General features: G+C 37.5%; 3 protein-coding genes across 5 annotated transcripts; all 3 read right to left on the bottom strand.

Moving 5' to 3' along the window:
* Positions 1 to 80,742: 80,742 nt before the first annotated feature.
* Positions 80,743 to 85,121, bottom strand: FBXO5 (F-box protein 5). Its single transcript, XM_053973253.1, has 4 exons — positions 84,386 to 85,121; positions 83,985 to 84,075; positions 82,662 to 82,823; positions 80,743 to 81,416 (listed from the first exon to the last, which is right to left on the bottom strand). Exons 1-4 carry the CDS (start codon positions 85,105 to 85,107, stop codon positions 81,165 to 81,167), a joined length of 1,227 nt encoding a protein of 408 aa, XP_053829228.1. The 5' UTR covers positions 85,108 to 85,121; the 3' UTR covers positions 80,743 to 81,164.
* A 3,609-nt stretch (positions 85,122 to 88,730) lies between these two features.
* Positions 88,731 to 100,227, bottom strand: MTRF1L (mitochondrial translation release factor 1 like). Of its 2 annotated transcripts, none has more exons than XM_053973254.1 (7): positions 99,775 to 100,227; positions 98,276 to 98,355; positions 96,889 to 97,072; positions 93,186 to 93,349; positions 92,168 to 92,285; positions 90,230 to 90,366; positions 88,731 to 89,636 (listed from the first exon to the last, which is right to left on the bottom strand). In XM_053973254.1, the coding sequence occupies exons 1-7, from the start codon at positions 100,055 to 100,057 to the stop codon at positions 89,421 to 89,423; spliced, it is 1,182 nt and encodes a 393-aa protein (XP_053829229.1). In that variant the 5' UTR covers positions 100,058 to 100,227; the 3' UTR covers positions 88,731 to 89,420. The 2 variants fall into 2 exon arrangements, with proteins under 2 accessions (XP_053829229.1, XP_053829230.1); XM_053973255.1 differs by lacking the exon at positions 99,775 to 100,227 and adding an exon at positions 99,415 to 99,586.
* Positions 100,228 to 103,247: 3,020 nt separating this feature from the next.
* On the bottom strand, positions 103,248 to 133,787 carry RGS17 (regulator of G protein signaling 17). 2 transcript variants are annotated; one of them, XM_053974478.1, is made up of 4 exons: positions 133,648 to 133,787; positions 111,945 to 112,034; positions 109,848 to 110,082; positions 103,248 to 106,746 (listed from the first exon to the last, which is right to left on the bottom strand). In XM_053974478.1, exons 1-4 carry the CDS (start codon positions 133,764 to 133,766, stop codon positions 106,558 to 106,560), a joined length of 633 nt encoding a protein of 210 aa, XP_053830453.1. In that variant the 5' UTR covers positions 133,767 to 133,787; the 3' UTR covers positions 103,248 to 106,557. The 2 variants fall into 2 exon arrangements, with proteins under 2 accessions (XP_053830453.1, XP_053830452.1); XM_053974477.1 differs by having other exon boundaries at positions 111,945 to 112,022; positions 133,648 to 133,774.
* Positions 133,788 to 144,179: the final 10,392 nt, after the last annotated feature.

Genomic DNA, 144,179 nt, shown 5'->3' with positions numbered 1-144,179 from the left:
TAAAGACCATCCAAAGGAGGCTACAAGGATAGCGAAGGTTCTGGAGGTGAAGCCTCATGAAGAGTGGCTGAGGTCACTTGGTCTGTTCAGCCTGGAGAAGAGGAGACCTCACTGCAGGTACAACTTCCTCATGAGGGGAAGAGAAGAAGCAGGCACTGATCTCTTCACTCTTGTGACCAGTGACAGGACCTGAGGGAATGTCCTGAAACTGAGTCAGGACAGGTTTAAGTTGGATGTCAGGAGAAGGTTTTTCATCCAAATAATGGTAGAGCACTGGAACAGGCTCCCCAGGGAAGTAGTAACAGCACCAAGCCTGTCTGAGTTCAAGAAGCATTTGGACACCACTTTTAGGCATATGACTCTTGGGATGTCCTGCACAGGGCCAGGAGTTGGACTCGATGGTCCCCTTCCAACTCACCATAGTCTATGATTCTATGATCCTATGAATGATGCACAGAACCTCTGAGCCAGTCTCCATAGGGTTTTTTTGCTACTCATTCCTGGTCAGGCTGACTTCAGCCTCCAAACCAGTCAGCTGTTGGGATCCCCTTGCCATACCAGAATTACGATGGCATTGTATTGACTTAATGGCATTAGGGTACACTGTGCACCTCCATGTCCTAGATACTTATACTCATGTGGGCCCAATGTGCCAATGTGCTGTCTGCTCCACACAGGACAGCAAAACTGGTTTTCCCTTCCCTCTCTTTCACCTGGCTGGAAGCAGGCCCACCCCCCCCACCCCTCCACCCCCCTCCCTGATCCTTCTCATAGGATTCCTCACTTATTGCAAAAATGAGTTAAAACTAAAATCACTCTCTACAAAATATTTCTGCTAGAAATCCAAAACAGATAATTATCTTCCACATTTTGTCATAAATAATTTGATAAATTTATCATGGAATCTAATGTGAGAACTCCACAAGGTTGACTGGGACTAAAATCACAATTTTGTATGGCTATATGGTAAAGGATAGAGAGTAAAACTGGAAGAATCACAAATATTCCATAGGGTCATAAATAGAACATATTTTCTTTGTTAATAGCTGCCTGTAAAAGCTGCTTACTTAGGAATTCTATCTAAGTGTAGTTATTGAAGGGAAAGCACTAGATTAGTCCATTCAACCCTTTTAACACATATACTTCCCTCTGCCATTTCAATATTATTGCATACTAAAAGATAACATGGATGTAAAATTAAAGCAATAGTGTAAGAATGCTACATTTTAAAACAAGTACATAAATTCAAGGTCAGTCCAGTTAGGGAAAAGAATGTTTTCTAGAAGAAATTGCATGTTCTATCTCACCAAACCCCATACAAATCTATTCCAGACTCTAATTTTCTTCTTGGTCACAGCTGTGTGTCATGAATTAGGCCAATTGGGCTACATAGAAAGGATCTACCCACACAGATCTAATTGTGGGATCAGGCCTTGTAACAGAGATCATAAACAGACACAGCTCATAGCACTTGTGTTAGTTGTCTGCTCAACCAAAATATCTGGATACAGGCACTGTATCTCAAGGGAGAAGATAATAAATCTGGGGCCAAAATATTTATTTATGAGGAATTACTGAGTACATTAGATGGCATATTAGAGATGAAGGGCCACTCTGCTTGCCTTCAGATGTCTTCCCACTAAATTTTCAGGCAGAGGTATTAATTTCTTCCTACTCCACTATGGGTAAAATCAATTTAATTTTGCTTTTGTAGAAATCCATACAATTCTGTTACATCATGCTGTCATGATTACATCATATCACATCTTCTCACAGTCATAGCTTAGTTATAGGCCATTCAGGTAAGAGCTGGAATCAATGATCCTTGTGTGTCCCTTTTAACTCAGAATATTCAGTGAATTACTCTCCACTGCTTTTTTACAAATCTATCCTGGGGTCTTTCATTTGCAAACTGTATAAAGACATCAAAAGTCTGCAGATAGAGAGTGAAAACAGTAGGAAATCAGACAATATAAATGACAAGTAAATTCTTTATAAATTTCTTATAAATGGCAAGTAAATTCATTTTTTTAAGGCTCAAATTAAATAAAAGAATCAGTATAAGTGTTCTTTATATTTGAGAAAAGAGTATGAGAAGTAAGAGTTAATGAAAAAGAGCAAACACAAGTGATGAGATTTTCCCTTCCACCCTTTCAACATCAATGAATATTTTATTGAATTCTGGAAGGCATAAGGGAACATTTTTTTTTATTCTAAGGAAGGGAATTTTCAATGGGATTTTATATATTTATTCTAGGAGTAGCATTTATTACAACTGCTTTATTTTCTAGTAAAATTTGTTAAAGGATGTAAAACCAGGTCCTTTTTACATTATAAAATGAAGGTGACTAATCGGTGACTATTCTGTTCAGTGTCTCGCTGTTGAGGTACTTGGTCTTTGCCAGTGTAATCATCTTCTGCTAGTATCAGTTCCAGTGGAATCAAAAGAAGGCACTGGGTAACTCTAGCTGGTGATTAGATTAAGAGTTGTGCAGATTCTTCAAAACTGCACAGCTCATGGAGGAACAGCAGAGTCCAGGCCCTCACATTATCATCTTCTAAACTCTTATGCTATGATTTTAATGGATCAAAAAAAAAATCATGCTGAAAGTTTTTTTATTTTTATTTTTAATGATTTAAAGCTTGTACCTTCAATTGTGCTGTTTATTTCCTTGAAACAACTGTTTGTTCTTGCACTAAATTCAACATGGCTCATGAGCCGCTAAGTTTGAAATTGATTTGGCTTTCTGGAGCAAGCCCCCTATGTATTTCTTCATTTGCTGAAAGGACACAAGCTCATAAGATTTTCAGTGCTTCTGGTAGCCCAGGGAAGAGCTTTTTAATTGGTGAGTGTACAAAAAAAAATAGTAATTCCCTTGTAAGAAACTTCTCCCATACAGATGCTGTGCTTTATTCTTTTATCTGTGTTGAGCCAGTAAGCAGCTGAGTACCTTTAATTCCCTATTGAAATCTGAGGGGGCTGGTAGAAATTCTTTACCACCAGCTCATTTCAAAAGGAATTTGTGTAGCTTGGATCTTCAGAAGGCTGACCCCTTCTTGAACCAGTCAGCTATGATCTGGAACAGAAAGTCCTCACCAGGGGAAAAATGTCACAGCTGACCCTACTCTGAGAATATTGAACTGTAAGGTCTCCTGAGATCCCTTCCATATCGAATTTTCCTGTGGTCCTAAAACTCCTCTTGGTTTTAGACAGTGACATCAGAGTTCACCAGCTGCTGGATAGAATTCACTCTATATCTAAAATACTGGGATGGGTGGAACAAAAATTGTTTAATAGCCTTAGCTAAATATTAGAACCCTAAGTCATATTATTCGTTTGGTTTAAATTTGTCCTCAGAATAATTTTTCTCTCAGGAGGGAAAAGAAAAAAGAGCACACTAATGACCTTTATGTTTTGAAAGAGGTGAGTAAAAATTTATTAAACTGCAGTCAGGTAAAGCTCTTTGCACAGCCAGACAGGGAAATATTTGCAGAGACTTCAAGGTGGGCTTTGGGCAGGAAATGGTTTGGATTCATAAAAGTGGAAAAGTCTAGTTAAATGTTTACCTTGTATGTAGCTTGAAATGGTCAAGTAAAAACAGAAGGTCATATATGACATTTGCAGATATCTCCAGATAATACTAAATATAGGCTGGTGTTTGTCTTTGGGGAAAGGGGCCTTTACACTGACATAATGTTAATTTTAGAATTTGCTTCAGTCTCCCACAATATACCTAATACAAGTGCTTTACATTAAGAGAATATAATTATGAGGTTCAGGTATGCAAACATTGTAATCTACATTTTGAAATAGCACCATGACAGTTAATGAGAATTTCTGAAATTACCAGGAAATATATTAACTCTTGAACTGGTGGATGACACTAAAAGGAGCAAGAAACAGTTTTGCTGCAGTAATAATATTAGACTAATGGAATACTAGGGTTCCTTTCTTGTCTTTTTTTTTTCCCATTTGAGCACTATGAAGATTGAAAGTGTACTCTGGTAATATGAGTTTCTCAAGGAAATGCATATGCATTCAATCAACAACTATGATAATTGTAAAATATACAATATGGCTAATTTCACAATCTTTAATGTATTTGTCCACAAAGAACATCCTGTGAAGGCAAAAGGTATGGTTATGTCCTATCACATAAATCGAAAACTTCATTTTGAATGGTATATGGTAAAATTTTCAACGGCTTTGTGGGATTAAAATTAAACAAAATCCACTAAAATATTTTAGGATGTGGCATTCACATTAGGCCACTAAGTACCTTTATAAAATTTGCCAAACACTGAATACCTATGGCAATGCATAGGTAATGTTGACCTGTTGAAGTCAAGCTTTTGACTTAGTATTACAACCTGAGCTTCTAATTCCTACTGGAATTACATTCCAGCACAGGAGCTGCTCTGACTGCTCAAAATTTAGAATTAATTAAATGTCCTCTCCAAATCCCAGACAGGCTGAGTAGGCAAGAGCTGCCCATTGCTGACTGGACAATGGCTCAGGGCAGCCTCACAGAGGAGGGTACAAAATATCAAAAGATTTTATGTCATCACATCCTTTCTACTATTCATGGCTGAGATCACTGCTCAGCTGGTGAAGCACCTTGTCTGTGGGGCCCCAACCTATGGATTCCCATGGACCTTCCCCAGTCTCAACCACTCTTTACATGTGTGTCTCCTGCTGCCTGGCCATCATTAGGTTGGGGCACTCCATGACTCAGCTGATCATGCAGGTGTGTCTAGACCCATGTGCCACCTGAGACACCCACCTGGGCTGTCAGCTTCAGTGCAGGAGCTGCAGGCTTCTTCAGAACTGGGTCCTTCTCAAAGTGAGAAGTAATGCTTATGCTCTGAAGTTAAATTTTCATGAACCATTTTCTGGAAGGGCCTCATTTTCTTGCTGACTTTAGGAGGAACAGGGTTATTTCATACAGGTTCTAATGGTGGGATTCAGTTCAAAGCAGCTGATATGACTACACCTGTATGTGAAAAGGCCAGCTAATGTCCAGTTCAGCTGTCTATGTACATACCTGCTTTCTATCATTTGAAATGTCTATGGCATTCTATACAGCTTTATACAACTGCACAGCACTGACAAATAATTGCAGCAGGACCTAGGTGAGATACACACCTTTTGGAGCAGCAGATGGAGGCCAGGACTTACACCTCAGAGTACCTGTCATGGCACAAAGAGCTGGCATATTCACAGCTAAGCCAAGCCCAGTGACTGGAAAGAGAGCAAGAGCATCTGACACTCAGAATTCTGACTCTAGCCACAAAATGTTAATCCCACCTTAACTTCAAACTGTATTCCAGCTCATATTCTTAGATGCATGAAGTGATATGGGGTTGGATTCAGTTGCCTAAAAAAAGGATTTGATGCCATTTTAGGCACCATGAGTTTTCTTATATAGCTTCTACATCCACTGATGATCCAATTCAAATGGCACCTGGCCATCTAAAATGGCAACAAGACCCCTATGTTTATTGAATTCCATCTGTCATCCACATTCTATAGCTAGTAAGCATTCAATGTTTCAAAAGCAGTAGGGTTAGTTCCAGGATGTTTGATGGCTTTGTTGCTAAAAGCTGACAGGAATGAGGGTGGAGAAGGGAAAGGGATGAAAGGAAGGAATTTAAATTTTCCACTTTGACCTTCACAATGACAGTTAACTACTGGATAGATCTAATGGTGTCAACAGAGTACAATACTGAAGTTATCAGTGGTAAAGGTCTGCTGCTCAGCAAGATTGTCTATCCTCCATGTTTCAGAAAATATAATAATTTTTTACTTATATACTGATTATTATTGATGATAATAAAGCAATGATGTTAGCAATCAAAAGAGAGAGGAATAAAATAAATCTTTTCTAGCATAAAAATTTTTAACAAATTATACTTTCAGATCAGTCCTTTTTGCTACTCTTCCTGATATTCCTTTGTGGATGTACTGTATCTGCAGCAGTTCATTAATTGTCAGTAAATCTAATTATGCAATATTTACAATGTATAATTTACCTTTACTTTCAGCTAATTGGCCTATTAGCTTGATTTGGGGAATAATGGAATGGAAGGACAAAAAACTGAGTAAATCATATCATACAGATTTATTCCTCACCATTTTTTTTAATAAGTGTGATGGCATCCTCTCCCCACTTCCCCTCTCCTTTCAGTACCTACATGATGAAAAAGTGCTATAGATCAAGTTAAATCTGGAAAGTATGGCAAGCTTATGCCATGTTTTCATCCTTGGGACAGTCTGAAGAAACGCAGAGTTTGCCTGCTATTTTTATACCACAAACCAAACACGTAGAATATCTGAAAGCGTCTGAATCTTCAGTCACTACAATCACTACAAGACCATTAAGAGAAAGTGATTCTCCAATTAATTTGATTGCATGCTACACCTACTCAGAGTTCTTACAAAGGGAAGGATATTGGTGCTATTAGGCAAGTTCTTATTAAGATCATCAGCAAGAACTCAATATTCTGCCTTTTGAAAAATTTTAGCCAGGTATAAATCCAGAACAAGTGAATATTTTCCCTCTCTCTGAGATGCAGTTTTGTTCTCCCGCACTTCTTGCAGAATGAGGGACTGTTATTGGTTCAGGAAAATACTATTGCACTTTGCTGAAAACTTCCCTCACTCTGAAAAAAGTTTAATCAATGAATAGTTTTATAATTTGTTATACCGGCTATTTATTGTATAGATCATTATTATAATTAAGAATTTATTAAATAAGTAGTTTCACCACTGACTTTTCAGTTTTTGCACAAACAGGTGTTTTTCATGACCTAGCTGCTAGGTAATAACCTCATAGAACTGAAATTCTGTGTTAAAGAGAAATATTTGAAGAGATCCTGACATTAATGCTCTGGACACTTCAAGCAAGTTTCTGGTGCTATTTTAAGACGATGACTGTTTTCAGGAAATAGATCAAATAATTCCCTTTTCCTCTCTGAAAAGGAATTCATGCCGTCCAACTATCTGTGTAATTTGGACCAGAAGCACCACCAAGCAGTGGAAGCAGCCTGTCTTCCCCTAATCATATATATGTCATCATTAGTGGCTGCATAGATAAACTGCTCTGTTTGGGCAGCTCCAGAGTTCTAACAACCTGCCTGCCTAAAGGTAAGTAGTCTGTGTTATGTTAGAAGTCCATAGTATTTTAGAGACAGTGTTTGGACAGAGAAGTGGCAGAAGGATATAGTTACTGTCCTGTTTCAACCATATTAATAATATGAGATAATTATATGATGAGCTGTGTTTCATCAATTGTGTTATCTGCTACATTAAAATGTGATTTTAAAAATTGCCCTCAGATTACCACTTTGCTGTGGGTTTTCTGCTGTTCACTTAACTGCTGGAATTTTTTGGGTTTTTTTTGTTTGTTTGTTTGTTTGTTTGTTTGTTTTTGTGTGTTTTGTTGTTGTTGTTGTTGTGGTTGGGTTGGTTTTCTTTTTTATTAAGGAATGGTTTGAAAAGTTCCTTCTAATAACAAAAACTTGAACTTCAAAAGCCTGCCTCCCTAATGACTTGAGTGAATGTTTCCTAAGGGGTAGTCTTTCTAATCCTTTCAGTTGGAATTGGATTGAATCATATGTTAGGGTATATGTTTTATTGCCTTCATGTTAACATGTTAATATTCTTTTAAGAATTGTATATGTTTAGTATTAACTTGTCTGAATTCATCAGTAAAAAGTAATTTTTGTACAAGTCATTCCATGCAGAATAAAGGGCAATGTTCTCCTTAACTTCTTCTTGAAGAGCAACTACTGTTCTCCTGTGAAGGACCTTTTCACTTGCTAGAAGTAATGGCATGTTTTTCATTCCATAAAAGATGAAAAAGAACACTTTTTCCTTTATCAGCCTTTTCATACCAAATGTGATTAATATCACCTTCTTTATTTGTACAGATAATCAAGACATAATTGTAAGTATTCTTTGTGTCTAATAAAAATTCCTATATTTTTGTTGCAGATTATCATAATATTGCTATTCTCTAGATGTATAGATATTATATACTTATTATTTATATATATATATATATTATTAGTCTTCATATTTTATAGGACTTTTCTGCTAGGTACTGAACATTGATGTCCTAAATATTGTTCAGAATTATGTAAAATAAAAAGGCACTTCTCATCCCAGATGACACAGAGAATTTGAAAAGCTGCTCTGCAAGACTGCTAGTGACCTTAGTGCACCTAATTCTTGCCTGCTGAGGATTTTGGGTACTTTAGGATAGATTATCAAACAAATTATATTTTTTTAATGTTTTCTAAAAAAATTAACTGAAGTAGTAACAAAAAAAAGTGAAATAAGAGGTCAGAAAAGTGCTAACAAAAAGTCAATGAGAACCAGAATAGTCAAAAATAGGTTGAGAATTTACAGATGAAATGGGTTTATATTCCAAACAAACTCTTCTGCTTCTCTACCTCAGTATTAAGTAAAATATCAATAATGCATTTTTAAAGAATAAGTGGAATCCTCAGAAATGAGATAAATTAAATGAAAACTCTTTATCACCTAACTGAATTAGTCTCGTGCAAGATATAGGAAAGCATTTCAGGTTTCCTGTCTCCAGCATGGCTGCACATTCATGCATAGTTTTTTGTTTGTTTGTTTGTTTTAATCTACAGAAAGAACTAGACAATCCTGCTGCAAAGCTCCTGACAGAAAAGGCATTCTGCATTCTTCACTCATTTGTCAGCAGTGCACTGCATCCGAAGTATGGCCAGCATCCAAAGAGACAAGAAAAATGGATTAAAGAGTCTGGGTTTTATGAAACCATACTGTGTCATCAGTATATCATCACTGTAATAAATACTGGACAGAACTATCTTGCAATTATTAGAGCCATATTTTTAGTGAACATATACCGATGTTGCAGTTTGAAACCTGCTACCACAGCTTTGACTCATGGCTATTATTACTGCTTTCCTTTCCTACTCTGTGTGAGACAAACACAGAGAAATTCAGCCATTCAATGCCTCAAACTGCAAAGTAAGGTTTTCTTGTATTAAAAGATGTGTCAATTTAACTTATATTACTTGAAAAATAGTTTTGGTGTGCATATGAAGAGCCTGTATGGATACATGTGTTTAAATTTCAGACCTTGTTTACATCAATTAACTCTAAAGAATGGAGCTAATAGACCTTCATATCTGTCATGTTGTGACTAGATTAAGAATATACCCAAGAGCACTATCTTTTTTGAAGTCATGGCATAAATTTTGTGTAGATTGTCTCAATTCTGACTAGAGATGAGGAATTAAGTTATACTTTAACATTTAACATTTTAGCATTAGCTTTTCTATATCTTTGGCACATTTCCCCACTTTTTGAATACCTAACATTAACTACCTATACTGATGAACTACCATATTTTGTTTAGCAGTATTAAATGGAAATTATCTTTTTTTTATCACTAGATTAAAAATAAAGGATCAGGCTGTTAAGACAGAATGGAAACACAATGTCTAGCTCCTTCCAGAAACCAAACTCCACCCAGCATGTACAGAGAATAAAGAAGAGATGGGCCATGCTTTGAAGGCCACAAAGAAAATTTGTCATTTCCTTGCACATGGTCATATTCTTTTTATGTGGTTCCAGGCTTGTGTTCATTGAGCTGGGTACTCAGACCAGAGTATCTTTGCCCTGAAGTCCTGTTCTACAGTTGCTCTTTTCACTACATCAAATGCTAAAGCTGGTCTCCTGTCCAGAGAGGCCTGTTGCCTTTCTATGAGTTCCTCTATGAAGGCTGGATTGACAGAAAGGAGTATTCAGAGTCTGCCTATTTCAAAGAAGGAGAGATATGCATATTTTCCATTTCTTCAGAAGTATTTGGGGAAAATTCAATGAGAGTTGTTTGTTTTCTGTATTACAGAGATATTGCTTGTAAGAAGATAATGATCTGATTTATTTTAGGTATTTATCCAGAAGACTGAGTTTGAGAAATCCACCTTTGAGTTGAAACCTCAAGTCACTCATTAGCTAATTTGCTGTAAGCCAATTGGTTGCAGTCAAAATAAGTTTTCCATTATTTTGTCATCCAATAACATTTCCAGAGCTACTTGCTAATCTAATTGACAGTAATATAATGACTACAATAATCACCACATTTCAACAGTTCAATTTTTAGCTTGTGGTTCCCTTTCCTTTTTCCCCTTGGGCTTATCTGTTTTTTTGACATGTGAAGATCTGTAGTCTTCAATTTTTCTTTAAGAGACAATCTTCAATATTCATCAAAGTAAAACAATATGTCATATCTTTCAATCTGACAACCTCATTCCTGCTGAAAATAAACTCTTTAATGATTCAGTTCTTACTGGCTCATAATATACAGTCAGTCACTTCAGCAGAGCAATGATCTTTTCACCAAGCTTTAAGTAGCTTGGCACCAACACCCTTTAGTGCATAGGACTATGGACACCATGAAAAAAATAATCAGGTGTAAACTTCACAGCCGGAATTGTTAGCTGTCTAAACTGTAACAGATAAGTTAAAAACTTATTTTGCATAATTTTTAAGGGAGTTCAGCACCTTAAAGTGTCAGGCTATATGTTGGCTTTTTTTTGTTATTTAATATTGTCATTAGGTAAAACCATGAAAATAAAAATGGCGACAACATTGAAAGAAGCAATAAAAAGATCTAGATTGTGCCTATTACAGATCAGTTAGCTCTTTTGTTTTCATTCCAGCCAAGAAGCCTGATAAAGAAAGAAAATATTGCTGTGTTTTTTGTAACTGTAATCAACAGGCTCAGTTAATAAGCTGCAAATGTAAAGGCAAAATTCCTGTTTAAAATCAAATTTCTTCTCCTGAATTTCTGTGAGTTTTTGGAGAAAAGTCTCCTAAGCCTGGTGCAGTAGCATTATATTTTTAGATTAGCTTTCTTTTTTTCATGTAAAACATTGGACTACAAGGAAAATAAAAGATCACTGCAATTTTTCAGACAAGGATGTCAGTTGTGTCCATTGCTTCCATCTTCCTCACTATCTGCTACTGCAAATGAGTCTGTCATATCAGGTTTCATTTCAGATAATAAGGGAAGTTAAAAATTAACTGGTGCTCCTGCATTCACAGAATCCAACCTTTGTCAAGAAGCAGTTTCCTGTATATTAATAGATTTGAAATTATTCAGGAAATTGGTTGAAAATAACAGAGTCACTGAACATTATTTTAATGTCAAATGACTCGAACAGTTCTGTTGGAGTCATCCAGAACACAGAGGTCGATGCTGCACTGCAGCATGGCAGCTGGTGTGCCTCAGGAGCTGCAGACAGTCAACTCCAGTTTGAAACAACTGGCAAAGATAAAATGGACCACAGGGAGAAAATCTTCTTCAAAAAAGCTATAGTAATAGCATGCTATCATATCCTACATGGTCTTTAAAATTTGAAGTGTGGCAGGGCAGTGATCTGACTGCTGGGTTTAAGTCTATACTTAAATGTGCTAGTGAAAAGGATTCCTCTCTTTCATACACAGACAGGCTTTCTGTTTGAGTATTCAGGAGTGTTCATATCCTAAAAGAAAGAAAACAAAAAAAAGAGAAAGAGAGAGAGAAATAAAAGATAATTAGCCACCAACATAAATATTGAATGATACTAATAATATAAAAAGTTACTGGGACAAGGACAGTGCCTACTCTCACAGCTTATATTTCAAATTTACTGACAGTCGCTGAGGCACAAGTTTGTCAGCTTCATTTTTAGTTTTAATTCTGCCATATGAATTGACCAGTAATTAACTCTGAAGAAGTAGAAAATGTAACAGCCGCATTTACCAACATGTGGATTTAATCTTCTGAAAAACTTAATCCATTCTTATTGGAGACTCCAATATAGAGAACAGGATGTGCCCTGGCTTGTCTAGCCCCTGCTGCTGAACCAAATAGCGGCAACTGTGGTGTTTCACCCCAAAGACACTTTTGGCTAGCTGGATGTCGCAGCTGGGTGCATGGAGACAAGTTCAGGCAAGCCGGAGCTCAGGTGGCAGCAGGATGGAGCTTCCCTCGCAGAGGATCCACTCCTCAGGTTTCCCGCTGTTGGAGAATCCTTTAAGGTTATGGTGAAGGAAAGAAGTCGGTTCTGATGGAGGGTTTAATCCAGAGCTTTTATTCTGGCCCACAGGCCTCCAATTGTAGCAACAGCTCCAAGCAGAACTCCCTGCCGGCCTCTGAATTTGGTCACTGCTCCATCAGAATTACCTGGACCGCATGGTTCCCCTCTCTTTTATCTGGGGGAGGGATAGGGAGCCCACCAGCCAGGTACAGGAGAGGAGGTCTCAAGGGACAAAGGACACCTGGATGGCCCAATGCCCCCCCCGGGGGTGGAGGGCATCTTTTGAATCTGCCCAATCACTCAACACACTTCTGGAATGCCAGGAGTAATGGGCAGCACTCAGCAGGGGTCAGGGTGGGGAAAGGAGGAGTGATTGACACACATGGGAGGACACCTTCAGGGGAGAAACCAGGGTTCTGGGGAAACCATGAGATCATGCCGCAACACATTCTGATGGTTTTCCAATGAAAATAACATAAATAGGAACTCAAATGAATGAATTAATAGATAGACCCAAGATTGTATAAGTAGTATCACCCATATTTCAAATCACTTTTCTTAAACTAGAAGAGAACTAAGAGACATATGTGAAATAAGAACCATATGCTTGTTGAGTTATATTGCATGAGGTAAAAACTATTGTACTTTCATTCTGATACCAATATATGTGTCTTTCACATTGTTTTACTTTGCATACATGATATCAGAGTAATCTTCTGTTTATACAGATGATGTTTTCTGAGTTACCTGGCCATGTAACTTAGGATGTGTGCAAGCTCAGCCTGTATCATTTAAATGTCATGGCCAAATTGCTGACATCTTGAAATTTTTTATCACTTCAGCAGATTACTTTCAAAGTACCTTACAAAGACATTACCGTCAGACTGAAATATGAATACATATAATCCCATAGGTTTCTGAGAAAAGTAGTAATTTACTTGTGGGACTGGGCAGTCTTCCTAAAACTGAGAGACAAATCCTAAATCCTGGAAATGCAGAGAAAATGACGTGATTTTTGTCCAGACGCATTGCTTTGTTCACCAGTGGAAAATTTTTGTTACTCTAATGTAATTTTTTAGCCTTAAGTTTGCCTCCATAACAGGAAGTGAGGATGCAGTTGCCCCCTTTATGAAACATTATTTAGCTTTGTCTAAAACTCTGCCTGGTTTTGGAGACTCATTTTCCATGGTTTGTAATTAAATAAAATTTTTTTGTGGCAATGTATTCTAGCTACATCATGGTACATTTACATACCATTGTTTTATATATTATTTATAACGTACTCTGGTAATCACTTTGAATTCTTCGTTTTCCTCTGCTCTCCTCCCAGTAGTTTTGCATGTTTAAAAATAAGCAATGAGTATACATCTCAAGACAGCTGCTGGACTTAGGAACACCAGGGCTACTGCAATGGTCACATCTTTGTTATTCTAAGCAGATACTATATGCAGAGTGAAAGGAAAACAGACTAGATTACTGGAAGACATTAAAAATGCCTATTACATCCAGCACCCCTACCAATATACAAAAGAATACCTTCACTTAGATTTGCAGTTGGTAACAACTGGCAAAACTAATGAGAATTTCTCCCTCTTGAACAATTTCTTTGTAGCATGATCTTAGATATTCAAGTTGCTTGATTTTAAAGCAAGTGTTTAAAATATCACTTATGTGAGTTTTTTTAATACCACTTGCAGCCCACAGACCTGGATGATCCCAACAGTACTGAAGCAAGATTCCTAAAAGCCAAAGGGATCCTGGGCAGGGGGACCTGTACCAGTGTCTCAGCATAGGATACCTCAGTTAAGTTTCCTGTGTTCAAGTTTACCCAGGTGGAAGACTGAGCAGAACAAGAAAAAGGAAGAGGACCTCCACTAACTTTTGTGTTGGAACTGAGCAATCAGCCTGCATATTATAAATACTTGATTGGGTTTTTTAAATTTACTTTGACTCCAAGTAGAACTAAATACAATCTATTTTAGTTTTTCATTTGTGAAGGAACTTTATTTTAAATTTGCCATAACTTCTTCTTCCACTTTCCGCCATCACCGTTATTTCAGTCAGAAGAATTTGGAAGAAAACTGCCCATACATGGCAATCACAGCAAAAATACTGCTGCTTCAATGTCTTGGAAGTGGAGATGTTCCTTTAAGTCACTGAAGCATTCACAAGGCAGAATTTACATGACAAACAGGATCTGATCTTTCAAAGTCAAGATAAAAATATACATTATATAAAAACACTATCTTAAAATAGGTCTTGTATAAAAGACTGTAATTACTGGCCTAGGACAATATACTTGAAGATGCAATGTAGGCTAGGCTAAGACTCTTTTTAAAATTTGATATGGGCGATTCATGCTCAGAATTCACATGCCCTTGCCACATTTCATATATGTAAACTGTGTCCTTTATATCAATGGGAAATATCAATCAAAGCAGTAAACTATAAAACCCCCCAGAGATACGATGGTCCATCTGCACATACCATATTCTTTTATCTTAAGTAGTATTTGAGAAAGATATTATTTCTGTAAAATTTCTATTTAGCATTTATGCTCTAACATTGCCTAGAAGGTGTAACCCAGATTAGAGACTGATGTAAAACACTGATAACTGTTTAAAATTTTAGAAAAGGAGTGAAAAATCCTGAAATGAAATACTTTTTAAGGTAAATTAAATTCAAAGAAAGCCCCCAAAAGACCTACTTAAGTAAGCAATCTGCTCAAAAATGCTCAATGTTCACTACATTTTTCTGTATGAGATCAAGATTTTCCTCTGGCTATTCTCAGGAAACACACCATTCCTCCTGTTCACTGTTCTCATTCTCACAAAATTACAAGTCCCTCTCCCAGCATTGCATGTCTAGTAAAGTGCACATACATTACTTGTAAATAAACAAATCCTAGTACCATTGGTACTCCAGAAGAATTTTGAACAGAGCTCATTCACTAGGAGATTGAGGATCTGAGAGCTACTGCTTTTCCTTCCCTAGGAGAACTTCCCCTCTTTCTCAGTTATAACATTTACTCATATTTCTAGTATTTTCCCCATAACATTTAAATTTTTTTCTACTGACATCTTGCACTAACATTAAGAAGTCAAATTAAGTAGAATTAACATAGAAAAATTCTATAACAAAATTTGTCCTAGAACTTTCTTTCACTCAAGGTTTTCTTTCATTTTAAATTTCCATGACGTCTGATGGGAAACTCAAAGGGACACCCAATACTGCAGAAACAAGAATTTTACAGAAACATTAAAACTGCCACAGTTGCAGTTCACAGAGTATGTGATTTCTGCTTACTTTGTTACAGATAAAGTCAAACGTTTCACATGAAAGAAAATCTATGCTCTCAGTTTGCAGCACATCGATAACTCTGTAACCTTATACAGCTGAAGGCCATGGAGTAATGTGGCTGCGCTCAGCTTGCTGTTCAAACATTTTTTTAAACATCTGCTTCTCTGTGCAGGAGTTAAAATTATTATGAGCTTACAGCAAACAGGTATAGCATGTTAGCTATAAACAGTCAAGACACACAGCTTGAGTTCAACAGACCTTAGAGACAGCCACAAGAAAGATAAAAAACCCAACTTTGCTGTTTTGGAAGCAACTGGCTACATTATTTACATCTTCAAATGCTTACAGATATCCTTACTGAGTGGTGCCACAGATAACAGCTGATAGAGACAAAGGCCTGAATAACAAGTGACAACCTGGATTACGTAGTTTGCTCTTTTTTTTTTTTTTTTTTTTTTTCATAAAAACTTATATTTTCTACAATAAAATTTGCAACACTGGACAACCAAACTCTTACGACTGTCACTATCTCTGCAACCAAAATCTCATTTTGGTCCTTTTACATATATGAAAAATGAAAGATTATCCTTTTGAGACCAAAAAAAGGGGGAAAATCAGAATAATAAACTCTAGGGAAAACTCAGTGTCTCTTTCCACAAGTTAGTTGAAATTGTTTTCTATGCTGAAACAAAGTGACTCTTTGAAGCCACCTATCCAGTCCTCCAGGATGTACAGGTTGCGTCTGTGTGGTGCTAAATAAAATAGTCAGAGGAAGAATTTAAGCATCAGACCTCTGTTTGTCCATACATCTGGCTTCTTTATATTATTTCTGCACAGTGTTTGTCTGTGTACTTGTATGTCAAAGGATTCAAAGACTATGAATATGTATGGTAAGGAAGGGCTGAATAAACTTTAAAACCCATACCCATTGTCTGAAAATATTGTGTAAACTTTTCACAGAGCCCCAAATGCTCAACCCAGGAAAAACCACATGAGTTGAGGTTGTCCAAACGAGTGTTACAACTTTGACCTTGCAGGCCTCTATGTACATGAGACCTCACAACAATATATACACTACTGTGCTGGCAGACAAAAACAGTGGTTAACAGTTTGGGGGATTGCAAGGAACAACTGAAAAATCAAAAAAAAAAAAAAAATATAAGGAAAGATGCATTTTTGTGCACTTTTGTGTAAGGAAAGATGTATACTTGTTTACTTTAATTGTTGTATCAGATTGACATTAGTATAAGTATGAAAGGATATAATGATTCTGAATCATAATCTTAGGTACTGGTAAGAACCCTGAAATCCAAGGCATACTTTCACCAGTGATTGCATTGATATATTAACCTAAAAAAAATAATCATTGTCAACTATTTGAAGAATATTAAATATTAAAACATTTCCCATACATGAATAAATTGTAATGTCAAGCTGTGTGACAAAAAGAACACCTGGACATAAAAAAATATATTTGAAGTGCATTGTATTTTAATGTTTCAAACATTTCCTATCAGTATTGCTTTCTTGTGATGTTTGTCTGCAATGTAAATTTCCTGCATGAGAATGAGAATCAAAGAAAATTTTGTGGCTCATTTCTATTTCACTTTCTACTCCAGTCCCAAATATTGTCTGAATACTTTACAGGTTGGATAAAAAGCAGAAAACATCTCAACTTCTAGAGTTGTATCTTGTCTTTTCTCCATTGTAACAGTAAATATTTTGAGCTTTGGGTATTGGAATGAGCATCAAATTGAGATAAAATTCAGAGACAGTCTGGCAGTAGTCCTTGTGGAAGCAAATTTCATCATGGGTCATGTATCTGGCTGCTCTGGCTCCTGCAGATGTGCGTCTTGGGATATCCCCAAAGTAGGATCCAAGCTGTTGCTGGCATGTTACAGATGGGATACTCAGTGATAATGCTTCAGTTTAGGAATTCCCAAAGGGCACTCACCAGCCCCGTGTTTTGAAGTGCTTTGCTGGAGACAAGACCAAGAAATCTTTGTGAGTTAGAAGACAAAGTGATTGCCTTGACAGGTTGTAGATAACAAGAACAAAAGACTTTTCACCCCTGTTCCTCCCAGAACCTTAGAGAGCAAAATTCAAGACTTTACCTTAGATTGAAAAAGGGAAGATGCAAAGCTTTTCACATGACTGCCCAAGCTGAGATCTCTTTTCCAGTATGTGCAGTCACAGAGGGAATGTGTGGGCCCTTTATTTATTCTTTTGTACAGAGCTTTTCATGATACAACCCCATATTTGAAGAAGGTGATAAGAAAATGTACACATATAATAAAACCAATTAAAAAGAAAAATGCATATAAGGTTTTAATACATATTATTGTTCTCAACTCAGCAACTTTTCATGCAGAAAAATTTATCAGTTTTAAAGAAAAAGATTGAGTGGAGAGGATCATAAATTGATTTTAAATGGTTGCAAGAACAAAAGCTACTGGGTGGCTGTCTTTTTTATTTTTTTAAGCATACTGTGAATCAGGCAAGATCTAAAAATAAGAAAGATCTAGCTAAATGCAAAACACATACTGTGTTCATGAGACAAATCTCAAAATGAAATACAATAAAATTATCAGCCAGTAATGAAATAAAGAAAAGAAATATAGATCTGTGCCTGCTGTTCAGAATGTGAGAAATTGAATCATGACTTGGCTAAGTGAAAAAATATATCAAATTCCTCCAGAGGACATTGTGTATAAACATTTAAAGGAATGACATGTGCAGTGTTCTACTATACATTTTTCCAGATAAAAGTAGTATAGCATATATTTACTGTGATGCTGTGAGTGCAATTCGTGAACTAGCTCAGTTTTTCTGAAATTGGATATGACTAGAATACACTTTTGGCTTGCAAGTGAAAGGTTAGTACAATTAAAGGCCTTCAAGTGATTCAAAATTCACTTGAACAGTCTTATTAACACTGAGCGTTCACCTTTGATATGAAAGGACCAAGTCTAGAACATAATCATGATAATAACACGTTACTACTAACACACTAGCAAATTTTTTTTTAAAAAAAGCACCCTTTAGGTCTGTTTTTAAAAAAGGTTCACCTGGGTTTTTGCTGAACTCTGGCATTTTTTTTCATTAAAGGCCTGATGAGGTGCCAAACATCCATAACTGGGACCAAGAGAGGGCTCTACTACTGAGAAAATCTGGGACTGGAATTCTACCACTCCTTCTCTGAAGGATTATATGGAGAACAATGGCAGTTATTTGGGGGGTTTATGTCTTCTTTGGGGGCTTTATATCAAGAGCACAACCAGATAGGTGCAAATTCAGGTAACACTGCCTGATGAGAGCAGGAAAGGAATTGCATGCAGCCTGTTCTGTTTCCTGCACAATGAGAAAAGAAAAAAAAAAAAAAACACCAAAAACCTGTGTCAATGACAAATAAATTCAATAAACCAAATAAAATTTGACTTCAGAGTCTCAAAACCAGTTTCTGTAAAGTAAAAATGTTGGTTTTATGTCCCCCTCTGTCTGCAGTGCATAAAGCAAAATTATTAAAGCAGCAGTAGGTTTCATACTCAGCCTGCACCCCACTATTTCCTGGCCAGTATCTCTAAGCTTTGTCCACCCAGTTCCTTGCTTCCCTGCCCTTGTGAGCCTGGCTGCAAACTGCTACAGCCTTTCCCTTGCTCCCAGTGTCTGCCAGTGTGTTTTAAACCCACTCACTCTCACTTCTGCCAACCTCAGCATCTGTAAGATTTTAGAATTGCTTTGTTTCTAAATTCAGGGATGATGAGGCTGCAGGCCACCAGCTTGCTTGGACATAGGTTACTTTGCTTCTGTCTCCTCTATTCTCCAATGCCACTTGAGGATAAATAGCAGCTCTTCTTTGTTCTTTGAAGGAAATGATATTTGCAGTGATTTTGTTTCCTGTTGTTTTTCCCTAAGAGCTTCCTCTGATTTAGCTCCGTGCATTCAGGCTGGATAATAGCAAGGCAGTCTGAAGTCTGCATATTTATAGTAAATAAAGCAGATATCATCTTTACTCTGCATGATATATAACAAAGCAAAAACTAATAAATGCCTAATTGTATTTCCTTGTATTTCTAACCTTTGACATGGCTGACTCAGATTTTTAGCCAAACAGGAGGAAAAACAGTAAGTCGAGTGTCATTTTGAAAAAAGCCTTCATTTAGTTTGTATAGATATTTGTTTTTCTGGTGTGTTCATGTTCTTTAAAAAGTACATTTTCTATATCATTCGGTAAGCAAATAAAATAAAGACTGTTGACCCCACAATTTTCTGCAGATGGAAGAAGGAAATTAAATCACACCTCCTCAGTTTTTTGTAATTCAATTCTTCCCCTGAGAAAGGACCTAGGTACTCAGCTATTAATGCTATACATAAATGAAAGAAGGTTTTCATTACCATCCACACCAGCATCCATAGAATTGTGTGTATTGTTTTCCTTTTAGAAATTTTGTTGGTATTTTTTTTAGTGATTAAATACCACATTTTCTCAACAATCCACAGGGGGAAACTAAGGAATCTGAGGAGGAACTAGGCAATAGAAAAATAAAATAAAATAAAATAAAATAAAATAAAATAAAATAAAATAAAATAAAATAAAATAAAATAAAATAAAATAAAATAAAATAAAATAAAATAATAAAATAAAATAAAATAAAATAAAATAAAATAAAATAAAATCATTTACTACTTAGTCCTGACTAGCAAAGAGGAGATCATGGCTCTGATTACTGTAACTATTCTTCTGGGTAAGTAAACAAGAGAATATCAATAAAAAGACCAGATGAAAATGTGCTAAAAACTTAGCTGAGAAAAAGCATCCATGTCAGAAAGAGTCTTGACATTAATTGTAACAGAAACAAGTCCAAAGCTGGTAAATTCCTATTGTGTCTTTCTTACAGGCTTCATCTGCAACTACCTTCAGGACTGATCTAACACAACACAACGATGAAATGGCACGACTTTAAAGCAAAGACCAAACCTTAGAATACTGTCATAATTTTCTGTTCTAGGTGTCAAATCTTGCTGCTGAGAGACACTGTAGAAAAATTACATGTATGCATAAATATCTACATGTTACTTTTGTCTGTTAGAACATGAAACAAGGCATGAAAGGATGCGTTTTCTTGGGTTGTAGAGTTTGTAATTAGATTACATAGAAATAATGTGACAAATTATAACAGCTAAATAATCATCAAGAAGGCAGATGGACAAGGGGTGCATCCAGAGTGTGGTGAGATTATAAGGAATCAACCACAACTAAGATTTTTGAAGTTGACTGAATTGGAGTAACAAGACACCTTGTGACATCTGATCTGATGGACTGGACAGGCAACCCAGGAAAGTGCTGGTCAGGAGTTTTCCCATGTTTGTATTTCTCATCTAGGTCCCAGACCTGGTAGTTTATACTTTACTTTAAAATTTGCCTTGGCAGATGGACTCTGCCACTCTTTTTTAGGGTTTAGCAGTATTATACTGAAACTCCTAGCAGACAATGAAGATGTCAGTTGCCACAGGAACAGCAAAAAAATGCTAAAGACCAGTCTTGATACCTCTAACTATACATTGCTGCAACTTGAGAGTTTTTGGGGTGCTCCTTTTCATTTCTTTGAGACAAAATATGGATTCAAAGTCGGTGAAGGTATATGACTCTATATCAGGTTAATATCTGACTTATGTTCTTTCTATGGAAAACCATAGAGACTACTGCCCCCATATCAGATCCTCTCTTTCCCACCATGGCAAGGCCCAGCTGGTAAGATGATAAGGAAGGTAGCAAGAAAGATAAAACGTGCCATAAAAGTTTTCAGGAAGACCTTATGAAATTCAGAACTAGTTGTGAAAGGAAGTAGTAAATTTTGGGTAAATAGATTTATGCTTGGTCTTGTGATGCTTTCATGATTAAGTGGGTTGTGTCTTCTGTCCCAGAGTGGACATTTGACCTTCCGTCTTTTAGAAATAAAAAGAAACAAAACCAAAAAGCAGCTTATATTGGAAGTCCTTCTTAAAGCAAAAAAAAAAAAAAAATAGAGAAAAATAAAAAGAGGGAGAAGTAATTTTAAAGCTATTATTTATTTGGGAAAATAAAACATAAGACCCCAAAACTGACCCCTAGTTTTTGAAGGTGCTTTGTTTCTCATTACATTGATCTGTTCACTATATTAATTAATTTGTCTCTCTGATGAGCATAGAGGGCATGAACTCAGAAAAGATGCTGAAAAGTAATTGTTTGCAAATATATTGCCTGCATTGAAGAGCACAGATATAACAGCTGCCTCCCTTACTCTTGGTTTGTGCAGTCTCACAGTGAGCTGACTACAGGACACGAAGTAAATGTAGGACATAAACTGAAACTCCTTTTAGTGAAATACAGGGGACTACAATCTGGTATGAAATATCAGCTGGTAAGGTAGATCAGCTGGTGAAGAATGATCACCCAAGATCTAACTACCATTGAGCTCACTTAGTGGCTCAACATCTACAAATATTAAGTATTAGTCAACCTACTACAGTAAAGTACTTTAACAACTGTTGGATTTATATCTAAAAACAAAGCATCAGTTTCTTAGCTTTTCTGAAGTATGTTTTACTATGCATCCAATTTTACACTGGAGGAATTGAGTTTGAAAGGAGACTAGTATCTTCAAATACATATTCTGAAACTCTGTTAGGATCCATCCAGTTGATGACCAGCAGGTACTGCCTAACTCATAGGCACTGTCCCCATTTTCTACTGTCGACAGTTAGACAGAAAGGGTCTGTTTTGAGACAGAAAAGCTGGAAGACTGAGACCCAAGGTTAATAAGATCCATTGATGCATTGAACTTGCAATTTTATTTGTCAGGATACTGTAAATTGACACTTCCCAAGCACACCTTTCTCATGTGACTTAGAGAACACAGGGACAGTAGCAGCCCCTCTGAGCTATGTGAGCAGCTGCCTCCTTGGGCAGGAGGAGATGCAGCCCCTGGCTGATCTCCTCACAGGATTTATTTTAAGGAGCTCTCTAGGATTCCTCTTGAATCCTCTGGATGTGTTATTGTCTCCACTTACAAATGTTTCCAGTTTAATATATTTTAATTTCCCATGACACTTGAAAGTCAGTTTTTGCTTTCTGCAAACAATTAATGATGCTTTGTCACCAGGATAAACTGATATATTATAAGTGACTAAACTGGATTTCCAGGTAAAGATGGATGTAACTTGATTTTAAACCTTTTAGGGACTCCATGGTATCATGAATGATTATTTTAAAAATTAAATAAATATATATATAGATAATTGAATGTCTGGGAACTGTGACTACAACAGTGGTTATTTTATTGCCAGAAGTCATCTAAATAGACAATTAAAAGATTTTCTCCCAAATCTTGGTGAACTTCTCAGCATTCAGTTTTCATTTCTTAAATATATATGGATTTTGAGGAAGACTTTTTCCTGAAAGATATAAAAATATATTTCCACACTAAAAGCATGTTTGCCAGTTCAGCTTATCTCTAGAGAAATTTTAAGATCTTCATGGTGCATTCTTCATGAATACAACAGAGCATGTTTGCATCAATTTACCCTTACCCATTTTCCCTGCTCTCTTACTGGCTTAACACTATCAAGCCTTAACAAAAAAATTAGTTTAAGCTTCCAAAGCTAAAAGTGATAAAGGTATCAAACTCAATCATACAGATTTAATTTATTTAATTACTTTTAACCTTACATTAAAATTTGTTGCATGCAGTAACTATACAGTATTGTTACTTCAGTAGTTTTCAAATTAATTCTCTAATAGAGGATGCCAGGAAAGAGAGTAACACCAGTTTGATACATGGGGATAATTATGAGAACCGTTTGGATTAAGACCAAGTTTGAAAAGGGATGATCTTTTCAAGGGTTTATTTTCATTTTCTTTGGATGCTGGTAGGTTGAAATTGACAAGTTGAGCACATATCGGTCAGAAAATCTTTGCCAACCAATCTTTCTGCTGATCTTAAAATGTACACATAACCTTTCTGCCATGTGTCAGCAGCAACAAAGGCCACAGTTAATTAGTGAGAGTTCACTCCTAAAGACTGAGGAAAGCTGTCAGCTTTCTTGCATGATTCAATAAAAACATCTTCTCACCAGCCAATATGGAGATACTGTACTACAATATTGTAGTGGTCAGATTAAAAAAAACTGTACAGACACACACAGTATATTTGATAAGAAAAATTTAAACCTCATGAGAACATCTACTCCAGACCTTTGTACTGAAACAGCATCATATCTCCTCAGAGATTGTAACTAACACTTCTTTGGGGGAACTTTCTCTGTCAGAAGGCACTAATTCAGACTGTATGGCCAGTAAGTGGCCACACATGTCTTGCTGTCCACAGCAGAACTTCTGTTAAATCCTTAGAAGAGATGAGCTGGAAAGATCTTTTGTGTCTTGCAAGACACTTTCGCCTTTTAGCCCACAGGGGTTTTAGGTTTCCAGTTAAATTTTTTCAGCTTTGCCACCATGCAGTAAGTGGCTGTTTGAGGAACTGCCTGACAGGCCAGAGTACTGCAGGAATGGGATCAGCCATCAGCAAGGCCCTTGGGAAGAAACTCAGAGTTGTAAAAATTTCAAAAAAGTTTATTTTTTGCATGCACAATAAAAAATTATTTTATCTACTTTCTTCTTCTGTCATAATCCCTCTGTATTCCAATGCAGTCCTCAAGTTTCACTTGATCAATCACTTCTTTGCAGCCAGTTTCCAAGAATGTAGTAATTATTTTGCACGACGAATGTAATGGTAGAATATTGAACTGTGTGAAGTGGGCTGTCAATAAGGTACTGCTCTGAAACACTAGAGACAAAAATGCCAAGGAAAGGTACGTACTCAGTAGATATATTTAGAAATTAAATTAATATTATTACCAATGAAAGAAATAATCAAAATAATATTACAGCATTTTTTTCCTCAAAGGTTTAAGCTTTCCTTATCAAATTGAAAAATTGTAACATAAAAAAGTCACAGATTTCTAACTTCAAATATTTGTAGGCTTTAAATTAGCAGTGTTTCAGCAGGCATGCCTCCCCAAATATTTCAGGAAACAACAGTAATGAAGAAAAAAGAAAAAATGAAATAATTTTAATTTTTGTACATTAAAAAAAATTTCTGTGATTCCAGTAAGTTCAAGAATGTGTTGTAAGGAAAAAGGATAGAGTATACACAAGTGTTCTTGTGCAGCACATGTGCTCCATGACTCCCCATGGAGCACAGAGAATTTGTAGACATTGATGTTATTAGGGAGGGAGCCTATATCTGCACGAGGCTGCACTTGATCCAGCTGTAGTACAAGCTCTGCAACTGCCCACCTCCTCCTACTGTGACCTGCACACTGCATCTAGGAACCAGCTTGCTTTTCTCTGTGCAGCTCTGCCATATCAGGTCCAGTACCCTACTGGGGAATTAAAGTATATGATTTGATGTGTCTGACAGTTCAGATTAGGGCGGATATGTAACCCTGACTGAAAAGCACATACTGCAATGAAGGCAAAAGAAGAGATAAAGCAGAATAGCTTCTTATTTTCAATGAAAAAATCCAACTCTGCCCAGCTTTGGCAAGCATCCAGTTATGTTTGCAGTACCTATTTTAACTTCCTTCCCCAAATAAAAAACCACTATATATTGAAAATTGTCATACACCCAATCCACAAAAAGTTCTCTTTTCCAACTTCATTGCAGTATTTTTCCTCACACATCTCTTTCACCAGAGATACTCCCTTTTCTAAATATCTGAGTTCACTGACTGTAATTTAAATATCTCCAGTCCTCATTAATTTGCAGATAGGAAATTAGGCCAGATCTGTATTCCTACTAATGTAAAAAATTGCCTTCAGGAAAATCAAAAGAATTTTAATGACATGTCTTTACGTAAATAAAACAGTCATACAGTTCTTTTTTCCTGTTCTATTTTCATTGTGCTGGTGAAGGAGTGGGAATATACCCTTATAATCAAGCATGATTTATATAATATGCTAATTCATAAGTGGTGGCTCATCATCCGCAATGTGAACTTTGAGAACTCTGCAAAGAGTGCAATGAGGACAGATTTTTCTCGTGGGTTTCCAGTACACTCCACAAAGAAGAGGGTTTCACAAGTGCTGCTTCAGACACACTGGGCTGGCTTTCTTGCAGACAGGAATAGGTCTAATAATCTCATGAAACTCTTTTTAAAGTTCACAGTTACATTTCCAAGACGTATGGATATTTGGTCATAATGTTTTCATAATACCTCTTTTTCTGGTACATATGGAGAAGAAAAAAACAGATTTTAATTTTTTGTGGAAAAAGAATTCTCTAAACCCAAACTGAATACAGCAGTTAAGGATAGTTTTGTGTTGAGGACTCAACAATTCAAAACTCAAAAGTTCAGTACTCAGCAGGCCACAGAATTACTGAGTAGCCTGATGCTACAGCCCATCATTTGTTAAAAGTGCAGAGGTGTCATTATGAGAGAGTATAAAATGGCAAACAACATTTAGGCAAATGCATTCTGCCCCTGGTCACACAACATAAAGGAACATGTGGAGCGATGCATCCTGCACTAAGCTGTACACTTGGGGGCCAGCTGAATGGCTTTCCATGCTCCAGCAGTCATAGACTGGTTATGCAATGACTGTGGTGGGACATTGGGCACACACAGAAACTTGGACTGATGTGACATAATTCTGAGATTTTGCAAGTCTTGCTCAAGTGAGGCAGCCTGGCTCCCTCTGCTTCATTTTCCTTATCTTTGAATGAAGACATGGGCTATGGTAAAGCGGTGTTGTAGTCTAGCTCAATTAATATTTGAACGTGTCTCCACAGTAAATAATAAAACTCATGTTCTCCTCTGCAAAGCTATTCTTCATTGGAGAAATTCCCTCAGTCTCCTGCCCTGTAATTCAGTGTATCAGTTGATGTGGCAAAGATGAGTTTCTGAGGATTAGGCGTACTGCCTTCCCAATGCTGTACACAGCTTTTTACATAAAGATTTTAAACTTAAACAATGTTTTTTCTAACCAGATTTTGAATACCTTTACTACTGTAATAAGAATTATTGTTTCTGTGATGAAATACAGTAATTTCCCAGTTCAATTTCCATTCTTATTTTGTTTAAAAGAATTTTGAATTCTTTCCTGTTTAACTGCAGCTATAATAATGAGAACATTTTCGTCTTCACACTAGCCTTCATCTTCACATTATCAGTATAGAGAAAAGTTTATGGTTGTATGCAATATTCGGGAAAGAAATTTGACCGAGGAGTTATGATTGAGACAGAAAAACATCATAATAGTATGCTGCCTGTGTCAGTATCTTGCTAGAAAATTAATATACCACAGTTAAGTTCTTACAGAATCTATGTGTGACCTATCAAGACATAGTGATTATAAAGAGCTGCTGACTGGAAAAATTCCATCTTCTTATTGCTCCTTCAATTTAATTCCTAGTAGAAAGTTAAATAATTTACACAGCTCAAAATTACAGGGTTTTTTAGCTTTCTTTTCAATAAGTACCATGTCAAGCAAGTTGATTGCTTCTCATCCTTCCATATTAATCAAATTTCAGTGATTTTCAGGATGCTAAGATTTCATTTTCTTTGACTGGTGGATTCCAACTATCAAGAAATTCATCACTCCAAATTATGCACATGCAAGCAAAACAAAACTGGATGAAAACTTTTAATGATTGAAGATATCTGTTCCAAAACAGATGTTTGAAAAACCATCAGCTTCATTCCCTGCCCCTTGTAATGCTGTGCACAGCTTTTATAGCCAGTGTCTGACATGACGACTTCCTGTATCATGCTTGTCTAGCATATACTTATTCTGGACAAAGCACAGGAGTTTGGCTTTGCTGGGACAAAATAAATAGGTAACCAAACAAAATGCTTCACCAGACTCTAAAAATTTTTGCTGTCCACACAAATCTGTCTTGTTTTGCTAAAAACAGGCCATTGTGTCAGACAAAGTTCAGTATCACAGTATTAAAATGATGGGATAATCTTTTCATTTTACAAGTATTACTAAGTGTGTCTAAATGTTATTGGAAGCCTACAATTCAAATTTTGGGAGCATGTTTTTTCCCTTTTCTTGCTTCTGTTTACTCTCTGTTCCGAAGCTAAGATCTTAGAAGCTAAAATGTTTCCCAAAGCAGCCAATACTTGCAGTCACTTAAAAATGAGCAGAAAAAACCCTAAAATTCTCCTGTGTCAGGGAGTGTTATGCTCTTGTTCCCAAGTGTGATGAGAAAAATCCTGCTATATATGCATATAATTTTAATATTCTGTCAGCTTTTTTCCTTCATGCTCAACATTAGATTCTAAGCTGATACTACAAAGATGCTAGTTTGTCAAAATTTAGTTCAGATGTTGCCTTGCAGTTTCTGACTGATGATAAATGGACAAATTCTCTTCCTTCATGTGGTTCATGCACATAGATATAGATAGACAAGTGAGTGAGATTAAACTTTTAAAACCATTTCCCACCTAAACTAACATAAAATGTGGAAAATTTATGCTCCTAAGGAATGTGGCACAGTTATAAGCAAATGGGAGGAAAACAGTTGCTTTGCAACAGCAGAAATAGGCATCTCAGCTTTAACCGGCAACACTCCATTTGCTTGCCACTTCAGAGATGTCAGATGGAGTAAAGCAACAGGCAATTATATCTTAATTTAGGACTTGCAAACGTATAAGGATTATAAAGTTCTGCTTACCATATTATGAAAAGCATCCTTTCCCCTCTAGATCTGTACTGCATTCAATGCTCTTGGGGAGTGTCAGGCAATTTGTAATTCCCAAATGTGTTACACATGAAGTAGGTGCTGCAGTGCTCAACTTCGGCAAGATGGCAACGTTTCTAGGCAGAAAGAACAGCAGAATTTTTAGCATTTATGCATATTGATAAATTAAATCTTAGGCACTACAGCATACCCAAATGTGTTAAGCAGAAGATGGAATTCCTATTAGTTCTGTTAGCATGGAGTATTGTTCTTAACAGCCCTATGTATCTTAATATTTGCTTAAACCACTATCATTTATCTATTTAAAACTGATATGTTACATAATATGTTCATGTTTCAGGAAGAGTTTGGTAAGACAAAGTTGCATTTGGTGCTTTAGGCAAAAATCTGACACCTACAGAACGGTAGAAAATTCCCCCTATACCCTCCATACTTAATATATTAATATTACATACATAATTCCTCCTATACCCTTTAAACAGAACTAAGACATGGAAGTCCATTATCCACAAAGAAGCCACATACTGATCCTCCATACAGATTTTCAGAGTATGTGTCTGACCTCATGAGGGGGCAGTGGTCAGACACCATCAAAGAGACACAAAGCAGTGTGTGTAAAATGCATCATAGACAAAGCAGACTTGATGGGATGGTGTCTGCACATTCTAAATAATACAAAGCTGCCTGTGCTTCACATACATATGTGTATGTTGAGAAGCATTATCAGGCAGACTTTGTCAATAGCTAGAGAACTTATCCACTGCAATTCATTATGTTCTTTTATTTCCATTTTAGACAGGTCAGATTAGAAGCCTATTCTTTCACCAGAAAGGGGATTCCAAATAAAACCAAAACCCATTAGGCTACTAAAGTAATTTTTTGAAATGCAGGAAGACTGATGATGCTACATGCTACGTGATTTATCTTAGAGGCCAGGAAGAGTTTTCTACCCTGATTACACCCTACAATCATAGAATCAAATAGTTTGGAAAATACATTTAAGATTATCAAGTCCAATTTTCAGCCTAGAACCACACCATGTCCACCATCAAACAATCTTCACAAGACCTTCAAGACTAAAACCAGAAGAAAAAGGCTTAGAGAAAAAGAAATTATTTCCTAAATGCATAATTTATTATTTCCTAAATGCATATTTCCATATGTCTCTAAATGCATAATTCAAGAAAAAAAAAATCAAAACCAGAAGCCTTCTTCAATGATTCAATGATTGCCCGTCAAAGTCAAACCCAGTATATGGAAAAAATTAGAATTTGTCTGAGACAACTTAAGATGCCATTATGAACAATTCACTTTATGTCATCTCACTGGAAAGTATCATGTGAGAAAAGTTTTTTTTTTTTTTTCACTGAACTGTAAAATTATATGTACACTCACTGTTACTCTTCATCGTGGAAAATTATGTGTATTTTCACCTAACTACTTTCACAATCCAGCTGCAAACCTCTGAAATGCTCATTCTGCAAGTGTCAGCCAGATGCCTCCTGTATCAATAAATATGAAATTTAGGAGTGTATTTCTTAGAGACAAGTTTTGTAGAAATTTCAGGACAGAGTGTGGAACCTACAATTTGCATGAGGTGCAAATCCAAGTATTTTGTTAAATCTTGATGTGAATGAAAAGAAATAGCCACAGGATGGCAGCAGAATACACAACAAAAGGAAGAGACTGGGGCCCCTTTTCATGACCAAATACGAGAATTTGAGGGAGAGGCAAGGTGTCACCTTCAAATGGTTCATAAAGAGAGTTCTTTGGTTTCCTAGTTTGAAACAGGAGCTGCACTAAGAGGAAAGCTGTAGCTGTGAAGTTAAGAAAACACATTATTTGAGGTAGTAGTACACCAAAGATGCGGTTGTAGTTCATCAAGGACTGATAGATATGAAAACCAGAGTGTTTGCAAGCAAGGAGTAGCATCTCCTGAACACTTTGTTATACATTGGATTGTAAAGGAGTACTCTAATTAACCAAATGTTGTGAAATGTTGTGTAGTCCAGTTGTGAAAAACATCAAGAACTTCACCTCAATGTTCCCAAATCGTTATTGGCATATCAAACAACAAATTCACATTATCTGCTTTTGCATAAATAAGGTTACATGCGTTGCATACACAGACTGCTAAAAAAAAAGACACTGAAAAAGATGGATTTATCAATTAAGGGACAAGAGACCCTCAGATTAGTGATCCCTTCTGGATGGATGTGTGGGAGGAAATAGTTGAAATTCTATCATAAATGGATACACTGATTCCATCTTTATTGTATCTTTTCTTTTTTCTTCTTTTATCTTTCTATATTCAGCCTATGCTCCCTTTATGCTTTAGCTTTATTCCATGTCCAGCCCCTAGTTTCCTCTAGACACTTAGTCAATATTTAATTGCTTCGGTCTTTCATTTCTGCAGGCCTGCCCTCCTAAGCTAAAAGGAACTTCAATTGCATCATTCATATATTTTGTCTTCATAAGAAGAAGTATTAATTTATCAACAGACCTTTGTGCATTACTGCTGGTTTGTGATAGCTTCAGTGACATGTGAGGTATCTGAAGTGTCTGTGCTCTCTCTCCTTGTCAGTCTTCTCACCTTGTGCCCTCTGCAACCCCCTCACCACAAGCTCATCTGATCTTTCTGGTGAGCCAGAAGATTTTCCCCAGTAACTTCAGCCACACAAAGTGGCAGAGGGGCTCTTTTCCTCCCTCTTCAAATTGCCAAGATCTGAGCAATTATGCCATTTAATAATCTTATCTGGTATCACCTGCCACAGGGGCAGCACCACTTCATGTTATTCACCAGTCTTGTTTGCACAAGTGTTACATTTCCAATTATTGTGAATTTGCCAGACAACCTTGGGAATGACAGCTCCAAACAGTCAGAAAGAGAGAACTTCTTATTCACTGTGCAAGCAAGGTGTCCAAGTCTTTCCCGTGGGATGCTTTGAGGCTAAAATCTTACATGGGTTAAATATGCAACTGTCCAAATTCATGGAATAAATCTATCAAGACTATGAAATGCAAAAGCATCACCTGAAATGCAAGTCTTTAGAGAAAAGGAAACAGTTTGGGGAATGATCACTGCAGGTGACCCTGGTCTTAAAATTTACAAAGTTCTTAAATCTGGTGTCAGAGAAAGATGGACCTTTGATCTAATTCTGTATGGGCATACTTCTATATTTTCTTACAGTGATATGAAATATTCCGTTTTTTTGTCCTTAGAAACTCAGCTTTTGAAAGTTCTGTATTTGGTTGGTTGGGTTTTCTTTATTGCAAGTAGTGGTGATTGAAAAATAAACCAATTATAAAAGTACTCTGAGATCTAGAAGCCACAAAACTGTGAATTTAGTGGGTTTTGTGTGCCAGTTTTTTTTTAAGGCTCATAATTGACTCTGACATTTGGTTATGATGATCAGTAGTGTTGGACAATGGCTTAGTGAGCAAGCAGGAAGAATTAAAAGGGGTGTCTTTAACAAAAAATCATTTTCTATGTTTAAAAAGATATGCATCAACCCACCAACTTAAATCTCTCTTATTTGCAAAAATAATATGCACCCCCAATTTTCTCTCATACACATTTTGCTTAATTGTGCAGGCCTACATGATCTAAAGGTATTACCTATTTCACCAGCTTTACACCTCTTCTTCCAAATCAAAATATATTTTAAGGATTATCTCTGAAGAAGGGATTTCAAAGAAAGAAAGTTGTTTGTTTTTAAGGAGCAGGGACCTACAGTTAAAGAATCAGAAATGACAATCTAAAAAGCAATTACTGACAGAATACTTTTTGTACTGAATGCATATTACAGCATGTCTAAGGTGCTGTTCCCAAGAGTGCTGTGTTGAGACCATTCAGTCCCACCCAGCTTCACAGTGGGACCTGGGAGAGAACTGGAAGGAGGAAAAAGCGAGGAAACTCTTGAGTTGAGATAAAGTAGGTAAAGCAAAAACCCCACACAGAAGCAAAGCAAAACATGGAGTTTATTCCCTTTTTCCCATTGGCAGGCTACTGTTCAGCCACATCCAGGAAAGCAGGGCCTGATAGGTAATGGGAAGACAAGTGGCATAACTTCAAAATTCCACCTTCCCTTCCGCCTCCCTCCCTCAGCTTCTTTCCTGAGACAGTGTCATGTAATATGGGATATTCCTTGGGTCAGCTGGGGTCAGCTCTCCCAACTGTGTTGCCTTCCAAATCTTGTACACTGCAGCCTGCTCACTGATGGAACAGAGTGAGAAATAGAAAAGACCTTGGCACTGTGCAAGCACTGCTCAGCAAGAGCTAAAACAGCCCTATGTTATCAACACAGGTTTGGTCACAAATCCAAAACATAGCATCTCATGAGTTACTATGAAGAAATTTAACCCCAATTTAACAGTCAAACCCAGTATAGAGGGACACTACTCCTCTTCTGAAGAGTGGTGGGGTTTTTTCTAATTTTTGTTCTTTGGAGAAAATTTTCAGCAGTATGATTTTCTTTTCCTGGGCTGGAGCCAGAGTAGAGATGGTTTTCTCTCTTTCTATCCCTCCTTTCCCCTCAGAAAGTACATGAGCATTTCAGAAGTTTTATTGATGATCTTCAGCAATTTCAAAGAAGTGAAAGCACCATGAATTCAAATGCTTACTGGGCCTGTTAAATTGCACGGCAAGGCACCCAAAATATTTTACAAATTTACTCTGCATGTTGTAGAGATGATTTATTGACGTAGCATATCGTAGCATATCTAATCCAATGTCTATGAACCCACCTGAGGTAAAAAAAAACCCAGGTTGAGGTCTGTCTTGCTATATATATATATATAATATTATATATATGATTTTCCTGCTTGTTAGAGCAGACAATTAATTTCTCCATGAAAGACAAGTTAGCAACATCAATATATGCAAGCAACACGCACATAGATTTCCATTAGAAAATAAGTTAGTTATTAAGTTCAACTATAGGCTTATGAATACAGCGGATATTGTCTCAATACCTAAATATTTTCCTTTAATGAGGGACATCTTAGTTAAGAGGAAAATTTTGAGTGTATCCAATGCAGAAGAGTTCAGCTTGCTAATGCTTGTAGTTTTCAAATGGTCTGTTCATATGTCTAAGTAGATAATTAATAAAAGATGAATAGCACAATATCAAAAGACATCTGTTTTAGCTGCAGAAATATAATGAAAGCAATTTAGTAAGTTTCAGAACAAACCCCACCAATATTTTTTCAGTTCAAAAGACCCAACTGAATCTTCAATAAGAATCTTCTTAACTCACTGCAGTGGTTTGCACATATGGTACTACCTATCCACAAACTTCTTAAAATGCTCCTTAGGGACATGGATTGTACTACAGGTGTACTTTTAAATGTCGTCATAAAAAATAGGACAAACAACCCATCAGTCAGCCAGAATGGTGAACAAAAGAGTCTTTAGTTCATAAAATTATCTAATCTCTAAGTGCTCTATTTGGCAAGGGCATGTAGGACTCTATCTTTGGTTGCGAAAACAAAGTCAAGAAAAAGTGAATAGTAACAGGGGGTGCCTACGATCATGCTGCTGCAAATTAGTAACAGGCAACTTTCATAAGGGGGCCAATCTAGTTTCTTTGAAACTTAGTGAAATAAAAATACTTTGTTTACTCTTACAATGGTCTGGATCAAGCCTAGTGTTTAACCAGAGATCCATTGATTTGGGATTTTTTATTAAGAATCTCTGATTTTTATCTTTCCAGCGCTAGAAAACCTTGCAGCAACATCTCTGTACAAAATAACCTACCACTTATTTTGCAACTTTTGTCTGACTTTTGTCTCCAAGTCAGTTCAGCAAACTGAAAATGAGAGGGAAAGGTTCAAACAAATTTAATTTAAGTAGTATTTGAGGACTATATTAATTAGCTTAAATTATTTGTGTAAAACTATAAGATACAGCATGCTATAAAGAGTTTCTCTTGGGAATTACTGTTCATCCTGAGCTGTAACAAAAAACACCCCCATAGAATTGCACCATGAAATTAGCAGGTAACATATTCGAAACCAATAAATGTGAATACATTCTCAAGATACCAGTAATTGGTCTGCATGACTTATTGCCCAAGGAAGCACTGAAGGAAAAAAAATAATAGTGAGAGGTAAAAAGAAATTGCACATTTACACAGACAGCAAAAATTCCAGAATTACTAATGTTATTGCTAAAAATATATTCTGGAAGAAATATTAAAACATGCTTTGGGGCTCAAACCAATATCTCACTAATAATAAATAACATGATGAAACTAATATATGGGGGTTGATTATTCTTCTGAAATACTTAGAATATCCCTCTGCTGAAAAAACGTTGCTTAAAAGAGCTCTAAGTTTTACTTAGCATGACAGTTGTCAAATAACCAAATGTAGGAAATATTTGGAAAACCGGTTTGTGGTTTTGTAGTGACAGTTTTCCATAGGTGACATTTTGATACAGATTTCTCCTAGCTGCAAAGAAAGGAAAGATGAGGGGAAAATAACAATCTGTGGGAAATAGTCCAAGGTTAATCCAACTCTAGTTTTACTTATCTGTACAACCAGGGGTGTAGGTCCTAGGCCTGGCTGGATGCCCTTTCGAGAAACAGTCAGAGCTGCTGATTCACATTGTTGTTATGAGTCACAATAACACAGGCAAGGATTACTAATTAGTTAACTATATGATTTTATATAAAAGCAATAAAAACGTGATAAAATACATAGATGAATATAGCATAACCATGCAAATAGCACTTTAATGCAAATATATTACCCTATACAATCAAATAGCATAAGCTGATTTTAAAAAATTGGGCACAGGCTATTAGTAGTGAATGCAAACTGCTTGTTGAATCCTGATTTGGAGCAATTTCAGTTGGCAAATTTTCTTTCTGGATGTAAGATATCACTTTGTGAAAATGCTTTTTGAATAAAAATGGCTTATTTTGGATGTTTTGGATATTCTAAAGTACCTTTTTTGTTTTTTTTTTTCATTTAAAATTTAACCCTAAAATGTCACGATTTTCCCTTTTTTTTTTTAAATTAACTCATAGAACTAGATACAGCAGGGAGTCTAGTGTAAGTTTTAGTAAGACGTAGCACAGTGAATGTATTTTCGTTAGCTGAAGGTGAATTTAGAAACACCTTAAAGAAAATTAGGTTACTAAAGAGGAAGAAAAAGTATCTGCAGTACCAGCAAATCATTCCTGCATAATCAGAGAAAACTGAAATCATACTCAATCCACCTACTCTCAGCCTCTGGGACTGCTAAAATGGCACCAAAATCCCCAGCTCCCTAAGCTTATAATTTACTTTCTTGTAAGTTTTTAGCTCAGTAGTCTTTAAAACTGTGGCTAGAACCTGATATTTAAACAAGGTTTATTATATTAATGCAAATATATATTATGGAAAGAAAGCTGGAACAATCTTAGATTCAGATTTACATTTGACTGACTATTAAAGAGCAAATAATATTAATTTAATCTTATTTCATGTTAACTCTTTGTCAACTTCATGGAAGTACTATTAAAATTAAATTTGGATTTTAGTGGTATGTATAATATCTAAATGATCACCAAAAAGATCAATATTAATTATTCAGATAGTGCTTGGAAAGTGATTGGACATAAGCTTAGAAGAGTGATTGAGGCACTCCTGAAGTAAATGAGAAAATAGCAAAGGTAATAAATTTAATTTATTTTCCAGTCTAACTATAAAAGAAACAATTACCAAACAGAATTTCTTAATTGACTCATATTTTGGCCTCCAGACCAAAACACTTGAAACTGAAGGTATACTGAAAAGACATCTGAGTAGATGGCCTTTGTGACCTTGGGTCAAAATGTTTGGCTTTAATTCAGGTAAGAATTAAAGAAAAAGTTAACCTTTACCCACATAAAAGAAGATTCAGAAGAATCAGGAAAAAAAGAGTAATATAATAAAAATATTTAAAGCATTTCTTCTTTCAAAATGCAAAGTCCTCTATCATCATCTAGGCAATTAAATTCTCAAAATTGCTTTCTTCACTCCATTTCTGCAGTTTTGAGTCTTTTGAGATTCCCTTTTGATATGGCTACTGGAACATCAAAATACAATTGACAAAAGAGGTCTTTTCTGTTTCAAAGCTTCATGTTAGTTCTTTGGGTGATCCCAGGAGGTAGCTCTCATGGCTGTTCCACCCTTTAGACTTCATTAGAACATGTCACAAGACTGCATGTTATGCGCACATCACAAGGATCCAGTTGCAGATAGACAGAATCACCAATCTGGAGAAAGGAAGGAATGGGAAGGCAAGGGAAGGCAAAGGAAATCAACTGAAACTGGTCCATTTGAGACACAAGCATAACAATTTTTAAATGGTTGCAAAATATGGGTAGTACATCAGCTTGTTTGAACCACTTAATAAGCTTGCAGTATTATACTGTGGTTATTTGAATTAGAAATGTGCAAACCTGGAACTCTGTCACAAGTACATCATTTGTAGCATGACTGTTTTATGAATATTAGTGTTATCACTTGATTTGCAGAAGCTCAGACAGAAGGTTTCCTGCACAAAACTGTGCTCTGACATTTTCATACGAGAGCTCATGCAAGTAAAGTGCTCCTTCTTCAGCTTTTTTTTCCTTGATATTCTTTAGAGTCATGAAAAGAAGAAGTTGAAATAATATCATATCCTGAGGGTAATCAACCAGGGAAGAAGAAACTATAAATAAAATAAAATTAATATTTTTAGAAGTAGTGAACTATGTATGAAAATACAGTCATTACATTGTTTTTCTGTTTAGACAGCAAAGAGAAGCCAGTGAATGTTATAACTGATTCTTGGAGAGAATTTTCAAGACAATAACCTCAGCAAATTACTGACAATAACTGAAAGCTGATGACCTGAAAAACCTGGAGAAGACAAGCTTGATATTATATATGCAGCATATTAAGTGTATAATACAATCATTTTCTGTAAGGCAGGTGATTGGTATGAAGGAAAAACACCACTATGTTACAAGAAAAAGAAGTTTACAGTAGATGTAACACAAGACAAGTGTTTGCTTAGCCAAAGCCCTGATCCAGCTCCTAGTGAAAGGATGGTCAGACCAAATAAATAATTAAGCTGTTTTGCAATCTTGCGGCAGTTTTTGTCATAAAGAGTTTGCCCTCTGTACTGACAGGGCTGCGTCGGTGGAGGTGGCATGGAAAGCTGTTCTCTGTGACTTTATCCAGGCCTCGCCCACTGTGCTCCTATATCCAGATTGGTGATATATGGGCTGAAACCCAGACTATGAAGTGGGTGGAAAGTTAGCTGGAGTTAACTGGTCTCCAGGGTAGTGATCAGCAGCACAAAGCCAGCTGGCAGCTGGTTACTGAGAGTATCCCTCAGGGAATAAACACCCACCCATGTTTTTAATTAATGGCCTTGCTGATGACACAAACTCTTCAGCAAATTTCAAGATTTCAGCCCAGCTGAAAGCTGTGAGGTCTCCAACCCTGCCTCTGGCCCTGCCTGCTGGATGAGCCCTGGCCGCATACCCCAAGTGAGGGGTCTTGTGGAGGTACCCCTTGGACAAGTGTGATCTGCCCTTGTCTCTTGCCTTTTCTCTGGCATCGTTCCCAGGGCTGGAGACCCTGCCTGGAATAGACTCCATTTCATGTCCTTGCTGGTCTCCTCCTTGGGACTGTCAAAGGACCTCTTTTCCCAACTTTTTTCTTGCGTTTGCTGAAGTCTCTTGCGTTTGACTTCAGGCTAGTCCCCATGGTGAGATCACTGCTTGTCCAGCTTCTGGCTCACCTGCCCACAGAGAGCAGCTAGGCCTGAAACACTGACATGGACAAAAGGAACCACTAGAAAGCAAAGTCAAGATGGTAGCAACAACTTACACAAAGACCCTCCTTCTTTAAGAGTGAGCCTAAAGAAAAAACTATATGGGTCTTTTTAAATCTCTTTTTCCTTTTTGGACTCCAAGAATGATGGCTCCTCAATGATGAGCTGTCTCTTTGCACAGCCCTGGAAGAGGAGCAGGGTAGATTTTGGATTTCCCACTCTTCTTTCTACTGCTGGATGTGAATTGATTGCTCACAGTACAGAAAGCTTTCTTATACAGGTAACCTGAATAACACTAGGTCACAAAATTGCAGCCATTGGTAGCAAGCAGGAAAATGGGAGACAACTTAGAACAACTTGGAAATTAAGCTCGTGAAAAGTGATTGCGTTTTATCTCTCCTTACAAGTCATGAACTTTGCAGCATGTGTGACAATATCCTAAACTGATACATTTATGTTGTTCCACTTATAAGACAACAAAGGATAGACTAACATTATCTCTCCATTTAATTATGTTTGAGAGAGAAAATTGAAATAGATATTAGTTAAAAAAATTATCATAATTTTTCTTAATGTAGTCTATCAAAAGGTATACCTCTGTAAGAATAAAAATTATTTTAAAATCCTGTGTTTAGGGAGGAGTTTGAATTAAGGAAAAAAAATCATGATTTTGCATATTGATAAATACAGTAAATAAAACCACTAAATATTCATTTAGTATATTTTCTTTTTAAAGATTAACAAGTTTAATAAATTAATCAGGATCAAAAAACTCCAAATAACAGGTAATATTTAATTTTAAATAGAATAAATCTTTACTGTGTGCTGTTTGGGGAAGGAGTTACTGAAGAAACCCCAAACTAATGGATATTGTTTCAATTGTAAATCAAAAGCAAAATTTCATAGCTATACAGTTCAGAAGAGGAGTTTCAGTGACTAAATCCAGCCATCTGTAAAGGCTCTTAAGTTACCATTTTGAGTCTCTGATTAAGTCTCCAGAGTCCTCAATCAAGTTTATGACAGTAATGCAAAATTAAGAAAACCCCTCTCTCTCCTAAATAAAACTGCAGAAACTAGAGAAATTAAAAGGAGCAAGTAGTAAGAGGAAAATAATAGCTTGGCATTTTGGTTTATTATGTCACTTGTGTTTTCAAATGACCAGAGAATTTTTAAAACTGGTATATTAGAATGTTCATTTCACTGGTCAGAACTCAATGGGTGCTTTATTTTCAAACTGAAAGGTAAATATACCAACAGAAGTGAAGGAAAGCAACATGAGTGAAGATTAATTTAGCAGACATATGCTCATATAGCTCTAGGAGCTAAATTTACTATTTTTTTCTGACAAAACACAGAAAACAATCCAACCTTCACTGCAGGATTATACAAGAGCAAAAGAAAATGCATTTGATTTTTCAGCTTAGGAAACACTCTGATCTATAAAAAGTGGCACAAATTTCCATAGCTGAAGATAAAAATTACTTGTACTGAATTTTGCAAAGTACCTTCTTGGAGTTGTTTCAAATCTTTTACACTGCAGTAAACAAAATCAGGTATTTATATTTTTGTAAGCTGCAGGACCAATAATGCAATTAACCTAGGGATGTAGGTGCCTCCTCTGGTCCATGTTTTCTTCCTCCAATATACTTATGTATTGTATGTCTTCTACTGGAGTAAGTGTATTAGCCTTAAGTCTCTACAGTGTTCCTGTAATTTTTCTACCTTTTCAAGCACTAGCCTAGTTTTTTCACAAGTACATTCAAATTTCTCTGTGTTATAAAATTTTTCAGCTGCAGCCATCACTGAAACTTTTCCACTTCCAGCTCTCTCAAACCACCCACAGTCTCCTCAATTTTCTGTCCATACATGATCTGCCAGAAGGTCATCAGCAAAATTTGCTGCGGTGGAGATTGACTGGTTGTCTTATATGAGTTACTGTCTGGCTTTAGGGTCTCTCTTTTTTGCAGCTAGGAAGTCAGACTGAAGGGATAAAATTGATTTACATCCATCTACTTTCACAAAAGTCAAAGGAATTAAATAGCTTTGAGTTATCTAAGCATTGTCAAGTATAGCTGAAAATACCCCAAAATATATTTAGAAGTTACTAGGGAAAGGGCAGGGCTGAATGCCAGTGAAACAATGTTTTCACATATACCTAATTTCCTTAAGAAGGCAGGTTAAAACACTGAGGAAATGAGTATCTGGCCATCTGAAGTTAGTATGTTCAACCACTGACTGATTTCAGAGCTGTGGAAAGAGTGTTGGAGTGTTACTGCTCCCAGAGGTACAGATTTGCTGCATTTAGCAGAGCAATTAGAACTACCAGGAAGAATAAAACCTGCATGCTCAGACATGAAACAGAGATTTACTGGAAATTGATTAATGTCATATCCTTGTACTATTAAAGATAGATGACAAGCTTCTGGCTGCACTGCTTAAAATCTTTCCAAAGAAAATGCTTGCTGTCTATAGAGCCACTACACTGTGTTGCAGAATAAAACAAAGAAATAGCCACTTCACATCTGACCCACAAGCTAATAGGAGAGAGGCCTGAAAAATCATTCATATCATCTGTTCATGGCTATTAGAAAATGCTTGGGTTTTTTTTTTCTCTGTCTTGGGGTACAGCAGTGCTGTGATGCAGAGCTTCTTTTGCTCTCAGTTGGAGGCGGGAGCAGCATTCCCTCAGAGACCTCTGCCCAGCATCTCAGCGAGCACCAACGTGCTGTCTGACGTAATTCACAGCGGAAAGAGACAAGCATACAAGGGCTGCTAAGTGAATGAGGTAGGGAAAAAAATAGGACAAAGACAAAAGAGAAAATGACAAGTTGAGAGAAAACTGAATTTATTGTTTCCCGTAACAACATTTAATCCAATGCAAAATTTTGATATATCTCAGACCTCTTTGTTTCATAATCCACTGTGAGCAAAGAAAGCCTAACATGAAAATGTGGCTATTCAATGTTTCTGAGATGGACTTTTTTTCAGTGAAATAGCTAGTCAATTTCTAAATACATCTTTATATTGAAAAATGTGTCCATGTTACAACTGAACTCAGAGATATTTCTTAAAAAGTATGTCAAGAAGGAGGGAGCAGCACAGGGATGGAGGGTGGCAGCTCCTCAGTCCCAGCTCGCAAAGGTGGGCAAGTTTGTCAGTGCATACCAGAATACACCACACATTACTACATAAAATTAATGTACTGAGAAATCAGAACTACAAGTTCAAATAAGCACTTAGTATGCTGAACTATTGCTTACGATAGCAGCTGATTTTATGTAATATCAGTGTAAAATTATTGCCAGTCAGTTGCCAACAGCCACAAGTCTCAAGGAAGGGGACCCATTTTAGGAAAAAATTATAGCATGCCTTCTCTAACTAGGCTATGTTAGGACATATAAAATATATAATAAACCATTAGCTTTCATTATGTCCCTTACAAGAGATGCAAATATATGTCGATATTTGTTTTTTCCAATGTGAGTACAATATGAGTTTTCATATTAAGACTGAAAATATAAAAAATCTATCAACCATCATACTGGCAATGTGAACACTGTAAATACAGTATGGTCATGCAGTCTAGCAGTGTTATTATATATTTAGGGTCATTCTGAAAACTCTGTTGATAAAAAAAATAGGCTATTTCTTAATGTAATAGTTTAACAATTAAATTAACAAGATAAGAAGTCTGTATCTTATCCTCAGCTTTGTCATATTTTATGAAGGACTATGTCATGGAAGAACCCTTTCAGGTCTATAAGAAGCAGGGTTGTTTTACTCTATCAATTAAACACCATCCATTAAGGCTCCTAGTTTTGGAATAAATGTTTGTTCCTTTATCAATATTTAGCAATATTTTAGGACCCTTGAAAAAACATATTTTGATGTAGAGGGTGATTTTCCAAAATCTGGAGTGTGTGTTTAAGTCTTGGACACTTAAAATTTTCTCATCTTATTACTTATCCAAATTCCAACAAAAGTGAGATTCTTGTATACACTAATCAGCAAGATACTTGCTCCCACTGAGAAAAAAACCTAATTTTAGCTTAGCCTTTGGTTTGCAAGTTCATATTCTTATTTAAATAAGGTTCTTTCCACAGAAAAGCTTGCTTCATGTATATGCTTCTGTTTCATGATAGGAAATACACTGTGTATTGAGCTAACAAAATGAAGTATTATGCAAATTAAGATCAAGGAAGTCCTCAAGTGAATTAGAGGGTGGACTGCATAATGAGGATCTGAGATCAAGGGCCTGAGCTGTAATGGTTCTCTTCTGAGGGCATATTTATGCTGCATCTGTGCAAAACACTAGAGAATGTTATGCTAGCATAAATGGCTGTGATGTGGGAGAGGATCCTCACTGAGGAATCAGAGTACATTTTAATTATAATACTGATATCTAAGGTTGCATGAAATAATGTTCCACAGAGAGATGGAGGTATAAGGCTGGAGATGCATGAGTGTCCTGGTTTAAGGCAAATCTAGGAGGGACCCTTCAAATGGGGTCCCTCTAGAAAGGAAATTCAAGTGGCCCCTCCCCCCACTGGTTTGGGAGACATAAAACTCCTTTGGGAGAAGTGGAAAAAACTGTTTATTTAACAAGCAAAGTACTCACAAACATGGAAAAATGAATAATATTAAACTGTGGAACCTCTCAATTGGGGATACAAGCATCATAAAGTCACCCTAGGACAATGAGAAAATAAGGGTTGCACATAGAAACTGGGCAGTTAGGCTTCTCAGGATGGATGTCATTAGATAACAGTCAGACCCAAAGGAAGTTTTTAAATATGTTTTTCACTGCAAAGGACAGCTACAAAAGAACTCTACAGACACTGTTCTTCATACACAAATGCAAATATTCCAAAGAGGAAAGTACATAGCAAAGCAGACTATTGCTGATTTTATATCCTTTCAGCCTGTCAAGATACAACCTGGGCAGATTAAGAGATTGCTTATGTCCCATTCTGAGAATCTTCCATAAGCATAAGAATTTCCATGGCCTAGACAGCTTTCCTCAGATAGCAGTGCAGTAAATTCCCATTTTGAGGCAGTGATGGTGAAGATTTATTCACCTCTATGGGTATTTCTTATGCTCTTTGAATAGTGTTGTGTTTTCTTTGGTTTTTGTGACCTCAAATTTGATCACCAAGTTAGCTACCCAGGTGTTCATGCCAATCCACTTTTTGGCATTGAACTCCTTACATAAAATACTTTCCCTCTTCCTTCTGGAAAGCAATTCTGATTTTTATTTGGGCTTGTGGGCATAAAAAGTCAGAATAGAACAGCTTGATGTTATCAAAACAAAAAATTTTCTTTGAGTTGAAAAGACATCTGTCAAGATGTATTCCACTGGCAGTTTATATACATATTTTCAAAGGGTTTTTATCATTTACAAAGATCATTTGCCAAAACTCTCACAGCAATCCTTACTGAGGTCAGCAAAATCCATGCTTCCACAACTTTATCATGCTCTAAAGCTTTAACAAACTATTTCCAAGAAACTGTGAAAGAGTGAGAATTAGCAAGTGAAAATTCACTCTAGGGAGGAAAACAAGTCCATCAAGAAAAGTCTGAGCAAAAGGGCAATAGCAGTACTTATCCTTGGGCTGAGGGGGCACAACAGGCATGAGAACTGCAACTGGAGAGTGCAAAAAAGACATCCAAGGTGACAGGGACCAGATCCCAGGAGTTGTTAGGACATGAGGAAGAGGGAGGTCAAAAGGAAGAAACCAGTCTCCCAGTGGCAGGCTGAGACCTGCTTTGGCTGTGACAGGGCACAAGGTGCTTGCCTTTCTGCTTATTGCTGGTCACAACACATTTACCCCTCATCTATGTCTATTGATTTATGGACATCCTTGTGCTCTCTGCTTCATAACAAAAGTGTCACAGAACACTTATGAAATAGTGACTCTCATTGTTTATAGACCTTGGGCACAGAGCTCCTTGCATGCGTAAACCTATTTGTTCCTATCCCCTTCCTCAATAAAGATACAGGCACTGAATCATTCTCATCCAAATGTCACTGAACTTCTCCTGGTTTAGGCTGCTGGCTGTTCAGCTCTCAGAGCCAGTGTCCAGAGACACACAACTCTAATAAATTCAATGGGAATAACACTGTCCCTTGATTGACGCAGACAGTGACAGCAGGTATCAGACTTGACTTATATGGTCCATATGACTGCTTAGTGCAAGCTCAAATCCTCACAAGCGAAATACTAACAGATTAAAGAAAGAAATCCTGTGAGTTTTGTTGCTTTTGCTGTTCATTTTGGTTAAGTCTGCATTTTCTTTTTTAAAACAATTTATTGCTGGGACTAAATAGTATATGCAAACTCCTGCTGACAGATTCTATCTGTCTAACTCCTCTGATATTGTGGAAAGAAACATGGAAGATGTTAGAATTTCAGTTGTATCTGTAGCACATTCCCAATTTTATTCTGGATGAAAGAGTGGAGACTGAAACTTTTGTGAGAAACAAATTGTCACTGGGACTTCTGGGTACAACACAATACTGTGAGTCCTATGACTCTATATAAAGATTTCTCTAAGTTCAAAAAAAATTCCTTTGACATTGTGTTAAAAAAAAAAACCTGCCTGCTGGGAGCCAGAAGTGGCTGTCACATTCTTCCCACAAAGCTCTTCAGCAGAAAAAGAAAGGCATTTTCAGTAAACTGAAATTAGCTTGGTTGCATGTAATGGGTAGTAGAGACTCTCAGTGGTTTTTCAGCAATTCCCAGGTTTTTTAATTTTAGGTTTGTCAGTTTACAAATCCATGATCCATAAGCCAATGTGAGTGACTCCAAAATCCTAACACTAGACAGCAAGGTCATCCATATCTTTCAGCAGGTTGTTGAACACCTGGTTAGTGTTTGTGAATGGCATGCAAAAAGTCATGCATTAGCATAGAGTTATCACTAGCTCTTGTTCATTATGATAACCCATTAGATCTTGGTGGAGGGTAATTGAAATAATTCTATGGATCAGAACAAGAACTGAAACCATTTTAAATAAAATCTGGGCTGCATCTGTTCAAGCAGCTGGGCTCTTTCTGCTTATTGGCAGTATTTGGATAGGCCTTTCAAGAAATTTTGTCAAAGCCAGTAGCCAGGATGGACATTTGCATGACTCAAGGGACCTGAAAAATCACAGTGATTTCTAGCAGCCAGCCATAAGATCTAGATGGAGAAGTGTGGTAAGTACTTACCACAGAGAAGTATGAAGTGCTTTGGTGTATTGGGCCAGACTTCAGATGAGTGGCACCAACATTGCATTGTTTGACTTGTTGACTCCGTTTTTGAACATCTGATCTTCAAATACCTTTTTCTTGAATAGTGAGATTTTGGTGGTACGATTTTGGCAGGGTGTAGGTGAAGAGGAGCTGGCTAATGAATTGTAGGAACCAGCGGTGCTTCCTTACTATGTCTGGTAAACCTACATATAGGACTTCTTGTTCTTTAACTCACTTTGAATCCTTTATAATTGCTTCAAGATAAAGAGGATTTTTCTCATTTGGTTTAAGAGAAAATAATCTATCTCTAACACTTAATATGTTTTTGTCTTTCTACAGCATGGACATTATCTGAGCTTCTGTCCTGGGCATTTTTGATAATTGTTGGAGACATATATACATTTCTAAGGAATCTTAAACAGATTTTTAGAACAAGTAAGGTTCCATGAAAAGGTATTTCTTCCCAGTGTCTAAAGGAATAATAAAATAAATACATCAGACATGGATGTCTGGAACATTTTGATATCTAAGGTTGAGGAAAAAGTCAACTCAGTTTGCCTCAGATACTAATCTGCAATATTACTGTTTTATGTATTATGACTTGAAATTTTTGATCATTTAAACTTAGTGTTCTGCATTTCTTGTTACTTAATTGCATCCAATTTATTTAAATGATTTTCCTAATTTTTCAAGATCTTTTTAAGTCTGTCCTCATATATGTTTACAGACCCTCACAGCTTAATGTCATTGGAAATTTAATAAGCACACTACACTATTTAATCATTGACTACCTACTCAATGACTCAAGTCACTAATGAGAACATTGATAAGAACCGGGCACAAGACTGATCTCTGCAGAACAGTGCTCAATACGTAATGCTAGAAAACAAAGAACCATTAATAACTACTAAACATAGTTTCCTAAACATGTATCTCCCTCATACCAATTTCATGAAGATCTTCTCTGTTTTGAGAAAATGTCACACAAAGCAAAAGACAGAGGTGAGGTCAAGATATACAATATATACAATTCTGCATATTCATAAATTCCTACCAACAGAGAAGGAAATGCAGATGCTACAATATGTTCTTGTCAAATTTACATTTGTTGGTACCCATTCTCACTCTGTTTTTGGGGTGTTTACAAAAATGTATCCTTTCATATTGCTATTATTGCATAAACTGAAGTTAAAATAACTGGTCCGTAATTTCCAATCTCTCCCCTGCCTCTCAAAAAACATAAACTTCATATTTGCCTTCTTTCCCTGAGGAACTTGCAGTAGATTAAGCAGCACTGTCTGTCTGAGTAGCATTTATATGCCTTTTTTTTGTGGAAAAAGACACTGAGGAGAAAAATATAAAGGAAACTTTTTGTCTCCAGATCTTGCCTTGATTTGTAAGTATATAGCATCCCTAATGATTGGAAGATAACTTTTATATCTCCAGAAAAATTTAAAAAGTTTAATTTAATTCAGTAGTTACAAACCTGTTCTTTTCTTCAGCTTTCCAGATTTTTGACCCTTTTATGAAAGGTCTCAATTTTGCTTCACAAAACCATATATAGGTTACGCAGAGAGAGGTTTTCCACTTTATAATGCCTAATAGAGTCCTGGTCCTTGATAATTTTACAGAGATATGTTTATGTATGCAATGGAAGTGATTTTAATCAATCCTGGAAAGGTAACATAAATGCAAAATTCACACCAAAGTCATTTTATATTAAGATATATAAGGTTCATGATGACTCTCAACTAAAATATGTTTAGCTCAGTCTATTCTTTTCAAAAACAAATTTTGTCATTAGGGATTTTTATAACACAGTTATCTCTTTACTATTCATGGAATGGTGGTATCCTAAGAATTGCAATGAAAAAGATTTTTACTCTGATCTCTGAAAAATCCACTATAGCACCGAATATTGTTCACAATTATTCTGTGTGTAATAAACGCTTCTCAAGTAATCTGAAATAGCTGTTAATGGAATATTTTCAAAATGTTTTGAAGAGGCCTTAGACACCACGAGTCTTTGGGCATAATCAAGCCCTGGAACAGGTTGCCCAGTGAGGCTGTGGATTCTTTGTCCTTGGATAAGCTCAGAATTGGCTTGAAGATATTCAGACCAGACTCAGCTGAATGGAGCCCCAAGCAATTTGGTTTCACTGGACCTGTTCTGAGATTATCAAAGTCAAAGCAGAAATAAAGAACATATTTTAAACAGTGAGGTTTACTAGCCAAAATTAGATTTTTTTTTCATCTTTCAATATCTAAATACTATTTCAGAGGCATGATTTTGTAAACAAATTACTGATCTCAACAAAAAAAAAAAAGGAATAATATTCTAGGGATTGTGTTGTGCTTAACATCAATATGAGCTCTTGGTTTGTTTCACAGAAAATTATTTTTCATTATCCTCAATGTTCTGTTGAAGAAATTATAGCACTGTATTTTGAAGTACTTTTGATTTCACATTTTGTCTGATCAGCTGGAAGTATTTTCCATTTACATTTGTGTTTACTTGTCCAAGTGAAATGCTATCGACAGGGATTGATATTGAACATTATAATTTCTAGAAGTATAGTTACTTCCATTTACAAGAAACATTGCAGAAATGTTGAATCATATTTCCTGAACATAATGAAAAAACAAGCTATCATTTAACTAATATTACATATGAAGGAGAGAGGAAATAATACATGAATAACAGGAAATTCTGAACTGCCATTTTAAACTACCAAATAATTTCCTTCGCCACTTGGAATCTACCTTTTAATAAATGAAGTCACTTGTTATTGCTCATCACTAAAAATTCTAGAGGGCTATGTCTTCTGGTTTTTCTTTTCCTTTGTTATCACTGTTTATACTCATGGGAAAAATAATTTGACATTTTTTTCAAAAGCTGAATATGGAACAATTTGACAGATTTCTTTAGGAAGATCAGAGAACCTTCATTACATGAAGAAAACAGAGAAAAGACAAAAAGTGAAATTATTGAGTGAAGGGAAAGGAAATACGGGTGGTAATCACTCTGCAATTTCTTACACTATGTGTCATTTTCTTACTGAAAAGTGAAGCTATCTATTGATCTACGTAATTTGTTAAGTCAAGTGTTTTCTGAGGTCTGATTACTCTGATGAGTACATAATTTCAATTGCAGCTCCATCTACCTAAAAAGGGCAAGAGGATGATTAATTATCTCCTGTCTAGAGAAGGAATCATGGTGAGTGGCAAAATTTCAGTGATTTTTCCTTTCATGTAGGAGACACATGTGAAGGTTGATTTGCCTGTTCAGATCAGCTCATAGGATTCTCCTTGGCTAATTGCTGTTTCAATCTAATTGGCTGGCTAATTTCCACCTTTTTTATGTGCCTGTATGCATTACATTTTGAAAGCAGCTATTGCCTTACCTTGTACAAGCAGTATCTTGATCACAGAATATTGTTTCAAAAAGTTTGGGGAAATTACTTATCTCTAGTTAATCACAAAGGTGTAGAGGAAGCTGTATCAGCTGTATTACATTGTGGAGTTTATAGTGGTTTCTGACATCCCATTCAGCCTAGGGGATACAATGAAGACACCTGCCTTAAAACAGGATATCTGGAAACCATGAAAAATAAGTGGCGCCATAGGTGGTGTAAACATTCAGTAGCTGGAAAACCTGGCTGAAATGAACTGTTCAAAAAGGTCATTTTGGTTCCTGGTTTTGAGAGGCAGGCAGATCCCATACAGGACAGTTTCCAGGAGAACAGCCTAGAGGTACATGCAGAGCAGATGTGACTCAACGTGTCTGTTGCCAGGGAGGTGCCATTTAGCTCTAATTATGAAATCAATTCCTTCTGTCAGCAGCCTTACCAGAAAGCTGGCTGCCCTCTCTTGTAGACAAATGCTCTCATCAGCTCCAGCGGTCCTGGTAAGCAGCATGAACAGACCATGTACACGGGGGTTTCAGAGAAAACATGAGCAACATTGTACTGGCCAGTTTCGGTGTATGCAGTGCCAAATAAAAACAAGAAAAGAGACAGCTAGATGTAGAGTACCTGCCTGTCTTGACAGAGATGTCTCCCAAAGGCAAGAAAACATTTATGTAACTTTTACCAGCTTTGTACAAAGCACTTCTAACCAAGATGGATCTCAGTAATGGGGAAAATACGGCTTTTCACTTTCTCCTCTTTCTCCCTCTCTAAGTTTTTATAACTTATTTACCTTAATGAAAGTTAGAAAGGGAGAAGGACCTTTACCATCATTCCTCATTTTCATCAAATCTCACCCAAAAGATTCTCTGCATGTTTATGGAAGAAATTAATCAAAATATAGAGAAAAGAAGAAAAGAAAAAAAGAAAAGAAAAGAAAAGAAAAGAAAAGAAAAGAAAAGAAAAGAAAAGAAAAGAAAAGAAAAGAAAAGAAAAGAAAAGAAAAGAAAAGAAAAGAAAAGAAAAGAAAAGAAAAGAAAAGAAAAGAAAAGAAAAGATGTACAGTGAATGACTAAACTACATATAGTTAAGAGTAGAAATACGTAACTAAAATAGACCATTGTTATTCATCACAGCATAATAAAATCAGTCAATCTCAAATGAAGCATTACTCATATGATGCAGTATATGATAAATTTTAATACACATAATTCCTTTACCTAATTTTAACTAAATGTTCGCTTTTAGCAACTGAAGAAATCACCAGATAACTTATTTTTTAACTATAAATGTGAGCAAAACATACCCTCTAGAAGAGTTTATTTGAAACAGGAGACCAGATACTGAACATTTTCTGGAGAAACATTTTAGAACTTCCAATTTCAGAAATCAGATAAACTTAGATTTTGAGATCTATTATTTGAGGTATTATTGGATTTCTTTATGGCTAATAGTAAAATCTGCAGTCTTGTCCTTCAGCTGCATGAAAAATAATAGAGAGATTAAGAAGATGGAGCACTACAAAGCAGGGAAGAGGAAAAGTGCCCAGAAATGGAGAGAGGGAAGAATTTAAATTGTAAAATAGTCAGGGATATCATCCAAAATCCCAGATGATGGACAGAATCTTAGAGTGGGCTTCTTTTTCCTAATTTTAACCACATAAAAGTTAAGTACTAAGGTAAGCCAATTGACAATTGATTCTATTGTCAATGAAGAGACACATATATATTGAAAAAAAGATATATCCTACTTGAATTTCATTCCATTATTATATGAATTTGGTCTTCAAGCAATCTAACTTTCTTTTTTGTTAAAGAGGGTTGGCTAGATGTATAGCTTAAGCTTTAAATAAATGAACAGCTCAAATTAGCTCTCTAACTTTTAAATAAAGTCAATTGAAAGATGCTTTAACTACAGGTGAAATAACAGAAGAAGATAAAGTGAGATGGTTTTCCTAAACAAATAATAGAAAAATCAAAAAACAAATAATCAAAAAACCACTGTGTTGTAACCATCACTTTGCCCTGATCATTAACATCTGTGTTATGAGCAAATATTCATTTTAAGTATAAAAATAAAAAAGAAATGTGAATATTTTTGTCTGTTCTTTGTAAATGTAATACTATATTTCAAAATTGGTCATTAACAGAAGTATTAACTGACTAATCAAGCTTAATAACATGTTTAGGTTTCTTTTTCATATGCCTCCCTTTGTAGTAAAAAGATTAACAATATAATGAAATTAATACAACTAAATTAAATTTGCCCATTTTTCTCAAAGAATGAATGCTGCAAAAATAGAACTGATATTTAGTACTTAGTTACTTCAGATAGACCATGTTTATATACAGAGAGAGTATTTCTGTCATACTACAGTGGATTTCACTGCTTGCTGAATATTCAGTCTCCATTTAAGATTGACCCAGAGCAGACATTTGATACATCTGGCTGAATTCTGCAGTCAAATTAAGTGTTGCAGATTCATGACAGGGCCACTTGGGATCTGTGCATGGAAATAAAAATCAATTCAACAGATCTGCACAAGTGTACAACTCTGCTTTATTTCCTTTTGCAGTAGAAACCATTGTAGAGTCCTGTGGTGTTGTGCAATGGATATTTTATATAGATTTATAGTCTGGACTTGGAATCATATAGTCATAGGATATGCTGAGTTGGAAGGGACTCATCAGGGTCATCAAGTTCAACTCCTGGATCAGCACAGGATACCACATGAATCTCACCAAACTTCTTGGACTCTGTCAGGCTTGGTGCTGTAACCACTTTCCTGGGGAGGTTTGTAAAGACACACTAGCAGATTATTGACTATGGAAAACAGAGCAGGAATGACTGTTGAGAAGTTTCCTCCTTTATTTCCTGTTTCCTCAATTTCAGAGACTCATGCTGAACACGAATCTTAACTTCTCTCATTTTTTGTGTCTGTATTCATATTTAGTTTAACAGTGAAAAGCCTGAAAGACTTTTTAAAAATTACAGAGACAATGTTACAACATAAACCAGAAGTAGACCATGGTAACTAGGCATTACTACTAACCTTAACCAGAGAGAATTACAGTGAGCATTCAGGACATCTAAACACAAGTCCATGACAACTTCTGGGATTTGAATCTCTCTCAATGTCAATATTGAATCTGTAAAAAGAGGGAAGGTAAAAGCATCAAATCTAGTCAATTAACTTTAAAAACCTCCAACAATCCATAACAAGGCATACGGAAACATTTCTGAGAAACACCTAGCTGACAAAATAAAAATTAAGATTTAGATTTGCTCAGGAGCATGAGAAGCAGTGTGCTCATCAGTCAGCAATCAATACACAAGAGAAGAGCTCAAGAGGGATAACAGCAGGAAGGCTACACAGATCTACAAAGGTGTTCCTAATAGTGAGAAGAAATGATTTCTACATCATAGGTGTTCCATGCAGAATCGTCCTTATTTTTGTGCAAATACAACGGTTTTCAAAACAAAGTTATTTAAAAAATGTTTATATGAAATGGAAAAATTTGGTTTTTTCAGAGTTTTAAACAGTTCCATAAAGAGTATTTTGTAAGCATTTTGAGTGGGATCAGAAACTACTGTTTGTGCATTTCTTGTTTTTTCCAGATTTCAATAGAACAAAATATGAGGGATTTTTATTACTATGTGTTCACTTGCACAAAGGAATTACAATTATGCAAAGGAAAATAGCCATAAGAATTAGTCATGGCTCATTTATTATAACTATTGCCCTGATAGGAGGAAGTGTATTTGTTTTAATGGTTAGTGGAATAAGTATTCACTTGATGGAAAAATTAGAATATAGAGAAGTGACTCAAAGCATAGTAAAAATTAGAAAACAAGTAATCTTAGAGCCCAGGGCTTCTAATCTCCTAGTCTAATTCCCAGTCACTCTTCTATTGAGAGTCACTGTTCTCATTTCAGAGAGATTTAGGTAAGTGTCTCTCTGTCCCCAGAAATGGAAAAAAAAAAAAGTATGAGTTTCAAGAATCTCATAAAGACAATGGAAGTAAATTTGAAGAGGAAAAAGAAGACTGTACAGTTTTAGGGTTAAGTCAAGAACCAAAATCAAACCAAATCAAACCCAAACCATAAAGCATTAATGGTCTACTCAGAGTAACGTCTGTTGTCTTTGAAAATATTGTGCAGAGAACTTAGAGGAATTCCAAGGAAGAGATTTATTGGTCATGTGTACCTACTGAGTGAACCCAAGTGTTTTCCTTTCAAGCACAAGCCATAACTGTTGTCTACTGCAATTCCTTTTTCCTCAGGTTACTATTGGCTTATACAAAAATTTACGATATCTATGGCTATTAAAAAATGGTGTCATCATGTTTAGCTTCTAACCAACAAAGTTTTGTTACTCCAAACTACCCTTAACCCTGAAGAATGCATTCTCTGTTGTTTCAATGGACAGCTTGTGAACTGAAGCTTTCCTAGTCCCCATGACAGTCCATTGCTTTGTTACCTGCTACTCTAGCAAATTCCTTGCAAGGAATATGCAAAGCCCAGACTACAACTGAGTTTTTAACTCAGATGTTTTTAACACAGATGTGATCACAGAATTATCTTGTTATTATTTTAGGACATCATGGTACTTTGAATAGGTGTACTGGGAAAAGAGTACATGAAAATACACATATGTATCAGACTGCATAATTATTCCGAAGTAGCCAAAATTCAGTCTCTGATTTAATCCACTGTTAAATATAGTAATTATATCTTTTTTTTTACTCAGTTATTCAACTTCCCAAAAGCCTGAAAAAATAGTACTATGGAAAGAACAAAATAAATCAGAACATTTGTAGCTTCTGATTCTTTTTTCATCAGAGCACTTGCCTTTAATCTCTTTACATTGTATTTTTTCACCATTTGACCAGCTACAATAGTTGGGAAAATGTTAGTTTTTCAAGTAAATGGAAATCAAGCGTATTTTTTGTCTGTGTCTCTGATAGACTACAGGCACTCTGCCTTATTTGTTTCAACTTTTCTAAGACATCCTGTCCTTGTGCCTTTTTCACTCTTTTGTCCATGAAGGTACTAGGAGGACCTCTTAAATATTTTTGAACAAGGACTTATCAGAGGCTGCTGTTGGGATTTTCCATTTCTCTTTACAAATCTCTGCTTTTCAATGACACCAACATCACTAGAGAGATGGTGTGTGCTCCAGGAGCTTTCATCCCATGTTAGGGAAGTAAACAGAGGGATGCACTGACTACAGAGCTGCTCCTCCCTACTGAGCCACATCCCAGTACAACTACTGTTTTACTAGAATTCCCCTAATTCACACACTGCATCTCCAGTCTGTTCCAGGACTTCCCAAAGCAGAAGGGATAAATCTTACTTTTAAAAAGAGTAGAGACCAAATGAGACTACTCCCACTCTTCCATGTGATGTCCAGAGAGGTTGCGGAGACTCTGTCATTGAAGATATTTGAACCCTGGTTGTACCCAGCCCTGGGCAATCTGGTGTGGCCCCTGTTTGAGCAGGGACTTGTACTGGACAATCAACACAGATCCCTTCCCATGTCAGCCATTCAATCACTGAATTCTGTGATTCTTTGTGAAAGACATTTGATAAGCATAGCCCATTGGCCAGAAAATTGTTATGGAGGGGTTTCATTCAACTCCCGTTGCCTTTCCGGCAACTACACTGGCATCTGGCTCAGACCCAGGGGCAGCATGCTATCAATGCCAAGTTCTACAGAAACCACAAGAAGCCTGGGTTTAATGGGTTCTGGTACCATAAAGAAAAAAAATGCAGAGGATGGAAACAGGCAAAGCTGTAAGTAGAATATGCAGTGCAGTGTGGTGACAAGTATAGTTTGTGCAATAGATGTTTGCAACTTCTCAGCTCGCTGGAGCCCTAGAGCCAAGAGGAAACAGAGAGAATAGGAAAAATACTAAGTGTATTTGAATTGCTTTAACATATATGGAAGACTAAAAGAGAAGAAGAAATTTTTTTTAAATGAGAAAAGCCCCCATTATTTTAATACAATTCTTTCTATGAAACAGGAGATAAAATATCATGTATTCATAGAGAGGAATGTCCATTGCCTTATATTTTAAAAAATGCTAATGAATATGAATTTTACACATTCCAAATGTTTATTTAATGAAAATTAAGCATGTGATGCATTAAGGGATGATTATTTAAAAATAGCAGTATGTTATGATGCAGTAAAAAGGCAGAATCTTAATAGCTGCTTTCATTTATATTTTATGTACAAAAACCCAGCATAAAAACATTATAAGAATCTCACTGTAACTAAATCAAAGTTATTCAAAGTAATGATGCTTTCTCATATTTTAAAAATTTACTCCCTTATGCTAAGAAAATAGTATCTGCAGGTGAGATATTAGACTGCAGATTTAAACATGGCTGCTCTGTCACTTTATCACAGATTCACTCCTTGGCAAAGGGAGAAATTTTATGGCAACTTCACCTCAGCTTCTGTTCACTACTAGCAGAACTCTGTGAGCAGATGTCCTATGAAAACACAAACTCCTAACCTGGTATTTGTCTAAATGCAGAGCTAATGCTCCCACTATGACTCACGGACACAGTCCCAAGGTTTACAGTCCAGCCTTTCACAGTGCCTGACGGGAGCTATGCAGAGAAGTCAGGTCAGTCAAAGCATGGCCATGCCTGTGCCTTGCCTTAGCAAGAGACTTCTTTAAAAAAAAAAAAAAAAAAAGAAAGAGGCTATAAACTACCAGGTCTGGCAACATTACTGAAACTCTCTCCACTTTAAGTGCTCTATCTCAGAGAAGACTGCTCAGCCCCATGAAAAAGTTCCCAATTTGACCCCAAATTAAACAGAAATTATAACATAAGGTCAGTAAATGAGCCCTGTCCCCTAATTTTGCCCATCTTTAATGCCATTAATTCTTCTATACATATTTTTTATATAATACATATGTTGGTAATTAAGTGTCCTTGAAACAGATATACAAGGAAAGGTCACTATACTGTGCTGGCTTAATATGCCTTTAGACTGTGATGCCCTGCTGATGCAGGGATTATGTTGTTTGTATGGCATTCTAAGTTACTCTGGATGCTTACAGGGTTTAGAACAGAATAATGGACTGCATTACTTTCATTATTAGGTTATGATGTTTTTCTGAATTAAGTAATACTAACAAAAATATTTTCTCCCTGTTCTGTGTGAAGCGTGTTTAAATGAAGAGATATAGCATGCAGTCATGATCAGACACATATCCTACAAATAGAAAAGTGACAAGAGTTACTCTCCCCATACCATATGTAACACAAGAACAAACACAAGCTTTTCTATTTGTTGGTGCTTATGACAAAGAAGCAGAGATGAACCTGTCTCCTGTGTGTTCACTGGGCTACATCATCTATGTATAATAATTTTATAATGTCATAATGATGTGCGTGTCAAATTCAGTTACCTGCACCCAGGGATGTGGTTTGCAAGAAGAATCAAAACCACCACTAGTTCATTGTTCAAAAATAGGTGCTCTTGGACCTTTGATGGCTAAAAATTCTGATGTCACTGAGTGAAATAGAAACAAGGTAAGAAAGCAGCTACTTTTAGAAGTAACATTTATGCTTGACTAGAGGCGTTGGGGACATAATCTAACTGGTTATCTGATGAGAGACCCTGGAGGGGTTTTCTATGAAAGCAGGAAAACAGCATTAAACTGACATTTACTCAGCAAGCCACCAACCAGAAGTGCTTGGGGGACCCCTACACTGAAGCTAAATGCCAGAGCTGTATAATGATTAGACTTTGATGGATCCCACTGACATCCCAAAGGCTGTTCTGTTTCTATTTTTTATTTCTTTCATCTGATCTTCATCCATAATTTGACAAACTATTTTTAAATGTCTATTTTCCTTGTGATTTATATATTCCAGGCTCACCAAATTAATTCAATACTTCATCCGATCACTAACTACACTTTAGCTGTTAAAGTGATGCTGTATTCCCAAACCCATCATGTTTAGTCATGATGGAATCTGATCACTTTAAAAGCAGTGACAGACATACCCCTAAAGCCAAGATCCCCCCAGTTTGTCCTATAGTGACATTCTACTGTTCTTGTCTTCTACTCTCTACATTAAGCTCCAGAGACTGAAAAAGTAAGAAAGAACAGGGGGAAAAATAGTAACTTTGAAAAGTTTGTGTTGACTTCCTCAAAATGGTTTCCTTGGGTTTGGGCATGGAACAGCAGGCAGTTGGCTGATTTGAACAGTGTATGTCCCCTCAGCCAGGGAAGCTCATTCCATTACTAAGTGGCTGACCCAGTCTCTGTCCAGATGAAGCTGTGGTACATTACTGAGACTCACCCATGCCAATGTTCTTGTGCCTGCCACCAGGGAAGCTCAAAGAGAAGAACTTTCTGCAGCACATGACAAAATGCATTAGCATTTGATTTCAAGCTCCTCTGCTGCCATGCATTTCTGTAGGTTGTGCATCGGTAGTTCTTTATTTAATTGGAAAGGTATTTTTATTAAATTCCGAATTTATTTTTTCCCCAACAGTAGTATAGGCAAGACAACAAGAGTATAGGCAAGTTTAGTTAACTTTTATGTACACTGAAGAGAGTCAGGTTAAACCTAGTAAATTGTTGGCCACCTTCTTAGCATTTAGAGAGGTATTGTGCTTCAGTCTGCTGCTCCCTCACTGCACTACAAACTTAGAACACCTTCACAATCAACAGTTTCAAACAAAAAAATTTCTAGTCCTTGTTGAATCACAGGCAAGGCATAAACTTGAAAACACATACAGCATCATTAATACATGAAGAAAAAGATGGCCTCTCATACAAGCCTGGCCCAACTCACTACAAATTATTGCTGTGAAAAGTTTGAAGGTCTCAGAATTTAACCTCATTGAATGTTCCTCAAAAACAAAGGCAGAGAAAGCATTTTCCTCAAATGTAGATGATCTCTGATTCAATGCTCACCATCAGCATCATAAAGGGATGGGATAGGGTAGCAGGGAAGAAAAAGCTTTTGCACAGTGTATGGTTTGCTTCATTGAAAGAAGTGACCAGATGAAGAAAATAAAACATCTGGAAGATGTTTTAGTGAGAAAGATTTAGTAAGAAAGATTTTCAAATATTTAGACTGTTTTTTCAAAGAAAAAAAATGAAAAAATATTCTGTTTTTTATTTTTAATTTGCTCTGAATAATATAATAATAAGTAATGTTTTAAATTGTAGCAGGAGAAATTTATCTTTTTAATAGAATAGATATCCTATGGCATTTCTGTCATTTAAAGTTTTAGAACAAATGTCCATCAGGAGGAGTTTAGGTGCAGGTGTGTCTGCTTAGGGGACATGGAAATAAACCAGGTGATTTCTGTTGCTGTTAATTTTTAGTTCCATACTGCATAAAGTGATAGTCAAAAATCCTCTGGATTCTCAGAAACAAAATTAGTTTATGGCAATCCTAAGTTAAGGCAGAGATATAATCAATGAGAACATGTATTTTTTTTCTCCATTAAACAACAGTTTGAATTCATGAGTAGGTTTTATTTGTCTGCACATGCCATTGAGGCAGGATCCAGCTGTTAAGACTTGGTAATTTAGTGCCTTTTCAGCTATTCTACAATACTTCACTTGCTTCCTAACTGCTGCTACAGAATGACACGTATTTCCCATGGATGTGCCAGCTCCATGCACACCTGGCATATCGATGATGTCTTAGAGAGAACACCCTGCAGGGAAGAGGCTGAGAGCCAGCACAGCCACATGCAGTTGCCCCCAGAGAGGCAGGTAGTGCCATTGGGCATGGCTTTGTACATCCTCACATCCCTGCAACTGCTGCAAGAGAAGGACCTGGGTCTCCTCAAGGCCCTGGCTGAGATATCCTAGAATCTCATAAGTGGAACTAACACTTGGGTCCATGCAAATGAATTGAGGTCCTAGTGTTTAATATAAGCATGGAGCTATAAAATGCTGCCTGATTCCTCTTGCCATATGTATAACATATGTTGAAATCATGCTATTGCAACCTCCTCTGAAACCATGCAACGTGTTATACTTCAAACAGTGACCAGCTATGTTTTACAACAATTTGGATATGATTTTCCCAACTTCTATGGCACTTCCAGCATAGGTTTTAGTGCTTTTAATTCCCTTTCTGACATATTTTTGGCACAATAGACCATTAGAAAATACATGGTTGTTAAACATATTTTAAAATTATAAAATCAATGCTAAATTTTAAAGGCTTAATAGGAATATGCTAAAGAAACCATATAATAAGTGAATAAAATAAGAAAAAAAATAGTAGAAATTTTTTGTAGGAAAGCATTTACCATATGAACTGAATACCTATGAGTATTCAGAATCTTATTCTGTCTACTAGTTGGGGGAGAGATGAGGTAAGATGAAAGAGGGAAGACAAATAATGAAAAAAATTCTTTACTTTTTGTTATAATAACATTTGAACTTATAGGTCACTCCCTACTAAGGTTAGCACAGATTTAACCCACTAACATTAAATATTAAAGTTTTATCTTTCTCTTGCATTTTAAATCAAAATTTAAAAATCTGTTTTTTCCCAGAAGCTAGCCACAGAGACTAGAAACCATTTTTCTTTTCATAAAGCCATTTTTATTAACAGGAAAATCTTGATCATAATAGCTTTTGGATTTCTGTAACTTCCAGAATAAGAACAGCAGCAGTTCTCACTTAGCTCCTTAGCTTTTGGAACTGTTAATGATTATACTTCTGATTAACAACAGGATAAAAAAACTTTGTTAGAGTGTTGGGTTTTTTCCATAGTCACCTCATCCTGGGTGGAAAAAACCCCCATGAAACAGATGAAAAGTTAAATATTTCACAAACAAACAAGTCTGAAGGTTTGTATCCCTACATACTCATGGTTTTTATCAGTCAGAAGAAACAACTTCTAAATCCGAAGTTATAGTTTTGAAAACATTAAGTCAAAAAAGAAATTGCAGCTCCTGGGATTAATTTTTCGTATCTCCCCTTTCAAATGTTTTCCAATATTTTCTGGAAGTTTTGAAAGACTCTTGAAGACTTCAGGAATGTAAAATTTAACAGTGAGCTGATCTAGAGATTCCATAATAAAAATTATCCCTGTACTATAACAAAGATTTATTATATCTCTTGAAGCTGAAAATACAATGATATCTCCTGCAAGACGGATGTGCAGGCTAGTCACATAATTGTTTAGGATAAAAGGGAGCTCAAATTCTCCAGTTTCTTACTCAAAGAAGGCCAGTGAGAGCATGTTTAATCCAACATGTCTGTGTAAAAGACAGCTATTTGAAAACATTCAAGCTTTTCTCATTCTGCAAAAACATATCTCTTTAAAATAAGATGTTTATGAATAGAAAAGCAAGAACATATTTTAACTAGAAAGTAAAAAGTCATTTATCTTCTTCAAGAGATTAATTTCATACTGGAATGATCCAATGTACTCTTCAGAAGAAACATGAGGGCAACAAGCACAGGAAGTAATAACTGAAGATTAAAGCTTTTGTTGTCTTGCGCAGGTTAGAATGCATTTGTGTGGGTTCCAGTAATATAATTATAATTATAATTATACTGCACAAAGGTGTGAGAGCTGAAGTACCATTATATAGAACTCATGGCTTGAGATGATGGGCAACAGGCAGATAGCTTGTTTTAGCATCCTGTTTGAAGATTAAAGCTTGGATGATAAGAAATAACTTGTTTTCTCCCTATCATATGCTGGTGAAACACAATAAAGCTTTTGTAATCAAACACATTTCAAACTATGGTGATAAGCATGGTACAAAGAGATTTACAAACTAGACAATTCAGTAAATTTCAACTTCCAAACCTCAGCAGAACTATAGACACAAAGGGACAAAGAGGAATTTTCTGGGAGAAGTTCATGTTATGAGAACATATCCTCTAGCCTGAGAATAATTTCAAGCTGTTATTAAGTAAACCATGCATCCATCACAGAACTGAATTTACACATCAATAAAGCATTATAGGCTTACATACCAATTTGTAGTCATAGAGTAGTAGAATTATGGAATCATAGAATGGTTTGGTCTGAAGGGATCTTAAAGACCATCTAGTTCCAACAGCCCTGTCATGGACTGGAACACCTTCCACTAGACCAGGGTGCTCAAAACCCCATCCAGTCTGGCCTTGACACATCCAGCATCCAGAGTTGGGGCATCCACAACTTCTCTGAGCAACATGTTCCAGTGCCTTCCAGTGCCTTACCACCTTCACAGTAAAGAATTTCTTCCTAACATCTAATCTAAACCTACCTCTTTTCAGTTTTAAGCCATTCCCCATTGTCCTATCACTACAGTTACTGATCAAATGTCCTTCTCCAGCTTCCTTGTAGGCCCCTTTCATATATACTGGGTGGCTGCTGTGGGGTTTTCAGGCAACATTCTCTTCTAGAGAGTCAATAATGACCTCTAAAATAGAAGGAAAGATGTTAATGTGGGTTTGTCCTGGGTTTTTTTGCAAGATCTGATTTCTTGGATGCGATTGCAGACAATCCTCAGATTTGGGGTGTGCATAATCCAACGTAGTAGTCTGTTACGCAGGAAATATTAGCATAATGTTTTTAAATAAATCACAGAACAAAAAATTATCTCAATTGAGAATTGTACTAGGCAGGTCCCTTCCAACTCAGCATATTATATGATTCTATGTTTCTAAGATTATATTTTTCTCTGAATATATCAACTGGCCCATAGATTTTGTTCTGAGAAAGATAACTGAAAGAGAAAAATTTGCTCTACTAATTGAAAGATACATGCCCAGCTCACTGAAGATGTTCTTCTCTTTCTCTAAACACTGTACTAGGCTTTGTTCCTTATAGAATATTTCTACCCAGACTCTGCAGTTACAGTGAAGATTTCTTTCTGAGTCAGGCAGGTGTGTTTTATAAACACCCTTGAATTTAGCACAAACTAAAGATGGAGACAACAGGACAAGTGCAAGGATCTTTACCTGGAAAGTAAGAGCTCCTTGCAGTTATGCCAGCTGGGCTTGATTGAGGAAAGCAGCACTGCTGGCAAGATGTAAGGTGTGTTGGCAGACACAGAGTGAGCAGAAGCCAGCAGTGTGCCTTGGCAGCAAAGAGGAACAACAATATTCTCGTCTGTGTGACTAGAAGAGATGGAGCAAAGTAATAATCTCCCTTTACACAACATTCCTTGTACTGCTTCTACAGTAATACATTCCATTTTTTGCTTCCCACTACAGGAAAGACATAAATAAACTAGCATGGGTTTAGTGGAGGGCCACCAAGAAGGGACTGAAGCACTCACCCTGTGAGAACAAACTAAGAAAGAAAGGCTGGTTCAGCCTGCAGCAGAGATGGCTCCTTTCCTTTTTGGGGTTCCTTTCTGTAGCTCCCCTGCACCTCTGGGAAAATAAGTGAGAAGATGGAGTAAGGCTCTTTGCATCAGGAGGGTGAGATAGGGCAGAGGTAAGACTGAGCAACCTGGTGAGCACACAGCTGACCCTGCCATGAGCAGGAGGTTGGACTGAACACCCACATTTCAATGTCCCTTTCTGGTGAATTTATTTTGTGATTCTATACATTCTCAGAAAAGAAGCTGAAGAGTAGAAAAGATAACAGCTAACATGAGTTACCAGTGTTTTGCTGTTACCAAAGCACAACATCATCCTGGGATTGATAAAGTGGAGCAGACTTGTGAGACTCTTGCAAAAAGGTAGGAATAGTCTGCCCTTTGCTTCAATCATGAGAAGGAATAACATTAAATTGTAGCAATAGATTCCACTGCTGTGTGTTCTTCCTTTCAAATGATATTTCTTAGCCATTCACTCTTTTAAAGTATATATGAAGCGTCATTTATAGATTTCTGTCTCTATTTGTACTCTTAGTATTTTCTGTCCTGCTTGTTCCTCTGTGTACTTGAAATAAATGATAATCATAACAATCATAACAATAATAAAGTACCTGCTTTTTATTTTACTCAAAAACATTGGGGATGTGATAAAGGGTAGGTAAAGAAAAAAGGGAGTCTGAAAGACAAAATTCAAGCTTTGGTTTTAATTAGCAAGAAAAATTGTTGTGCTATTGTACCTTGCTACTGAGGGAATATGCTTTAAATAATTTCAAAATTGCCTATAAAATTAGTTACATCAAGATAGACATTTTGGTTATATTTAACATAATAACAAAAAAAATGAGGAGGAAGAAAATTAGCTGTGGATCATCAGAAGAACTGTTCTTTCTTGCAAAATCAAGCATTGCAGCTCCTAGGTTCAGATTACAGTCATTGAATAAAGTCATGCACATCAAGAAGTTTAATCTCAAAAATGTCACTTATGTGATTTTATCACAAATGTGATTTTATCACTTATGGCTGATATGAAGTCAATCTACACTGGATTCTACCAGACCAGAGATATTTAATAGGTACTATTACTATTCTAATCAACTTTTAAGATCATTCTCAGGCCATATTTGTATTTGTAGGAAACAGAAGAACTAGACATAATGCCGGTAGAGAAAAACCTACTCTTGGTAAATGAGCATTTTATGGAAATCAGGAAGATTTGTACTTATAAACTAATCTTACTTATCCTTTACTTCACATAAAACTTTGATGAAAACCACTTTTAGACATATTCCTTCTTCACAAAGTTCTTTAAGGATTTATCAACTGCTTTGCAATATTTAGTTAAAATTAGAAGATGCACAAATCTCAAAATTATAATTGGCCAATGTCTTTTTTCAGTCATCTCAAAGAAAAAAAAGTGAAGAGTTAAGAGTTCTTACAGTAAAATAATTTTCTTGAGGACATACCAGGAAGTATCTCCATGGAGATCTCTATAAACCAAGGAGCAATATTTCTTATAACCTCCCTCAACATCAGTGGGGTGCAACATAGATAATCTGAATTTATGATTTTTTTAAGGTTAGGTTCCAGAAAGGTTCAGGTCTAAATTCAGCAAAAATAGGCATAGAACCTTAGGCATCTAACACAGTGTGCAGAACTAATGCAATCTGAAGTATGTACTGCTTTGCAGAAATAAAGAAAACAAAAACCAAAACCAACCAACCAAACACCAAAAAAAACCAACCCCAACACCCCTCCCGCCCCCCAAAGAAACAAACAAACAAGAAAAACAAATCAAAACCAACAAAAAAACCCTCTGGAAATATTTATATAGTTGCATATGAAACCACTCTTTGGAGATTTTTCTTTCTCCATTCCCACCACACTGCCTGCACCAGGAAGGATACGTGGCCATTCAGGATTGAAGAAAACTGGTCCCAGTCCCTTCCTGACTCCTTCAAATTTCCTGAGATTTACTAGTCAATACCACACCCCATTACAACCACTTTCCTGAAAGCCAGACCACCTGCTCTCCTAAAGAATATCAGAAGACACATCTGATGGGCAGAAGAAAGGTGTCTCTGAGGTCCCAGGTAGGTATACTACAGGTAAGTTAGAACTAGAAAAAGAAACCTTTGTCCCACCACAGACAACCTGGAGAAAAGGAGCTTTCTCCTGCAGAGAGGCAGATGCCATGTTGAAGTGGAAGTTCTCCCTCTTCATTGTTCTTCTGTATTTTCTATTAGATACTTAAGCAACAGGCAATCATCATCTGGCAAATGCTCACACAAGCAGACTAAACAGTTAATTTCTCTGAATTTCTGACTTTTAGAACTTGCTTTGCAATCACTTCTGCATGTCAAATGTCATTGTTTATATATTTGCTGCTGGCATCATGAAGAAAGCAAGGATCATTGCCATCTTTATGCATACAGATCAGTCTGAAACTATAATAAAGGCTGTTTTTTGCTCCTTAACACTGGCCTTTTGTTGAGTTTCTGTCTAATATTCTACCAGACTAACAAAGCATGTATAATTTAAAAGTGCTAAAGAAGAATGCCACCTTATATACCACAAATTGTTATTTTAAAAATAAAAGTTATGATTAAAACAAACAAAACCCACCATGATCATGCTTTATGATACAAGTCCTCAATTCCCATTCACTTCTTCATAAGGAATGAGAGAAAAACAGGATTTCTGATTTTTTTCCTAATTGCTCTAAGTTGCAGTATATAAAAAATGCACATCTTCATCTGAATGTTTTCTTTAATTATAATTTGTAATGAAACCCTTTATACTTCCTACATTGTCCTCTGTGTCAACAACATTAAATTCCAATTTGTTGACATCTGGTCCAGTCCAAATCAAATCAAAGACATCTGACATTGCAGAGCTGTATTCAGCAAGCTTTCAGACAAACAGCAGAGGTTGCACAGAATTTGTTACACACCACAACAGATCTCCCTTCATCCTCAGTATGCACTGAAAAACAGTGTGAGAATCAAATACCAGAAAAGAAAGAATGAAGAATTAAAAAGGGATGTCTTGTTCTTTCCAATTTTAAGTAACCATAAACTAGAATAATTCCACTGAAGTCCGCAGAATACTACTGTGGGAAAAAAAAAAAATAGAGAAATGACATTTTCTCACCTTGAACAAAAGCTGTTTGATTTTAAATAATTGGATGAGTATTCTGTATTCACAAATGCAGCATTCTAGTTCCTTTGTAATAAAGATATAAACAAGCTTTCTTTAACTTTCATCTCCCTCCACAAAAACTATCTACTTGAAATTTTGGCGTATGTAATGAATAAAACTTTTCTTAGGGAAACTGAAGCAGAGGTCAGTAAAGCAGTGAAAGAAATGTAGTAAGAAAGATAATTGTACTTGCAAGGCCTAGGAAGTGAAGGATCTGGGTGGCATTCATGATTTCATTCCTTCCAGTGCAGAGCTCATCAGGCAAAATGTCTGTTGTGATTTCAGTAATGTAACTGTGTCCTCTTGACTCAACAGCCTCTTTTAGGCTATCCATGTCCACATCAACCAGAGCACCATTTGGAGCCATGCTGATCCATTCTGGTCCCTTGCTACAGCCCTTGGGTTAGGCCTTGGAAGGGAATCAAGCACCATCCGCTTTCCCAAGACAATCAGAGAAGTTTAATAAGCAGCATTCAAGGGTGGAAGTAAGAGATGGAGAGCTGTTTTCTCAGAATATCAATATACAATTCACATGTATTTTGAGTTAATTTGTCATTATACCCTAGCTAGTGACTGCAAACTTTCCTCTGAAAGATCCTTTTTGGTATAGATCCTTTTGATCCTTTGAGGTTACATTAGTCCACAATAAAAAAAAGTTTGCTTTGGGATTATTTGGGACTTTATTAATTGAAGATTTTTATGTTAAATAATTACCTTAGTAAATGTAAAGACTTCCCTGAGATGAGATGATGGTAATGAAAACTTCAGCCTATTGCTAAATACTGTCAACAGAAAAACCTGTGTCCTCCGAAAGGCCAAAAACGGCTTATCAACATATTGTAACAAAATATGAGCACAACACCCTCAATCAGATGTGGCTTGGTGATTGACAGCAGCCATCTCTCCTTTAAACAATGCATCAGTTTTACCATCAAAAACAACTCACAGGAGAGTGCTAATGTTCTCCCCCAGCTCCTGCAGCAGCAAAAGCAGCAAAGCGTGGAATCAGGTTGGAGAGGGAGGATGAAGACAGAAATGAGCTGGTAGGCACCTCCAACAGCCACTTGGAAAAGTTAGGTATAATGTTGTGTTGGTTTATAATTATTTCTACAAAAATTAAATATAAAGGATATAAAATTTCCAAATCAAATGACTAAATCAAAAGGGTTTGAGGAGAAGAGTGGGAAAAAGCACAGCTCTAGACTCTGTATGCTGAGGTGCCATGTGCCAAAGCTGTGAAACAGCCCTGTATACCCCAGGCCTATTAAAGTGCAGCTTCTCTTCACTGGCCTCAATTCCTAAACCTGAAATAAGCAAAAAAATATAACACAGACATACCTAGCAGAAGTGCTTCATGAGAGGCTCCTAATGGCAGCAAGTCATGCGAGATGGTTTCATGGGCTCTAAACATCCACAGGTATCTGCTGGCTGAAGGCCTGTGTCAGTAGCAGAGCCTCTCGTCAGTCTATTTTTCAATACAAAAAAGTGTAGATATGATTCAGCGTCATGCACCTCCCTCTCTCTTCTTGAAGAAAGAAGCTCATCTTGTCCTCCTCCACCTTCCTCTCCACCTCCAGCTGTTTTGAAAGAGCTGCCTGTCATATTTAAAGCAGACCTCACCTTACAGTGAATAACAGCATCTAATAAAATTCTGGGGCACCAAATCTTTCTACTTTCCCTGAACCCCAGAGGCTACTTAGAGCTCCTCAGCTTGCCTATGGTAGAAGGGTGAGTGATCCAGCCAAGTCACCAGCTGTTGAGTCACAAGTAAAGGAAGGGTAGCCACTTCTTGCAGGTGCTCCAGGCAAGACCCATATACCAGTGTTGATCTCCTGTAGAAATGTCTCAGTGGCCTTTGCTCCTCCAGTCACTGGAGGGAGTTACTGCCATGAGAGTAAAAGGGGAATACAAAAAAAAGGCAGTCGTGACGGTCTGCTAGCTTTTCCTCCTCAGCCTCCAGGCTTCAGTCTTGGGCAGAATGGGCAAAGCCACTGCTTCTCCACTAGCACAGCTCCCCATAGCAGTGGGGAAGAGGATGGCTGCAATCACAGCATATGCTGCAGCCTTCTGGAGTCAGTTCTGAGTCACCACACAATCACATCACATCATTATCACCACTTAGCATGCATGATGACCAACACTTTCCACAAATGGCTAATAAATGTCTACCACTTCTATTTTAGCCTTCCCCTCTTATTTTATTGAGTCTAATTTCTCATGCCAGCACTTCACAAGCATCTTGGAAAGCAGCATTCAAAATGTCTTCTTCCAGACTTTCAGTTATACATATCAGAGATAATTACATTTTAGGCAGTTGCCTGGAGTCTGTCAGCACTGGGGCTGTATTCTAGATGAGGGATGTGTCTCTGGGCTGGCTTGCTCCAGAAGCAAATCTAAATGTAGAGCACATGGAGGTGCAGGACAATACCTGCTCCCCTTTCCACCTGCTCTCCCACTGTGACAGAGACTTGCCCTCTTGCCTTGCTGTGCTGGGAGAATTTTTGAATGTATCTCTAGGACTACTTGCATTACTTGAATAACCACCCCTTTGAGGAGAGGTTGACGAGCCAAGCAGAAGTATCCTGGAGTTAGATGGATTAAGCTGTAAATATTCACCTGGACTGTGCCACTCCAGAAACCTTTTCACCTTGTACAGAGAGAAACAGTAGCTGTAAGCAGGATAATGGTTGCAAAAGATACACCACAGGGGAACACCAGTTTTTAACACTGTTATTAACGAAACATCTCATAAAAATCTTTCACAGATCTGACAACTCTTTGCTGAACTGTTCAAAACTATAACCTCTCAGCACATTTTCAAGAGTATTACATCATTTTCTTGCTTTGCTTTTCTGCTTGGAAAAAGCTTGTTTCTTTCAATATTCTTGGTATTTTAGCAGCAATTTTAATTATTTATTAATTTAAATATTTAAATTTATTTAAATTTAAATTGACTTTTTAGTATTTAATTGAATTGAATAATCAGTGATTTTTCCTCTGGAAAAGTACTAAAAAGAAAAAATTGAGTAAGTTTATTGTGATTTAGCCACAAATTTATAGTGTATTTAACATGATGATATGCTCAATTTAACACATTTATCAATGGATTTAAATATGTGCCTGCTGGGGTTTAAACTTGACAATGACAGCACAACACGATCTGTCATTTATATATTTGCAACATATATTTTGGAGCTAATTCACTTCTCATTCAATGAAGAAAAACTTTTACATTTACTGCAGTTATTCCAAAATATGCTCACAGACTTTGCAAGAAAAAAAAGACCCATAATCCTTACAGTATAACAGAAATTATCTATACACAATTTGGATTAGAGCCTCATATGCTGTGAATCATGTAGGTGTTTTGATTTAGAACAGCTGAAAGATCTGTCTCACCAAACATAAATTACAGGTTTCATCTGGGAGGTAAATCCCTGGGAATCTTTGGCTGACATGGAATCTATGCACTGTTTTCACATGCAGAGTCTGGGTATTACCAGCTAAAATCTTAACTTGCTGAATATTGCAGGTTATATTGCTCAGGCATAGCTAGTGCAAGGTCAGGAAGTTAAGCCATACTTTCAGCTCTTCACCACCTCTTCTTTGTAACTTGCAGCAGGAATTTCAGGGAAAAAAAAAAAAAAAAAAAAAAAAAAAAAAGGCTTTCTTTCCATTTCCTTGACATTGCTCAGGATTGGAAGTCTTTTTTCCCTGCCCTTCTATCATCACACACAAACCTCTTTATCTCTCTGTTTACTCCTTCCAGAACAGCACAAAATACATCCTTTCTATGTGCCCAGGGTAAAAAAGAACAGAATCCCTTCAATTCAGCTCAGTTATCTGAGGATATGTATCATTCTTGCACTTTTCTTCCATGGCACTGTTAGAGATCTACATCTTTCCTAAGAGGAGATCAGATCTATACATGCATGATAATTTATTCACTGTAATTGTTTTTTAAGTTCCTACAGTCCATCTATATCTGTTACTATTCTTTGGGAAACAACAGAAACTGCACACATTTGGTTAAAAATCTGAATGTGAACTGATTGTTACCCAACAAATTATCTCACTGCCATAAATATAATTAAGAATGTAGGGCAAATTCCAATCATTTTTAAATGACATAGTTTCAGTAAAGATCATTCTGTATTCTAAAACCTCAACTGATTATGTTACAGCAGCTTAGCTGGTCCACTATGGCTGTCTTTATGCAAGCAAATGATAAGTTACTTGAGGAGTTACCTGGACATAGGAATGCTGTCTTCTAGTGCTAGAACCGTGCTATTAGCATGTACCAAGTAACTTTTTCCCAAATAATTCCTAGGTACTGTTCATAAGTTAACACTGAATGGACAGCGCCACAAAGAGGTCACATGCACATAGTCAACCTCTTTTGGAGGCACTGGGGATTCATTAGCACAGGCACAGGCTAATCTGTACTAGTTAGCCTCAGTTACTGTAGACATTTCTGAACACTTTTATTTTGCCAGCTTGTAGCCGTGGGTATGCTCTAAACTCACTCATGTTGCAAAGCAGAAAAAATTATTCTGAACACCAATGGATAGCCTTTAAACTAAAGTGCATCTTGAAAACCAGGACTAAAACTGAGTCCCAGGACTGTTATTACACTCAGTAGTGGTTCTTAAACCTCTGTAACATACTCATAATACATTTGATGACTAAAATTCAGCTATGTTATGAATGCCTTGTAGTGTAGTATTGTTGCATCCTGGGTTTGGGTTTAGATTAGGGGTTCTTATTGATGTTAGTTAGCCGAGTCCTGTGTACCTTTTTGTTCTCCCCCCACAGTTGTTAGCTGCAGGCTGTCCGCCATTGGAGTGTTCCCCCGTCACTCCTGTGACCACTCCCCCATCCAGTCCTGAGGAGTTCGGTGTCTGTCACCCCGATCCTGCAACCCCATTCGCCTCAGGGCCCCGTGTCCACCCCTGCTGTGTTCTAATTGGTCGCTGTAGTACACGCCAGCACCACGGCGTCTGTATTCCTTGGGCGGGAGGGCGCCTGCCCTCCCTGTCACACCCCCTATATCATCCTGCTCACCCCGGTGCCGGCGCCATTTCCCCCATGTGGCGTGGGAAGCGCGGGTCGTGGCCCCCCCACCCAGCTCTCTGCAACAATAAAGCCTTCCTGCTTTCCTTTGTGGGTGATTTGGACAAATTCCTTCCCTCTTTGCCTCGGACCCTCGCACGGGTGACAGAACCCAGCAGACCCCGACCGGTGTGCCAGCTGCAGCGGCACGCAGGAGGGAAGTGGCGAGCCTGAGCTCCGGAGGGAGGAGCACCGAAAGGCGCTGGATCTGCCCAGAGCCGGTAGAAACAGCACGACTCCGCATAGTATATATTGCTTTTATGGTGACTAGCATTCCACAACAAATTAAGAACATACTCTAGTTAGAAAGTCTAAACTGGGATAATTAGATGCCGAGCATGGCTCTGTTACATAGAGATTGCAAAGTATCTCTTCTTGAAGTAAGGGATAAGTATGCACATGTAGTCTGTGTCTGCTAATAATAATATAGCAGTGCTGTCATGGACAACAGGAACAATAGATTAAACCACCCCCAACCTCATTATAATTCAACAATGTAGGAGGAGAAGGTCATGGCCATACTCAGGGGTTAAAATTAAGAGGAAAATTCATTAACTTTGAATCCAGCTCATCATGCCTAAAAGTCTGTATACAGAGAGATGGCTTTACATTCTTAATAAGTTAGGAAGCACTAGGAACTGAAAGATTAGAAGTAACTTCAGTGAAGTAGAATTTAAAACCAAACAGCATTGACTATAAAACAAGGTAGTAATCCAAGAAATATGTGTGTTCTAAACAACACTCATGAATGCATCAATAAACAGATAAATTCAATTATATTAACTTGTGTTGAACTCTGATATTTTTCTGACATTACTTTTGGAAATTAATGATAATCAACAATGTAGGAATGTTGTGCTTTAATTCATGGCAAAATAGGGCTCAAAACCATTATGTATGACAAATATCTAATGAAAGAAAAAAATCTTTTTACACACTTAATTTTTATGACCTTTTCTTTGCCTTCCTCCTCTTTTGTAGAGGACTCTTACTTTGGAGGAATGAGTGAGTACTGGCATGGTTTTTGGCATCACAGAAAGATTAACATGATAGCAAACTTGAAATTGCGGCCAAGTTTAGTACCGAGGTTGTAGGGTAGCACTGATGGCATGAGCTCCTACACTTTTTATAACCAACCTTGCAGAAGGAAAGAAAAGTATCACTGCATTAGTGTAATGATTTCTGTGAGTTTGTATCTTTGCCCCAACAAAGATCGAGAATTCTATGCGCATATGCTTTCACCTGCTTGTTTTACATCCACTCAGAAAACAGGTAAGAAGATGGTTCTGTCTTCACTGTTCTGGTGTTAAAGCACTGATTGTTTTGTTTTGTTTTGTTTTTTAAAAGATGTTATCCATACCAATTTAAAATTGGTATATATATAAAATATAACATATTTTTAAAATATGTTATCCATACCAAATTAAAAAGTGTAATCTCCAGCTGCTTCAGGAGATGGGGTGGACACCATGATTCCAATAGTGTGAAGGTGGGTGGTTGCATTTTCCATGCTGCTAGGGAGGAAGTGGCCCAAGCAGTGAAGCACTGCTGTGGAAATGTTTATACAGTGTTGGGAAACAGCACCACTCCCTGCCAGCCTGTTCCCACCTGCCTCTGACTGACCAGAAATGGGGGAGTACAAAAGTACTTAAAATTTTCTTTAAAAACTCAGCCTTTGTTTGCTCTGAATATGATTCTGTCCAAGAGAAGAACCAAGTCTTCTACAGCCCTGTCTTTGGTTAAAATAACAGTAAATGATTTTCAGTGTTCCTGCTGTGCGCTTTGCATGGTGGAGTGCTGTAAGCTGAGAGCAGGAGAGTTGTGTATGCAGTACCTGCATGTGTGAATGATGGGACACAAGAGAAATGGGGTGCACGTGGTACCCATGTCATGCCAGTGTAAAGAGAAAAGCTGAGGGGCAATCCTGGACTCCCCAGCTTGCATTCAAGATGATGCTAACTCAGTTGCATGTCTGGTTTTGGATAGAGCGTGTCTTGCTACCTGTTTGTTAAGAGCATAGACAGGGAAATCACAAGTCTGGAAAAATAGAAAGAGAAAGGCTCTACAGGCACACCCTCATTAAATACTTATACTGAAGGCAAAACAGATATCTGAGGACTAGTTTTATATGCAAAAAGAATCTCTTGGACAAGCACTCACTAATTAAGGAGAGACCCAGCTTCAACTCAGGCTTCCTTCAAGCCATACCATGTTTTATGTTCACGACATGGACATTACACTGGTGGACTCCAAGTAATAAATACCAAACTTCAAGATGGCAACTTTTGTTCCATTTCATCATTTCTGAATACTCTGGGATGCAGAAAGGTTTATTAAAACTTTTTTCTGCTGTTGGGAATAAGTGTTTTTCTTTTGGAGTTTTTCCCCAGTGGTCATTATGTAAGATGACCTTGTGAAAGTTTGAGTCTGCTGACTCAGAAAGTCTTAGCTTGAAAAATAGTAAAATATTCTGAAAAGTATTGAAATTTGTCATCAGCATTGCTAGAATAAGGTGATGAAAATCAAAGGCATATTAAGCAGACAACTATTTTAAAATTGCCCAACCTTTTAAATCAAAAAATTTGAAATTACACAGCATATATAAAGAAGATAATAAAGTCTCATTATAGACATGTCCTGTACTGTCTGGACTAAATTCTATGATCTCTCACATCTCCTAAATTATATATTCTAGGTGCTTTCCATGGTGTTTAAATTTTAGCATAAATTAAAAAACCTACATGCTACTACTACTCTGAATTTAAGTCATGCTAACTGAGGTTTAATACAAAAATTATCACGATGCCTTTTCATCCTCCTCAGAGTTAACATTTACTACCTACAAAACACATCAAGACTAGAATGACATTGAAAATACATACAGTAGGGGGTTTTGTGGCAATTTTGTAGCAGCTTCTAATATAATATAGCAGCATCTCTAAACCGAGCTCCTACAGAGGATAGAATATCGTGCCTATGAGTGTTCTGAGTTCACCGGCAGATGAAATCCATTTTTCAGTAACACAAATACTGGCTTAATTTACAAAGATTTATGGATCAATTTCTTGCCTGTAGGCTGTGTATCACAATCCTGTATTGAGCTTTCATGCCCTTAAGGGCAAGCTTATGGAGAAGCCTTTTGGATCATGTTTCCTTCCACGTTAATTTTTAAAATTATGTGCTTTCTTACTGGCTTTGAACAAGTCTTGGAGATGATAGCCAAAATATTTGCTGACTTCTTTTAATTTCTAATCCTTCAAACTTTTTCTACCAGGTGTATGGCTTACTACCAGCAAACTGTGATACTTGTGGTGGGCTGAAAGGGAACACTCTCACCTACACACCAGTTTAAAATCTGATTTTTTAAAGCAAGTACCTCTTATCATACTGGATTAAACATTTCCCACATTTCACACTTTACATCCTGAAAAGGGGTAAAAAAATATAAGCTTAAAATTCTGCAAATTACAACTAAACTCAGTACTTAAAAAAATTTATTGCATAATGTCCCTACTTGCAACTAAGTCCTAGCACAATAGTTTACAGAGACTTTCTAATTTCTATGTGTAATGTATTTTGTTTTGAAATTGAATAAATCTTCTGTGAACGGGAATTAAATATACAGATAACTCTGGAATAGGAGAACCTTATTCCCTGAATAAAAATTTAATTGGTTCATAAGAAAGAATTTCTGTTCAAATGGCAATGAAACCATTCAGATATATTTTTGAACCTTACAATTATATTTAATTATTTCTCTGAAAAAGAATCTACTAATTTAAGATCAAAGGAATAGAAATAAATAGTAATTTAGCTGATGGCTTTTCTTTTTTAGCTTACAGTCCTTGTAAGCCCATATTAAATCATATACTTAATTTATTCAGGAAAGATAGCAAAGGAAAAGCAATATTTGCCCTCTACCATCCTCTCCATAATTAATATCTGTTAAACTTTGAAAGCCTAATCCACTGGTCAAGTCACATGTGTTTTCACTTGGAATGACAACTATTTCAGCCCAGTCAGCAGTGATAAATATTTATCCTGGTTCTATAGAGGATAAGAAATTTCTGGTTTTATCATCTGCATAAGCAGTAGACTTATGTGATGTAGACTTAGAAAGGCTGTGCAAGTGTACATCACTTACCTGCGCTAAGAAATTGCTTCAAAAGGTGAATTTCATATGAGAAAGAAAAATAAAGGTATTTGTTACCTCTGACCCTCGCTTGGTCTTGAATGAGCTGAGCCTGGTTTTATCATTTCATACAATCTCTTTTGTATATCTATAGCTGTATTTATATATATATATATCAGCAATAAAGTAACCAAATTTCAAACACTAATTAATTAAACCGGTAATCTTTCTTTTTTAGACCCTTCACATTCCCAGAAGTTTCATTGCTTGTTTGAGCACCAGGTAACACAAAATACAAATCTTATTGAGACGTGCACAACCAGTACCTTTGATTTTGGTCACCAGAATTTCAGAAATTGATATGCAGTAAAGTAAGTACCAAAAAGGCATTTAATTTGCTTCAGTGTCAATGTGTATGGATAGGAAACCTGAAAGAATTTTAATCATATTTGAGACTGGCATGTAAACATAATGCAATATATTGAATTATCATCTACATGAGATACTTTGGGAAAACATTGCTATAGTGAGGATAAAGGGTTCTGTATGAACAGTGAAAGTCTTGCTCTTGATTGTTACGCCAAGGAAAGAATATGTCTTCTGTTCTGATATGTTAAGCAGTAAAAAAGTCATCTTAATCTTTTTAAGAAAGTCAGCCTTCAGGATATAAGCTATTTACAAGAGTGTTGAGAAAAGTCAAGATTATCACTACTGACAAGAGAATAAATCTATGAGTCTTAGCACGCTAAGAGGTGTACACTAAAAGGTGTACTTTTATCTACTACATGGTTAATTCATAGCAGAGTGGTGGGGCTGTGGTAGTGATGTAAGACATTGAGATGTCTTATTCTATATATTTTACATTTGTATATCAACTACAAATACTAAGAATATAACTACTATTTAACAGAGGTGAGGAGATCAGAACAAACATGAACTGCTTATTTTGCCAAAAACCATTGCTAGAGTATATACAGTGAGATTGGAAGTCCTGTGGTATTCCTACTGATTTACTTATCTTAAACATATGACAGCTTACATGTTTTCTTACCCTGCTTCAGAGGGCTCTTACTACTACAGTTTAATATCACAATTTTTTTACACAACCATGATGTGCCACAAAGGAAGAAAGGGACATGAAGCAATTCAAACTTTCTGGATTTCTTACTGGCACACAGATTTTTTTATTATTGAGTATATAAGTAAACATGTTGCAGAGAGTAAATGTTATGCTCCCTGTTGCAAGTATTTTTAAGGCAACACAAAGCTTTTTAATTTACAAACATCATATGCATTTTTACAAGCAGCTGGTGTTTAAAGTATGTTTGTAAGCAAATTGCACTTGATGTTTTCTCTGCTAATTTGGTACCAAGGGACAATCTTGAAAATTAGATCTATATATGACTAACAAAAATCTGCTGTACAATGTAATTAACTGAGCCAAGGTAGACCCTGAGAAAATGACACTAAACACAAGAGGTAAGTCTCAGAGCTCTTGTGTCATCATGTTTGCATTATGATTCATGCATCAGCCAGCTCCAGTGAAGCCTCTGGAAGCAGCCTTGATCCCTGCTGAGCAGGGGCACTGCACTCTCTGCTGGGCGCAGAGCTAGCATGGGCAGAAAGCAGAGGGGAGTTTTGGGAGGTGGTGGCCACCACATCTGTATCCATCCCCAGTCCCTCATGTGAAGGTGTAGATGCCATGCGTTAGCCCTGGAAGAGCTGTACCTCCTCCTGAAACACACGAGCGTCTCCTGAGCCCAGTCCCTCTGCACAGCAGCCAGGGGCTGCCTGACCTTTATATGCCCACAGCAAATACTTTAGGTTAGAGACACCCCTGACCCTTTCAGTGTGAGTCTGACTTGAGGGCCTAAAGAAGCCAGAGAGGCTTTTTATCTCTAAACCAGCATGAACCATTACTCCCTTGGTGTGGCTATGAGGAAATATCAAATGCCCAGAGGCCTTTGTTTTTCAGCCCTGGCCTGGCACAGTTACACTAGCCAAGGGCACATCCCAAAAGCTAGCCCAGCACTTATGAGGTGGGAAATAGGGCAGTGGAGGGGCAGGGTTCCCTCCCTCTTCCCAGACATACACTTGCATGGCCAGGTGACATCTTTGGGGCTGTTCTTCAGGCCATGGCCTGGCCCTGACGCTGCAGCTGGCTGAAGGCTGCAGATGGCTAATTTGAATGCTGGACTGAGGTACTGTGAGGGCAGCTTTGAATGCAAAAAGCAGAACAATATAAAACCTTAAAGGACAAAACCCCAGCTGCTGCTGAATGATCTCAGTGGCCACTACAATGTCTGTTCCATCATTTAAGTCCTGCAACTATTTCTGCCTGTGCTAGCAGGTTCATAGAGCCTAGCTGCTTTTATTTTGTGTTGGGAACATCAGCACTATATTTTGACCTTTTTACCCTTAAGTTCCCATGGACTACTTCAGAGGAGAAACCATTCTGACAAGGTTATACTAAAAGTGAGTGGCCCTGACAATTTGTACCTCCTTAGGTAAAGACTCACAAGGAGTCTTTCATCTCTGTAACTCCTCATCTTCATATTTCAAATATATGAGAATGGGCATCATGATGGCAAGTGTCTTCAAAAATCAAGCCTCTATTACAGTGGCCTGGTCCATCCTTGCATTCAGGTAATGGCATTTCAGCTCCAGATGCCAGCCCCTCCAGAAGCACAGTGGAGGCACTCTACAAGAAGTGATGTATGCATGCTGTGACTGTCAGATATTTTGCAAGTTGGCACCATTAGCACCTGCCAGAAGACATGTCAAGGTGGCACCACAGTAGTTGTGCTGTTGAGATGTTCACCAAACCTCCATCAGACAGGAACACTATGTCAAATCCCAGGCAAAGCTCTGTTTGCCTCTTCCTCCAGACCTGCACCAATGGCTTCATAGGATAGCTTGCACCCACTGCTTAGGAGCGGTGACTTTGTTCTCCAGTTGTCACTATGAGGGCACAAGGTGGGCAAAACAAACTTCACGTTTAGGGCAGTTAATCACTCCTTGAAGAAGGCACCTGCATTTTGCACACAACAGAGCTTTATGAAAGGCTCCTTTGTATTTTTAAGGTTAGCAAAGGTATACATATCCTACACAAATATGTTTGAAACAAATATTAGAATCAGTAATCGAATTTGTCTGGTTGCAGATTTAATCAGATTCCCCATGACTGTAGTAACTACATCTACAGCTACTGTTAATAGGGGAGAAGGGAATATACTCTCTGCGAACACAGCAAAAGGATTTCAGTGAATCCAACTTCACGCAGTGAGTGAGTCAAGAGCACCATCTCGTGGTTTTCCCTTTCCAGAACACATTTCATTTCTAAAAAATCCCTATACTACAACATAATTTCCTCAACAGGAAAGCCCTTGGCTTTGGGAGGTGGGAATAGAATTCTTATTTAGAATCTTAATCTAGATTCCATCTTTTTACAGTCTCTAAGTCAGGGCAGACTTTATATTGTAGGGCTAAATATACAGCATTTTTTGAGAGTGGTCACTGATAAAACTATGATTACACACTTAAAAAAATTCAACATGCTAAAATTTTGCTTACTTGCAGTGAAACCTTTGGCTAGGGAGAACGTATCTGGCACTTGCTGCAGTTTTGCAACATGTTAGAAATCAGGCTCCGAGGTGACCAACTGGGCTACGGTGCCAGTAGCTGCAGAGTTAAGGGTTGTTTTTTCTCGTTTTGGTTCTTACATGTCCCAGTCCTCAAAGCACAAAGGCTTCTGCTGGAGGACATATTAAACTGATAAGTGCATCCAAACTTGTCCCTGTTTATACAAGTGACTATCATCACTATCAGGCACTTCTCTTCAGCTTCTCTCCTTGTTGTGGCGAGAGCAGAAATTGCCTTTAATGACTTGCAGAAAGGTGCAAGCACCTCGAGCAGCTCTTTGGGGTTTTCAGGACACCATTGTAACTGCAAGAAAAAAGACCTGAAAAATGCAGATACTAAATATTGATTTCAGAAAGTCCTAAATGCTTACCTTTGTCTGTCTCCCAGCTAGCATTAGTATGAAGGAATAATCTGTCTTCACAGCTGTTCAGGCTGGGGGGAACAGCTGCTAGACACAGCAATTTACACAGCAGAGAAACGTCACACCCTTCTTCACCATGCAGAGCCATTGCTAGAGATAAGTAAGCAACTGGAAGAAATCTGTACTTGCACCAGGAGACTCTGGCAGCCTGCAGGCATTTATCATCACCCTGTGTAGATCTGAAAGGAGTATGCAGTGTGGGTAAGCAGCTTATCACATTCCTGCAAAGTCACTGGGGCTGCCAACTGCTGAGTTTGAAAGTGCTTTTTGACAACAGCTGCAGTACCTGAGGAGTACTGATCTCCATATGGCAATTGCCCTGCTCTTGCCCTAGGTATGACTCACAACGATTGCATATCAAAGGCAAGTCCAAGATAGCTCAGCAGAGACATTCACAACAATCTGCATCTACGACTTTCACACCTTTGGCACACAAATCACTCTCCTCAGCACTCCTTGGGGCACCTACTAGTAGTAACACCCATCATCCTGACTTTGAGGACCTGCTTTCTCCCTCAGCAGCAGAGGCTAGCAGGCCTGGGTGGGGACTGATTGTCCACCTTTTTCTGCAGCTCACCATTCACTGAAATTTATGAGGAGACCAAACATCCTGCTACTTTCAGTAAGATTCATGGTTTTATTCAGGCTCCATGCTCAGTGTTATTGAGCAAGGTTTGAAATGCTGGGCAGGATTATGATAAAGAAATAGCTGTACCACCCTAACAGATCCTATGCATAAGAAAATTGGAACTGTTGATAACAGATCAAGGTCTCTTGATCTGGATCAGGACACTCAACACTGAGATGTCACTCACTTGTTGAAGGCTGCAATCTTGAATGTCTATTCTGATTTAAACTGAAGCTGGTAGGCAAGACTCTGAGGATCATATAAATCAAAACTGGTTGGACAAGTGAAAATAGCGACAATGTTTTGCAGCAGATCCATTACAGCTTGACCAAAGTTTCATTAAGTCAAATAATTTGACCTTTCTAACAAGGTTTCAGGTAAAAGATAGTTGCTCCTTATCACTCAGAAATTAGTAAAAAATGTCGATATCTTCTCTCTTATCTGGAGGTAACAAGGAATTTTTCTCAAAATTCTTCATGAACAGATAATTTCTACAGCTAAAAATAAAAAAAAAAAAAAGGAAGAAAAAGAGCAGCTGTTCTTTACTCAGTGTACAGATTGTTAGGCCTACTAGAAAGTGCATTGTTTCTTTAGTAAGCTCCAAACTATGAAAAGGTACACTTGATTTACCACATTCAATTTAAAAACACATGATTTTAATTCAAGATGTATCCTACAGTGCAGTCTACAAGTGAATGCCTGTGCCATATTCCTTGAAATTACTATAGGAAATAGCATTTCTGTTCACATCACATTATCTGCACTCTTTAGGACACAGGAATTTCAGTAGAGATGAAAATTTTAACAAATTTTGCTTGTAAGATTTCTTATCTCTGTGTGCTCAGCCTAACACTTGCTGTGGTTTTATATATATCAATATGGTACTATCTAAATACCAAAATAAAGTATAATAGGATTACAGATTCACAGAATGGTGTGGGTTAGAACGGACCTTAAAGATCATCTAGTTCCAACTCCCCTGCTGCAGACAGGGACACCTTTCATTAGGCCAGATTGTTTAGAGCTCCATAAACACTTCCAGAGTTTCTCTAAGGAAACCCGTTTTGGTGTCTGACCACCCTCACCGTAAAGAATTTTTCCCTAATATCTAATCTAAATGTACTTTCTCCTAACTTTGAAGCCATTCCCACTTGTCCTGTTACTACACACATTATAGTTCAAGGAGCAGGACTACAGTGCAGTGCTCCCAGTCAGTTATTTACTTACCCAAGAGGGAAAAAACCACCCCAGATAATTCCACAAAAATATTAGTCTATTTCTTGAAAGCTTGCCTTTCTTTACTGTGGGATCAGGAATATTTTGCTGACAGTGAGCTAGTTTGGCAACAGCAGCATAAATCCAGCCAAAAGAAAAATTTCCATTGAAATGAAAAGGAAGTGCTGGCACTTTTGACACTATAGGCAATTACTGATAAGAGCCTTTACGTTAGATGCAGGAATACAACATGACAATGGATTCAGTACACTGTTTTATACAAACCCAGGAGGACTTGTTCTTTGTTGAACCAACAATTTAAAGAAGCACATACTAGAAAACATGCAAAAAGAGCATGAGAAGCACTTAGGACGATAAATAGGAAGGCCAGATTTGCCAACCAAGTTGTTGAGAATAATCATTTATTTTCACATTTACAAGACAAATATGAATAATATTTACAAATATATACAAATATTAAAATTAGCTTGTGATTTCAAAAAAAAGTCAAAGTATTTTTTAGCAGTATAGCCAACATACAGTACTTTTTTTTTGAACTTAGAAAAGGTTCAAGAAATGAAAGAAGACATGAAGAGCAATTTCAGATTCACATAAGAGAAGCCATCAGAGAAAGTGTTATTATGAATGTCCACATTTTAAAATCAAAGGCAAAGCTTCGAAAAACCATAAAATCTAGTCTCCCTCATATTTTCACATTAAAAGGGGCTTCACTCACCTCACTCGACAGCACTGGAAAGGTTTTTAAAACCTTTCTGAGCAGGATGATTAAATTAACAGACGAATAACATAATTAACCATTTTCATGAATATGGAATAGCAGAAAGCATTCTCTTCATGGATGACTTAAAAAAACCCCTTTTTTGGGACATTTGCCAATTTGTACTGGGGGGATGGATCACAATCTCTTTAGATTCTGTTTGCTTTTCTTAGTCCCAGGAAGCGGCCCTGGTGCAGAGTTGTGTTTCACTGGTTTGCTGCTCACACAGTCACTGGAGCTGTGGTAGCTGCACATGCATTTAGTGCAAAAGTCAAAGCCACAACTTTCACGATTGCACGTTGCTCTTTGGAGGTAGGAGTCATACTTGGCAGGTGAGCCACAGCGATGGCAGGCTTTAAGGCTTTCAGTGTTTTTGAGGTTCCTGGCAGCCTGTTGGAAAAAGCACAGAGAAAATCATGAGTAGAGGGTAAATACACTCTCCAAACATTTCCTGATACTACGTTAGTGCCACAAACATATTATAACTTCTCCTAATGTAAGGAGACAAACTAAAAACTTAGCCTAATTCTTGTTGCATCAAATTCTGATGGAGTTCAGAACAGGAATAATAGGAATATAATTACAGGTATTTTGAACTGGAATAGGGGTAGCCAATTTAAAATTCTTAAAATTTAAAAGTTAAAGGACAGGCTAAATCCAGAGCAATGAGGGTAACAGCCTTCCTGAATCTTCCAAACCTCATTCAAGGATGGTGATGTAGTTGTGTATAGATGCATATATCAGGAATTAAATTTTATTACTCCTACTGAACAGTTGTACTTCTACATTCCTGATGCTACAAAGTCCTATATAGTAGTATTACAGCATCTTGATTATACTTTCCAGTGACCTTTCATCATCTTCTCTTATTGCATCAATTTGCAGAATAAGACTTGAGCATAAAACCTTTTTCTATTAGGAAAATCTTTTGCTTATTAACAAGAAATTGCTTTCAATAAGCATTTTTAAAAGTCTTATAAGATACAGGCACAGGTCTACATTTCAAGTATGTAGGAAAAAAAAACAGCCTAAAAAAACAAGGTGAAGAGGAAACAGGCTGTTGGCAGTTACTGACAAATGTGAGACACTATAAATAAGTAGTTAAAAAGTAATTTTAATGCCAGGTTCACAAAATACCCCACAGAACGATTAAAAGAAATATGCATTGCTAATTTTTTTTTTTAATTGAAACTAAGAACTATTAAGTCTTTGATATTTTTCTTTTTTTTTTTTTCTAATTGTCCATCAGTTTTGAAGCAAAGTTGACAGTTTTTGTGATATTGCTTATCTGGAAAATATGTGATTGATTATAATAAACTCATGGAAAACAACAGGAAATTACCAATATTTTTTTAATATCTGACAAGACAAAATTTAAGCAAAAAAAATTCACTAAGTGAAATTCTTAAGAGGAAAAAAAAAAAGGATGCAAGACATCCCAGTATATCAATATTCTTTCCAGTAGCTTCTGACATGGTCTTAAAATAGGCACACTAAGCAAAATTTGGCAGCCATACTAACACGAATTACAAACACTTGAAACTGGAGATGCTACTTTCAAAAATATGCTCTACGAGGTGATTGTTTGACAGACAACATGAGAGAAATTAAAGATCAGTGGAAATCGCCACTTACCTCAGAAAACTCTGTGAGCCTGCTGTGATTCCTAGATTCTTTGGATCTGGTGCCTTTTTTGTTCAAGTATTTTGGTGGGGTTGCTTTCTGAATGGAAGCTAAGGACACTCTGTAGAGAACGTACTCTCTTGTTGCAGCATGTTCAGGTGCCTTAGTGACATTCTAATGAAAAGAAAAACAAAGACTTAAATTCGGGAAGAGAACTTACGAGAGTTTTTTGTTTAATAGAAGTCACTAAGTAATTTTAGATTCTTCCACCTGGTTTCCAATAATAAAGCATCACACCAAGGAGTGCTACTTATTTTACCATAACTTTCAGTCACTTCTGTTATAAATGCATAGAACAGCTCCCTAGTTCCTGGTCAAAAACCAACCATCTTCTAGTACATAATCCTACTTTCATATTAACACAGTTATTTAGGCAGAGCATGTAACCTATTCATTTTCGTTTTTTAAAGCAAAAATCAGTACTTCCAATTCTTTATTGTGAAGAGGAATGCTTGAAGCTTTCTTTGGGAAAAATAAACTCCACCCACCAATTTTTCAAGTTTCCAGTTAAAGTTAAAAAAAAAGCATACAATAGCACGGAAGAAATCAAACTTTATGGGATGAATATTCAGTACAAATGTTTCACCGCGACAGCACTGTAAAATACTACACAAAATTTAAACTGGTTAACAACCTTATCCTGTGGTAGATCCTAAGCCTTTGTTTGTTCTGTCTCTCCATCTCTCAAGAAGGAAAAACACTGTTAGTGTTTTAAGAATCCTGACTTGATAAAATGCTAGTCTAGTGTGGATGGATCAAGTGTTTTTATTTCATAGAACAAGGCATTAGGAATAGCTCATAGTGCAAAAAGCTTTTCAGTTTCCATAGCAGGTATGGTGGACTTCAGAGACTACTGCTATAAACGGAGACCCTGATTCACAGAGCAACTTGAGCAATTTATCTCAGTCTTCCTCCCTTCTGGGTCAGTGGGGATGCTGAAGCAAGCAAGCCCCTGCTAGGAGACTCTAGGGCTTGCCCGGTGGGCTGTGCTGGCAATGACTGTCTACTTACTGCCTTTCTCTGTAACGCAGGACTTGTGATAGTTCTTCAAAACATCTGCATCTCTCCTTGGGTCACCTTCTCAGTCAACCTTCCTTGGGGTCCCCAAAGTCCCTGATGTAACTAGCAATGCTTGAGACAAGGCATCCTAACAGGACAAACTAAGACAATTCAGTCACAGTTTTCAACCTAAGAAACTTTTTTCTGTGATCGCTTAAGCGTAGGAGGAGACTTGATATAGCAGAAAACCACTGATAGTTCAATGAAGAAACTTACAGAAAGGTTTTTCACAGCTCTGTTATACACTTGGAAAATCCATTTATCTTCTTGTAGAATCTTCTGCCATGTTGTGCTGACTTTGGCAAAACTGCAACAACAATACAAACACATCAGTTGCCTCCTAGGAAAGAGATTTATTAAATAGCAAGAATAACTGTAACCTGTTTCTTTTACATAATGATAGAAATTGTTCACTGTTGTAGTCTTTAATTTGCCTTTTAGGGAAAAGACAAATTCTCCATATGTATCATGGATTACATTGTCAGTTCATGTTTTAATATATTAACACGTAATACTAAACCTTGAGTAAATGTCACAAGCTCCATATCTAAAACATTAAAACATCTGATTATGTTTTTTCCTTTCCCAGTGAAATACAATGACATCAACATACTTACTTTACTAAATCCATCTCGCTGAGATGCCTTAAAATGTTTGATAATATATGCTTCAGATTTTTTTGGAAGAGTTCAGCAAGAATGTCTATTCTATCCAGCCCCATTTTCTTTCCAATTAAGTTACAAAGTTCAAATTTTCCCCTAGAAACAATTCTGTCTACAGCAGCCCAAGACTTGAGATTTCTTTTACCACTTTTTTTCAAAGTTGAGCAAATCACTTCTTCATAATGGATTACTGGCAACAGGGTCTTCTTTGAAAACTGTTCTTGGTTTTGGTTCTTCATGAGACAATGCTTTGGTGTACCACAGAGATTCCCAGCCAAAGGTAAACTATCCTCATGTTCTATTGCATCAGCATAGTGAGTACTTAACATAGAGGAATAACCACTGTCCTCATGAAGTTTACTGCTTTCCATTGCCTCCATTTCACAGATACCTTCATCAAGTCTCTGGATTACTTGGTTGTTTTCTTTGTTATGTATGGGTCTTTCTCCATCTTCAAGATCTAGATTTCTGGTAGCTGCATGATATGAGTCACTAAGGAGCATTTTTTGATGTTCTTCTGCAGAGCTTTTACAAAAGCATTCTTTATAATTCAAGGGGCAGGATTTTTCCAGTCTTGCTTTCTCCGCAGCACATTTCAATGGTGCAAACCCAGCACGAAGAGACGTGCAATCAAAATCACGTTTCATTTTGCAAGAGCGGTTAAGGTTCGATTTCATTTTGTTGTTTGTATTCTGCAAGAAACAAGGGCAGTATGAAAACACAGCATAAACTAGATCACAAATTCTTTTTCTTATAAAGACTCTATCATGCTTCTCTTCTGCATTATGAATTTTATGCTTGTATCTGACTCACCCTCTAGTGTCTAAAATACAACTAATGGAACTAAGGATTTGAACAGCCACTGATTAAACCTATGTAAGATCTTCCCAAAAACTAGTTTTATGCTGCATATAACTAGGGAAAGAAAACTGACTGAGCTATTTACTTGGTCACCATTTCACCAGCATAGATGAGACACAACAGTGCTTCCACTTCCTACCATAAAGGTAGCAACAGTCAAGACACTTGAGGTCCCTGCAAGGGACACCAGTGGCAGAGGGTCCATGAGTGACCGCAGGCCTGTGCAGGCCAGAGAAGCCTGAAGTTTGCATCCAAGACCAGAAGCAATGCTGCTGCTGCAGACAGATATCTGGCATTTTTGAGAAGGGAGGAGGCTGGGTGGCACAGGAAAAGCTTGAGTGCTCACATGTGTGAGTAAAATACAAAGGAAAGCAGCCATACTTAAACAATGGTCAGTGAAATAAAGGTTTAAGCATGATTTAAAGAGGGTGGGAGATCGATAGACATTATAGGGGAATTGAGCTTTTCTTGCCCCGTTCCATTCCCCTCCCCCGCGAAATGTGGTGCTAACTATATTAACAATTGCGGGGGGATGGGCGAAAGCTGAAGGGGAGAAGGAGGTCATCTCTCCCCAGTTAAATCTAAAGGGAAAATAAGTTTCAACATGCTTTGCAATCCGTAGGAAATAAAAGATCTTCGATTTGAGTAAACATTTTAAAGTATTTAAGCACTTCCAGCAGTTTTGGAAAGAACCACGAGAAAAATTTGCCCCATGAACGACTTAGAGAAAAACTTCCCTCTTTGTACCTACGTTCGGTTGGAGAAAGGAACAAATAGGCTTATGGCTTTGTATCGTGTGAGTTGGGAGAAGAGATGCAAACCCTTCCTAAGCCTTCTTGTCCCCTTCCCCCTTCCCTGCGAACGGCCAGAGAAGCTTTTGGGCTGAAATCCTGATGATTTAGAAAATGTCCCCAAATCACGGTTTGGTGCACCAGGGCCTGCCCCGACCCCCGAAGGAGCGGGCTCAGCCGCGGGGCCCCGCGGCGCTGTCAGGCTTCTCCCGCCCAACGCTCAAGATGGCCCGGGTCGGCGCAAGTAGACCGGGTCCCGGCTCCGCCGTGCCCCACGGCCCCGGGAACTTCACCCCGCGCCTTCGGGGGCCTCTCGCAATGGAGGATTTCCCCCGCAGTGGAGGATGCCCCCTAAATCGTTGGTGGCGGGGCGGGGAGGAGCGCGCCGGGGAGATGCTCTTCCGACGGCGTGGCCGGCGGGCGGGAGACAGCACGGCGCGGCGCCTCCCCGCCTGCCGCTGCCCGCCGGCGGGAGCCGGGCTGCGATCCCCATCCCGGCCGGTTTCGACCCCACCAGTGCGACGAGCAGCCGGGACCACCCCACACGCGACTCGTTGGCGGGATCGGGGCGCTCCCTGGCCGCCAATGCTCCACCGTCCCGTCCCATCCCGTCCCGCCGGCGGGATAGTTGCGGGGCTAGGCTAAGAGAGCAGTGGGACCGGGCGGCCGCCAGGAATCCCCATCCCCAGTCCATCCGGTCCCGCCGCTAGCATCCGCACGGTCCCGCCACCACGTACGCCGGCAGCTCCCGCCACCCCAGCCAAAGAGCCCTGACCGCGGAGCCCCGCTGCCCCCGAGCCGGCCCGAGAGCGGAGCCCTGGCCGTGAAGCCCTGCAGCCCCAGAGCGGCTCCCGGCGGAGCTCGCTGCCCGCCCCGCGCTCACCTGCAGGGCCGCGCCGGCGCCGCCGCAGGCAGTGAGTGCGTCCCGCTCGCGCCGGGCGCTTTTTAAAAACTTTAAATTTGGTGTCCAAAACCGCGCCAGCCAATGGCGAGGCGCCGGGGCGCCGGGCGCGGCCAATGGGCGGCGGGCAGGCGGCGGGGGCCAATCCGCGGCGCGGCGGGCGGGGCCGGGCCCGTCCCTCGCTTTCCCTCCTCGGCCGCCAGGGAGGGACGCGAGTGGCGCGGCCGCGGCTCCCGCGCGGCGGCCGCTCCCGCCCGCCCCTTCCTCCCGCCCTCCGGCCCCGCACCGCTCTCGGTCCCGAAGGAACCCGCGGCTGCCGCATCCCGGCACTGACACGCGCCTAGGCGCAGCTTGGCGCCCGGCTACATCTGTGTCTGCTTGTTTAAATGGACGCGCCTGGTATCTTCACATCACCCCGGCACGCTCCGAATGTGCAAAGCTCCTCTACCGGGAAAGGATTCTCTCTCCCGCACTGGGGATATTCAAGAACTGCCCGGATGCAATCCTGTGCCATGTGCTCTAGGATGACCAGGCTTAAGGAGGGATGTTGGACTGCATGACCCACTGTGGTTCCTTTCAACCTGACCCATTCTGCGATCCAAGTCTGGCAGTGAGTGGATCTAGGCTACTCCGCATAAAAGAATTGTACTTATTTTATATGACCAATGCTACCAGTGGTTGCAGAGTGAGCAAGAGCACTACTGGGAGCTAGGCTGACTGGACACCAGTGCAGGGATCCCCACCACTGCTGGAGAGGCAATCTGCTCACAGCTCAAGGAGGTTGCATTTGCAGAGACAACATCCCTTGAATTAAAATTAATACACAGCTAGCAGGGGACTTCAAGTCCTTCCACAGTAAAGCTTGACATGACAGGCCAAGGACAGTGAAGTCCGCCTATGTACAGCACTGTCAGACACCAGGTTTGGAATACCTCTGTCAGCCTCTTGCCAGAACTACACTATGTCTGTTTTTTTCTCACACTGATCAGAGCCTGGTCACTCACAAGGCGAAACAAGACATTTAATGTTTGTTCAAGAGCCAAATGAGAATAGGGAGGCAGGATCTGCCCAGACAGGCTACAAGCTGGAAGATCAGGGAAGGTCTAGGGTGACAAAGACCTAAACAATTCTTTAAGTTTCATGCAGAAGTCCAGTATGCAGACCTGGTCAATGGCCCTTATTTGTTTAGAAGAATATGAAGCTGAACAACAAACTCCATCTATCACTTGGCTTAAGAAGGCTGGCTTTAAGTCATGTCTGTAGGACTGTCATAAGTGCTCTTCAGTGTTCCATTTACCATAGTGATCTGGTAAGAATGAAGACTTCAGTCCTAGTTTCTGCTCCAATAGGTATCTAATTATTTCACACAAAAATTGAGTCAATGTTTCTTTTTACTTTTTTTATGTGCCAGTTTGGAGTTATAAAACTGCTAGTAAATACAGACCTAGGACTCATTCTTATCAAAAGGAAATATGTATGCCTCATCTTATGCACACAGACATTTCTTCATCTGAAGTTAATGAATGCATCTTAAATTAAAAGACTTGGAACTTAATCATAGTTACCATGCAGTGTTTACTAGAAAAAAAATGATAAAGATATCAAATGTTTTAAAGTGCTGTTAAATAAACAGACAAAACCACTAAGTGCCGGTCATAGCACATAACTTTTAGAAGATCAATAATTTGGGCATTCAATTAAAACCATAAAGGAGACACTGAAGTGAAGTCAACTGGACACTAAAATATCAGTTGAACAATATTGTAACAATTACTTTAATTTTTGACTCAAGAACAGTAACATTTATTCCAAAATCAATTCACACGATTCATCACTTGGCTTCCATGACTTCTTTTCCTCGCACTAGGGATATTCCTAAGCTTGTTTTGTATTTATAAATAAGGGCCAGAAGGCCTTGAAAACATGACAGAGATACACTTTGACTCCCTTTCCCATGACACATGTAAGTGATTAATAAGTAGAGTGATTAATAAGAGAGTGTGTAATTTATTTATCACTTTTTCCCAATCACTCAAACAAAATAGGGTATTTTTTTTTGTTCTCCCAAGTAAGCTATTTCACACTGTTGTGTGATGGTTAAGCCATAGTTTAAATGAAAACAGGAACTAGAAATACTCCTTTTTAATGCATGCATACCTTTTGAGAGTTGTGTATCATTAGAAGTTGTTTAAAATTGCTGTTACTTCTGGTGCAATCAAATAAACTTTTCAAAAGGACTACTGCAGCAAGAATGTCTTATATGAAGATGATAGTCTTTTACTCAGCAAGTAAGAAAACTGTTTAATATTCATTAGGAAACAAGTTGTGATGTTTTTCATTATCAGAAAAGAAGTTCCATTTTCTGGGTGGTGCTCTGAGAAGCTTCTTTGCAGATTAAGGTCTACATCTGTTGTAATGGCCTGAGAAAGAACAATGTTCATGAGGAATTATTTTTTTCATTTTCTGAAATAATTTCCATTAGAGATTCATAATCAGCATATTCTCTCAGAGTTTGTATCATTTCATCTAGCATTTCTTCCCCTAGCATGAAAGACTCAACATGATGCACTGATCTGCTTATTCTGTGATCTGTAATCCGGTCCTGAGGAAAGTTGTATGTTCTGATCTTCTCTGATCTTCCTTTAGTCCCAATCTATTGAACAAGAAGAATCAGTATATCATCATCATGATCTTACAAAAATGGTGAAATATTGATTAGGCATAAAAAGCAAAAAGTTTCTCTTCCTCACATGACTATACAAAATTTGTCAGAGTTATACAGCACTCAGATCACTTCTACAACTGCAGTAATTGTTCTCAAACATGTAAAAGAACAATTATACTGCATCTCTTTCTAATACTATTCTGGTTCTTCATGCTGCAATCCAGCTTGTTTCACTGGATCTCTAGGATTTAACTACAACTGAAATTTTAAGTCTGGCTTTATTGCTGCAGTAAAATGTAATGTTGTTGTTTAGAGAGCTTGGGGACTCCACAAATTTTGTTCTCCAGAGTGGCCTAGTGGAAGGCATCCCTTCCCATGGTAGGAGGGTTGGAGCTAGATTATTTTTAAGGTCCCTGCCAACCCACACTATTCTGTGATTCTATTACTTTTTTTGCCTCATTTAAGTCCCTCCTGGGCCCCTGCTGTTCTATATTTCCATTTACTACTTGCTGTTCAACAAAGCTGTTGAACATAAAGACATATGCTTGTACAGAATTATACCACAACTAAATGAAACTTACTTGAATCTTTCGAGCATAGTTTCTCTTTTTGGTTTCTTCTTCTAATTTGGCATTGTATAGTTTAGCACACAGCATTTGCATAGCCTTCTCTTTGTTTCTAATTTGGGATCTTTCTTGCTGACATTCAGACACAATCCCTGTCAAAAATATCATGACCTTTAGCATTTAAGATTAACACATACTAAAAGAGCTCTGCAATTTCTGCAAGACTTTTTATATGTTATATTAGGCTGTTACATTTGGATTGGGAATGTAGAAGTCCAGGTTTATTAATGAGTAATGATATATTTTGGGAGAGATGTGTAGGCTGAGTTGTACTGATGTTTTAAGCCTTAAGACAAGAAATTTAATTCAGTGTAAATTTATTTCACCTGGACAACAGATGGATAATGAAATAAAAGATATGTGATGTGATCTGACTTATAAAAGAAACCTTCATTAGTCATAAATTTTGGCCACAGTTCCAGAAAACATAGGATTTAAGGAACAGTAAAATACATAAGATAGTGAGTGCTTAGCATATGATCAGAATATAAAATAGTGGGCACTATTTTATTTAAGAAAATAGAACGGTGTGCTTTCTCATCCCAAAACACACAATTAAAGGTAAGAAATGAAAAGCCCAAAAAAGGAGCAGGAAGAAGAAATACAGTACGAACTAAGTTGTTATTTGGACTTATTATGTAGCTCTGGTAATATGAGAGGATGATTTTATAAGATTACATAGTATTACTTTCTGAAAGACTTATTTATAAACAACATTTTGGATCGTGGTGAAGGTTTATAAAAAGATTTAGGATGAGAGAAATAGAAGAACCAACAGGACAATTTTAAGGGAAGAGAGATCAGAGAAATAAAGAAGGGAAAGGTGGAACAGAAAAAAGTCAGGAGCTAATGTGAGCTAATGTCCCCCATTAACTGTGTAGAAGTGCAAAAAATTTGCAATACACTTTTAAGATCTTTATAAGACATCCTAATAACAGCCATCAGCAAAAACTAAGATCAATTGCTGGTTTTAGTTTGTTGTGTTTTTATCCAAACATACAGGCAATGCAAAACATTTTTAATCTGGGGTATCTTTTTGTCACCATATAGTGAATAGAATTTTAACCTCTCCACTGCTTGCCTTCTGCTTTACTAGAGAGATGCAACAAGTGCAGAATGCATTGATGTTTTAAACAGATACAAAGAAATGGGTGGCAAAAATCTGGATACATGAAGATAAAGAGGGCTTGGGATTACCCTGAAACCATGTAAAGCCTGATGAATGTTTGTGGTAGAGAAGAGGAAAAGTTAAAATGCAATGAAAGTCAGGAAGGCTGTTGTGAATTGCTCAAAGGGAAGTAAAAGGCTTAGGAATGGCAATAAAAAGCCCCCATACAACAGCTAAAATCAGGTAGTGTTTGAGGGTGTATCTTATCCCTGCTATGTTTCCTAACCTGAGCCAGAGGGATGGGCCTCTTAATTATGTGCGTCATCTATGGGAAAGGAGCCAGCAGACGAATGGGAGCTGGCATTCAGAGTAGACTCTGCAATTAAAAGTACTGTTTTAATATGAAAATAGCACAATCTCTCTTTTGGAGACTAGTCAAGAAAATTCAGAACATTAGATTTCAACCTACTCCATTTTTTCAGTATCATTTTCATTATTTGAAAGCTTAAATATAATTTTTTGCTAGAAAACAATCTGATTACTTTTAGAGTGTCATGTTTGATAGCAAAATTATAGCTTCCCTACTGAAGCCAGTAGTCTTCACTGTTAAAAACTGGAGTGGGCACAAGATGATGCATTTAGAGTAGTATGAATAGATAAGAAAATTACATTAAACCTCTGCTCTACTGTTGCCCAGGTTTGAAAATAAAACCATTGTTTCAAAAGAAATTCTGACAGCAGTTTTGGAATGTAGGTCTTGTACTAAGGAAAGAATAAAGCAGCACCTGTTGGAATGTGAACTATCCGTACAGCACTATCTGTTGTATTGACATGCTGGCCTCCAGCTCCGCTAGCTCGCTTTGTTTCTATCCGTAGATCTTTTGGACTGATTTGCAGCCTCAACTGTCATGGGAGACAGGAGAAAAAAAAGTATTTTATGTTGCTTCTTTCTAGACAGATATCAAATATGCACAATCAGTTCATTTTAGAATGCACATTCATGCAAGATCAAACTTCTGAATGCTTATTCAAATCCTCTTATAAACATATTAAGAAATCTTGGTAATCAGACTTGAATGCATCACAATGGAACTCCAAAAATCAGCCAAATAGTAATTTAATGCATAACCACAGCTTAGCACTAATTTTCCTCTCTTCTGAGAGCTTTGCATTCTCTTCCAGCAGAGTTAACCAATATTTGAGCTTGATTAGATGGTTTTTAAATGAAATGGACGACATTCCCTTTTTTGGCTTTGGAGTGGAGCAATAGTCTCTGTGAGGAAGGAGCATGACAATTTCAAGAAAGTTCAGGAAGGAGTAACATCTTTGTCAATCTGCTACGTCAACATGAACCTAAGATCAAAACAAAGCTTTCTTAGCTCATTGCTTTTAAGCAAGCAAATATAGCAAAACTGAGTTATCATACATTTTAGAACAGACAAGTAAGGACACTACAAAAGTGGGAATGAGGAAGTGCTAAAAGAAGTAATCTATGAGCTTGGTAAAATGATTCAGTCTTTTGTTACTTTGCAGAAAATGTAGTTTTCCACACAACATGCCAGTCACGGTTGATTTTCAAGTCATAGTTAAGTAAACTCTCAGAGACTTTATTGAAATTAGAATTATGAGAAAAGACAGAAATTCTTTATTTCATTCCTGTGATAAAAATAAAATAACAAATATAACCTAGTTTAAAATTAAGATTAAAAAAGTCATTATGTGAAAATATCAAGAGAGACAGAAAACACTTGGGATCAAACATTGCTCCTGGTAATGTCTGTTATACTGAAAGATAAATATTACCTCAGTGGGTTGGGGTAAGATTGCAACAGTCATTGTGCTGGTGTGAATGCGTCCTTGTTTTTCTGTCTTTGGTACCCGCTGAACACGATGCACTCCTCCTTCAAACTTCATGTATTTGTAAGCCTCAACACCTGCTATACTGGCTACTGCATGTCTTAGGCCACCTTAAATAGAGAAGAAAAACAGTTGTAAACCTTTTAGAACTGTTGGTACTATGCTGTTATACTGCCAACAGTGTATTTACACACCACTGGCATTTGTTTCTTAAAATGATGAATTCAACATTTAAACATTTGGGCAAAATTATGCTGAAAATGCAAGAACAATCTTAACACTATGAATATTTACTCACACATTAGTTCAAAAAGGAAAGGACTGTCAAATTCTGTTTTGTAGAGTTCAATTTAATTATTTTTATATACATTTTTAATACATTTTATATACACTTATATAATTTTTTTCTGGAGCAAACAGAACACAGATTCCTGCACCTCTTAGCAAAACACTTGACAGCAACATCCTACAAGCTCTGAACAGCTTGGAAGTCAAGCCCATAGCAATCATGGCTCTGGGACAAATTTTGTTGCTCTACTACTTTATGACATTCTTGATATTCCTTGTTTGCTGGTGTGCAGTATAAGTGAAGGATCAGAGAAGTGATGGCACTATAAACGAATATATCATTTATATATAAAAGAATGAATATATTTCACCCATATATAATATATTATAAATTAATATCTTTCACCCATTTTTGTTTTTAATGCATCTCAATTCCCAAATCCCACTCTCAGCACAGTGGATGGTGTGCCAAGGGAATGATTGAAGAAGACACGGGTGGCCTTGAAAGAGTATTGCTTTTCAAGCCTTGCAATATGAAACCACAGCTGAGGAAAATAAGAGGCTTCTCAGAAATACTGGTTTAAGTTGTCTCTCAGACTAAGGAACTCAACCATAGGGACAAGACAACAGCTTTTTAAAAAAAGTAAAATGAAGACAACATGGAATCTGAAAATACCCTGCACAGCAGGAAAATGTCATCCACCAAAGCACAGGCCAGATCGTTCACCTCCATGGACACGTTTGTGTTCGTTCACTCATAACTTTATTAAAATATATATTGTTTTACAACCATGTTTGTGAAATATAGGAAGAGGCAGTTTGGCTTTCTATTTCACATCATTTTTATCCTTCTGCTTTTAAAATTTGTAGTGACACATGTGCCTACAGTGCTTAGAATACGATGACAAGAAACTGGTTCACATGACAGGTATTTAGATCATACTGCTTCAAACTGACTACTACCAACACAGGTTTATTAAGAACTGCAGCCAAAGCTAATGAAATTTTGACAGACCTTTTACACTGTCAGACATACTGTAGGCCTGTTAAATATAGTTAACTCTTAATAACTATGAATTTGCTCCTTTCATATAAAATGTCCCAATCTATCCTGATATCTGATTTACTCAGAACAAGAGTATGAGTTTGCGCTCATTTTTTATGTGGCATCTTAGATCAGGGAAAAGGCCTACATCTGTATCTCTGCCTGCCTCTACAGGGTGAAAAGCAGTGGATAAATGACATGTGAGTTTGTGCTTCAACATGTGTGCTGAATCTTTAACATGCTATTTTTTCACAGTGGCATCCCATGGGGTAGGTCAGTAGTCATTTAAGAGTGGACTGTAACCTGTATTTCATTGCAGCTTTATTTAACATGCACCTTGCTCACACATGCTCACCTTCAGATTTCAAATTCAGGAATTCTCTGAAATAAGGAAGTTTGACATTTTAACATAGGATCTTGCTTTGATGTGCTCAATAAAAATGGAATGTAGGTAGGATGTAACAACCTAGTGTCGCCAGCATCCTTAGCCCCACTCTTACTCAGCACAGCACAAACACTTTGAACCTGAGGGTTCAAATATCCATTTCATTGACCGTGCCATGTATAGTGCCCCTACCTCCCAATTTATCTCCAACATCTGTTTTGATAATATGTGGTTATAGAAAAATCAAAAAATAACCTGCAAGAGGCTGACAAAAGCTAGGGCTGCCTTTATTTTTCCCAAGACTTATATCCTAAATGTTTATCAAGGTGCATAAACAAGCCCTCAGCAAAACAGACTTTAAAATAAACATATAACCATTAAAAAACCTAGCCCTTTCGAAGGGAAAACAGACAGATTTATACTAGGTTAACATATTAGTTCAATTTCTCATTGAAGGCATTAATGAGAATATCTCTGAGGGTGTGGGCTCCTTGTCCAAGGACTGAGCTTTCACCAAAAGGGTAGCCAAGCCACCAAGCCCAACTCCTTTTTTCTTCTAATCATAGGACGGTAAGCCGAGTCAGACCTGACTTAGAACTATTCCATAACAGGGCTTTTTTAGCCAAATTAGCACAGTGGCCTCAAAACTGCTAGAGCTGAGAAAGAAAACATATACAACTGGCTGGAAGATGAGACAGGCTTTGCTTAAGCTGACTGAAACTCTGCTCTGAAGGTGAGGTGTATGAGACAGCTGGGGTTTACCCAATCCAAGTCTTGCATCGATGGAAAGGCAACTCTCCTCTCCCCCTAGTATGTGAAAAAAAAAAAAGACCCAGACCCTTCGTCTTTTCTGTTTACACCCATCTACCCTGTACAATGTTTATTCCATTTACTTAAAAAAAAAAAAAAAAGAAATAAACAGATTTCTGTTGGCTTTGAAGGCTGAACTGGTTCAGCTCCAGGCAAAGTGTTTGCCTGGTCATGAGTGGGGATGAACATGACTTTGCTCTTTCAGCAACAAGATGCACTCTAATATGAAACCTCTCGTCCCTATCATCACGTAAACTGTAAAAACAGTTTACTTGGCACATGAGCTCTTAACAATACAAGAACTTTATTAATATTAAGAAATCTAGATAATAGAAAATAAGGAATTCAAGTGTCATAATTTTTTTTAAAAAGTATATTAATTGAATCATTAGCAGTTACTCTAGAGGGGAGTGAGCCACTCTAGAAGGGAGCCTGAGTTCACGTTCATGAACTTGAAATAAAATATTTGCTAGGAACTCTAAAGAAAGATATTAAAACTGCTTACAAATATAACACTTTTTAAAATCAAATTCTAATAAAGATTTCAACAGCTGTTACAGATGAGCTATATCCAAATATTCCCCTTATATTATAGAGATACTATTACAAATAAATTTAAAATGTTCTAGATTTAACTCCAATAATTTTTTAAAATAAAACTGATTCCTCTATGCCAACAGATCCATAATAAAAACCAGATTTTTCAATCTTCCACCAACCTAATCTATAAACAATAAAACATTAGATAATTAAGTAGAACACTGTAGCAAAATAAAGTTTACATAATCTTTATTTCAAAAAAAGCTAAACCAATATGTCTGTATCACTTTCTAAATTTCCTTCTGCCAAGCACTTGTCTTTCAATACTTTTAAAATGTAGAAATGAAAGTACTGAAAGACAAATTTTCTTTGTAGCACTTTAGTATTTTAATAGTTCTTCTGAAATGGAGTTTCATGCCCAAATACAGAAGCTGAAGAGAACTGTACTCAGACATTCAAACAATATTCCACTTCTAAAATTAAGATAGTGCAAATTAGTTTCCTTTACTTTGGAAATTAAAATATCATATGAATGAGTGTTTCAACTTGAATTAGGAAGTTACAGTTTTTTCATTACTGACCTAGTTCACTGGGAAAGTATTCTAATATTTCAAATTTCCACTTTTTATAAGCAGCATATCGTTGATACATATCAAATATCTCCGAGGTGAACAGCATGGCTTCCTGCCCTCCAACTCCAGCAGTTACTTCCATGACAAGATCACTCTCATCTGTTTCTTCTGAAGGAATCAAAAGCAACACTATCTGTGAATACAAAAGCACCCAGCTAAGACTCCTCTCTGACACTGCTATCCACACCTGAGTCAGTGTAAAATGCCAGACACATCTGTAACTGATCCAGGCTGTGCTCTCCTGCCGTGAGGATGGGCTTCAGCCAGGCAAAGGTGTGCAAGGGTGATGCTGCATTGCAGGAAGGCTCCCTGTGTCTGTTCACAGTCACAGGAGCTACACAGGCCTCTCTTGAGAGCCACAAAACTTCACAGAAGTTTTCAATCCATCAGGAGCACTGTGAGGATAAACCACAGGATACACTCCTGTTCTTGCAACACAGCTGAATATCTCCCTTCTAATCAGATTCCCCTTGACTTCCATCTCAACTGCAGAGCTAAGAAGGTATGGATGTTCAGGAGCACAGTCCTTCAACAACAACACAAATGTATTGTTTATTTATATATTAAAAAAAAAAAGAGCCTGATTTGCAGAAGAAAAATATACCAAAACCAAAAAATGATCAAAATTTTGAATGCTGAATCAAAATTCTGGATGATTTGCAAATGCTTTTAAATCCTCTTCCTTTACTAGCCTTAGGTGATGTTTCTTTCCACAGATGACGACTTCTTTTGGCAGAATCAGAAATATTTACAAAAAATATTTATAAAGTGACTGTTGTATTGTTGTTGAAGGAATAAAGAATGTGACCATAGCAGCTTCTACAGTAATATTAAGTTGAAAGTATGCTTAAGTAAAGATTTTTTTTTGTGTTAAATAATATAGACACTCTATAAAATTTATATAATGTGGCAGCCTAAAGTAGTTACATAGCATTACATTTTTTCAAACCCACCAGTGAGTGACACTATGTATTAATGTTTCCAAGGGCTAAAGAGTTGAACATCCATAAAGGTACACCCAGACGAGACAAACTATAGCACCTATTTAAAAAGATACTTTGATTGAAACATTTTCAGGTACAAATAGGCACTTGCTTACAGAATGTCTTTTTAGCACCTGATTTTTTTCATTTTCCTTAGCTAACAGACACTATTTGAGGATATAACTAGGGGAGGAGTAGAGGAACTTATCACATACATCTTGATGAGAATCATAGAATGGTTTGTTTTGGAAGGGGCCTTAAATATCACCTAGTTCCCACACCCACAAGAAGATAATTTGGCTTTGTTAATTTCAGAATGGGAAGGAAACAGGGGCTTTATAAGGGGATCTAACCTGTTGTTTCAGTTCAGCTATCTCTTCTTCACACGAAGCAATTTCTGTTTCTGCAAGCTTCCGGAAATCTTCATTCTCATCTGAAATATTTGAGTATGGTTAATCCTCAGACTTGTATCAGTGCCATTCTGAGAAAACCTTTTAAAAAAATAACCACACGAAGAACTTATTCTACCAAAAAAAAACCCAAAAAAAACAAAAAAAAAAAAACAAAAAACAAAAAACAAAACCCCCCAAAAAAAAAACAAAAAAAAAAACACCAAAAAAAAAAGCACCAAAACCAAATTACCACACAACCCTTCCCTCCCCCAAAACACTAAACCTGTTAGAAAATCGAATTACTAATATGGTCTGTAAAGAAGATTCTAAGTACATATGAAGTGTTTTCTAATCCTGTGCAGGTATAAGACAAGAGAAAAATCTGAAATAAAAGAATTTCCGCTAAAACATCCAAAACTAAAACCCAAGCCAACCATAAAGAACAATGATTACTGTGCTGGTGGTCAAACAATAGCCCAGGTTGCACAGATTGGTTATGAATTTCCGTCATTGGAGATACTCAAAAGCTAACTGGGCGAAACCCTGAGCAACTTGTGGGTGACCCTGCTTGAGCAGGAGGGTGGACTGGGTGATGTCCAAAGGTCCTTCCCACACCAGCCATTCTGTGGCTCTAAAAAACTATTTTCTGTATTTCAGTGTGGCAAGTACATAAAGGATTTAAAGAGCACAGTGGCTCCAAAATTGGCACTGCTTGTCAAAAGGACTAATACCCCTATCACTGTATGCAAAAATCAGAATACTACCGTTCTAGGGAATACTTAATCATCTAACGCATGTTTATTGATGCTAAAGTATTCCTTTTCTACACTGCAGTTTTCTAACTGTTATCAAAATGAAGTTTGATTCTCGGTAAAAAAAAAAAAAAGCCTATTATTTGGCAGCGCTAAAAGCGTGCAGCTACCGACACACAACAAAGTCAAATCACAGTGTGGAGACAGCAGATTTACGTGCTGACTTCTACGACTGCCAAAACGGAGACAGGCAGGTGGACTGGGCTGTCTTGGCAGCAAGGGAAGGATGGATTAAAAAAAAAACAACTCCACCAAATCTTTATAAGCTTTCTATCCCTGATTAGTTACCTTTGCTTTATATGAAATACGGTCCAGTATCAGCACTTCCCACGCCGGCGGAAGTACTTCCCCCACTCACTCGTACTCGCCACCTGTGCTCGGGCTGTTTCTTTGCCTCCGGAGGGCCCGAGGGGGCCGCCCCGGGCACCCGCGAGTGACACGTGTGTCACCATCGCGGCCCTCCCGGGGACACGCGCGCCGCTCCCGCCGCCATCCCTGCGGGAGCGCGGCACCGCGCGCTGGGCTCCGCGCTCGCCCAATCGCGTCAGCGCATGCAAATGAACCTCCGCCCTGCGCCCGTCCCCTCGGGGCCGCACCCCGGTGACGTCACGAACGTAGACCAGGCCCGCCGCGCGCCCCGTCCCGCACCTTGCGCCAGCTCCCGCGTGTCGCGCAGCTCCCGCTCCTTGTCGCGCAGCCGCCGCACGCGCGCCGCCAGCTCCGGCGCCGCCCCGCCCTCGCCCCGCGCGCGCGCCTCCAGCAGCCGGCGCAGGGAGGGCGCGGCGAACAGCTCCTCCAGGCCGGGCCGCGCGCTCAGCCCGCGCCGCGCCGGGAGCGGCCATCCCACCGGCGCTGCCCGGAAGCTCCGAGGGGGCAGCGCGGCGGCTCGGTAGCCTTGCGCCGCGCGGAGGGCCCGCGAGAGCAGCCGCATGTCTGGCTGGGGCCGGAGCGCGGCCGCTCCCCTGTCGCCCGCCAGTCACTGCCGTTCCGGAGACGCCCGATCGCTCTGGGCAGCCTCCCTTCCGGGTTTCCGGAAGTTGCCGAAGAGTCTCGGCGCTGGCTTTGGGCTCAGTCGGAAATCATCGTGTCTCCGGTGGCGGAAATGGCCGAAAGGGTTCGGCTTCCCTCGGCTCTCTCTATCCCGCGGTGTGGGGGGGGGGGGGGGCGGGCTCCGATTGGCCAGCGCTGACGGGGCGGGGCTCCGGCTCATGGCCCCTGCTGGGCGCCCCGAGCGCCCTCTGCAGGCCCCGGAGGGAGGTTTTAGTCATTCTGAACCAAAAAAAAAAAGAAAACAAAAACCAAAAAAGCTTCAAACCCCATCAAATCCTCCGTACCCCAAGCTTATAGCCGGACTTCTGAGCAAGACGGTCCGGCGTACAGGGGTTTCTACCAGGGCAGTTTAAAGTCGGCCTAGGTAAAACTGAGATTGGTGGGAAGAGTGAGCTGGGTTTTTGGATATCCGGCTTACTCTTACAGACCTTCTCCCTTCAGAAGAAATCTTCAGAATTAAAGTACGCTGGGGAGAACCGTGCAAAAATTGTGGAAGGATGTCCCTGTACTGAAAGCAGGTGCAAAATTAAGCATTTAAAGGAAAATAAATGAATTGTCGGAGGAACCAAAAAGGGCAATTCAAAGTGCCTTCACATCAGAGATTAACAGTGAAACTAAAAGACAACCCATTTACAAAATACACATCTGAGTACAGTGTTTTACATGTAAGTTTCAAGTGGGAAAGCAGCGAGGATGCAGCCATTTAGGAACTGCATGTTGTGGGATGATCTGGGCAAATCCCTCCTGCAATGCAGATCGAGTGCATATTACCTTGTTTTAGACAACATCATTAATGAGATTCTTGGCTAAACTCAAAACAGTTTCAGGAATATATTTTATTATAAAAATATGCAACTATCCGTAAAATGTTATTAGGCAGTATTTTGTATTACACTCATTTGAGGAGTCAGAGTTGTGTCCTTGCCTTCCTTCTGTCCTTGTTCATGTCTTACTAGGACTAGGAAATCTTATCTTACAACTAAATTACAGTGCTGTAATAACAGTTACTTTCTTATTAAACATTAGCAAATTGTTATTTTCACAAATGTAATATCAAAAGCTAGAGTAATTGAAAACCTAAGTGGTTTTAGTGGTCAGAAAACTTGAAAGTTTGTGTTCTCTGATGGAAATTGAAAGGCTAGTGTGTGAATTTGCTATTCAAAACATTAAATATTCAAATTAATGGTTAGATAAAAATGTTTTCCTATGATTTTAAGTGCGCAATTTTGGCTAAGGTGTATTGGTAAAGTACAGTGTAGCAATATTTTATAAGTAAAAGTCACAGTGGAAGATCTTTGTGGAGAATGTACAGTCTGTGTGAGTTGTCTGGCACTGATAAAAACCTCAGGCCATCACTTATGAAATCTCACCCACCAAAAGCTTCCTTTGCACCCACTACCGCCTGGCCGTGAAGCTCCTTGAAGTCTTCTTCCAGAATCATAAAGGAAAAATTACCCAATTTATGCTTTAACAGACAAAATATTTTGATGTTCTGTGACAATGAATGAGCATCTAACTGCTGTGTGACCCCAGCTTGTGAAAAGACCTATGGAATACTCAGAAAATTTAGAGTAAGGGGGAATTTAAGATAAAGTTTCTGAGGAAAAAAAAACAAACAAGTAATCTGAGTCAATGACTGATGGTCAGCCTTTGAATCACCTGAATCATATCCCTGTTTTAAATAAGAAGGGTGGGTTTCCACAGGGTGAGTTCATGGATAAAGGAAGGGGCAAAATCAGGCTTTTGGTATAAAGTTTAATATGCAGACACTGTTTCTGTCAAGTCTTTGTCTAACTGATTTTGGCACTATTATTGCTTTGTTCTTTCATCCCACCAACATCACTTGTACTGCTGGCAGAAATATTCAGGACATGTTCAAACAGGGCTAATGCTTTGTCACTGCAAATGTACTCAGCATATTGGTGAACAGGATGGGACTTGCTGTGTCCAAGTCCCACGATGTGCTACAGTGCTACTCTTGGGTCTCTTAAAAAATAACAGCACTAGGCTGAGAAAAACCCTTAGACATGATTCAGATCAACTTGGAGGAGACATTGCATCTCTCTGCCTATGTGCAACCTTAAGTTTTTGCTTTGTTTGATTTGATAAGGGCTCAGGCTTTGTTGACTGGGTCAACAGTGTCAGGAATAGGCTCACAGACATTGTGGAAATATAGACTTTACTCCTTGTGGTGTAGAGAGTTGCTAAAATTAGAGACTTCCTTGTATCAGCTTTGATTGTTTTTGAATTTGTGTTGTGGAATACTTCTGCTAAATGGCTTTTGCAACCACTTCCTGCGCATGGGAGTTGTGGGTTCCTAAGCGGGCTCACAGCATGGTCAGTCCAGCAAGCTGCTCTTCTGAAAAAGCCCCTCACCTGATTTTAGATATTGCCTCCTTGTAATTGAGTTTGCTGCCTAGGGAATCAAGTTTAGCATGACATGACATCTTAAACCCTGGCTGTTGAAGCTGGACTGTTGGTCTCCTTTATTTGCTCGGTTTAGACCGCAGCCTAGCAGCATTTCAGCATGCTTTTAATTTAAAAAGTAACTATTGCTCGCTGAAGTCTGGTTTGTGTCCACTTTCTGTTGTCCTGCAAATGAACTTTGTGGACTCCACAAGTACTCAAGTGTGTTATGGACTGTCTGTGGACCTGGACATGCTATGACCACATTTCCATAGTAGCGTTTAACCTGCGTGTCACCAGCCTGTCTTTTCTCCTTGAGAAAACCTTGAGTCTTCTTACACCACATGTGCCTTCAGGCTAATCTGAATGCTTACGATACTGTCTGTGAGTTTTGCTTCATTCTGGGTATCCCAAACTACTTTAAGCTCTGTTAGATGAAAGCTGGTTGTAAACAGCTAAGTTGAACAAGTGTAACACAGTATAGATTCAGTTTCTTTTCAGCCTAAAGGACAGGAGGGTACTGAAGTATTCTGCTTATTTTTGGCCCTTTGGCATTAGGTTCTTTTTGACAGGAATTTAAAACACTGGGCAAAAGTGACAAAAACATAGCTCACTTTCTGTAGTGGACTTGCTATATACATTCTCATGAAAAACTGAAATACAAGTTAAATACATACTTATTTTATTCCAAGCTATAGAATAAGTGTATTTAGGCAGTTTTTCAAAGTGTATTGTACACTGCATGCACAATAAATCAGTTTAATAGCTTGACTTTTTTACAGTTTGTGTTCAAAGATCTGTATGATAGGCAATGAGATCATGTTACTTATTGTCCATTTGGACCACATCCATTTTTGTCATAAAAAATTTGGGAAACCCAAACCGATAAACGAAATGTACATTAAATGCTTTAATATGAGCATTTGCTCCAAGAAAGAAACTTTAAATGCTATGTTCAATTTTTAAATCCCTCCCAATAGAGGATTTTAGACAATAAAGTTTTGAACGTGATTTCATTGCAGTATTACACTGAAGATTGGTGTAATATTTTTCAAAATTATGTCACAGTTTCCAAATACAGATTTTGGAACCTTATGCTAGAAATCAAGTTAATATTTTAGGGCCTGCACATCTAGCTTTAAACCTGTCTTGAAAGGATGACTTGTCTGTGTTGACAAGAAGTTCTACCTGTGTGGAATATCTTATAAAGATAGCTTATGACTAGCAGGTCACCATCAAATAGTAACATTAAGAATATTCAAGTCTACATTTGTCAAGACTTATGCATGCAGTTTTGTCTCTTACACATTGCTTAGATGTGTGCACCAAATGTGTTGTGCCTCAAACACCAACAACTTGAAATTACACTATGTAAATATATACATATATGATGCTGTATATGTTTAGTACCAAGTAAATATAACTAGTCAAATGATACTAGACATATGTAGGACCATAGTTAAATTCCAATTAAGAAAAAAGCAAGAAAAATTATTTTTTTCCTAACAGCATTTCACAGTAGAAGGAGGCAGTCCTTTCTCACTGAATTTTCCCCCCTCAGGATTTGTAAACATCATAGCTCGTATTCTATCAGTATAATAATTGAATATTTTATTCATAATGGTAAGTAGCTAACCAACATGAATAAAGTTGTCATAACACGGTAGCACTTTCAGACAAAACAGGTATTTATTAAAAGAAACATTTATAAATATTTTGTCTTGCATTTTAAACTACATTTTCATAAATAACAATATTTAAAAGTGCTGAATATGGTAGGATAGTCAGCAATGCCACTGTAAACAGATTTGTTTTTCTACTTTGCAGATTTTTGTTTTAGATCCCATTTTGTCAAACACTACAACAGTTAAAATATTTGCATAGGGAATAGAGAATAGCCCTTTTAATCATCTCCTGAATTCTATATAAATTACAAAACCAAATGAGTTTAAGAAACAGTTTGTTAAATTGTTCATATATATATATATCCCAAAAAAGCACACAGGTTTCAAGTAAAAAGAATGACTAAAAAATTCCCCAAACCTGCTATCTGAAGCATGTTCAATAAATTAAGAAAATGAGAGGTAGTAAAACAAAGGGAAAAAAATAAGCCCCAGAAGATAAACTAAGACCTGCATCCTCTCAGTTACGGTGTCACAGCAGAGCTGCCTCAGCAGCAGCAGCTCCCGCCAAAGCCGGCACCGGAGGCTGCCCGCAGGAGGTAACTGAGGAGCTGGAGCCAAATGTCTTCAGGCCAGATTCCACTCAAGGACGTAACTGCCAGACCTTCCAGGCCAATCGAAAGCGATGGGCTCGTGCCATGTTTTGTCCTACATAAATGAGAAGAACCTTGCCTCTTAAGTCTTAGTATGGTTGCCAGTATTAAATATATATATATATATATATATATATATATGTATGTATAACAAGTATTCAGAGCAATTTCTTGGTATGTCTTTAGCAGTTTATGAGGGATGCTAACACTCATTTTGCTTGTGTGTGGTAGGTATGAAGATGGGGTTTTTTTAAGTTCCAAGTCACTGTCTCTTTCTTTAAACATCAAAATGTGTCCTGAAACTGGACATTCTTTGATAAAAAGGCCAAGCAAACACCTATTAAAAACACCATGGCAGCCTAGTGATGGGAGTACTGTGCTGCCATCATAGCTATGATTAAGGGCTCAGTACAGGAATCTCTACCCAGGAAAGATACCCATTGTGTTTTTGTAGGCATTTTGCTTGGGTAAGATCCGTGGTTTTAGAAGCCCTTAAAGTTTGGTTTAATATTACTCTCCAAACCCCTTTCTTTCAAGGAGTTGTTCAAAATCAATGAGGCTAGAAGCTAAGATAAGTCTTCTTTAACCCGCCACCTTGTAAAATGTTACTTTATTTAAAAACATTTTTTACCAGATTTAGCTTTCAAAAAAAAAATTATCTTATAGAACAGATGCAGTTCATCAAAATGTTCTAAAATGCTCTAAAATGCTACATGTAGGCAATCTTTTATTAAATTTCTTTATTAAAAAAACTAAATTATCAAGCTTTTTGTGTTGTTTCTTGTTTCTTTTTTTTTCTGAAGTACATAACATTATACAACAGTGTTAGAACTGGATAGCCAGTCTTTAATAAATCAATTACAGTATCTGACATCTGAAATGTACATTGAAAATCTTTGTTCCTTTAACAATTAAACAATATCAGCGCATAGATTGTGTCACCCAGAAATGGATCCCTTTAAGTGATTTGTGCTTTTTTTTTTCTCCTTTTATTTTTCTCTTTCTTTGACATTGCAAACTCTGTAATGAAAATGCCACAGTTTTGGCAGTGAACAACCAGAGGAATCCTCCGCTTGATTTAATTTTAAATAAACAGTGATAAATAGCTCTTTTTCTCTATACAGAAATATTGGCTTCAAAAAGTCAGTGTATTGTACTCAGTAGAGCATATAGAGTAATGCTACAGCTTAAAAACTGGCTTTTTAGTTAGTGATGTTAAAAAATGCAAGCCTCTTTCTGGTTTGCTGTAATTGTTTCTATGTACCATAGGACTGTATTGCACAAAAAAAAAAGTTTTTAAATACAGCTATAATTTATGTTATTGGATTAAATATTGCAACAACTAAGTGGTAAGTGAAGCAGTTTTACCTTGCACATGCAGTGTGAGGATACACAAGGAGACTGTTCATAAAACTACAAATACATCATTGCAATCTTAACTGCAGTAGGGTGAAAGGAGTGTGAAACAAATGTATTTTGGCAAATCCATTGATCCCCTCCCACGCCATCTTGAGAAAGGAGGACCTTGGTAAAAATGTAGACAGAGACCATAATATATTTTTTTTTTCTTCACAGTAGCCTGAGTAGTGCTAAACTGTAGTTCTCCAGGAACCCAGCTCCAGATGTTATTAAACTAATTTTCTTCCATCCCACCCACCCAAAAAAAAAAAAAATCAAGTTATTTTGTTTCAAAATTAAAACTAAGTTTCAGAAGTAGAGCCTGTAATACTTTCAACAAGAGACTTATAAATCTGAGAGTTCAAAAACCTTGGAAAAGAGTCTCTGTGCATCAAGGTGTATATCTGGAGCTGGGCATCTTCATACATGTGAGGGCTGGGGTCCAACAAGTTTCTGTTGATCACTTCTCTCACCCGGGAATCAAGACTAACCTGAAGAAGATGAGCACAGAATAATAAAACAATAACATTAGAAAAGCTGAAATATTTGTCTTTATTTCTCAGGGCTCCATTGAACATGCTGAGTTTATCAGTTATTCAAGTAATGCTCTGTACTTCTTTCAAAACCATCACACTGGGTAATGTACTGAGACCATCAACTCTATTTCAGTTTTTACTTGGTGTTTGCATCCATCTTAAGACCTGTACAATGAAATGCAGCTGTATAGCAGATTAAATGCAGTGCAACTGCAGTTTTCCAAAATATATTGTTTTACCTTAAAAATAATTTGTATGCATTTAAAAACGTTTCTCTGAAATGAATGTTGAATTACCCTCATTCAGAGAGCTGCAGGGTTTTTTTCTGAGCATTTGTGGTTAAACTTTTTGAAAATTTCTATTCATCAGTCTTACCTGGCTGCCCTAGATATTTTTTTCTGGTTTTTTTTGGTTTTTTTTTTTTTTTAACCACTACAGTTGTTCCTTAGAAATTTCCCAAGGATTTTGATCATTTTTATTGTGTTAATCTCCCCATTATTATTAACTATTTCAGATTTTTTCTTCTTATCAGGACTTTTTAAAATCTGGTTATTCATACTTTCAGGAGATCATATATCCATATTGAACTTGTTAGCAAGTTTCAGTTTTAGCTTCTTATTTATTTACCATTTGTGATGAACTCCTGTGCATAGGCAGAAAAGGGCATATTATGCTTGGGATGAATGCCCAGATGATTTTAGAATATCCTTTAGAAATTTGAGTGAATGTACAGTTTATCCACAAAATGCTCTAAAACTGAGTAAATTAATGTGTTCTGGATTAAATGAAATGGCAGTAGCAGCAAGGCCCAGCTGGGACCAGCAAGGGTTTACTCAGCTAAGAAGAAAAGGGCTAAAATCCTGAGTAGATAAATGGCAAGAAGAGATCAGTTAGGATACTGTGATTTACACCAAGTTGCAATCTGACCCTACTGCTCTGCTACCATACAAAGATATTCATACTGTCTGAAGGATTGACTTCAACCCTTCGTGTATTAAGATGTATTAAGATACCTTGATACATGAAGGATGGTAACCAAGAGGAAAACTCAGAATATATTTGGATGTGTGAGCCTGTGCTTTCATACATGGGGAAGCAAAGTCTTTGAAATACGCTGGTGTGCTATGGTATAGTATGGTACAGCACTGAGAAGTAAGTATGCATTTTCATTCTATCTTCAGTACCAGCTGTAGGATCTGGCATTGTTGGTTTGTTGGCATATTGGAGTACGCTACTAACAGAGCAGGCAAGCTTTCTCCTCTAATATTTGCTGTCACTTGGTTATCAGTCACAAGGCACAACTATGAGAGACCAGTGGTGCTGCTCAATCAGTGAGTGTGGGCAGGAATACAGTGCTATGGTAGTTTTGAGTGGCAATGTTGCAGCCATGTGTCTTCAGAATATGTTTGAATAGATTTCAAGCCCAGACCATTGCATTTCTACAGCAAAAAAAAGACACACTAAGATTTAAGCAATTCTCCCCCTGACATGCAGGCACACACATTTATATAAACAAAAACCAGTTTTGTGCACCTAATTGGTTCTTCAATATCAAACATAATAGCTGGGATAAAAAAACCCTCAAATTTGGCAGAATAGTGGCTTTTTGAGCCACTGAGCATAATAAAAGCTAATTGCACTCAGAGAATGCAAAAAACAAAATTAATTATGGAACTGTTAATTTGCATTGTATTTTTAAAGTGACTCACTAAAGCCAGATGGCAAAACTCATTGGAATTACTAAAGGTATTTTCTTTCTAAACAGATGAATACAAAGTAGCTGTTTAGAACACTAAGACCTTCTGCCTCAATAACTTCTTTACTGTACGAGTCATGCTAAATATATCATCTCTTATGTCAAAAAGTAACAACTGGAAAGGGATGCCTGGATGAACAAGAATTTTTCAGTTCCCATGCTGTTCTAAAGCATTGCAAACAGTTCTTTTTTGCCTCCTAAGATTTCCAATATGGGCAGAAGCAACTGGATTGATGAGATCTGTATGCATCTAGCACCAAGTTTGTGAGTAGCTTTGTTAAACTCTAGGTCAAAAAATGCTTAGTTAGTGTTTGAATTTTAAATGCTGATTGGTCTTAGTTTAAAAAGACAATTGAGCATTCATCAGATGCCTATCTGGTAAAAATACAGTATTAGAAGAAAAACTTATTATTAGCTTGCTGTATTGGCAATTGTATTTCACTCCAAAGCAAAAGTAGATACTATGACACAAGAGAAGATAATGGAGCTATAATTCACTTTTGGCTTCATTCGTATGAATGAAGTTGCAAATTATTACTGAATGTAGTGAAAAAGTAAAATGTAGGAAGCAAGGTCCACAGTAAGCATAAATTAGCGTAAGACCATTGAGTAGAAATTCAAATGTAATGCACAAAGACAAGGCAAAGAAGATAAAGGTACATGATGTGGCCTAAGAAAAACTCTTCTACAGTACTTATATATTTATGTATCTCTTTCTATTACAAAACATGTATTGATAGGGATGCTTTTTCTTTACTACAGGTGAAGATAATTTCAAAATTTGTCTATTTCACTTAAAGGGTTGAATAAAGTTTTATAAAATTCCCTAGATATTGTACATTTCATTAGATAAAATATGTCAGCTTCATTCTTGGACTCTCACATAGGAATGACCAGCAGAAATTACGATTTTCTCCCAGACAACTGTAGCTGCAGATAAATCTACCAAGATTCTGATTCAAATTCCTTAAGTTTGGTGCTTTTCCTCCAGAAATCCATTTGCATTACTTATTTCCTCTCTCTATCAGATATGTAGCATTACTAAAGAGACAAACCTATTTATCAGCTTTCTTTTACTGGAGTTTCTTAAGTCTTATAGAGAACCTGGATGTGTTGTGGCTGGTAATGGTAAATGGACCAGTGACTGCATCTCTACTGTTTCTGTCCCTTCCTTTCCTGATTTAATGTTCATATTAAGACTTTCATCTGACAGACTTTCAGACCCTCACCAGGCAGTCCAGTGTATAACATTTCTGCTCTGAGATAACAGAAAATGCAAATGTAACATTTACAGCTTTACCTCTTTTGGTGATAGTATAGAAATGTAATCTTCATATATAAGTCTTGCTTTTTCTTCAATAACTTTCTTGTTCTGTTCTTTCTTTAGATCTTCACATGCAAGCCAGAAAAGCAGGTTCTCCTCACTATACTCCGTTCTAAGAAACTCTCTGAAAAGGTTCCTCCCAGCTGGTGTTTTCATCATCTTGTCAAAATTCTGCGCCCAAGACAAAATTTCATCTGCAGTAGGGTTTTGGCTGCAAAAGAAAATATAATTACAAATATGCTTCTATTTTTGTAACAGTGTTTACATACATTCATCCAAAAATTCTCCTTTCAACTGCACTTTAGTTCAAAGTGAAAACTGGAAGCAACAAGGCTTCAGCAATAACAGGGAATTTTGTTTGCTCTTCACTTGTGTACACATTATCCCAATAGCCCACTAAATATGTTTAATGTTATAAGACATGCACTTGACTTTTTACGAGTTTTCTACTGGTGTTCTTAGCCATGTGGCTCAAAGACAAAATCCTAGAACAGCACTGAATTTCTGCCTCTGCAGTTAAAGGAGATCCCAGGAAGCTGGAAATGGACTTTTTCGTGAAGAGTTTAGATGACACCTGATGTCCCTGCCTGCCTCTGATGATGACTGTACACGATTTGGTTTAGGAGGAACAAGAAAAACAAAAAGCACTTGGCAGCCAAAAGCATACTAATGAAGCCAAACAAAGTCGTAATTCAGAGAGATTTTTAATTAGCATATTTCTCTGTGCTTGTACCTAAGGGTTGCTAAGCTTCCCGCTGTTTCATGCTATTGACCTGAATGATGATCTTTTGGCATGAGATGTGATGGATTTTGCTGGCAAAACAGGAAAGGGAAGAAATGGGGAAAAGTCCTTATTGCCATTTCCTGAAGGAAACTATTTGTGGCTTTTACCAGTGGATGCACTGGGTAAGTGATCAGAAGACTTACTGGCATCACTAATCCATTAATGTACCAATGAACAGCTTAAGAAAGTAATTCTCCACATTACTTAACAACAATTAAATATAGTTTCAAATTTAATTTTGAGCACTTGCCCTCTCCTTCCTGATCCAATACAAGACACTAGGTGTTGTCATTAGCTTCTGTGTTACCATGATGCACAATAAGTGCATTTGTCTATATAATTTGTCTTCAAGTCAATTTATCAACTCCTACTCTCCATGCAAGGCAGACTGGATGTTGGGAAGCTATTTGTGATAAATCACAAACTGTTTAACTGGAAAGTAATTGTAAAATGAATGAAAAAGTTTAAACACAGATTTTAAGGTGAACAGTCCTCTCAGGACTTTGCACTCTCCACTGAGGAGAGTGCAAAGATCCTGCTGAGCTGAATGGGGCTGACAAACAACCTGGGCTCCTTTGTTGTCTGTTGGGAAGCTCTTGACTTATTATATTTTCTAGAAATTTATGATATTGTCTTCTCATATAAGACAATAATTAGCAATAAAGGCAATGAATTGTTTGGGTCATTCTTGTTGCCATATATGTCCTTTAAAGTTTTAATTTCCTTCTTATGGGATTAGAGAACTGAGATTACCATTTACCATTACCCTGACAGATTACCATTTTTCCCCACACAATCAACATGGGCCCAAGTTTTAGACAGAATTAGAAGCTCAGACTTTCAGTGTGTTTAACCTAGTTTGCAAAGTATGTTTTTTGTTTAATTCCAGTGAAATCATAGTTCAAAATGTTTTATGAAAGATAGCCATGTTAAAACTCTGGTCATGAAGTACACTTGTGATTATTATTTTTTCTTCTTGTCTGGAGAGACAGGAAAAAAATGCTGTCACAGCTAGCAGAGGCTTCTTATAGAGATCCACATATGGAACCATGTATGCACCTTCCATTTCTCCCTGTGGTTCTTCCCCACAAATACGAAACTGCAAATAAGCCTGACTTGTGAATGTTTCTGCTGTCATTTCATTGTCAGGACAGATTTTGTTTCCTTTTGTATAGAATTTTTTGGAGGAAAAGCAATAAAAAGGACATTCCCAAAGAATTAAACCCAAGACAAATCTCGATATTAGTTAAATACAAAACATTTATTAGATAACAGTTTGACCAACTTACCATTCTTCTATGACCTGGATACTCTCCAGTTTGGTCGTATGTGTTGGCCTTCCTGCATTGTCTCCTCTATCTTCATTCCTAACAGTGAGGCTGCAATGTAGTACAACACTTTATTTTGTCTAGAGAAAGTTAATTTAAAACAATGACTATAGTAATGCAAACTTTTAAAAGATTAGACCTATAGGGTATCATTTTTCACTCTTGTGTCTAAAATTTTGGAGAAAAAAATTTATAATGACTTTTCCCCCGAACTATGATGAATATTAATTTACAGCTGCTATTAGCACATGCAGTGTGTTAGAAGCTCACAGTTATCCACTGGAAGATGGGCAAATACTTAGAGGTCACTTTTGGAGTGATTTCACTTAGTTAACTGAGAATACTAGCAACAGTATGAGTAGGGGGGATATGAATATCTAAAATGGTTATTGATGGGGCTTTGATGCCCCACCAGTTCTGGATAGTTCTTCAGGCTTTATGAATGTTGCCTTTTCTCTTTCCAAGATACAGTGGCAGTAGATGGCTCAGATACAGAACTTAGCATGTGGCAGCTCCTTATGATTTCCTCTTCTGACCTAAATTTGTTTTCCATTCCAAAAAGTAAAACATACTGGCCACTGAGCAGAAAGGCCTCCATCACCCTCATATTATCACAAGCAAGGAAAAGAAAGGCTTTCTTTATGCAAGGATAATGGTTTTTTGCTTCTTTTTAGAACTGCTAACTAGAATCATTTATTGTTTTGCAAATATCTTTTTAATCAGATTTGCTATAGTGGTAAAGACTTCCTCTGTGTGTGTTCTCTGTGAATCTTCTGGAATATGATATTGCCAGCAAACCCACAATTCCTGATAACTACTGAAATAAAGTATGTTTTGAGTGACATAGATATTCATGTGGAAAATCTGGTTCTGATAATTAAGCTTAAGAAGTAGAATGTAGTAAGGAGATGGAAATTTCCTTTCATCAGGTGTTCCCTATGTGTCCAGTTGAGAGAAAACAAGCAACCAAGCAAAAAATCCCCCTTCCAATCTCAAGAGCTCATATTTTGAATATTAAGTATTCATCATACAATGATGGTCTCGGTCACTCTAAGTGTTGCTACAAAAATATGTTTGTAGCATGAAGCTTCTCCCTCCCCCACTAATCTAAATAACTCCTGCTCAGCTCTAAGAAGAAACCCCAGCTCTGAGACATCTTTAGCACAAATAATCTTTCTTTATAGGTTCTCTGCATTTATGAGTTTCTTCAACATTTTTTTCAAGCATTTGGCAGAGCTAATAGGTATTCTCAAATACTATTCTGAAAACTGGAAGTTTAAGCTCCCAGGTAAAGCAGAGCACATATTAAGACTTAAACATTACAGAGACGTACACTTGCAAACGAAGCTCTTTGATACTGGTTGCTCCTTCACTTACCTGCCAAGACCTTAGTTCAGGCCCTTGGTCCTGCTTCCCCTGTTACAGCGTAGGAATGCAGCTCCAGTGCTGCTAAGGTTGTTAGGGTGTCATCAACTGCTGCAGGAGAAACAACACATCCTGAACTCTGGGGTTGGCAGGTAAATAGCCTTTCTGTCTCCTCTGACCTGTTGTTCGTCAGTCTACAGAGGGAGCACCCAGGAAAGTCAAAAATGAGTTCCATATACAGGAGAAAAAAAAGGGGCCATCCACTTTCTTTCTGTCTTGTAATCTTTAAGTCCACACATGTAACTGCTTAGAGTCACCTTGCATCTGGCTAGAGCACAAAGTTGGAGCGAGGGAGAAGCAGGGAAGGCACAAACCTCTCTCTCCCTCCCTCCCTCCTTCCTTCCCTCCTTTGCAGTCCATAGGTAGAGCAGCATTTGTCTTCTCTGCTGAGTGCAGAGAGCAGAGCGTCCTTTGTTTCCATGGAAGAATTTCCCCCCTCCCACAGAGGGAGGAAACATCCTGTGTAGGTTGCGAATGCAATAGGGTGTTCATTTGAGTCTGCCTAAAAGAGAATGAAGCTGCCTGTTTTCCTGCCTCCATCACATGAGCAGCAACTAAGCTGTACTGAGATAATTTACTTGTCCGGCACTAGACATTCAAGGTTTCGATGCAGAGTCTTACTGGAAGTAGAAAGTGATTCATCTGAGAGCAGTCAGTATACACTATTAATTTAATTGTTGTCTGAGATCAAATACTGTTTGCTTTGCTCGTGCAAAATCTCTGCTAGACTTGGGAAAATCATCATGGGTTGATGAAGGGGAAGCAATGAGTGAAGTAGTGAGTGGTGAAAGAGAGAAATAGTAATAGGAGCAAGAAAGCCATGTTGACTTCATTGCAATGTTTGTTTATCAAAGGAATAATCAATAGACAGTATGCACTTTTATTTTCTTTTAAAAACACCCAAACAACAAAACAAACAATAAAAAGCTCAGGCTGTGGGCCTGGAACGTAGTATGCAGTTTTATGGTATCTATACCGTAGTGACAATGCAAGGTACACACTTGGCCCTGATTCCTTCATCTCAGCAATCATAATTGGAGTTTAATGGCTGAAGTTAGTCAGGGCTGCAAAACAGAGAACACTTCAAAGACAGAAGTGTCACACTGAGTTGGGACATGTTTGGGTATTGCATTTAAAACGGTGTTACTTTTGTAATACATCTTGGCCTAAATTCTGCATTATGTTTCCTGTGACAAAGCTAGCACTACATTTCAACTTTTACTTATCTACATCTGTCAAGGATAGAGTTCCATCAGATATGTTATTTTTGATATGCTTTTCCTGTGAATGAAACCATCATTTTTATACTGAAATACACTCAATTCAGGTATGTTCTGTTTTCACTCAAGGAACTGCTTCTTGATCTCTTAGAAAAAGAAATATTTAAAAATATTTGACTGCAAAGCTAGCTTGAAAGCAGCCTTTAAGTAATTGATCACAATAACAGATTGCTACCTTTTAACTTGAAATGACAACACTGCACTGCTCTTTCCTATGTTGTTGTATTCAGCTGGAAACACCTTATCTGTTCATGTTTCTCTGTGGAATTCAAGCAGTCTGCAGCAGCAAAGGTGTTCTGCATACCTGGAGCTCATGTCATTGATACATTAATCCATCATTGAGGCTAGCTGTCTGTGTCAGAAGTATTATGCTGTACAGTGTAATACTAGACAGACTAAAAGTAACAGGCTAAAGATTAACAAAATGATCTTAGTTAAGGGTTTAAGAAAAGGAAATTGCTGATACATCTTACCAAAAAATAGTTAAATGAAAGGGAGGTGCACTAGAGAGACATCTGATGCAAACTAATCTCTTTGGTGCTATTATTATTTATTAGCTGGAATATACCCAGCAGATATCTTTAAAATTCAGAGATGCAAATTACCCATGATAAAAGCACAACAAAACTACTAATGCCTTAAAAAGGGTGAGTTTGGGATGTCTAAAGGCAGAGTTTAAATGAAAAGCGCTAGTATGAGTTTGTTCTCTGTTCATATGGAAGGTTTGTTCTGCCCACTGCTATGCTGATTTTATTGCTCTGGAGAGTATAGTAGAAAATACTTCAGTGGCCTGAGCTCGATGTACCTTTCAAATATGTCTTGGGTTCTTGACTGCTACAAAACCAGTAAGTTTCTTGAACTACTGCAACAGTATTATTATGAGTAATTTCTGCTTGGAGTGAAGGTATTTCTATTTTGCAACTTCACATGCTTTATAAGTAAAAAAGTTAATGATCAGGGACTACTTGAAGAAGCATACGTATTGAACAAATGACCACAAATAAGGGTGAGTGTGTCCAGGTTTCTAGCTGATGTGTTTTGGGGGTACTGTTGGGATTTAGAAAACTGATCTTTATTCATTTAGCTGCTATTATTTGGCTGTTAATATTAAAGTTAAGCAATTAAGTAATTATTCTGTTGAGTAATTATGTAGCTAAATTGGTATTGAAGCACCCTATTGCATGAGAAGATAAAAAAGCCAAGTTAATTGCATAGAATCATTAAGAGTTGAACTAATTTAAGAGCAAATATCTCACTGACTCTTCTTCCAGGCTTTAGCCTTTTTGTAAGTTGCATCCCTACTGCTGCACTGCTGCAGGTAATTCTACTGCCTTTAAGAAACTGAAGAGCAAATTTAGAGTTTGCACTGGATCTTTCATTCTCTGTATATCCAGTAAATAAATGGTATTTAATTGGTTCCCAAGAGTCACGTTCTCATATACCAGTAGCCTAAATCTGGTAAATCAGTGAAATTACTGTTTTCGTTATGGCAAGAGAACCATGCCATTATGAGAGGTGCCAGGATTAATATTCTGCCCACACATGGCTCACCAGGTCCTATTCATTCAGGTATTTTCTGTTATGTGCCTCATATGCAATATATCCTCACAGTATTTTGCAATTAGGTCTGGCACTGAAGATAATGTGACTATTATAAAACCTCTTGCCTTAATAGTGTTTTTTTGTACTGCCATGCAGATGAGTAGAAATCAAACTGGGACACTGAATGGCTATTGGGTTGGCCGTTTAGGAGATCTGTGCTCAGTTTCTTCTTTTTGGCTGAAATTTGTAGTCTGCTGGGCAGTGACTGCATTTTAGGCTAGACCTGTTTATGTCATGCAGTAGGGCCATGAGCCCTCAAGCCACAAAAGTAACAGAAAAATCTTCTTTATTCTAGGTCAAAGGTCACATAAAGTCAATTGTTCATACATAATCTGAAGGCAGAATTCTGTTTTCACATGAAAATCGATATTCAGATAAGATTCTCTGGATAACAGATGTGCTGATAGGTTTCCTTCACTGATCGACCCTTTGAATGAATATATCTCACTGGCACTGCACTTCACCCTATGCTACTCCTAGAAATTTTTATTAGCATCAGATCAAGAGACATAATATTTTTAGCTTTCTTAAAAAACCCCAACAACTCTCTCCGAACAAAAGACATCAAGAGATCAAGATTTAATTATGATTTTAAAATTACAGTGGTAGATGATGTAAAATGACCATTCCTCAAAAGTCTTGAAAAACACAATTTACCAAATTTACCTAATTTACAAAATAGATTCAGACAGGAAATATATTTTTTTCTTCTGATTGGAAGAGAAAAAGCCTTTAAACAAACAAATTACTACACATTAAAACAAGAACATATGTTTAGTGCATTTTCCTGAAAGGAGAGGAAGATGGTTTTGTAAACACTCAGCATTGGTGCCCATCTTTGTCTCAATCTTTTGCCAGCTGGGTAAATACCTTCACTCTTCAATTCAAAATGGGTGTGCTCCTGCTGATCTCCCTGGTCTCTGATTCCTTTCCTTTTATTACAAGTGTTCAGCTTAAAACATGCTATATGAACAAATATTTTTTTCTGGTTTTATTTCAGATGCAAAAAACCCTGCATGCTAGTATCTTTTTCATTTTTCATTTTTGATTGTAGTTCAATCTGATCAAACTTTTCTCAACACTGTGGTTCAAAAGTCAGTCACTGAAAAATCAATTGTTCACACAATTCTATTCAGAAGCTCACTCCTAAATGCTGAGGCATGCTCTGTTAGATGTCAGAGATATATGTAGTCCCAATATCCCATATGCTGTGTGATAATGGAAAAGACAACTATACTGGGATTCTTCAATTTCTTTTATGAAACCTGATTTAACTTATGACTCAAAATCATTTTGTCACCTCATTTTTTTCTGACACCTGGAATATTTAAGCTTGATGTCACTGAACACTAGTCAAGACTGTGTTTGTTTATGCACAGAGAATGATGATTTTGCTACACTTTTCAAAGCAATAATAATGAAAAATAATTGCAATATTATTGTAATCCATTCATAAAGAACAATACAGCTATGTTAATCTCAAATCATTGTCTTCTATCTCCCTTTTAATGTCACAAAAAACAGATGAGAACAAAATGTTACATGAACAATATTATCCAATGATAGCTCTTTTTTTTAAGCTGAGGTAAAGGGCAAAAAACTTGTTTCTATTAAAGTTAAGGAAAGAATCCTCTTTTTTGTTACAGTAAATGAATAATATCCAGAATGATTATTCTGAGAAAAACTAGACCTAGAATCATTATTTTATGAAGAGGCAATGCCATGTACTAGACATTTTCATAGGCTCAGATAAACTTGCAGTATATCCTTCAAGTCCCTGGCTGCATTAGAGAGAATGCAGGTCTTATCTGACCCTGAGTTTATGTCCTTAAAAGAATAGCAAGAAAGACTAAAGCTCTACAACTCTCCCAATAACACCAGTATATTCAAAATGTCAGCCAAATTTATGGCAATAAATGATTTATAGAGTGGAGGCTTGCATGGATGCCTGGAGGTTTGCAAGATGAACACAAGTGATGTGTACTAAACTTGTTATTCCCGTATGTCTGCCTTGGTAGTCTGTGACAGACTTTGAAGGAAAATGGTGGTCAAAAGCTGATGGAATCATTTGCTTGAACTGATCAGAATATGGTCTTAACTCAGTCAGCAGAATGCAATAATTTTTTTTACAAATAAGAAACAGATCAAAAAAGTGAAAGTTTTTTTGTCTTTAGTATCAATCCCAGTTCTTTAACAAGATAATGATTTACAGCTCTTCACTGAATTCAATAAAGAAATGTAGGATGTAAAATTTTATATTGAAAACAAGTTAGAAATGTAATGAAAAATATCTAGATCCTACTCTGAGTAAAAAATTGTCTTGTGCTTAAAATTAAATTATGAGATTGTGTTTAGCAGACTGACATAGGAAAGCAGTCTCTTGGGGCAAAGCCAACAATTACCATAAGGCTATAATCAGCCCACTTGGCAGTGTCCACTGAAACTATAAACTCCTTTCAAAAAGTCCAGGTACCTGTGGTGCTGAGTCTTTTGAGTGCCAGATTACATTTGCCTTAGGTGATAAGATGGTGCAAGAGGCATGTATCATCCAAATTATTCTTAAAAGAAAAAAACAAACAAGCATAGACTCCAACTTGGACTCAGCTGTTTTAGAGCAGAAAAAAATATGTAAGTTGAATTTATAAACTTGACATCTGCTTCTGTGAGTCTTACGTCATGTAACTAAAACCCCAAACAATTCTTTATTTCTTAATAATGCAAATATTTGCAAGTTAACCATCCTAGAGATTTTGTATTACAGCTAAAATTCCACCAGTATTTCAAAGAATCAGATGAGGAATGTGGACTCACAAACCTCCCAGCTCTTTGTTCAGCTTACAGTGTAGTCTCATAGTTTTAGCCTTTAACTAAAAGAGCTGCAGTAATAACTGGCCTGTTCTTTTTTTTTTTTTTTTCTCATAGGTCACAAAAAGTAAGATAAAATAAACAGTTTGTTTCTTCCAATGCTTTGTCTCGTCCAATGGCTAGAAAGCCTATAATTTTTTCTTTTCCAATTTTTCTTCATTGTATTTTCCCCCTTGATTTGGTTTATGTTGAAATGTGTGTAGTGTTGTAATTCATATTTTTCCCCCTTTTTTATCTCTGTTTGAAGAGCGCACAGTTGAGAAACAGTCTGTAACAGACAGTTGGGCACTTCTATTTGCCATGAATGTTCTTTCAATGAAAAAGCTTAGGATCCTCTGCTCAGGATCTAGTAATATTAAATACAGGCAGGCTTCTGGCTCCCATGAGCACATTTCTGCATACCATAAATCCTGTGGACCAAGCAGGAGTGCAAGGTGTAAACTTTCTGGTCTGATTTTTCCTACCCAGGATGGATGCAGAAGCTGTTTCACATGCCCTTCCACCAGGGTTTTATGGAGAATGCAACTGAATGGAACTGAGTTTGTGTTTTGCACAGATTTGACAGTTAAAATTAATTTACTTCTGAATTGGGTTTCTAACAAAATCGTGTTTGTGGAAAAGTTTAATGACATTTCATAACTGCTTTTGATAGGTCTAAAAATAATTATCATTACAATTTAAAATTAAATAATCAGTTGTCCTGGTTTTATTCATTGCTAATTACCATTATTCTTACTACTCTTTTGTGAGTAATTCTAGTTAATGTAGTAAAATAATAGATTTAAATGAAATATTGTGTTTAAGAAGCTCTTTAGAAAAATTACGTTCTGTCATATCATAGCAGATTTCTTTTCCAGCAGGCTTTCTGATTATGAGACAAGAGATTTTCTATTAAGAAAACAGCTCATCAGGAAATCCAGCAGCTATAACTCTTAACTTCATGGTACATGGAGTGTTTGTTAAAGCCTCATCTCTCAGAGTGCTGCAAACAGCATGTCCATTTTTCACTCAGAATTGTGTTTATACTAAGAGCTATGGAGAGAAGCTTGAAGAATAATTCCTTACAGCATGAAAATCCCAAAGCACAGCAAAAAAATGCATTTGTCTTTTATATTTGAAGTATCCTTTTTTTCACTAAAACAGGCTTGAAGTTTCTAGAAGAGTAGCATTGACAGTATGGCTCTGGAGTGTGTGGACACAGGAATAGAGATGTAGTCAAAATCCTTTGTGCCCACAGATGGGTATCTTGGCCTATTCACTGTCTTATTTCTGACACCAATGCTGTAACAGCAATCCAGGGTGACTGAAAGAATCATTGCCTATTCTCCCGTATTTGTTCTTTAGGGCTGCTATTGCAGTGCTATTTCAGCTTTTCTGTGTGAAGGAATAGCTTGTAGCCCCGTGAGATATTTAAGAGTTCAGAAGGAAATACACTTTAAAATACTACAGATGAATAGGGTCCTACCCTTCTTCCTTGTGCAAACCTGGACTAAGTTCTGTGAGTTCTTTTGTTCAAAGGTTTATTATATGGCCAGATCATCTATGTTGAGAGCTGTGAACTTTCCCATGAAAAATAAGAAACTTCTCAGTTCATTTGAGATTGTATCTTTCTGCCATACTTTGAATTTGGGAGAGACTGGGCTTGATTTCTTACTGGTTTTCAATTGCTATGCTTTCTTAATACTGTGCAGCATTCAGCCTAACTGGTCAAAAGTCAATATAGATTCAACTATAAACCATAAAAGAAAAAGGAGATTGGTGGAAATCACAGTTTAAGGTATCTGGAGTACCTCAGGCTATTAAGGTCTAGTCAGTTAAGAGATTAAGCTCTGTCCTTATGGTATTATGTTGTGCTATTCCTCAGCATGAGTAGAAGCAGAATTGTACCCAAATGATCTACTGCTTAAGAGTATAATCATCCCTTTGTTAATGGGAAGTCTTGGCCAAGATGGAGTTTATGTAAGATCATTATATAAGGTTATTAAGTTGCATCCCACATGGCACTGTGAAGGTAAATCATCCTTACTGAAATATGAGTAAACTAAAGTAAGTCATAGAGGGATGTGCTCTGTAAAGCAAGTACTTAAAAGGATTTAGCAAATCTGCAGTGTTTCACTCTCTTCCCTTTCCTGTATATTTAATATTTTAAAATGGAATAGACATAAAATCTGGTAACCTTTTCTCTTCATAAGGGACCGTCAGATTAAGTCTCTTTATAAAGCCATGAGTTATATTTTCCTTCTGTATTTTCCATCAAAGTTGAAATTAGTGAATGTTTGGCAGTCACATTGTACAATTTGTCCAAACTATATTTTCCTTTTGGACCCCATGAAAAATTTGAAAGCAAAACCTTGTAGAATTAAAAATCCACATGTCAATGCTTCTTCCATCATAGATTGATATTTGCAAGGTGATATTTTATGTAATTTTTATATTGATTCTTTTGTCTTCTAGAAAATGTTCAGAAGTGTATTGGTAATGGAAGAACTAACCTGCTGGAAAACCCTTGATAAAAGGCACGTTCTCCTAAAGTACTCAGAAAGACCCTCAGAAATGTTTTGCAAAAATTTAAGGTCTGAGTTTCAGTCTTAAAATTGAGTTCAGTGCACTGAGTTCAGTGTTTCCTGATGTTGAGAGGGAACCTCCTGTGTTACAGCTTGTTTTCCTTGCCTCTGGTGTCCTGTTACTGGGTACCACTGAAAACACCCTGGCTCCATCTTCTTTGTTCGTTCACTCACTTCACGTTTTTATACATCTTGATAAGATCCCTCTGAACCTTCTCCAGGTGGAATGATGTCAGGTGTCTCAGCCTTTCCTCACAGGAGAGGTGCTCCAGTCCTTTAATCATTTGAGAGGCCCCTTTGCTGGAATCTCCACTATACCCAGGACTCTTGCATTGAAGAGCCAGAATTGGATATAGTTCTCCAGGCATGGTCAGTAGTGCCACAAACAACATATTTAAAAAGAGACTGCAATTGAGGAATATTCTGGGGGGCTACTTAAAAATTGCAATTATATTTACATTTCAGGATGACTTCAGAGTGAAGGAGAGAACTTTTCTCAAGGTCAATACAGGTTAAATGTTATGTGAAAGAAGACTGGCCCTTTTAATGGACAGCCTTGCTGTACGTGTTGTTTTCTTCCTCTGCTCTTGTGTGACTTATTTAATCTTACTACCTGCAGATATTGCAGCTCAGCAGGAGCTCAAAGGCAGATGGAAACTACCAATGTGCACTGTACTTGAACTTCTGAAATAAAGGACAATATCTCCCTCAGACTAACACAGAGCAAAATTTGTAGCTGTGCAAGAGAGGAAAGAACTAGTGATTCAAAGCAATATGACTTTCCTAAACTCTTTTTTACTTACAATATTTTTTGTTCTTCTGAAAATCTGCAAGAAAATATACTTTCTGCTGGATTTTAGCTTAAAGAGATTATATTACTTTTACATAATGATAGCCGCAACAGAAGTAATTACAACTTTTGTTAAACTGCTAGTCCTTTCTAGGATATTTTTTTGAGATTTTTGTTCTCATATGTGTAATGTAATTTTTGTATAGGTAAGAAACCCAAGGCTTGCTGAAGTTTGCTTACCAATGATTTCTAGTGGAGTTACTCTAGCTTTCTTCCATTAGTTTAGAGATGGTTTGTGCTTTAGGCAATGTTCAACTTAAGGATATATTTCTCTTGTCAGGTCACCCAACAGATTGCTAGTCTGGCTGTCAGCTTCATTCCTTCCTTCAGAATAATATTACCATTCATATTCCATCTGTATGATGGATACATTTAATTACTAGACAATCTGCAGCATCCTTACTCCTGGCTACAGCTATTTTGCAAACGATTCCTTCATATATTTGAGACAATTAAAAATGACAGTTTTGTACTGTTCAAAGAAATGGAAATTGTATCCCTTCAAACGGTAGCTAGATGAATAAAAGCCCCCCAAATCACTAGCAAGCAAACCTAATGGTCTCAACTAATTCTGATAAATGAACCTAGTCACAGTTTCTGTAGTGGCTTTTTCATTATTATTCTTAGTTTTCAGATATAAAAGTAGGAGCAACAGTAAAGAATTGAGCTTGAATAGGGTCACTACTTCGGTAATATAGACTCCATAGATTTAGATGTACTTTCCGAATGGGAAGGGATGCCTGGAAACATTCATACTAAATTCACATTTTTGTTATCGTAAGGTGTTGCAAAACAATCCAGTGAAAGAGAGCTTTTGGAAATTTCAAAGGATAGTTCCTACTATGATGTTTATGAACACCATATTTTGTGAAATTAGCCAGGACTAAACTAGTTTACACTTACCCACATCACAGTCAAGTAAGATGGGGGATTCACTTTACATTCTTCCAGATAACAAACAGGACTGAGACCCTCTGTGCCAGTCTGTGTATATTACAAACATCTGTTTTGTTCATGCTGGTTTCCAAATTTTGTTAGACAAAGCCCTCAGCTGGGAAGCACTTTCAGCATGGATGTCAACAAAATTGAAATTATTCATTCCTTCAATGGGTGCTCAGCATCTGCTAGTATCCAGCCTTCAACCAGGTATTTCAGAAGAACCAGAGCTGCCATCTAGACAAATACATGTGCTATGGAATTATTAAGGGTGCCTAGACAAGACTTTTATCTCCTTTGCCTTTCTGACTCATATAATGAATGTCTGATCCACTTTTCTAGTGAGAGGATCTCCATCTAATAAGTGCTTCCTACTAGGGGTTCAGACTCATTTCCATGAAATATTCTCATTTTTTCTCTTTAAAGCACTAGACATTTATTCCTGTTTTAACTGGCATTTTCAACCAATTTGGATTTATGCACAGTTAAAAAATAAACCTATGCAAGATGGAAATTCTGCTGCTGACAGATTTTAGTAGCCTAATCTTTTTCCCTTTTGGTTTGGAACTACAGGCTGCATTTATTCTTGCAGATAAAATGTTCTGGGAGAGTTCTGAGGTTGACTGGCACCACATAGCCCCAGTCCCCTAAAGCCATACCCAAAACAGGGTTTCTGCCACAGGCCATTGGCTGAGAGTGCACTTTGGCACTGGCAAAATCTCTGCCAGGGAGTTAACACCTGCTAACAATTTACTGTACAGGCTGACTGTAGCCCATTAGACCCTGGCCCTGCTTAGTTTACTTAGTAGTATAGACACTGTCACTGTGTTTAACCTGGATAAGGGTGTTTTGTTATTGTTTTTGCATGTTGAATATTAAAGTTTTTATTATTCCACAATGAATAAAGTTCAGAGGGTCCGCAAGGGGACTTTGGCACCTTTAAAATGTCACCATCAACATGCCTTTACTTCATGTGATATTTTGATCTCAGACCCACTGTGACCTTTAACGTACTTCACTGTTTATGTGGTTTTCCATGGACTTCTGAGTTAATGCATCTTTGTGTAAATATCGAATTACAAATTTGTCATAAGAAAACCAAAAGTAGCCCAAACTCTGTCAGGGGAGATTTCAAAGGCTCCAAGCTCCTAATATCTGTAATTCACAGTGTAAGCTGGACTCAGGCATTCTCAGCACTCCTTAAGTTTTTTTATTTTCTCCACAGCAACAGTCAAGCTGTGCTCTGGTGACAGAAAATCTGTCATGACATTATGAATCTTCCTCCAGCCAGTGTTCCACAGACACCAAGCTGAACAGCATTTTGGCACAGGCAGGTGGGAAATGGGTATGAGGGGTGAGGGAGAGCCAAGATGCTGATGCTCTGAAGCAATCCATCTCTTAAACAGTCTCAGAGGAGGCATCAAGCTGCTTTTCACCAGTGGAAGTGAGTCTGCCACTGCTTTGTCTCCCTCCAGTCTCCTCAAGAGCAGTTGTCCCTGAATACACTCTTGTGTGCTGTGCTAGGACAGAATCATGATAATTTCCTAAAGTTAACTAGATTCCGTCTGCTCTCTCCTTCTAAGGAGCTACTGTTGGTATCCTTTGCACCACAGAATTAGAAGGAGCCTTGTGTAATCCCAAATCCCCTCTGAGAATGTATTTATTGTTCAATTTAGAAGAATTGCAGTTCTGATTTTTTTTTCACTGTAATTTTCTTTACGGAAATGTTCGCTTTAAATAGGACTATTTTCTGCAGTTAGTCTGATCAGGGGTTTGTATCTTAGTAGCATTACACACAAAGGAATCTGCATTTTATTTGTGAATCTTCAGAAACATTTATTTAAAATTTGCTAGTCTATTATGTTTACAGTCTACTCATTCTCTAACCTGCTTGTGTTATCACAGATGGGAAAAAATATCAGTAAACATATGAGCCTCCATCTGTTTCTCAAAATGAAATGAACTTTCAAAGTTTAAATTATTAAGAATAAAATCCTGACACTAGGAAAGCTTGGCACAAAAAGCCCAGGGCTGATTTTGATGTTAATGAGGATTCTACACTGGCTTGTGATGAAAGTTAACAGACCAGCTGCAGAAGAAGCTGTCGCTCCACTCCTCACATTAGCCTTCTATTTTTATTATTTTATTATGGGGAGAAACAAGTTTTCCTCATACTTTTGAAAATAGAAACATTTATCAGTTTGCATGGACTTACTTTACAGTGTTAAAGTTTTTTTCAACCAGGGTTCTTGGTTGGAAACTAATTCAGAATTATTTATATATGCTGATTGTCTGTGTAGTGTCTTGTGTATCTTTGTGATTCCACCATGATTTCATGGTAGACTGGCAGCATTTTAGTGATTACCCCTTTGCACCACTTGCCAAAATAAATGCAGTGTGTAGCTTACAGCTTTTTCTCAGAGAAGGTCATGATTTTAATTTACTTTACATGTCCCAGAAAGCAATGGCCTGCATCAAATCTACTTCTTGGCAAATTTCCTGTGGAAACCCCTTTCTGCTGTGGGAGCTGGTGGCTCACTGTCCTTGCCCCTACTCCAAGGCTGTGCAAGAGCTCGTGCTCCAACAGGAATTTGGAGGTATGCAGCAAGAGGCTGAGAAGAAGAAAGAAGACAAAAGGTGGTGCATTAGCTTGGGTTAAGGGATTTCTTAGCTGCTTTTTGATGAGGGGATTTCTTAGCTGCTTTTTGATGAGGGGAGGTGAGATATAGTTGATTGATTCAGAACAGGGCTCCATAGTGACCAAGGCAGGTTCTCATGACATTGAATAGGTTAACTTAAAGCTTCCTTTAGTTGTTTTTACATTACATTTTTGTTTTCTGTAAATGTTATTTCTAAAGTCCTTTTGATTTGCCAGTAACATTTTATTTTCCTGCATTCACATCTTACTCTGTAGAAGCAGATGCAGGAAAAATTATAGACCAGTAGTTCGGAGCAGTGAGCATATCTGTGAGCCCACCTACCTTTACACCTTCTGGCAAAGAAATGGGCCCCTCTCTTTTGAAAAGGCAGCATTTCACATCTGCGTCACAGGGAGGTGCAAGAAGTGGTCAAACCTGCCTTTACTTGCCAGCTCTGGAGCTTTGAGATAAGCTGTATATTGAATCCCCTATGAGGTAAATTTGTGGTCTGGCTCAAGGAGAGAGCCAGCTTCCAGGAATTATTAGGCTAACACTGACAACCTGGACCAGTGTCACAGAAGGGTACAAGCCCAGAGGTTGGCAAGTCAGGCTGTGTTGCCCTAGGAGAGCTGTGTAAACAAGCATGCATAGAGCCACCTGTCTCCAGCCTGCCCTGAGGACATAAACTTCCATAAATTTCCAGCAAAATCACTTCCTCTCTCTTAATTGTAAAGGAGAAAAAGCTTATTAAATTTCATACTTATTAGGAAGACATGCTTCCCTGCTCTGATTTTTTTTTCAGTTTAGAGATCATCCTTTTCTTTTGCTTTAAAGAGAAAATAAATGCTTTTCTTGGGTAGTATTTAATAAGCACTGTTAACTTACAGAAGTATAAAAAAAACCAACTTGACAAGCTATTTTTAGTGTGTATTCTGATTATTTTTACAAATGCTGAGAATTTAATTCTTTTATTTTAAGTATCTCAGGGAACCTTGAAGGCCTATTTCTGAGGACTAGATATTTACATCCTCAGTCCACACTCACCCCATGGTGCATTCCATCGACAACAGGAATGTCTGCCAGCTTTCTCTCATGGGTTCAGCACTGAGGATATGTGGATTTAAAAACAAGGTGATTTAAGACTGATTTTCATTAATATCATGTTCAGTAGCTTGTGTGACAAGACAGATAATGGATTTTATCCAGCTTTAAATACTACCCATCAAAGAACTGGTGCTACTTTCCTAAGAAAGCACCAGTACTGCCCATTGCAGTGTGATAATCAGATGATACTGTCCCATAGTTGCACAAAGCACAAGTTCCTCAGCCTTCTCTCCCTCAGAATAAATTATTCTCTGAGAAAAAGATGGAATGTTCTCATCTTTGACCTCTGCAATAGCAAGTGGTAAAAATGTAAGGGTGTTCTGTGATATTTTAAAGTATAAAAAGGCTCAGATTGGAACATCTTTTCCCATTAAATATTTTTTAAAATATCACCTTCTATTTCAGTAAAATAGAGTACAGTAGCCTGCACTTCTGTATTCTTCACTAGAGTAATAAAATTCCTGATGCACTTTTCCATATTTGCTTTTTTACAGATGTGATGTGATGAAAAGGTAAAACACAGAGAATTGAGTTTCAGATGTGCTGTCCTATGTGTTCAGGGAGAAAAAGAATAATTTAAAACAAAATTAAAAGCCAAAATAAATTTTTCAAAATCATTGCTTTTGTTTCAAAGACAAAGATTTTCTTTTCTTGCCAGAAGCTTTATCAAAATCCTGGAGTCTGGGTGACTTTTTTTGTACCAGTCCACTTCTAGTCTGCTCCTAGTCTAAAAGTTCTGCTGCAGACGGGCATGGGGAAAAGGACATGGGTTTTGTTTTTGTCATACTTATGAACATGTGGCTATAATGTATTTCATTAATTTTTTTTTTTTTCTTATATAGACTCATGAAAAGCCTTGGCACAATTTTTTGATAACAAACTAAGATTGAATATGCCAGGAAAATGTTATTCTTCTCAAAGTACTAGAGAGGTGGGAAGTGAAAAAAATAAAAAAAAAAAAAAAAAGTGTTTTTTTTTTTTCATTTAGAGCACACTATTTATTAGGAGGATAACACTGAACCCCATATAGAGAACAAGTATTAATGCAAGTTAAAATTGTTATTAGAACTGTGTCTGCCATTTCATATTCATGGCATAAGTGACAGAAATATTTTCTTGTAGGCCCAAGTAAACTGTGAAACTCTTGCAAGAAAAATGTTCCCTTTAATAAAGAAAAAATATTTGTGTAGCAACATCATCAGGAAGTAATTTCAGAGTAACTTACAGCAGTCATAGACAAGTTATAAGAACTGAGGAGAGAGGATTCTTGCCAAGAGCAACTCTTGTTTATTGCCAAGATGGCAAATACCCTATCTTCCCTGGGATCTCTTGTGTGTGGGAAAATCTCTTCCACAAGTCTTCAGCAGTTTTAATGGTTACATTTTTGGGTAAAGGCCTTTCAGCTCACTCACTTCAATCAAGCTACAAGTGAAGCTAAGTGATCATCTTCACTTATCCTCTGGAAGCCTTTTCATGTCCCCCAGGCTGCCATAATACTAAGGTCTCTTGCAGGGTAGATGTCAGACCCCTTCTGAGCCTTCTGTGTACATAAAAGGAGACAGAGTATTGAGCATCAGTGTCCCCCAGTTTTCAAATTCACTGAGCACCTTATGAAAGAGGGAATAAAAAGATATTACTCCTGCTCTGGGTAGGAGACAAAGGAGAAAGCAAAGTAAAACTGGCAGAAAAGCCAACCTCACTGTGCTACTGCCTGAAGAGTTTCTTTGAAGAATGTAATTTACAAGTGTTTGCAAGAAAACAACTAGTTTCATGACTGCTCAGGAAGCTGGAATAATGGATTTCTAAATAAGTTTGGGGAAGTGAAATAGCAGGCTTATTCCTCTAACCTTTTCAAACTGAGCTCAAAACTATAAAGTCACAGCTCTAAGTATTAAATGGGCAACTCTCTGGAGAAAACATAATTGAGGAAATTATCGACTGTCATGTTAGAAGACTTACTGCAAATTTTGCAAGTCTCAGGTTGCCCAAGTCATTGAAATTATGCCTCGTAAAGAAGCACATTCTTCTGTCCTCTATTGAAAGGGAGCTTTGCAGAAGCTTAAGACATGAGGTGATCCAGTCCAGGGTCATAGGTACATGACTGGTACTTGTCTGTTAGCTACTTTAATTAGGCAGTCTTCCTGATATGAATGCTTAAGGTCTAGGTCTGGTCAGTGAAGAGAGGAAGGTCTACAGAAGATCTTCACAGGGATGTATCATCTGCTTCTGCTGTAAGGGGACAAGTGTTTCCTGTTGGGAACTTCAGAAGCACTTTATTTTTTTTCCACTGAGGAGGATGAGTGTTTCCTTCGCTACTTGTACTCAGAAACAAGTTTAGAGCTTAAACTAGTTGGGCAACATCATGAGCATACTTAATAAAACTAAATAGCCATTTTAATAGTCTTGTTAATCTCCATTCTTTTTTAATCTGAGCAAAGCTTGGTAATAAATCTTGCTTTGTCCCTGTAAACTGAGCAATTTATTGTCCTGATGATTATCAATGCCAATAGATGTACTAAGTCTGGCTGAGATGGAGTTAATTTTCTTCATAGGGATCCTTATGGTGCTATGTTTTGGATTTTTGACCAAAACAGTGTTGGTAACACAATAATGTTATAGCTGCTGCTGAGCAGTCACTGAACAGCATCAAGGATTTCTCTGTTTCTCACATTGCCATGTCGGTGGGCTTGTCACTGGCTGGGGGTGCATAAGAAGCTGTGAGGAGACATAGCCGGGACAGCTGACCACAACTGACCAAAGGGATATTCCGTACCACATGACATTGGGATCTACAATAAAAGCTGCAGAAATAAAAGGAAGGATGGAGGTTGAGAGTTGTAGCATCTGTTTCCCCAAGTCACCGTAACGTGTGATGGACCATGGCTTTTCAGGGCATGGCTGAACTGATGGGAAGCTGTGAATGAATTTTTTGTTTTACTTGTACACACAGCTTTGCTTTCTCAATTAAACTCTTTATCTCTATGAAAGAGTTTTGTCGCTTTCACTTCTCTAATTCTCTTCTCCATCTTCTTGGTGAGGAGTGAGTAAGCATCTGCCTGGGGCTGAACTACCTACAAGGATTATCCCATAACAATGGGATAATAAACAGCTGTTAACTTTAAGAAATATATATTAAAGAAAAACAAAAAAATGGGTTTCAATAAGATGTACCAAATAATTTCTCTAATTTTTTGCTCTTAACAAGTGTCTATTAGGCAAGATACTATTTCCCCAAACAAAGGTGTGAATATTTGCCTCTGCTGTTGTGCAAACAGAAGACACTGCCTAGTCTGATTTTAACATGGGTTAGAACAGAAGAAAACAAGCACCACATGATTCACAAAAGATATTTTCAGAATTCTAATGATTCATTTGAGTATAGAAGCTACTAAACTAACTCTTTGAACAGTAAAAAGGGAACATTTTTAATAAAATCTGCACATACTTCTCCCATTTCTGTGAATGGTGAAGAAATTGAGGCAATAACCCATTAGTGATGTAAGAGCTATCATCAGTCACACACAGGTGGAAAAAGCTCAAGAAAATTCTAATCTTTATAGAACATTGCCTTCCCCATTAATGAATCCAGCAACATTTGCAGGCAGGTATCTCTTGAGAAATTAATGTTACTCAAATAAAAAGACCTGTGGAACTAGGGAAAGCATGTAATTACATTAGGTCCAGAGAACCTGTTACAGTTGTTGATTAGGCTTTTCTATTACAGAGAACTACCCTAGAGAATTAATTAGCTAGAATCCCCTATGTATGAGAGAATAATAAAGTTAGTTACTTTTTTAAAGTTATTATTTTTTTAATTTTTTAGTGTAGACAACTGAGGCAAGAACAATAACCTGTACTCGTCCCGGACAGTTCTGATTTACAAAACAAATTTGGCATCACAATCAGTTACTTAATTTTAACTGAGATTCTGAAACATTCCATACTGCATTTTTCAAAGTTTTGTCCCATCTTTCCTCTAATGGAGTTTCTACTACAGAATCTTAGAAGTTAAAGCTGGAAAATACTTATTACATCACCTTTTCTGTCTTTTTGATTTTAGCAAACATGAGTGATGTAACTATTCCTTTGATCACTTATCAAAGTGACTTAATCTTGAAAACTAGCTAACAGGATTTCTCCATGCTCTGTCTAATCTACTTTGCAAAGAAAAATCCCAACCTGAAGCCCTGAAAAACCCTGAAATACAGTAAAAAAATTACTAAAGCAGCTGAAGGTACATCCTATGTTTTAAAACGATAATTACTCTAATTTAGGTTTAAGATACATAAGCTGTTTACATATATAATGGCATTGCCTTCTAAGGACTGGAAGCACTCCAAGGGTCACAGGAGCTTCAAAATAAAAATATCATTGTCAAATTTAAGATTTCTTGAGTTGCAGCATGCTTAAAAATGAAATCAGTTGTCATTACATTTTAGAAATTAGATGGCTATTTTATTGAATACTATTAATATTATATGAATACTATTGATATTACATGAATATTATTGATATTATATGAATATTATTGATATTCTAGCATGCAAGGCAAAAGCCAACCCTAGCTGTACATGCACAATGATGGGTTTTATTTTCATTCAGGAAAGAGATGTTGTATTCAGGGTGGATAATTCCATGAAAACATCATCTCTGGGGCTGTTAAAAAATAAGCAGAGTGCTAAGAATTTGTAACAAAACTCAAGAGCAAACACAAAACATGGTGCACCCATGTGTCAACCACAAAAGCAGATCGAGTCACACATCTCAGACAGGAAATAGTAGAATAAGAAAGGTACATAGAGAGACATAAGGTAGGTGAGTAAATAGGACAGATAAGGATAAATCATGATCTGGGTCAGTTTCTGTATCACAGAGATTAGAATACAAAAGACTGTGGAAGACAAAACAGGTGAAGGGAGATATGAGAGAGCTCTGTAAAATCTTGACCATCCTGGGAAGGATTAGTCACTCTTCTTCACATAAGAACAAGGAAGCATCAAATGAAATTATTTTCTAGTAGGTTAACACAAATAAAAGGGAGTACACAGGTCCATTGTAGAATTTATTGCTAGAGGAAACCCTGGGTGCCAAAATTTTAGATGAGTTTAGGAAGTCGCTTTAGAAAATGGTTTGACAAATTAAGGAAAAACCACACAAAAAGAAACTCCAGGCCAGGAAATCCTTAAGTTGCAGATTTACAGTTGTTGTGAGGTGTTTTACTGTAGGTAGTTTGAGGAGGTTCATATCTACTTGTTTTATCCTTATCTTGTGGCATCTGATAAAGTTCACTTCCTGAAATAGGATACTGAGGTAAATGAATCTCTGGCCTGTAACAGTACAGCTGATACTATGCTCTTGTCCCAGAGCAGAAAGGAAAGTGACAAAATACCCTCTCTTTACTTCCTGTTTAATACACTTCCACCTATTTCTCAATATGGATTGAACATACTGCAAATTAACTTGGTAAAATATGAGCTCTAGCTCATCCTTGCTCCAAATATACTCTGCCTTCTGGTGAAACTGGAAGTAACAGCTAAGGCAGGTCTACCCGGCCACAGCCATAAGGATGTGTCAGGATCTTGGAGAAAAAACCTGTCCCTAGTGCATATATACTGGTATGTATTTTTAAATATACTGAAGAAAATAGCTTCAGGTTTTAGACTGGGGCCAGATGGGTGACTGAAGTGAAAATAACACATACACAGAGGAATGGTGACTCCAAACAAACTGAACTGTCTGGTTAATATGATGCACAGTCTCTGAACAGTACTGCATATCATCTACCTTATATTTCAATACTGTGTTCATAAAAATAAGAAATAGAGATCTGATGCATCTCAAGACACTGAGAATTTAAAGCTATTTCTGAAACTGACTTTAAATCTTTGACTTTACAAGTGAACACTTTGTTGAGGAAGGGACAAGCAGCCGCTAAAATTATGCCACTCCATTTAAAAGTGGAATTTAAGGCTCATGTTTTCAGATTTATGGAATTTATATTAGTAATGTAATAGGACACCACATATTCACATTTGTGACCATCTCCCTTTTATTCTCCTGAATGCAGAGAACTGCACTATCAAAAGTACAAGCAGAAAAAAGTGTTTTGAATGCAAGCTAAAAACATTAATTACTGAGTCTCTCACTCACAAATACAAGTTTTACTTGAAATTTCCTCATTTAGTTATGGCTTAAGTAGGATAAATATAGCTCGGATTTACTATTCTTTCCTCTTCCCCATCACAAGATGTCCAACCAAATCAGGGAATATTTAAATAAAATTTTTAAGTGAAAAGTTAAATTGTGTCTCCTCTCCCAGAAGTTAACATGTTCCCAGTGCTTTCCATTCTCATTGTTTACCTGTGGCGGATATGGAAGCAAATATACTACAGGACATACCATGAACAGCTGCAGCAACAGCACCAACAAAAGCAACATGTGTTGTTGGGCCTTTGGTTTCCAGGTGCTTGAGACACAGCTGATGTTCCTTCATTTTGTGACTGCTGCCTCTTTCTCATTTCAGCTACTTCAGTGCCCAAGTGGCTATAAGAACACAGACATAAGAGATGTACAGAATTACTATAGACTGTCATAAATTCTTCACATAAATTCTGTCACATTTCTACAGCAAAGCCTGATGAAACTGGTTCTCACAGCACATGGCAACAAAAGCATGTATCCATCACCTGAGCCAGCCAAGAAATAGATCCGCTGTTTTAAAAGCAGTTTCCAGAAGAGCACATCTCAGTGACACCTTACGCTCCTGTGCCGCTGAATCACGCCCGTTCTTACTGCTTTGGCTGGACTCAAAGAGCTGTTTATTATCAGTGTTTTTAGCAGCAAGCCATACAGCTTTTGTAGCACTTGAGAGAGGCTGCTTTGTTCCTTACCATAAGACTATCACAGCTGTTTCCATTGTACTAAATATACAGCTAAAAATACAGCAGGATGATTATTCACCTTCAACATGAGTTGGAAACTGATTTTTTTTTACTTTTTGACTTCTTTAATCTACGCTGGACCAATGAAATTGATGTAAGTGATATTATATTGAGGGCAGATGTCTGGTAAGGGCCAAGATTTTTACATGTCATAACTGAGAGGCTTGCTACTTAAGAGTTATTCTTGGTAAATAAAATGAATAATAAATATGCATTTATAAAATACTTTTCCACCTTTGAGACTATTTTCTGGTCACAGATCTTCTTTGCTCATTGCCAATTTTTCCTAGATTTCATTAGGCCAAGATTTTTTTCCTCCTAGTGACTTCAAACATGCAGCTGGAAGCAGTATACCATGTATTATCTAGTCTTCAAAAGAAGTTAAACACTTACTGATAAGTTACATTATTTAGGAAGGTTTAGATGTCAAGATCCTTCCAATGACTCACATCTTTCTACAACAACTTTAAGTTTCCCAGAGTAATGGCTAGTACAAACATATAAATTAGAGTAAAATGTGGTACTTTTGCCTTTGCAAAAGTACTAACAGATTACTGTGGGGAGGAGCTTGGTTTAAAACAGAAGTGGGTCGAGATGGCCTGGTGTGAGCAGCATGCACTGTGCTCCACACTTCCAGGGCAAGATTTGCCACCTGGGTACGCCATGCACAGACAAACAAGAGATATGCCACTTCTTCTACACGCACTCAAACAGCAGCTGTGAGAGTTATCATTTACATGGTTGCTAAAACTCCCAAGGTTTTTATTCTGCAATAGTGTCCTTCCAGACAGCTTACACACAACCACACACAGCAAGGATACTAAGCTTCAGAATGCAAACCCATGCTCTAAAACTCAATGTTGGTGGTTATTCTGGCTTCTTGCATAGCTACCTTTTTCATGGATACTGTCACTGAGTAGAATCAAGTAATTTCTGTAGTGTCAAATCAACCAATGAAGAACCATTAAACTACCACTGGTAGTTGCACCTGCTTATGCCATTGATATGACTTACAGTTTATAATAAATTAAAATGACATGCAAAGAAAACCTACACCTTTTTTTTTTTTTTGTGTCAAATGCAAACCTCTGGGGTTTAAAAGGGATGCTCTGGTGTAACTGGATAACTGCCCATATTTTTTCAACAGATAGGAAGGAAAGGAAATTGTTGAAGCATAATATGTAGCTCAGAGAGTAAGTGACAGTATGAAGTCTTTTTCTCCAAATTACAATGCAGAACTTCTGCTGACTGTGCATGATGCAGTTAAATTATTTCATAGATAGCTGTGTCATGCTGTGAATTGGTATTTTTTTCAGCAAGTGCAATGACTGTAGTTAAAGGAATTAAAGCCAGATATTTTCAAATGGAATGTTCATTTCTTTTAAGTAAGATAGTGATTCTAGAAATATTTGTACAACAAGAACAACAACAAAAAAAAAAAAAAAAAACAAAACCAAATTTATTAGTTTCAGAAACCAGTAAGTTATCCATATTTAGGGATTTGTTGGGCCGTAATCCCATTCAATCCACCTGTGTACCTGAAGTCAAGCATTTTTTTCACCATTTTAGCTATATATATATAAAATGTACTATGGCTCGAATATGTGGCACCATAATAAAGGGAACAGGAAGAAGGTTATCCATTCAAACATGATGATGACACTTGGTGACTTTGCTGTATTTTCACAAAAACTTTACCACACCACAAGATGCTGCTGCCACTAAAATAAATATCCCTCCCCCTTTTCTCCTGCACAGCTCACAGTCACTCATTCCCTCACCTGAGCTGTCCTCCTTCTCTGTGTTGGAAGCAGCATTTGTATAGGGACCTGGTGAATTTGATAAAAGAATAGGCATGATTGAAATTTAATCTAGAGGGAAAAGAAAAAAAATAGGTTTACCTTGCTTCAAGTGACTTTCTCATTTACCTTGGGAAGACGTGAGTGCTTGGACAGAGCAGGGGAGAAAATGAACATCAGGCAGGCAAGGAGAATGTGGGGACCACTTTCTTCCATTCCTGCTCCCACTGTCAGCAAGTGATGGTGAAATGGGTGGGAATTATGCAGCTGCAGAAAGGTAAAATCTGCAACTGCAGTTCCCAACACACAGAATATGGCAGAGAGGGACAGTCAGAAGTAGGGTTTCAAAGGAGTGGTTCACACCTTTAATCCTGACCAGCAACCTCAACCACTGAAAAGTCTCCAGCATTCATCTTTTGGTATGAACTACCATGGCCAACTGTTTCAGAGGTTTGCAAGTTTAGCAGGACACAGAATCGTGAGGAAATATGGGTCTCCACTGTAGAGCATTTCAGGAGAAATGGCTTCCTCCAAGGTTGCTCAGAGCCAGTCTAGCCAGTCTTTAGAGCAGAACTGCTTGCTTTGCTATGTTCTAACAGATCTGGAATATGGAGAGGCACATAACCCATCCCCTTTCTGGCCATGCATTATTTGGTGAAGGAACAGGGCAGTCCTTGATTGCAGGTAAAGTTATATTTATCTATTTATGCTGTATTTCAAAAAGCAAAAAAAAGGGAACAGATAAAACAAAGAAGGAAAAGAAAGAAGGAAAAGAAAGAAAGAAAGAAAGAAAGAAAGAAAGAAAGAAAGAAAGAAAGAAAGAAAGAAAGAAAGAAAGAAAGAAAGAAAGAAAGAAAGAAAGAAAGAAAGAAAGAAAGAAAGAAAGAAAGAAAGAAAGAAAGAAAGAAAGAAAGAAAAAAAAGATCATAGAGTCATAGAGTCAGAATCATAGAATGAATTGGCAAGGACTTGAAAAATCATCTGATTTCAATCTCCCTGCCATGGGCAGGGACACCTTCCACTAGACGAGGTTGCTCAGTGCACCATCCAACATGGCCTTGAACACTGCCAGAGATGAATGGGGCACCCACAACTTCTCTTGGCAACCTCTTCCAGTGCCTCACTACTCTCACAGTAAAGATTTTTTTCCTAAATAAGGAAGAAAGAAAGGAAGAGCAAGCAACATCCTCAAATCCTATATGTACATCCAAGGAGATTCTGGCTCTAGCAGAATAAAGTATTAATTGCAATGCCAGCAAAGTGCTACAATGGGATATATTTTGAAATGGGATGTAAACATGGGTATTATATAGTAGGACTATTCTTACCTGCAAAATATAATGGGGAAAGATCTTACTGCCACAGTGGGAAAAAGTTGTATTTAATCCATTTCAGATTCTCTCCTTTCCACAGCTGACATTGGTGTTTACTCTGAACCTTGCTGTGTCTCATGGTACAAAAAATGTGATTTTGCTTGGCATGACTGGTATTCTGCTCAATAAAAGCATGAGGCTGAAACTCCAAGCAATGGGACAGTGTTCTCAGTGTATACATGAAGTGTTCACCAGCTTAACCAGTGGCTGAAGTCAAAGTCATCAGCCTTGTTCTTCTGTTTGTGTTATTTTCTCTCAGAGAGCTTAAGCTGAAGTTTATAAGAAATATGAAAAATCCACCCTGTGAAGCAAAACTATTACATTTACTGAGGATGTAGTTGGATGGCTGGAAACTTTAGTTGCATGCTTATTTTGGTTGGATTTCATGTTTCATGTTTTATTTGCAAATACCAGATGTCATCTACGCAAAACAGTAATTGATTCCATTAGATTATTTAGGATGCAGAAGCAGGAATATCTTAATTCTTGGCTATATTTAGAGACTGAGCAGACAGAGGGTTTATTTTTGGTACCTTGGTCCAAGGCATAAAAAGAAATTTAGAATCTTTGCTTCAGCAAGTCACTATGATGAAATGAATGATTTTTCTGAAGTGTGAAAGTTAGTACATAATTATGAAGGACTAGAATGTTGTGAACTTATTCTGAGTAGACATTCTAGAATAATAGTACAAATAATACACACTGTCTCCAAGATCTCAGTTTACCTTTTAGCTTTTTCACCATTTTCACTCTTCCTGAGACCCTCTAGCTTGGCAAAAGTACTAGGTGAAGGTGGGCCTTTTGTCCAATTGAATGGTTTTTCTTCTTGGTACACTACATATCATCTCTCCGACCATCACGTCACAAGTATCAATTTTTTCTGCTAGTTTTGCATCTGGTTCTTTGCCTCCATTTGGTGGCATGGTTTACTAACTGTGATGTGATTTCCGTTTGTACTGATAGGAAATGACAATAGTATTCGAGCTTGCTTGACTGACTCATTCTCTTGAGGGTAGGTTGGATTTATGGCCCTTTGAGCAATCCCATAATCATGGAGGACCTCATTTTGCATAACATCTGCTGGCCCTACTCTGTAGCTGAGGAAAGGAACCCAAGGGTACAGCAACTGTTTATTATACCAGTTATGAGACAGGTGGCTGGTTCTTATAAGCTGCAGAGTAAGAAAGTCTGTGCAACCCTTCAATCTTGCAGTCCTGGAAGATTATGAATACTAAAAAGCCCTTAGAAATTTGGAGTAAGATTTCCTATTAGTTCTGGAACCAGTGGCACAAGGATCTATTTCTGTGTTTAGATAGTGTAATTACCACTTATTCCACTGGGTTCCCAGGAGTAATTATTACAAAAATCCCCTCGTGCACAGAGCACCGTCTTGGGAAGACTGCTCAAAAGAAATAACTGATGGAAGAATTATTTGGTTTATTACATTTATACCTGGGAAGCCCTATTGAATAAAGACTACAGTCCCTTCAAATTCCACAGAGTACTTCTAGAAAATGAAAAGAAGGCAATTTTTCAATTGTTGCACTTCCCTGACTCTCCACCTCCTGTAGGATTTGTGCTAAGTTTTAGATAGGTTTTTAAGGTTTTTTTCCCCAGAGATTCCCAAGGTATTGGACATGGCAAAAACCACAGGCTGTACCATTTCAATCATTTAATTTGATGTCTCTCTTATGATGAAGAGATTTTTTTCTTTTTTTTTTCCCCTTTCCTCAAAAGGCTGTCATTACAGTACTGCAATTTTCTGAACTTTTGGCACTGTCCCATCTGGCCCTCTTTTCTTGTTTTGAAGCCTCCCCTTGCACATCACCCCCCTGCAGTAATTTCTGTCCCCCTCTTAGCATTGCAAACGCATCCCTGGAGAGGCTCCTGCGCTATGAAATCAGAGAAAAATCTTGAAACTCTGCAGGAGGTTGAGAAGAGTTTCCATCCTATTTTCTGGAACCATTATCTAACAGCTATTTTGAAAGAGAGAGATAATATAATGGTGAGGATAAACATGTACCGTTTTATACAGCCAAGAAGTGGCATTTTGTCTTTTGTTGCAGGTAGGACACATAATGGCTAAGATTTTGGGACAGAATTGCAGTGCAGTGCAGTGCAGAATCAGCTAGAGCAATCTGTCCTTTTTCAAACTTTGCAATAGGCAAGAAAGATCACCTCTCAAAAGAAAGGCACAGTCAATGACTTAAGGATATAGAGGGTGATTTACTCTGCAGGCAAGAAACTTAGCCCTTAAAGTATCTCTTTTTTTTGTGATCTATCACATCAGTTCTCCCGCACTGCTTTTCTTCTTTTGACTTTGAAAATAAAGGGCCAAAATCTCAACTGTGTAGTTTACATAAATTTGTACCTTATACTAGTTTATTTCAGACCCAGATGTGAATCTATCAATCTCTTAACCATACTTGTTTTCACTGTCTTTACTGGCATTCACTTGATTCCTAACAAGGATTGTTTTTAAGTTTAGGGATTTTGAAAGCCTTTAAAACCTAAGTGTTAAGGTAGACACTATTCATTTAAGACCCCATCCAGGCTTCACTGTAAGAACCAAAATGTACACTGAGGAAAGCTTTGTACCCTGTGGATTCAAGACTTCAAACTACCATTTTAGAATATATTCCATAAATTTGGAAAATCTCAGTGTTTATTAGAACAGAGTTACATTAACACTTTCTTGCATATTTTTAATGAGTTGTTTGGGGATAATTGGATGACCTTTACAAGATTTTGATTGGTTGCTTGGGTTTTAGTTTCCTAAAATAGTAAGCAGGAGAGTGACAAAGATAACCTTGAAATACTGTTGCTTTTGTTTTTTTCAAATAGTTACTTTTCTTTTCAGTAGTCAGTCAATTTTTAACATATAGACCACTTTTTAACAGGAAGCACTAAGCAAAAACCCTCAGAGAATGCTACAATGTGACACATCTAATGATCTGTGATGTGCTATTTGTTTTAAATGCAGTGTGATATCATATCTCTTTTAAATCCATAGGGTTTTTTAAGAACAGGCATCCTAGAGTAACAGAACCATGCAACACAGTCTGGATACAGCTGCCAGTTAAATAATATCACTGATGCATGTGCTGCACTTGCAGCCCTAACAGCCCTACATAAGATCGATTTTTTATTTGTGCTGTCTTCATTCATCTGGAGGAGTGTTTTAAAGGTACCACAAGCTAAATGAAGACAGACCACAAGATTTTACCAGATGTCTCTGAGCTACAAAAAGATTTCCATACTCCCCTTGCAATGCTGAGTGAGCAGCAAAATCAAGACAGCAGTACAATAGGCACAGTTTTGGGTGCTGCCAACCACTTAACAGCCATCATACAGCAATGGCATTCATACTACTCACTCAGCACAAGAGAAACCTCGACATGGGTATGTTCCCTTTATTGAATAAATCCTGAAAGTCATTCAGTACTTCACAAATAAATTCGTACAAAGTAATGGAGAAGAAGAAATCTACCAGAAGAAGTGCAATTGAGTTATCTTGAACTTTTGACATCAGAGGTTTTGAATACCTGTTGGCTCAAAGAACAGGTTATTGCACCTACTGGCTTTTGCTTTTGGAGAACTGAGGACTTGAGTGTCTACAGCAAAATATCTTCCTCTTCTATTAGTTACTGAAGCACAGCGAAAAAAAAAAAAATCAAGACACATCATCTACTGTTACTACATAGAGACATCATCTACTACATACAGACATCTTTCTCCTGTCAGGTCTTTTGACCTGGATATGTAGGACTCTTTCCAAAGTCTTTTGCAGCAAGCCCTGAGAAGGTTGTAAAGTGGACATTCTATACATTATAGGATAGGACAAAAAAAAAAAAAAAATCTAGTGGAAAACTGGCAAAAAGTGTTCAGACCTTAAATGTTTTATTTAGGGTAGAACACTAATATACAACTTTTCATTTAAATTGAAACTGCAATTTGGCTGAACACTATGAAAACCTTGTCTTTTTTTCAGTAATATTCTTTTTATGACTTTCCCAGACACCTTCTGTACTCATAAAGGATGTCTGAGATTTCTTTTTATTATGTTATGGGAACTTGGTATCCTGGAGAAGCCTTGCTTAAATCTTTGCATCATCAAGTAGATATGCATTTGTACTTCTGAATCAGACATTACTGTTCAGCAACAAAACATTAAACCTGATAGTAATGCATTATTGAAAAGTTTGAGATGGCTGCATGTGGTTTTTAAGAAGCTTCGCTAAAATTATGATTAAAAACACTTTATAGTCTTAGGGAACATTTTAAAAAAAGCAAAATATAAAACTCATCAGGAAACCTTTTGTTTATTTTTAAGTGTATTATTTTTATTTGCATGTGTTTGAGAAACATCTAAGAATCCTGTTTACACGACATCTATATACCTATTCATTGGAGCTAGCATGGCTTCTACTGACTTACACACAGGAAGCCAGTACACTTTAGAAAGCTGAGAAGATAATTTCCTCACAGTGGGGAAATACAGACCTTGACATATTGCTGAAAAGAAATGTTTTGTTAAAGTCTCTGACATTCCTCATAAAGAAGACACTAAGAAGACACTTGAGAACTCAGAGAGCTTTATTTTATGCATTAACATTGTAATTTCTAAATAAGTTTTCTTGTGCTCAAAACCTTTTCTCTGTATAAAAAGCCAGCTGTTATTTGGGGATTATGTGAACAGCAAAGATTCTGCACAAATTTCTGCAGAAATTTAAGAAAAAAATCATAGCCATAGCACAAGAATTTGTAGCCAACATAGGCTAAAGAGATTTGCAGGTACGATCCAAGCGTCGAACAAGCTTTATTGTTGGTGAACTTTTTCTGCAGGTAAGACCATTCTTGAAAATTTTAATCTGCAGAAATGGCAGCTTTTAATCAAATAAATGCACATAAATTTTGTTTATGGTGCATGTGCTACTAAGGGCAGAAAGACAAAGGAAAGGATTAGGAAAATTGTTTTAATGTGAGAAGAGCTTTTCTGAAAGCACATTGGACATGGTTCTAGTCTCTGAAATGACAGAATCCACATTTTCACTGTAAGATGAAGACTTGCATCCTCTACTTCAAAGGCTCTTTATTTTTTCAATTTCCTTTTCAAAATGAAAGTCTCAAATTTGAACAGAAGTAGCTTCAAAAAGGCTTCCTGACTATAGGCTTTTTGAAATAACTCAATCTTTGGTAGTCATGCTTATTTTTGTTACACTGACTGACTTCTGAGATATCTTCTGACATGAACTCTGTGTGCTCCAGCCCTCCTTTCCTCAGCCACCCTCAAAAGGAAAAAAATAAAATACAATAATAAGTATAAACAAAATTAAGAGAGTAGTATGGTGTAGAGAAGGTATTTGGCTAATATGGTGTAACAGAGGGAGAGGAGAAGAAGGTGGGATGAAGCAGAAACAGCCTTAAAGTGTTTCTGATGGCTTGGAACAGTGGGAGAAGGTGAATGCAAGCACTACACTCAGATAGACTGCTTCCAGCATGAAAGGCAGGGGCAGGGTTTGTCTAGGCATCACATTCTGCTCACATTGCAGCTTCTATGAATTTCATGACCATAGAACTAAAGAAATATTTGCCCTTGGCAGAGAGTGGTCAGGCTGGTGCATACCCACCAGTAATGAATCTCCATTTCTTTCCCACAAGGTGTGCTACTTCTGTTAAACTCATAGCAAACTCCTGGTACTTGTGCTTTTATAGACAGTGCTGATGCTTGATGGTCTGAGGAAGTGAGAGAAGGCCAGTTCTACTTGATGCAAGTGACATGCTCTTTTCCACTATGCTGGCATATGGTATTAAAACCAGATATTGTCATCATGCTTGGAGCAGTTTTTTTTTTTTTTTTTGTCTGAAATCCCATATTTCTACTGTCTGAATCTTTCACTGTACTTGCTTGTTCTGTGTTTGATGCTGTTTTGTTTACCTGCACGTTGCATATAGCAACACTCATTTCTCCATCTGCTGATACTAAGCATCATGTCCTTCATGGTCTGTCACATGTGCGGGTTTCCCCCTTATAAAAAGAATGTGGCTCTTTTCCTTAGTAGCAGAATGGTTCATGGATGTATGGATGTGCTGGAGTGAGTGCTGTGGACACATATTTCCTCAAGGCTTTGCTACATACTCTAATTGGTGCTCTCCCTTCCCCAGGACACCAGTTGTGTCCCTTACAGCTGGTTTTGAGATAAGGCTGGGGCTTCACCAGTTCAGAGAGAACTGGGAGACTAATCACAGCCACCAGCATGGGACAGTCAGGAGGAGTTATCAGGGGCTTTTTTATATCTTCCTGCTATTTTGCAAGTTACCAAGAAAAACTGGCATGAAATAAAAAGGGTAGATGACTAGAGTAGGAAAATGGGAAGACAATGAAAAAATAAAGACGGAAGACAAAACCCATGAATTTACCTGAATAAATCTTGGGTTACAACCATTTTGGAGCAAGAAATTAGAGTGGATGTCTGAGACAACACAAACTATATTGCTTGAAAAACCAAACTTTAATGGGAGGCTTTTTTTAATATATATAAGAACAGGCACACAGCTTTTAGCTACTGTGTGTCTTCAACTGTATTTATATGTTAACAAAGTGAACATTTCAGCAACAACATTTATATGTAGTCAAATATATAAAAATTCTGCGCAGATCTCATGGAAAAGACAAGCCATGCCCCAAGCCCAGCACATCTCTGTGTGGTGGAAGCCACCAGTCTAGGCCCTGAAGCTGTTTGCATCTAAGATTCTCTGACAGCAGAAAAAAACCCCACAAGTTTTTTAATAATTGTCACTGTGCTCTTCAAGCCTTG

This window comes from Vidua macroura, chromosome 3, assembly GCF_024509145.1.
Source record: "Vidua macroura isolate BioBank_ID:100142 chromosome 3, ASM2450914v1, whole genome shotgun sequence".
NCBI lineage: Eukaryota > Metazoa > Chordata > Aves > Passeriformes > Viduidae > Vidua > Vidua macroura.
Note: the sequence above shows the minus strand (reverse complement) of the source record. Positions and strands in the feature narration are given on the sequence as shown.

Excerpts from the sequence above, each read along its gene's own strand:
- FBXO5 (XM_053973253.1), bottom strand. The coding sequence starts at position 85,107 with ATGAAATCGAACCTTAACCGCTCTTGCAAAATGAAACGTGATTTTGAT. Across the intron at positions 82,824-83,984 it reads GAGCTGTGAAAAACCTTTCT|AATGTCACTAAGGCACCTGA; the intron begins GTAAGTTTCTTC and ends TCTTTTCATTAG. Across the intron at positions 81,417-82,661 it reads GGCTCACAGAGTTTTCTGAG|GCTGCCAGGAACCTCAAAAA; the intron begins GTAAGTGGCGAT and ends TTTTTCCAACAG.
- MTRF1L (XM_053973254.1), bottom strand. The coding sequence starts at position 100,057 with ATGCGGCTGCTCTCGCGGGCCCTCCGCGCGGCGCAAGGCTACCGAGCC. Across the intron at positions 98,356-99,774 it reads CACGCGGGAGCTGGCGCAAG|ATGAGAATGAAGATTTCCGG; the intron begins GTGCGGGACGGG and ends CAAATATTTCAG. Across the intron at positions 90,367-92,167 it reads GATAGTTCACATTCCAACAG|GGATTGTGTCTGAATGTCAG; the intron begins GTGCTGCTTTAT and ends TATTTTTGACAG.
- RGS17 (XM_053974478.1), bottom strand. The coding sequence starts at position 133,766 with ATGAGAAAGAGGCAGCAGTCACAAAATGAAGGAACATCAGCTGTGTCT. Across the intron at positions 112,035-133,647 it reads TGTTGCTGCAGCTGTTCATG|CCTCACTGTTAGGAATGAAG; the intron begins GTATGTCCTGTA and ends ACTACATTGCAG. Across the intron at positions 110,083-111,944 it reads ATCCAGGTCATAGAAGAATG|CCAAAACCCTACTGCAGATG; the intron begins GTAAGTTGGTCA and ends TTTCTTTTGCAG.